Source organism: Micromys minutus (genome assembly GCF_963924665.1).
Source record: "Micromys minutus genome assembly, chromosome: X".
In the NCBI taxonomy this organism is placed as follows: domain Eukaryota; kingdom Metazoa; phylum Chordata; class Mammalia; order Rodentia; family Muridae; genus Micromys; species Micromys minutus.
The window spans coordinates 96,844,023-96,988,201 of NC_137970.1; the positions used below are offsets into that span (position 1 = coordinate 96,844,023).

General features: G+C 35.9%; 1 pseudogene across 1 annotated transcript; it reads left to right on the forward strand.

Moving 5' to 3' along the window:
- Positions 1-12,112: 12,112 nt before the first annotated feature.
- On the forward strand, positions 12,113-55,990 carry LOC308415147 (ADP/ATP translocase 2-like; annotated as a pseudogene). The gene is made up of 2 exons: positions 12,113-12,191; positions 55,125-55,990. The product of its transcript is annotated as an ADP/ATP translocase 2-like (transcript).
- The last annotated feature ends 88,189 nt before the right edge of the window (positions 55,991-144,179 follow it).

Sequence of the window (144,179 nt, forward strand, 5' to 3'; positions counted from 1 at the left end):
TCATAAAAGAAACCCTACTAAAGCTCAATAAAAAAACATTGCACCCCACACAATAATAGTGGGACATCTCAATATCCTACTCTCACCAATGGACAGATCAGGGAAACAAAAACTGAACAAGAATACTGTAAAACTAGCCGAGGTCATAAACCAACTGGAATTAATAGATATCTACACAACATATCATCCTAAAAAAAAAAGAATACATCTTCTTCTCAGCACCTCATGGCACCTTCTCAAAAACTGACCACATAATTGGTCACAAAATGAGCCTCAATAGATATAAGAAGATTGAAATACCCCCGTGCATCCTCTCAGATCACCATGGTCTAAGGCTGGTGTTTAACAACAACAAAGACAACAAAAAGCCCACATACACATGGAAACTAAACAATGCTCTATCAAACAACAGCAGGGTCAAAGAAGAAATAAAGAAAGAAATTAAAGATTATCTAGAATTCAATGAAAATGAAAACACAACATACCCAAACCTATGGGATTCAATGAAAGCTGTACTAATAGGAAAACTCATAGCTCTGAGTGCTTCCAAAAAGAAACTGGAGAGAGCATACATTAGCAACTTGACAGCACAGCTGAAAGCTCTAGAACAAAAGGAAGCCTATACACCCAAGAGGAGGAGACAGCAAGAAATAATCAAACTTAGGTCAGAAATAGACCAAATAGAAACAAAAAGAAGAATCAAAATAATCAACAAAACCAAGAGCTGGTTCTTTTAGAAAATCAACAAGATTGATAAACCCTTAGTCAGACTAACTAGAGGGCGAAGAGAGAGTATCCAAATTAACAAAATCAGAAAGGAAACTGGAGAAATAACAACTGAAACTGAGGAAATTCAAGAAATCATCAGATCCCACTACAAAAGCCTATAATCAACAAAGCTGGAAAATCTGGAAGAAATGGATGAATTCCTAGAAAGATACAAGATACTAAAGTTAAATCAGGACCAGGTAAACCATCTAAATAATCCCCTAACACCTAAAGAAATAGAGACAGTAATCAAAAGACTCCCAACCAAAAATAGCCCAGGTCCAGATGGCTTTAGTGCAGAATTTTAGCAGACATTTATTGACTACCTAATACCAATCAACACTCTCCAAAATATTCCACAATATAGAATCAGATGGAAAACTACCTAACTCATTAACAATAACTCTCCTTCCTAAACCACAAAGAGACCCTACATGGAAAGCGAACAAACCTCAGACCAATCATACTTATGAACATTGATGCAAAAATACTCAACAAAATCCTTGCAAACAGAATCCAAGATCACATCAAAACAATCATTCACCATGATAAAGTAGGCTTCATCCCTGGGATGCAGGGATGGTTTAATATACGGAAATCCATCAATGTAATCCACCATATAAACAAACTCAAAGAGAAAAACCACATGGTTATCTGACTAGATGCTGAGAGATCATTTGACGATATTCAACACCCCTTCATGTTAAAAGTCTTGAAAAGAACAGGAATCCAAGGCCCATACCTGAACATAATAAAAGCAATATACAGCAAACCAACAGCCAACATCAAACTTAACAGTGGTAAACTTGAAGCAATCCCACTAAAATCAGGGACTAGACAAAGCTGCTCACTCCCTCCCTACCTATTCAACATAGTACTGGAAGTCCTGGCCAAAGGATTTAGACAGCATAAGAAAATCAAAGGGATACACTTTGGAAAGGAAGAAGTAAAAGCATCACTATTTGCAGATGACATGATAGTGTACTTAAGTGACCCCACAAATTCCACCAGAGAACTCCTACAGCTGATAAACAAGTTCAGCAAAGTAGCTGGACATAAAATTAACTCAAACAAATTAGTAGCCTTCCTATATTCAATAGACAAACATGTGGAGAAAGAAATTAGGGAAAAGGTACCCTTCACAATAGTCACAAAAACTATGAAATACCTTGGTATGACTCTAACTAAGAAGGTGAAGGGCCTGTATGACAAGAACTTCAAAACTCTAAAGATGGAAATCCAGGAAGACCTCAGAAAATGGAAAGATCTCCCATGCTCATGAATTGGAAGGATCAACATTTTAAAAATGGCCATCTTACCAAAAGAAATCTACAGATTCAATGCAATCCCCATCAAAATTCCAACCCAGTTCTTTACTGAGTTGAAAAGAGCCATGTGCAATTTCATCTGGAATAACAGATGACCTAGAGTGACGAAATCCATCCTCAAGAACAAAAAAAACATCTGGAGGAATCACTATCCCTGACCTCAAGCAATATTATAAGGCAATTGTGCTGAAAACTGCATGGTACTGGTACAGAAATAAGCACATGGATCAATGGAATAGAATAGAAGATCCATAAATGAACCCTCACACATATGGTCATCTGATTTTTGACAAAGGAGCTGTAAACATTCAGTGGAAAAAGGACAGCCTATTCAACAAATGCTGTTGTTCCAACTGGCAGTCAGCATGCAGAAGAATGAAAATAGACCCTTTCTTATCTCCTTGTTCAAAACTCAAGTGCAAGTGGATCAAAGACCTCCACATTGAACCAGGTACACTGAAACTATTAGATTAGAAAGTAGTTAAAACCTTAGAACTCATAGGCACAGGAGAAAATTTCCTAAACAGAACACCAATAGCTTGAACTCTTTGTTCAAAGATTGTCAAATCGGACTTAATGAGATTGCAAAGTTTCTGTAGGCGAAAGACACTCTCATGAAAACAAAACGGCAGCCAAAAGTGTGGGAAAAGATATTTACCAACCCCACATCAGATAGAGGCCTAATATCCAAGATATACAAAGAACTCAAAAAGTGAGATACCAGATAATCAAACAACCCAATTAAAAAATGGGGTACAGACTTAAACAAAAATTTCTCAATTGAGGAATATTGAATGGCTGAGAAACATCTAAGGAAGTGCTCGACATCCTTAGCTGCCAGGGAAATGCAAATCAAAACAACCCTGAGATCCCACCTCACACCAGTCAGATTGGCCAAGATCCAAATCTTAGTAGACAATAGATGTTGGTGAGGATGTGGAGAAAGAGGAACACTTCTCCACTGCTGGTGGGGTTGTAAACTGATACAACTACTCTGGAAATCAGTCTGGCGGTTCCTCAGAAAAATGGACATAGTACTACCTGAAGACCCAGTTATTCCACTTCTGGGCATTTACCCCAGAGATGCTCCATCATACAACAAAGATACATGCACCACAATGTTCATTGCAGCTCTATTTATAATAGCCAGAAGCTGGAAATAACCCACATGTCCTTCAGTAGATTAATGGATACAAAAATTGTGGTACATTTACACAATGGAGTACTACTCAGCTATCAGAAACAATGGTTTAAAAAAATTCTTAAGAAAATTGTTGTATCTAGAGAATATCATCCTGAATGAGATAACCCAGTCACAAAAGAACAGACATAATATGCAGTCACTGATAATGGGATACTTACCCCAGAAAGCTCTGAACACCCCAGAAACAACTCACAGAGGGTGTGAATTGCAAGAAAAAAGAAAAAAAAAGAATATATTTTAATTAAAATAGAACTGTATCACATCCCACTTTCCTTCCTACAGCCCCTCCCAGTTTCTATCCTATCCCCTCAAATTAATAACATCTTTTCCTATATTATTGTTACATTTATACATATGTGTATGTATGTGTACCCACAAATACTTAATTACAACCTCATAAAAATGTATTCATATACTTTTATGCAAAAATGCTTAAAAATCTGTACTTTTATCTTTTTTTTTAAAGTTAAAAAAAACAAAAAAAACCCAAATATACACTAGAATTGGGATTTTGTTTTGCAGTTACTCAGAAGATACATTTACATATATAATCCAAGATATACAAGATAAATATATAATACAAGATATACAAGATACAGTTTGAATAACAATATTCAAATGGAAAAATGTTAATGTATGAAAAGAAGAAATTTAAAAAATTATTACAATTAAAAATTAAATGAACACTATAAATTCTATTACTTTTACATTACTGTGATTGATAATTCTATTGTTCTTATTCATGCTGCCTATTTACATAACATTTTTTCCAAATACTGCGGTTCATATAGGCTTACATATTTGAAGACTTGTTGCCCAGTTAATGGCACTCTCTAGGGAGCTTTAGGAAATATATGGCTGTCTCAAGAAAGTGTATCTCTGGAGAAGGGCTTTGAATGTAAATACACTTGCTGTACATCCATTTTACTATTTCCTACATGTGATTAAAGATATGATCTTTGAGCTTCCTGCTCCTCTTTCCATGTCTGACAGGTAATGCTATAGGTCCATTCAAGATGGACTCTTATCCTCTCAACTTGTAATGTTCTACAAAGTTGCTTTGGTCTTGATAATTTAATCAAAGCAACAGGTCTTTGTGGTGGTTAGTATGAAAATAACCCACATAGGACTTATAAGAAGTGGTGTGATTAGGAGGTGTGACCTTGCTGGAATATGTGTGGTCTTGTTGGAGGAAGTGTTTTTCTGGTGGTAGGCTTTGAGGTTTCAGTTGCTAAAGGCAGGGTCAGTGTCTCTTTCTCTCTTTTTCTTCCTGATGATCCAGATACAGACTTCTTTGTTCTTCTCCAGTACCAGGTATGCCTGCATGAAGCCATGCTTCTTGCCATAAAAAGAGTGGGCTAAAAGTGTGAACCTATAAGAAAGCCCAACTTAAATGTTTAACTTTATGAGTCAACTATTAATTTATTTTTATGAATAATTTTTGAAGCCTTTCTCTTGTCACATCAAATCCATACTTTCCGGATATTGCTAAAACAGTTTCCTGAATTAACTCTTTTATTCTCCTGTACTAATTCTTTTTTTTTTTTTGTCAGGATCCACGACGTTTATTCAGTATATTGCATAGTGAAAAGAATCTAAGTGAATCTTGGAAGCATGTACAAATCTCTTCTCAGTTATATACAGAACACTACTGTAGTTATTTAAATGACCAGTTTCCAAATGTCTATAAATGTATCACTATGATTGTTAGTTATTATTTTCCAGCCTGGCTCTCGCTATGGTAAACCAGGGTAGTCCCTATCCTGCCTTAGGCTGTCAAATGCTAAATTTATAGATGTGTGATTTCATGATTTCAATTTTATTTTTTTTAACATGGAAACAGATTTCATGTGGAGTATAGAATAAGCATAATGATATGTGAATACCAAAAATTTCTACAAGGCTATAATCTTACCTCTTCGATTATTAATGATTTAAGGGCCAGGTATACCACACTCTGAGAGAGTTTTTTTTTTTTTTTTCATTAGAAGGACAGAGGCTTAATTTTTTTTTTTTTTTTTTGCCTTTGTTTTTCTTGAGCTTCATATAGCCTGTGAGTTGTTTCTGGGGTGTTCAGAGATTTCTGGGATTAGTATCCAATTATCAGTGACTGCATATCATGTCTGTTCTTTTGTGACTGGGTTAACTCACTCAGGATTATATTCTCTAGATGCATCCATTTTATTAAGAATTTCATAAAGTCATTGTTTCTGATATCTGAGTAGTACTCCATAGTGTAAATATACCACAATTTTTTTATCCATTCATCTACTGAATGACATCTGGGCTCTTTCCAGCTTCTAGTTATTATAAATAGGGCTTCTATGAACCTTGTGGTGCATGTGTCTTTATTGTATGTTCTAGCATGTCTGGGGTCTATGCCCAGAAGTGAAATAACTGGGTCTTCAGGTAGAACTATGTCCAATTTTCTGAGGAACCACAAGACTGATTTCCAGAGTGGTTGTACCAGTTTACAACTCCAACAACAGTGGAGAAATGTTCCTCTTTATCTGCATCCTTGCCAGCATCTCCTGTCATCTGAGTTTTGGATCTTGGCCAATCTGACTAGTGTGAGGTAGAATCTCAGGGTTGTTTTGATTTGCATTTCCCTGATGGCTAATGATGTTGAGCACTTCCTTATATGCTTCTCAGCCATTCGATATTCCTCAATTGAGAACTTTTTGTTTAGCTTTGTACCCCATTTTTAAATAGAATTGTTTGTTTCTCTGGTGTCTAATTTCTTGAGTTCTTTGTATACCTTAGATATTAGGCCTCTATCAGATGTGAGGTTGGTAAAGATGTTTTACCACTCTGTTGGCTGCCTTTTTATTTTCTTGACAGTGCCCTTAGCCTTATAGAAACTGAAATCTCATCAATTCCCATTTGTTGATCTTTGACCTTAGAGCATAAGCAATTGGTATTCTGTTGAGGAAATTTTCCCCTGTGCCTATGTGTTCTAAGGTTTTCCCTACTTTCTCTTCTAATAGTTGTAGTGTACCTGGTTTATTGTGGAGACCTTTGATCCACTTGCACTTGAGTTTTGTACAAGAAGATAAAAAATGTTGTATTACCATTCTACTACATGCTGAGTACCAGTTGAATTAACACCATATGTTGAAGATGCTATCTTTTTTCAATTGGATGTTTATAGCTCCTTTGTCAAAAGTCAAGGGACCATATGTGTTAGGGTTCATTTCTGGACCATCTATTCTATTCCATTGATCCATGTACCTATCTCTGTACCAGTATCATGCTATTTTTAACACAATTGCCTTGTAATATAGCTTGAGGACAGGGATGGTGATTCCCACAGATGTTTTCTTGTTGTTGAGGATAGGTTTCACTATTTTAGGTCTTTTGTTATTCCAGATGAAATTGCGCATTGCTCTTTCCAACTATATGAAGAATTGGGTTAGAATTTTAATAGGACTTGCATTATTGCTTTTGGTAAGATGGCCATATTTACAATGTTGATCCTTCCAATCCATGAGCATGGGAGATATTTCCATCTTCTGAGATCATCCTTGATCTCCTTCTTCAGAGATTTGAAGTTCTTGTTATACAGGTCCTTCACTTGCTTAGTTAGAGTCAGACGAAGGTATTTCATATTTTTTGTGATTATTGTGAAGGGTATCTTTTCCCTAATTTCTGTCTCTGCATGTTTGTCCTTTGAGTAGAGGAAGACTACTGATTTGTTTGAGTTAATTTTATATCCAGGCACTGTGCTGAACTTGTTTATCAGCTGTAGAAGTTTTCTGGTTAAATTTTTGGGGTCACTTATGTACACTATCACGTCATCTCCAAATAGTGATATTTTTACTTCTTCCTTTCTAATTTGTATCCTTTGATTTCTTTTTGTTGTCTAATTTCTCTGGCCAAGACTTCTAGTACTATGTTGAATAGGTAGGGTGAGAGTGGGCAGCCTTGTCAAGTCCCTGATTTTAGTGGGATTGCTTAAAGTTTCCCACCATTAAGTTTGATGTTAGGTATTGTTTTCCTTTATGTTGCTTTCATTATGTTTAGGTATGGGCCTTGGATTCATGTTCTTCCAAGTCTTTTAACATGAAGGGGTGTTGAATTTTGTCAAATGGTTTCTCAGCATCTAATAAGATGACCATGTGTTTTATTCTTTCTTTGAGTTTGTTTATATGGTGGATTACATTGATGGATTTCTGTATATTACACCATCCCTGCATCCTAGGGATGAAGCCTACTTGATCATGGTGAATGATTGTTTTGATGTGTTCTTGGAATTGGTTTGCAAAGATTTTGTTGAGTATTTTTTCATCAATATTCATAACTGAGATTTGTCAGAAGTTCTCTTTCCTTGTAGGGTTTTTGTGTGGTTTAGGAATGAGGGTTATTGTGGCCTAGAAAAATGAGTTAGGTCGTCTTCTATCTGACTCTATTTTGTGGAATATTTTTGAGAATATTGGTATTAGGTTTTCAATAAATGTCTGATAGAATTCTTCACTAAACTTATCTTGACGTAGGCTTTTTTGGGGGGGGGGGACTTTTTGATGGCTGCTTCTATTTCTTTATGTGTTATGGGATTATTTAGATGGTTTACCTGGTCCTGGTTTAACTTTTCTATCTGGTATCTGTCTAGGAATTTATCCATTTCCTCCATATTTTCCAGCTTTGTTGAGTATACATTTTTGTAGTAGGATTTGATGATTTCTTGAATTTCCTCAGTTTCAGTTGTTATGTCTCCACTTTCCTTTCTGATTTTGTTAATTTGGATACTCTCTCTTTGTCCTCTAGTTAGTCTGGCTAAGGGCTTATCAATTTTGTTATTTTTTTCAAAGAACCAGCTCTTGGTTTTGTTGATTCTTTCAATGGTTCTTTTTGTTTCTGCTCTGAGTTTGATTATTTCTTGCAGTCTACTCATCTTTGGTGTATTTGTTTCCTTTTGTTCTAGAGCTTTTCAACAGTGCTGATCCTCTACTAATTCTTATCTCAGAGGCTTACTGACTCCATTTGCTAACCTAGGTCTAGTCCTGTTAGCTTCTGGCTTTGTTTAATTTTTTTGACTGAATTGCTCTGCTTAGAAAAAATGCCTCTTAATTCTACACACTTAACTGCACTGAAGGCATTAACTGAAGGGGTGCACAAAGTCAACTGAATTCAATTGAACTGAACCAAACTGTACTGAACTGAACTGAACTGATCTAACTGATCTGCCCAACCTTTCTGACTCACTCTGTGCTGTTCTTTTCTGTCTGCTCTCATAACAGTTGGGCATATTCTATCTGTGATTCATTCTGTCAGATTTTTCTCTGAATTAAACATTTTGTCTGATACTCAGTTAGACATCATTTTCAAGCATGGTTGCTTTTTCTACAGGCTAAATTTAACCTCATTGTTTGAAATTAAAGGTGTGTGCTAAAGACATGGTTTTATTTAATCCAGATGGATTAAGGGTATATGCTATGAACTCAGACAGTTTTTCCAGTGCACACAATCTTTTGATTCACAGTGTGATCAAATATCCTGGAACAGGAATGTGTTCTGTGTTCTATTTCTGGTATAAAAGGATTAGATTGGCATTTTACAAAAGCAAGAGGCCAGGTTTCTATAGCATAGTCACTTTCATTAAATTTAATTTGATCACCATTATTAGAAACCTCAAAACTTATATATGGAATTATCTTGAAAGAAGCCAATAATGATTATCAACTGGAACATGGAGTAGGGACTTACAATCTGATTCTGCAAAGAACCATATGGAAAACAGTGCAAATTGATTAAGGTTTGATTAGGGTTAGTATCTTCTAAAATTTGCCATTGCCACATGGAATTAGATATAAACAATTATATGAATGAATATGGCTCTATTTAAAGTATTAATACTTTTCAATGAGATAGGGTCTTTATATGTACAGCAGACTATACGTAATTTAATTTAGTATTTAGTTCGAGGTAACCTGGAACTCCTCTGCTGGTGCCTTGAGCTGACAGAACTGGTATATCCCTCCAAGAGTACAGATCCTTCTTTTTCTTGAGACAGGCTCTTGCCTGGTACTGTCAATTGAAACCAGAGTGGCCTTAAGCATATATTGATCCTCTCATCTTTCTCTCTCTGATACCAATATTACATTTATCTAATTATTTTATCTTTTATCTAACTATTTTTATGCAGCATAGGTACTAAGCTTATCTGACCTTAGGCTGAAGTTTGCTAAACTCTGTAGACTCCATTCCACTTAGGCCATTTTACCAAATTACGAACAAAAATAAGTGGACTAATTGGCAAATTAATGAAATAATCATAAGAATGAGTAAATGAATACATGAAAATAAACAAGTAGATATATCACTAGTATTTTCTCTTGTAAAATATGTTACTCTAAAACAGACAAAAAGATGGATTTGGTTACCACTAAAATAAATTGTGGATAAGTGAATTTAGGGGAAAAAATTACTATTTTATTCACACCCTTTTCAAAATTATTAGAAATAACATCCTCAGCCAATTTTATTCATATACTAGCTATGAATGTGAATCTTGCATGGTAATAACATAGACAGAAGGCAAGAAGTACATATTCCAGGTTGTCATTTCTTCACAGGAGACTATAATTCAACAATAGTTCTAAATAGTATATGAATCAATTCACTTTGAAAGTAGTCCAGTTATTATATACCATTTTGACATTTTGTTCTATTGACAATGTCTTTTTCCTTACAGAAGCTTTGCATTCTTATGAGGTTCTATTTGTTGATTATTGATCTTAGAGCATAAGCCATTGGTGTTCTGTTAAAGAAATTTTCCTCTGTGCCTATGTGTTCAAGGATCTTCCCTGCTTTTTCTTCTATTAGTTTCAGTGTATTAGAATTACTATGGAGGTCCTTGATCTACTTAAACTTGAGCTTTGTACAAAGAGATAAAAATGGTTCGATTTGCCTTCTACATGCTGGCTGCCAGTTGAACCAGCACCCATTTGTTGAAAATCCTGTCTCTTTTCCACTGGATGTTTTTAGCTCCTTTGTCAAAGATCAAGGGATGATAGGTGTGTGGGTTCATTTCTGGGTCTTCAATTCTATTGCATTTATTTAAGTGCCTGTCTCTGTTCTGATATCATATAGCCTTTATCACGATTGCTCTGTAATATAGTTTGAGGTTAAGGATCGTGATTCCCCCAGAGGTTATTTTATTTTGAGAATGGGTTTTGTTATCCTGGGATTTTTTTGTTATTTCAAAGGAATTTGAAAATTTCTCTCTCTAACTCTATGAAGAATTAAGATGGAATTTTCATGGATACTGCATTGAATCTGTAGATTTCTTTTGGTGAGATGGCCATTTATTTTTACTACAAAAATCCTTCCAATCCTTGCGCATGGGAGACCTTTCCACCTTCTGAGATCTTCTTCAACTTCTTTTTTCAGAGACTTATTGTCCTTTTCATATAGATCTTTCACTTTATTGGCTAGAGTCTCACAACAAGTTATTTTATTTTGTTTGTGACAATTGTGAATTGTGTTGTTTCTCTCGTTTCTTTCTCAGCCTGTTTATCTTTTTGAGTAGAGGAAGGATACTCTTTTGTTTGAGTTAATTTAATATCTAGACAATTTGCTGAAGTTGTTAATCAGGTTTGTATGTTCTCTGGACGAATTTTAGCATTACTTAAGTATACTATCACATCATCTGCAAATAGTGATATTTTGACTCCTTCCTGTTTAATTTGTCTCACTTTAACCTCGTTTTTTTTTTTTTTTTCTCTAATTTCTCTGGCTAGGATTCCAAGTACTATATTTCAAAAGTAGGGAGAGAGTGGGCTGCCTTGTCTAGGCCCTGATTTTAGTGGGATTGCTTCAAGTTTCTCTCCATTTAGATTGATATTGGCTACTTGTTTCCTATATATTGCTTTTATTATGTTTAGGTATGGACCTTGAATTCCTGAACTTTCCAAGACTTTTAATATGAAGGGGTGTTGAATTTTATCAAATGCTTTCTCTGCATCTAATGAGATGATCATGTTGTATTTTTCTTTGAGTTTGTCCATATTGGGGTTTACGTTGATGGATTTACATATATTGAACCACCCATTCATCCCTGGGATGAACCTACTTAATCATGATATATGATCATTTCAAGGCATTTTTGGATTCGGTGTGTGAGAATTTTATTGAGTATTTTTGCATCGATGTTCATAAGGGAGATTGGTCTCACGTTCTTTTTCTTTGTTGGCTCTTTGTGGAGTTTAGGTATAAATGTAATTATTCTTAGAATAAATTAATCTCACAAAAATATCACCTAAATCAAATATGAGTGACATTCAATGTGTGACTCAATCTAAGAGAAATTATTTTTGTACTATAAATCTGTGGAATAAAACATTCATTTATGTAATACATAAGTCACAGGAATAATATGGAAAGCAACACTTGAAAAGATAGATATATAAACATAGGAAAGAAGAAATTACTGATTCGTTTAAAGCAAATCCAAAATGTTAAAATCCTAAAATAATTCTGTACTTGATGCTTAGCCATCCAGATTTAGTGGGGCAGAATATTAGTCTTCTAAACACAACAGGAATTTATCCTGAACCTTTGTAGTGTAAGCATTGAGCTCTAAGGTACTATCTAGTATCCCAATAGCATTACTAGGCCCATACAGTGTCTCTCACAGAAAAGAGTGATCTGACCACCACTCTCTTAGCAGCAGATACTAATAGTTTTACTAGTCTATAGTTTGGGAATTAACTAGACACCCACAAATCTGCGAGATAGTTGTTTAATAAGAGCACTGTGAAGTAGCCCTACTCCTCCAGATATCCACAATACTCCAATATATTCTTTTTAAAATATGGGAGGTCGGTCACACCTCTCCAGCCAATTGAATGAAGATTTCTCTGGAGGCGTAGCTGGAGAGGTCAAGCAAGATGGTAAGGGAGTTGGAGGGACAGAGTGCATGTGCAATCTTGCTGGCAGCTGATAATCCTTCTTGGAAGCCATCATTACTTCTTATATATTGTGCTTTGGTGTTTTGATGGTAAGGTCATTCTGTTTATTTATAAAATTCCATTAGTATCATTTTCCCATTGTTTTGATCCATACATACTGACATCCATTTAGGTTAGTATATTCACTGTCTTAATGAATTGTTGCTAGTATCCATAGTGCTGGGTAAAAGCAATTTTTTTGGCTACCCATTGGTGTTCTATCTTGAATAAAACTACTCATGATTTATGGAGTATTTATTAAAGTATTATTCACTGAAATCAACAGAGGAAACTGTGTAAGGGTATAACATTTGTAATGTAAATAAATAAAATATCCAATAAAAAAGAAATGCAAACTAAATAAATAGCTATCTGTAGATGAAGGATTCATAATATGAAATATATATAAAAGAAAATTGTATCACATGTTCAGAACATGGGAATCTTGAACATATTAAGACACCTGAAATTTAACAGTTATAGATTATCAAATATTGCATTTTTCAATAATATGAAGTGTCTGGGGTACTTACACTTGTGGAATGAAAAGCAATGCTTGCTGCCAAGAGATAAGGAAAGAAAGTAAGGGGGCATGTCTGACAAATGGGCCATGCAAAAAAATGTGTTCTAGATTTTTGGTATAAAAATATTACTTGCATTATACATTTACCATTTTCTAAATATTTTATTAGATATTCTCTGTATTTACGACTCATGTGTAAATTTTCACCATTTCACCATTCCTATCACACCTTCCCCACAAATTGTCTCCATGAAGGTGTTTCCTCTCCTAACTTCCCTCTCCTACCTCAGCACATTGGCCTACACTGGGGAAACAAGCCTTTGCTAGACCAATGTCCTCTATTCTCATTGATGCCAGACAATGCCATCCTCTGCTGCATATGTGCCTGGAGCCATGGGTCCCTCCATGTATACTCATTGGTTGGTGGTTTAGTCCTTTGGAGCTATGTTGGGTTTTGTTAGTTGATCATTTTGTTCTGCTCATGGGGTAGCAGACCCTTTCATTTCCTTCAGTCCTTTCTTTAGCTCCTTCACAGGTGTCACCATGTTCAGTCCAATTGTTAGATGCAATTATCGTCCTCTGTATCAGTATGGTTCTAGCAGAGCTCCTGAGGAGGCATCCATAACCGATTCCTGCCAGGAAGCAGTACTGAGCATCAGCAATAGTGCCTCATTTAGTAGCTGAATATGGGGTGGATCCCCAGGTGAGGCAGTCTCTGCATGATCTTTTCTCAATCCCTGCTACTCTATTTGTCCCTTTATTTCTTCTCATGAATGTGTTGTTCTTCCTTCTAAGGATTGAGGCATCCCCATTTTGGCTTTCCTTCTCTTTGAGCTTCATAATTTCTGTGAATTGTTTCCTGGCTATTCAGAACTTTTTTGGGTGCTAGTATCCACTTATCAGAGAGTACATACTATGAGTGTTCTTTTGTGACTGGGTTACCTCACTCAGGACGATAGCTTCAAGTTCTATCCGTTTGCCTAGGAGTTTCATGAAGTCATTTTTAATACTGAGTAGTACTTCATTGTATAAATGTACCACAATTTCTGTATTCATTCCTATGCTGAAGGACATCTGGGCTCTTTCCAGCTTCTGGTTAATATAAATATGGTTGCTATGAACATGGTAGGACATATTATTAGATATTGGAGCTTCTTTTGGGTATATGCCCAGAAATGGAAATCTAGGTTCTCATGTAATACTATGTCCAATTTTCTGAGGAACCACCAGACTGATTTCCAGAGTGTTTGTACTAGTTTACAACCCCAACAACAGTGGAGGAGTGTTCCTTCTTTTCCATATCCTGGTCAGCATCTGCTGTCACCTGACTTTTTGATCTTAGCCATCTGTCTGGTATGAGGTAGAATCTCAGGGTTGTTTTCATTTGCATTTCCTTGATGACCAACATCTTTTTAGGTTCTTCTGGCCCATTAGATAGTCCTCAGTTGAGAATTCTTTGTTTAGCTCTATACCCCATTTTTAATAGGATTCTTTGATTTTTCTAGAGTCTAACTTCTTCAGTTCTTTGAATATATTGGATGATAGTCCTTTATCAGATGTAGAATTAGTAATGATCTTTTCCCAACCTTCTGAGGTCTTCTTTAATTTGCTTCTTCAGAGATTTGAAGTTATTGTCATACAGATCCTTCACTTGCTTGGTTAGGGTCACATGAAGGTATTTCATATTCTTTGTGACTATTGTGAAATGGGTTGATTCTCTAATTTCTTTCTCAACCTGTTTGTCCTTAGAGTAGAGGAAGGCTACTGATTTGCTTGAGTTAATTTTACATCTAGACACATTGCTGAAGTTGTTTATCAGTTGTAGAAGTTCTCTGGTGGAATTTTTACGGTAAATTAAGTTTACCGCAGACATATAGTTCTAGCAAAATGAATAAATTTAGCTTTGAATGTACTAATTGCAGAGTAGGATCTTTCTTTTATTATTCTTTGTGTTGTTAGATAATAATGCTTACAGTATAAAAATGTTTTTTATATCAAAATGATTTCAAATATGCTCTTACATTTTCATAGTGATTTTTATTTTTAAAATTGAATTGATTTGATTATGACAACATCACACTTCAACATTCATACATATATATGACAAGCTTGGAATTTCAAAGCCAAATTATTTTGAGTCCTTGATCAGTAGATAAAGGCATATGAATAGTTTCAGCATGAGTAGGACATAAATTTTAGGGCAAATTAACTGTGAAATTGTGACTCATTTTTTCCAAAACTTTCTAAATAAAATTAGAAGTTTGGCAAAAAAAATAATGAAAGTTTTATTTTATATTATTTCTTACCTTTCCAAATTTTTTACTTAAAAAGAAAAGACTCAAAATTATATGCCTATAGTTTAGTTGCCATTTTCATCTTAATTACAGCATTCATTGTGACAATTCATTTTCTAAGGTGACACATATTTCAATGTGTTTCGTTGTTAACTCCCTGTTATAACTAGACTCCTGATTTATTTAAGAAACATATGACTAAGAAATGCTCTAAAATTAGATACTAACAGTAGATTTTAAAGAAAACAACCATGGCAAACTTTTAGAAATTTATAGAAAGCAAACTTTGCTCATTCAACTTTGAATGTTCTGTGAATTAAGCTCAGTCCTATGTGGCATTTCATCAATGAAATGAACCTATGGCAAAACACTTGGAATTTAGGCTAAACGAGACTTATATGTGCATTCTCTTATAGATGTTTCTCATTTCTTCAATGACATTTTTGTATGGACTTGAGTGATAGGAGCTCAATTTTCAAGAAAGAGGCAAAAGTTAATTAAAGCGTTAACACACCACATTCTATGTACAAATTCATTACTCAGTGGAAAAATTTACAGTGGAATCTACAACAGATTTCACATGAACAGGTAGCTATATACAGTTGCAAACACCTGTAATTCTAGTGTTCCAGAGGCCTGGGGAGTGAAATGAGCTGAATTTAACCAACTTTGAGGTACATATGAGGGAATTCATCTTGTACTTTAAGCTTACCCAATTACCCGTGGTTGGTAAAGACATGAATCATAAAAGAGAACATACTACTACTACTTTACTAAATGTGTATAATTTCTAAGTTCACTCTAAAAATTATCCTTACTCCCACAGATAAGTCTAGTGCTCAACCCTCATAAAAGAAGCTTCATTTTTCAGCACACACAGACAATTATAGAATCCCCGGCTGCTCAAAATGCAAACAACTGAGCATGCGGTGCCCAGTGTCAAATGATACATCTGCAACACAACTCTTGCACCTAAGGTTCAGAAAATACAAGAAAAGAGGAGCTCGGGTGCTTGGAACAGGCTAAAAAGTATTGACGGTTAGTGCCATCTATAAACAAAAAGGAAAACACCCTCATAAAACTCCAAAAGTTCCAACCCCTAAACAAGACTGGCAAATGGACATCACCAGTTAGGATGTCAGAATGGATGAGGGAAGTCTCCTAAGGTCCAAGATAAAAAGTGGCAAGCAGGTAATGCCATTTGCGAGAGTGGGAATCCATTTTCTCAAGGGACAAGCCATGAAATATGTTATCCAATCCACAAAGGTCAATCCTAAACAAATATGCATAGGAAAAACAATAAATGAAGTCAGTAGGCTCTATAAATGACATATTATAAGTTAGACTATCTAATATAGCATTTGTTTTTTTTAAACGACTTTATTTTACAAAACAAAGAAAAATGTACAGATTTTAAACATTTTTTGCTTAAAATTATACTTTTTTGTCAGTACTGTTTTTTCAGACATTAAAATAATTTTTCACATAAAACCATGTGAATATATTTTTTTTAGTCAGTACTTGATTTTTTTCAAGGGCCCGACAGTACGCATTGAAAACCCAATAGTTACAATAGGCATAAAGTACATGCAAAACAAAACGAAACATGGAAACTGTCAAAGTCTTCTTGTTTGTAAATATATGTATATTTTTTGTTTTCTTTATTTCTTGGACTTCATACAGTCTGTGAGTTGTTTCTGGGGGAGTGCAAGCCTCTGGGGTTAGCATCCCACTATCAGTGACTGCATATTATGTCTGTTCTTTTCTGACTGGGTTATCTCACTCAGGATGATAATCTCTAGATGCAGCCATTTTCTTAAGAATTTGGTTAAGTCATTGTTTCTGGTGGCTGAGTAGTATTCCATTGTGTAAATGTACCACAATTTTTGTATTCATTCATCTTCTGAAGGACATCTGGGTTCCTTCCAGCTTCTGGCTATTATAAATAGAGCCGCTATGAACATTGTGGTGCATATATATTTGTTGTGTATTAAAGTGTCTCTGGGGTATATGCCCAGAAGTGGAATGGCTGGGTCTTCAGGTAGTACTATATCCAATTTTCTGAGGTATCACCAGACAGATTTCCAGAGTGGTTGTATTAGCTTGCAACCCCACCAACAGTAGAGAAGTGTTCCTCTTTCTCCGCAGCCTCGCCAGCATCTGCTGTCATCTGAGTTTTGGATCTTGGCCAATCTGACTGGTGTGAGGTGGGATCTCAGGGTTGTTTTGATTTGCACTTCCCTGATGGCTAAGGATTTCTAGCACTTCCTCAGGTGTTTCTCGGCCATTTGGTGTTCCTCAACTGAAAATGTTTTGTTTAGCTCTGTACCCCATTTTTTAATAGGGTTATTTGATTCTCTGGTGTCTAGCTTTTTGAGTTCCTTGTACACCTTGGATATTAGGCCTCTATCTGATGTGGTGTTGGTAAAGATCTTTTCCCATTCTGTTGGTTGCCGTTTGTTTTCTTGACGATGTCTTTAGCCTTACAGAAACTTTGCAATCTCATTAAGTCCCATTTGTTAATCTTTGACCTTAGAGCTTGAGCCATTGGTGTTTTTTTCAGGAAATTTTCTCCGGTACCTATGTGTTCTAAGGTTTTCTCTACTTTCTCATCTAATAGTTTCAGTGTATCTGGTTTAATGTGGAGATCTTTAATCCACTTACACTTGAGCTTTGTACAAAAAGATAAGAACGGGTTTATTTTCATTCTTTTGCATGCTGAGTGCCAGTTGGACCAGCACCATTTGTTGAATAGGCTGTCCTTTTTCCCTTGAATGTTTACAGCTCCTTTGTCAAAAATCAGGTGACCATATACATGAGGGCTCATTTCTGGATCTTCTATTCTATTCCATTGATCCGCATGCCTATTTCTGTACCAGTACCATGCAGTTTTCAGCACAATTGCCTTGTAATATAGCTTGAGGTCAGGGATAGTGATTCCCGCAGATGTTTTTTTGTTGTTGAGGATGGATTTCGCTATTCTAGGTCTTTTGTTATTCCATATGAAATTGCACATTGATCTTTCCAATTCCATGAAGAACTGGGTTGGAATTTTGATGGGGATTGCATTGAATCTGTAGATTGCTTTTGGTAGGATGGCCATTTTTAAGATGTTGATCTTTCCAATCCATGAGCATGGGAGATCTTTCCATTTTCTGAGATCCTCCTCAATTTCTTTCTTTAGAGGTTTGAAGTTCTTGTCATACAGGTCCTTCACTTGCTTAGTTAGAGTCACACCAAGGTATTTCATAGTTTTTGTAATGATTGTGAAGGGTACGTTTTCCCTAATTTCTTTCTCCACATGTTTGTCCTTTGAGTACAGGAAGGCTACTGATTTGTTTGAGTTAATTTTGTATCCAGCCACTTTGCTGAACTTGTTTATCAGCTGTAGGAGTTCTCTGGTGGAAGTTTTGGGGTCACTCAAGTACACTATCATGTCATCAGCAAAGAGTGATGTTTTTATCTCTTCCTTTCCGATTTGTATCCCCTTGATCTCCTTTTGCTGTCTAATTGCTCCAGCCAGGACTTCCAGTACTATGTTGAATAGGTAGGGGGAGAGTGGGCAGCCTTGTTGAGTCCCTGATTTTAGTGGGATTGCTTCAAGTTTCTCACCATTAAGTTTGATGTTGGCTGTTGGTTTGCTGTATATTGCTTTTATTATGTTTAAGTATTGGCCTTGGATTCCTGTTCTTTCTAGGACTTTTAACATGAAGGGGTGTTGGATTTTGTTGAATGCTTTCTCAGCGTCTAGTGAGATGACCATGTGATTTTGGTCTTTGAGTTTGTTTATATGGTGGATTACGTTGATGGATTTCCTTATGTTAAACCATCCCTGCATCCCAGGGATGAAGCCTACTTGGTCATGATGAATGATGGTTTTGATGTGTTCTTGGATTCGGTTTGCAAGAATTTTGTTGAGTATATTTGCATCAATTTCCATAAGTGAGATTGGTCTCAAGTTCTCTTTCCTTGTAGGGTCTTTGTGTGGTTTAGGTATGAGGGTTATTGTAGCCTCAAAAAATGAGTTGGGTAATATTCCATCTGAAAATATCTTTTGGAATAGTTTGGCGAGTATTGGTGTTATATCCTCAATAAAAGTCTGATAAAATTCTGCACTGAACCCGTCTGGACCTGGGCTTTTTTTGGTTGGGAGGCTTTTGATGACTTCTTCTATTTCTTTAGGTGTTATAGGGTTATTTAGATGGTTTACTTGGTCCTGGTTTAACTTTGGGACCTTGTATTTGTCTAGGAATTCGTCCATTTCCTCCATATTTTCCAATTTTGTGGAGTATAAGTTTTTGTAGTAGGATCTGATGATTTCTTGAATTTCCTCAGTTTCAGTTGTTATGTCGCCACTTTCCTTTCTGATTTTGTTAATTTGGATACTCTCTCATTGCCCTCTAGTTTGTCTGGCTAGGGGTTTATCAATCTTGTTGATTTTCTCAAAGAACCAACTCTTGGTTTTGTTGATTTTTTCAATGGTTCTTTTTGTTTCTATTTGGTCTATTTCTGCCCTAATTTTGATTATTTCTTGCCGTCTACTCTTTTTGGGTATATCTGCTTCCTTTTGTTCTAGGGCTTTTAGCTGTGCTGTCAGGTTGCTGATGTGAGCTCTCTCCAGTTTCTTTTTGGAAGCACTTAGGGCTATGAGTTTTCCTCTCAATACAAATGCTGCTGGTTCAACTGGCAGATAGCTTGCAGAAGAATGCAAATTGATCCCTTCTTATCTACTTGTACAAAGCTCAAGTCCAAGTGGATCAAATACCGCCACATTGAACCATATACACTCAAACTAATAGAACAGAAAATGGGAAAGATCTTAGAACACATAGTCACAGAGTAAAATTTCCTAAACAGAACACCAACACCAATGGCTTATGCTCTGAGATCAAAAATTAACAAATGGAACCTCATAAAATTGTAAAGCTTCTGTAAGGCCAAGAATACTGCCAAAAGGGCAAAACTGCAACCAACAGATTGGGAAAATATCTTTACCAATCCTACGTCTGATAGAGGGCTAGTATCCAATATATCTAAGAAACTCAAGTAGCTATACCCTAGAGAATCAAAAAATTCTATTAAAAATGGTGCACAGAACTACAGAGAGACTTCTCAATAGAGGAATAACAAATGGCTGAGGAGCACCTAAAAAAATGTTCAACATCCGTAGTCATCAGGGAAATGCAAATCAAAACTACTTTGAGATTCAACCTCATACCAGTTAAAATGGCTAAATCAAAAACTTAGGTGACAGCAGATGCTGGCAAGGATGTGGAAAAAGAGGAACACTCCTCCACTGTTGGTAGGATTGTAAACTGCTACAACCACTCTGGAAATGAGTCTGGAAGTTCCTCAGAAAATTGGACATTGGACATACCTGAGGACCTAGCTATACAACTCCTGGGCATATACCCAAAAGTAGCTCCAATATCTAACAAGGACAAATGCGCAACAATGTTCATAGCAGCCTTATTTTAATAGCCTGAAGCTGGAAAGAACCCAGATGTCTTCCACAGAGGAATGGATTCAGAAATTGTGGTACATATAAACAACAAGTTCATGAAATTCCTAGGCAAATGGATGGAACTTGAAGTTACCATCCTGAGTGAGGTAACCCAGTAACAAAAGAAAACTCATAATATGTCCTGATTTGTAAGGAGATAATTGCTCCCCCCACAAAATAAAAGAGCACAGAACACCCAAGAAAACATCCACCGAACTTATGAAGCTCAAAATGAAGGAAGACTAGAATGTGGATGCCTCAGTCCTTCTTAGAATGTAGAATTTACTAGGGAGGAAATACAAGGTCAAGTAGAGGAGCAGGGATTGAAGAAAAGATCTACAGAGACCGCCTCAGCTGGAGAACCACCCCATACACAGCCACCAAACCCAAGCACTATAGCTGATGCCAAGAATTGTTTACTGGCAGTAACCAGACATAGATGTCTCCTCAGAGGTTCTCCCATAGTCATACAGATATAGATGAGGATGCTTGCAGCTAAACATCAGACTGACCATGGGGACCCCAATGAAAGAGCTAGAGAAGGGACTGAAATCGATGAAAGATTTGCACCCTCGTTGGAAGAACAACATCATCATCAGCCAAGGAACTGATGTGGAGAGGGTAATTGGGAGAGGGAGCATCTTTATGGAAAAAAATTGAGGGGTAGGAGGGAAGGGAGTGGGGGGCAAATATCATTTGAAATATAAATAGAGAGAATATCCAATAAAATTCGTTATTTTTGGTTTTCAGTTTAACACAGTACAGTAAGCTGCTTAATGATCCATGAACCAGTTTAAGATTAACTAGTCTTCTTATATAAACCTGTAACACCTGTCGGTGGAGGTGTGGAACCTCCTACATCATTTAAATTAATCAAGATAATCCTTGTTCAATGTCCTGTCTACAGGCCTATATGATCTACAGGTCTATATGATCTTCCAGTGAGAATTTCTTAAACAATTCTCTACTTGTTTATATAAGAGCAATTTCTTGACTTTTCCAAATAATAAAATGTACAATGAGAAGAAAATAACGCAAATGTTATGGGAAAAGAAAGTATTTAGGGGTACAAGATTTTTACAATTTGTAGATATTTTATTTGTTAGAAAATATTATAAAATATCACCCTTTTAAACACTTTATATAAAATTGTTTATATTAAAAATGAAACTTGGATGATGACAATGATGGATAGTTTCAAATTTTTCTTCAATATGATGGTGTTTATTCTGTCTGTATTTATGACTTAGACATCAGTAATAATTTGAAATTTATCATAATGAAGGAAATTGGAAAGTCACTTGTGAAATATTATGGTAGTAGTGGTTTGTTAATAATGAGAAATCATTAATCACTAAAGTAACATGATGTGCCAATAAAAGAAAAGTGAAAGTTACACATGCATCTGCTTAGCTGAGGCACTTTTGGGAAACGTACCATGCACAACAGTAAAATATTTTTAATAATTTGAGTTAGAATCAAAAATGTTTAGAGGATTATAATATTTACTTCTGTTTTTTTTCAATTTTCAGTTTCTGATTATGTGTACCAAAAAGATAAGGATTCATTAAAATAAAAAGATAAATGTGCCAATATGATGGATTATACAAAATGAGACTATGTACATGTAAATTAAACACTCAGAAGATAAACGTAGGATATAAAAAACTAAAGAACTTGATGCCCTCATAAAATAAACATTGGTTACTGATACACCAGTTGATTATGTTTATTTTCTTTTCCTTTTATCTTACTAAGGTTCTTACTTGTCTACCACCAGTATACTTGTGCTTTTTCCCCTTCATTTTCTTCCTTTGATTTGTTTTCTTTGTTTTGCTGTAATCATTACTTTTGGTCTGGCAGTGACAGTGATCCTCAATTACTCAACTATGTGAAAGTTATCCTGTTGCCTTTTCTTAATGAGCTCTTCTAGCAATGAAATTTCAATGGTCTTGATGAGCGTTTTTAAGCTAATGAAGAAGGTGTGAGGTTTTATGATCAGTAGATGGGAAGTGATTGTTAACTATTTTAACTGTCCAAATTGAATTACTTTTACTCATGTGAAAATATAACATGAAATCATCCAATGAAGATTCTTTCAAGAAATCTCTGTTCTTGGGATACAATCAATAAGAGACTTTGAAGAAGTCATATACCCTTTGAATAAATCTTTAGGTTAAGCTCATTTCTCTTTATCTTACTGGCTGTTTCTTTGCTTTTTAAGCTCACATTTAGAACAAAGTACCTTAGTATTGTACTTTCTATGTCACAGTGGAATTAATGTTACAGTATTGGATTATTATTTCAAATCAGTTCCTTATATTTTTTATACAATTTTGTTCTTCCTTTTTAAATTAATTTACAGGAAAACATTTAAACTTCTCAGTGGCCATGAGAATTGGAGCACAAGGGTATATATATTATAACAGGTAGGTTTTTGTTTTATTTAGTCTTTAGTTCTCTAGGAATGCTTAGGAAAGTTTCTGGTCTCATATCTAAAAACACATGATTTTTGACCACATTTTAACTTGTAAACCAAAACTGTCTAAAGAGTAGAACACAAACCCACTCAGAAGCATGAGAAGGAAATTGTTTGAATTTACCTTCTTTATACAAATTTATTCATTAATATCAGTTCTTCTCTCCAACATATAACAAGGACACATGCTCCACCATGTTTTATAACAGCCTTATTTATAGTAGCCAGAAGCTAGAAAGATCCCAGATGTCCATCAAAAGATGAATGGATACGGAAAATGTGGTACATTTACACAATGAAGTACAACTCAGTTATTAAAAACAATGACTTCATGTAATTCGTAGGCAAATAGGTGGAACTGGGGACGATCATCCTGAGTGAGTAACTCAGTCACAAAAGAACACACGTGGTATGCACTCACTGATAAATGGATACTAGCCCTAGAAAGATCTGAATACCCAATACCCAAGAAACAATTCACAGGCATTATGAAGCTCAAAAAGAAGGAAGGCCACAATGGGGAGGCCTCAGTCTTACCTAGAAAACAGTACAAAATTCTCATGGGAGAAAATGCAAGGTCAAGTAGAGGAACAGGGATTGAAGAAAAGATCACTCAAGCTGCCTCACCTGGGGATCCACCACATATGCAGTCACCCAATCAAAGCTCTATAGCGGATCCTGAAAAGTACTTACTGGTTGGAACCAGACAGAGATGCCCCCTCAGGGACTATGCTAGAGTCACATACAGCTGAGCATGTTTGCAGCTAACCATGGCTCTGAACTTGGGGATTCCGATGAGGTTGCTAAAGAAAGGACCTAAAGGGCTGAAAGGGGTTGCAAACTCATGGGAAGATAACTTTATCAACCAACCAAACACTCCAAAACTCCCATGGACTAAAACACCAACCTCTATGCGCACTTTGAGAGACCTATTGATCCAATTGTGTGTGTAACTAAAGATAGCAGAGACTGGCATCAAGATGTAAAGAGACTTTTGTTCCAGAGAGAGCACATTTTCCCAGTGTAGGGGAATGACCAGGCAATGGGATGGAAAGGGGGATCAGAAGGGAGTGTACTTTTGCGAGGCAACTGGAGGAGGATGGGGCATGGGAATGAGGCTGGGTAAAGGGATAACATCCCAAATGTAAATTCAGAGTTCTAATTAAAAAAAGAATTAAAAAAAAGATCAGCTCTTCATCAATAATGCAGTGATAAAATCAGTAATCCTTAAAATGTAGAGACTCTTCTAACACTATTAGAGCTAAAATGCAAGCTGTAATGATAGAAATACATGGTGGTGTTAAAAGGGCACAAAAATGTAGCATTTAGTTAAAAGACAGAGGTGGCAGAAAGTAATTTCCAGTTAGAGTGGTTTCTCACCATTTTCATTGTAAATGACAAAATCTCTCACTCTGTCTCAGTCTGTCTCTTTCTCTCTGTTTCTCTGTGCATGTGTGCATGTGTGCATGTGCATGCATGCATCTATGTATGTTTGCCTTTGTGTGTGTGTGTGTGTGTGTGTGTGTTTCCACCAGTTAATTTAGAAGAATTCTTCTCATTCAGAAAGAAAAACAAAATCAACACACTTCCCTGCTGTATCATCTCTGGCCATATTCTTGTGTGGACCTTCAGTAAAACCCTTACCATATCCTTGTTAATGTCTTCCAACTCTACTAACAAAAACTGTAAGTTTCTTGATGGAAAAGGTTATGTTTAAGATGATATATTAGTTAACTGACCATCTGTAATAGAGAAAAAGCATATATACTTTCAGTACAGCACATTTTAGTACCATAATTGATTCACTTTAAGTGATTAAAGTAAAAACAAAAAATGTGAAAGATTAAATTTAGCTACAAGCTGTGTTTTGTTCTTCTCCTTGATGTGCATGTGTTTATTACATTTTTTTTCTAATAGAATATGGTGGCTTAGCCTTTAAACAAGTTCTGTAACAGACTTTTAAAACTCTGAGCTGTGCTTTATATCCAATGACATGGATAGAGAGAATTTGGAACAACATAGAAAGGGCTTCAAATCTTCGTTCAGCCTTAAAGCCTACCTTACCAAAAAGCCAAGCATGAGTTAAAATGTTCCTTATTCTCCACATTACTCCAGATTTTTTTCTTCTCATTTTTATTACATACTCTGTATTTATGTTTGAGACGTTATCTCTTCCACCCCACCCACCCCGCTTACCTCCCCCTTCCCTTGATTTGTCTTCACAAAGGTGAATCAACCTCTCCATCCCATTGGAGCCTCTTCTAATATTGATGCCAGACACTGGTATCTTCAGCTACATATTCAAGTGGATCAATAGGTCTCTCAAAGTGCACACAAAGGCTGGTGTTTTGGTCCATGGGAGTTTTGGAGGGTTTGGTTGGTTGATAATGTTGTTATCTTCCCATGAGTTTGTAACCCCTTTCAGCTCCTTCAGTCCTTTCTTTAACACCCTCATTAGGGTGCCCATGTTCAGTCTGAGGGTTAGCTGTAAGCAAGCTCAGCTGTATTTATTTGGTTCTAATATTGTCCCTGAGGAGGCTGCTCTATCTGTTTCCTGCCAGTAAGTACTTCTTGGCATCAGCAATAGTGCTTGGATTTGATGGATGCATATGTGGTGGATCCCCAGGTGTGGTGGCTTCAGAGTGACCTTTTCTTGAATCACTGTTCCTCTATTTGACCTTACGTTTCCTCCAGTGAGTGTTTTGTTCTCCCACTTTTAAAGAAAACATATTTATTTATTTATTTGTTTGTTTGTTTGTTTGTTTGTTTATTTATTTATATTCTCCCTTTTAAGGACTGAGGCATTTCCATTTGGGCCTGTCTTCTTTTTGAGCTTCATAATGTCTCTGTGAATTGTTTCTTGGGTATTCAGAGCTTTCTGGGGCTAGTATCCTCTTATCAGTGAGTGTTCTTTTGTGACTGGGTTACCTCACTCAAGATGATAGTCTCTAGTTCTATCCATTTGCCTATGAATTTCATGAAGTCATTGTTTCTAATAGCTGACTAGTGCTCCATTGTGTAAACGTACCACATTTTCTGTATCCATTCATCTTTTGATGGATATCTCGGTTCTTTCCAGGTTCTGGCTATTAAAATTAAGGCTGTTATAAACATGGGGGAGTATGTGTCCTTGTAATATGTTGGGGCATCACTGGGGTATATGCCTAAGAATGGTATAGTTGGGTTTTCAGGTATTACTATGTCCAATTTTCTAAGGAAACACCAGACTGATTTCCTTAGTGGTTGTACCAGTTTACAACCCCACCAAAAGTGGAGGAATGTTCCTCTTTCTCCACATCCTTGCCAGCATCTGCTGTCATCTGAGTGTTTGATCGTAGCCATTCTAATTGGTGTAAGGTGGAATCTCAGGGTTGTTTTGATTTGCATTTCCTGGATGACTAGGGATGTTGAACATTTCTTTAGGTTTTTTGTTTTTAGCTCTGTACACCATTTTTAATAGGATTATTTGATTCTCTAGAGTCTACCTTCTTGAATTCTCTGTAGATCTTAGATATGTGCTCTCTATCAGATGTGGGATAGGTAAAGATACTTTCCCAATTTGTTGTCTGCCTTTTTTGTATTCTTGACAGTGTCCTTAGCCTTACAGAAGCCTTACAATTTCATAGGGTCCCATTTGTTGATTCTTGATCTTAAAGCATAAGCCATTGGTGTTTTGTTCAGGAAATTTTCCCTGTACCTATGTGTTCTAAGCTTTTCTCCAAGTTCTCTTCTAATAGTTTTATTGTGGAGGTTAGTCCAGATTTTAATTGAATAAGACATCACTCCAGTCAAGAATTCATGATGTAGAATCACCAAGGAAAATGTTCTTTTTGTTCATTATATTAAATAAATTGGGTATTTAAGTATAATAACTTTAAAATAGTTTAATTGAAAATAACTAAACTAATTTTCTCACATATAAAAATTGAAATGGACAAAAATGAAACAATATATTAAAAAGTATTAAATATTTTCTTAGGAATTCCATAAAGTCATTGGTTCTGATAGCTAAGTAGTACTCCATTGTGTAAATATACCACAATTTTTATAGCCATTCGTCTACTGAAGGACATCTGGGTTCTTTCAAACTTCTGGCTACCCTAAATCATTAATAATCCAAGAGCTAGGAATATAGCCTTGTGGCAATTTTTAGTATTCAAATATCATTATGCAAGATCTTCACACCAAGAAAATTGACTGTTTCCATGTTACTTTCTGTCCTACATGTACTTTATATTTATGGTAACTAGTAGGATTTCAATGCATTCTATAAAACCTTTAAAAAAATTAAGTGCTGACAAAAATATATTTATATAGTGTTATGCCAAAATGCCTTTAAACAAAAGTATTAAACAAATTATTTATCATCTAAGCTTTTGCAGTTTGATTTTCCATATTTATTTCATTATGTGGTTACATATTAGATTATCCCTTTGTTGATCTATAAAATTATTTTCATCTACTTCAAAATGAGTTGATATACTCATAAAACACTTCAGCATCAATAACTTTCATGAAAGCTAGCTAATATTATACATGCATTTTTCATATGAAAATTTTTTCATTCCCTAAAATACCTTTGAGTGAACATTTTATGAGATGTGACCCACTCATACGCTTTTGTAATTCAAAATTACTGAAAGTCCAGAACATTGGGTTGATAGCAAAAATCTTCTTCATTACACTCAATAACAACATCTATCAATATTTGTTCCTTGAATTTCTTTTGCTAAGTTTGGTTCTCATATAGAAATTCATTTTAAAATCATTTTAAATGCTCTGATGTTTTTAAGTTCTTTGCAAAAGTAAACAATTTTGCATTTGTAACAATAGCATATGAAGAGTCTATTTATATTCCCCTTACTAATATTTATAATTTACAGTTTAATAATTGTAACTATTCTGGAACATATGTAATGGTATACCATTGTGGTTTTTAAGTTTTTGTTTGTATAGTAGTTTTTGTTTGTTTTTTTATGAATTCCTTTGTTATTAATATTTCTTCATTTTAGAAACTGTCTGCTTTAGTGCTTTTGACCTCTGTAAAGAGTCTTCTCATTGTAGACTATAAAATAAGGCTCATTAGAAAATATGATTTAGTCTTATTATACTTTGTATTTTTGTCTTTTTATTGAATATTTTATGTATTTACATTTCAAATGTTATTCTCTTTCCCCTCTCCCATGTCCCCCTCCCATTGTCCCCATGAAGATGTTTTATTCCCAACAACCCAGTCACACCTCATTGCTCTGGCATTCCACTACATTGGGGAAATGAACATTCACTGTACAAAAGGCATCTCCTCCCACTGATATTAGAAAATGCTGTATATGTTGTACCTTGGGTCATGTGTCTTTCCATGTGAACTCACTGGTTGGTGTTTTAGTCCCTTGGAGCTGTTGTAGGTTGGGATAGTTGATAATTTTGCAGACTCTTTCAGCTCCTTCTTTCCTTTCTCCAACTCCTTCATTGGGGTCCTCGTTTTCTACACACTACACACATCTCCTTGGAAGAATTTGAATATTAAAGATACATGATATAGTCTATGTAAATGGCACATCTTAATATTTTAATAAAATTAAAAATTCCAGGTTCTCTAAAATGTTATTTGTAATTTAGATTACAGATGTTTGCATGTAACTGTTATATTCCTTTAGAAATATAGTTTCTTTAGATAAATTCTGAATAAAATTGTATTTTCAAAACAAGTTTTAAAATTTTTATTAGAGATGATTTTATTTCCATGCTTAACTTCTTCCTAAATAAAAAAGATAAAAAATAAATGAAAATTATGCTATTGTTAAAAGAATGCTTTCCTGAATTTTTCTCAATGTTTTCATTATTAATATTTAAATGTCAAAATTTTACATATTGGGGGATTTGACACACATTAGAGGATACTCTTTGTGACTCTGTACCTTAAATAGTATTTATTCTTTGAAGTTTTCTATCTCTCTCCCTCTCCCTGTCCCTTTCCCTCTCCCTGTCCCTCTCCCTCTTCCCCTCCATCTCCCTGTTTCTGTCCTTCTCTCTTTCCCTGTCCCTTTCCCTGTCCCTCTTCCTCTCCCTCTCCCCCTCTCCCTCCCTCTTGCCTCCCTCCCTCTCTCTCTCATACACACACACACACACACACACACACACACACACACACCACACAAACACAGATATTATATTTCATCACATTTATCCTTCACTATTTATTTGTAATGCCCTCAACCTGTTGTACCCCCAATTTATGTCTTCTTTTTTATTGCTATTAATAACTTCTTAAGTCTGTAATATGCAGTCCATATTGTGTAAGGGCTATCTGCTAGTAAATAAGCAATATACAGGTCACCATGCTCTTATAAAGGTGATTCTCCCCCCTTCAGTTTATGTTAGCTTTCAATAGCTCCTCCTCCTCTTCAAGAGGTGAAGTCTCAGTATACATTCTTGATTTTTACACAGGGCTTGATCTTATACAGGTCTTGTGCAAATTAACCTAAACGCTGAATTGATGTGGAAAACAGCTGTTTTTCCCAGACACTATTTCTCATTTTGCCACTTAAATGTTTGCATTACATGTTTCTTCAGATCATTATAGTTTCATGGTCTCTACTCAATTATATCAAGCTCATTTTGTATTGATCATGAATTGCCTCAGGCAACAAGCTCTAACATATGGAAACCAGCCATGATCCTTTTTACTTAAATGCAATTTCCATAAAATAACTGCTTGCTTCTGCTTGATCTGTGCAGCCCATTTCCCCTCTGAAAACTGCTAAGCAAGAAGGAGTATTCAATTATCAGAAAGAGAACATTCAACTGATTTATCAATAAGACAGTGAATGGTAATAACTATACTTTCTTGAATATTATGCAAAGAAAACATTATTTTAGAGTTTACATAGAATAAATTGGTTAGAAATAAATATATACATTCATTATAAGAAAAACCTAATTCTTCCATTTCCCCTGTGTTATTGTGAAGTTTATAGAATGGAAAAGTATTGTTAATAATGTTTTAAACTTGATTATATTTGTGCATAGTGAAGATTATTTTTCAATATGAATGAGTTTAAACTACTAAGTAATTATAATCTTAATTGTGAAATTTAATATGATTAAAGATACCATTTTCCGTTTAAATGAAGCATTGAAGTTGAAATCTCAGCACATAACTGTTTTAAAGTAAAAACTAATCCCACATGGTTTGATTTTTTTTTTTTTTTGACATTTTGTGTGTTGTCAAATAATTTTTTTTTGTTTAAGATTGTTTAAGATTAAAATTGTTTAAGAAACAAAAGTGTTATTTCAAATATAATAGCATGGAACTCAGAATATGGTTCTTAAAATAAGCTCAGACTCTAAATTATACATGTTGAGCACACTATAAACAGGATGTGTTGTTTACAGCTGTTTAAATCCACTAAATATCTGTAGATTTGCTTCCTCAGCTAGAGCAGGAACTAGCCGGCTATAACTCCCGCCTTGTTCAATAACTTCCAGTAATTATCAGGAATAAGATGCAATAAATTTACTTAATAGACTGCCCCTTTGCTATAATATACAATCAGAGGCAATCAATGCTTCTTACAATAAGGAAAAGAATTACAACTGTGTTTTATTTTATAGCCTTGGTGATACAGCTTTGCAAACCACCAGAGGGAGTAGAGTTAAACTTCACTGGTCAAATTCCAGTGCCATAAAACATAGCCCCAGGCTGACGTTTTACAAAGTATCGACACAACAAGGGGCTATGTACTTCTTAGCAGACTATTTTATTTGTTCATGCATCTAGCTAGTCAAAGACCTCTGCGTATTGCTGCTCTTTTTGGTCATATGCCTGGAATGAAAATCTCTCTGAATGCAATAAATAATAATCAAGCATAACCTTTGACCACTTTATTAAAAAAAGAAGAGGTAGACATAACTAATAATGAAGTCTCCAGCACTGCAGTAGCCCACAATGGCTTGTTCATTACAAAGTTATATTTGTTACAGTTTAAGAAATATAATTTAATGTGGTTTAAATCAAAGGGTATTTTGAGCCCTGCCTAGTTATGCTTAAAGTATAATTACACGCTACATATCTTGGTAAGTAAATGAAAGGCTTTTCTTGGTTATTTGTTATAAATTTCTCCTCTGCCTGTAGCTAAGTGAAGGCCAGTCCTCTAAAGTGTTTCAAGTATAATGCACACTGAATATAAAACAGTCCATTAATTGGGATAATAGGTCCCAGCATGTAATTGCATTTCTTAGGTACTATGGATAGCAACTGAGTGAAGGGGTATTTATTCAAGGTTGTTAGTCACCCATGGATAACTTTATTTGTCCACTGATGCTTAAATGCATCATCCATCAGTAAGAATATTTATGAAGAAATTTATAACAAAAATCATTATTGCTTCTCAAATTATGAAAAGAAACAGTATATAAAAGTTACTGAAGAATGTAACAATAAAAAATTTCCAGTGTCTAGGGTTACTTGTTTTTAGGTTGGTGGATAATAAAATACTGTGGATACTAAAGAATAAATATGAGTCAAACATGATAGTATTCTTGATGTGCTACCCAACAAAATATCTGTAAGACACAAAGTAAATTTCACCCAGTCATTTCCAGCTCTGTGAGTCTGCCTAGTTTTGCAAGAAAAAGATGGGTTCATCAACAATCTGTGAAAATGCCATAAATTTTCTACAATCTCTCGAATATTTGGGAGGATTTTTAACTCACAGTTGTAAAAATGTTTACTTTGATAAAATGTTTACTTTGATTTTCAGTTTCATACTTTGCAATATATTTGAAGGTATTAAAAACGTATGGTCTGTTTTATCATGTGGAGTCCTCAACACCTTATTTAAAAAGCAGTCAAGAGGGAGGCTGAGATATATGTGAGAATGAATCAAGCCTACCCTCTTCCTAAAGCGTTACTAATAAGACTGAAGACAAAGTTCTTAAACAGAATCTCCTGACAATTGCCATGAGGTTCTGTGACCTATGGAAAACTCACCAATCTCCTCCAGGTTAAAATTTCTTTGTTTTCTCTCTCCACACCATTCAAAAACATTTTGTTTCTTAATCAATTTATTTTATATCAATACAGTATAAATTAGTTTTAAATGGGTTTCTGAGTAAATCGACAGATTTTTAACCTATCTTTGATATTAAGTATGCATTTCTAGAGAGAATAAAAGTTATATTGAAAGAGGAGGACTATAGAAAACTAAAGGAAAGTGAGTCACTTTCTTCTAGTTACATTCTGTTTTCTTCTTTAAAAGCAAGAGATTTTCTCATTTCCTACTCATATGAAGAATATTTGCTTTTGCTTATGTTAGGCATCGCATCACCCCTCTGAATACAGAATTGTCTTATTCTTGCCTTGAGATCCTTTTTGAATTTTTTGCTAAAATACAGTGAGTAGTACTATGTAGATATTCCTTTATTTTTTATCATGTCCAATTCTTTATATTGGTTTGGTATATATAATATAGCCAAATAAAGACTAATGGCCACAAATCACAAATTTTGAATTGACATGGGAACTGAATTATTTATAAAAAATCATAATTTTATATACAATTCCAACAGGCTATCATAAAAACTATGAATAAAGAACTCAGATTGATGGAAAAAGAGAGTTTTTCCATCAAGTACTTTTCAAGTTATCAGAAAAATGGTTAATTATTCAATGTTGTCAGACTTCTAATGTTCTTTTCCACTATGGATGTAATATGCTAATATATTACATACTGCCTAACAGAAATGTTTCAAATGTACTTTAATTTAGAAAGGAAAATTTGCGTACTTTCTCTTTTACTAAGGGTAAGTCTCTTAATTGTTAACTATACTCATGGAATTTATCATAGCACTATTTGGAAAGACAAATAAAATGAAAATATACAAGAATTACTAACGTTGGAGTTAAGCTATCTTGTTAATATAGTCAAATAACTTGATGTATAATTATTGCTTCTTTATCCTTTCCATAGCATGTCAGGAAGAAGCATCATTAGTTTATGATATGATAGCCTCCTAACTTCCTGATCAGAATTTTCACATTTTGGGACAAGCACGCAATGTATATTTATTTTAGAATCAGATTTGACTTACTAATTAAGATTAAAAGATCAATTTTTCATGTTCTGCATCTAAATTGTACGCTCTTGGTATCATTTAATATGACAAAAAGGTGAAGAAAACGTATATATTTATTATTATAATGACTCAAGACAATGAAAGTGAGTTTTGATACATCTTCCTAACAAGAATAGTTAAAGGAATTTTCAGTAAAATAGCTGTTGCTAAACAATATGCTCATGTGTGCTGTTTTAGATCCTCCCATTGCTAAGTTTGTATATTTTCCTCTGAAGCATGAGTTAACTTCAATCAACTGTCATAATATTCATTTATGAAGGACTCAGAAATGCCAAAGTCTTTGTGCATGTCCTTGTATTTGACAATCAATTTAAACTATACATTACTTATTTTCCTTAGAATTCCTTCTCTATATGAAAGTGTCATTCATATCTGTATGTACTCATAAACAGAATAGAAATTTTGCAACTACAATTGACTTGAAAATATATCAATAAAATCCTTCAAAGCAGACCATGCTTTCCTAGAGATCAGCTCTTCTACATAATACCTCAAAGATAGAAAAAAATCTTACCTCAGGGCATGTCTTTTCCCCCAGATATTGTTTCTATCCAGTCAATAATTGACATGTGGTATAAAATTCCAAAAATTTCTATCTATTATTGATGAATCTGATGAGACACATGAGTTACCAAATTAGTAGTAGATCTTTTTAAAAAATATTTTAAAAATTAGAAATTTTGTTACATTTTTCTTTTACTACTTCACCATGTGACAAACCTGCTTTGTTCTTCTTTTGTCCATTTTTTCTCAAGTATCTCCAAATATTTTAAGCAAATACGCATGAAGCTCTTACTTCTATGAATGGATTCACTGGAAATATACTTTAATGCTTTATTATTAAATATTAAAATAAAATTAAAAATTATTAAATATCAATAACATGAACAATCACAGGCACCACATATGGCAAAGTCATATCAGATTAATTTTTGTTCTCTCTTCCCTAGTAAAAACATGGCCTTGAAGACGGTGTCTACGCTTTAGGTCTAAGAGCGAATACCTGGGAAACAAAGTTTAGCTTTTTTTCCCAGTCTGGGGTTTCACTGAAAGCCTAATATAAGGTGTTTATCTTTGTTCACACCAGCTCAAAATAGCTCATAATGGGGCAGGGGAAGGCATGGAACCTAAGAAATTTGCCAAAAATATTGAACTTCAACTGAAAGAGATATTGTGGCCTGTAATGCAATGGTACATTTGCAGGAATATTTGATATTTGGGTAACTTCATGATTATGCTGGAGAATACTAGTAAACATATTAGTGTGAGGGATGAGGGCACTGAACATAATATGAAGCTAGAGAGTATAAAACTCTATGTGCAGGATAGAAGAAATAAAAGACAGACTGAGAGGTCCCATGCAAAAACCAAGTTTTTATATATGACTAATAATTGGCCCAACACAACAAAAACGAAAAACGGAGGTAGAATGTTTAAAATGGTGGGTTTCTTGTTGTGTAAGTGGTCAATCCAATGCTAACATGAATATGCCAGGAACATTTCCTTTCCTCTCTTCCTTTTATTTTCTTTCTCCCCTCCTTCCTTTCCAGGCTGTTGTGCTTCTGTTTTTATCCTCTATGTGTTTAAGGAAATCTTTGGAAGATTACTAGTTCACAAGAAATCATGAAATGACAATCCAGACACACAATAATAAACATTCTTTAAAATGGTAAGAAAAGTCACTGTATAAACATGTACATTATATCCACAGAAACCACCAATTATAATTCCAGGATGAACAAATAATCTGATTTTAAAAGTTAGAACATTATAGAACTGTCCAATTTTAAGTACAGTATTATAAAACATGCAAATAAACAAGTAGATTATGGTTATGTTCAGGAAAAGAAACAAAATTAATAAAAAATGTCTCAAAGGAGGCTTAGAAATGACTGCTCTGAAAAAAACTTTGAATCAGCTATGTTAACTCATTTTAATGAAGGGAAAGAAACTGGAAAAAACAACCTGCAAGAAACTGGAATATATGTATCATATACATACACACACATATATATCAAACACATATACATGATTGTACTGGCTAGTTTTGTGTCAGCTTGGTGCAAGCTGGAGTTATCACAGAGAAGGGAACCTCAGTTGAGGAAATATCTCCATGAGATCCAGCTGTAAGGCATTTTTTAAACTAGTGATCAAGGAGGGAGGGCCCAGCCCATTGTGGGTGGTGCCATCCCTGGGCTGGTAGACCTGGGTTCTATAAGAAAGCAAGCTGAGCAAGCCAGGGGAAACAAGCCAGTAAGTAACATCCCTCCATGGTCTCTGCATCAGCTCCTGCTTCCTGACCTACTTGAGATCCAGTCCTGTCGTCCTTTGGTGATAAACAGCAATGTAGAAATGTAAGCTGAATAAACACTTTGCTCTACAACTTGCTTCTTCGTAATGATGTTTTATGCAGAAATAGAAACCCTGACTAAGACAATTATACATACTTATATTATATTTATGCATATATATATATATTAAATATATATATATATATATATATATATATTAAATCTAGAGAGGAAAAAGAGTCTGATTTTTGAAGTTAGTTACAATTTGTAGATTTTAGAACCTTCCTACTCCCACCTCATTGCCCTGGCATTCCCCTACAATGGGGAAGCAAGCCTTCACAGGACCAAGGGTTTCTACTTTTATTGATTCCAGACAACACCATCCTCTGTTCCATGTGCAGCTGGAGCCATGCATTCTTCTTGTGTGCTCTTTGGTTGGTGTTTTAGTCTCTGGGAACTCTCGTGGGTCTGGTTGGATGATATTGTTCCTCCTATGGAGTTGCAAACTTCTTCAGCTACTTAAGTTCTTTCTCTAACTCCTCTATTTAGCATTAGACCCAGTACTAAGTCTGATAGTTAGTTTCAAGCATCTTATTCTGTATTATTAGTAAGTCTCTGGTAGAAGTTCTCAGAAGATATCTGGATCAGGTTCTGTCAGCAAGCATTTCTTGGCATCAGTAATAGTGACTGAGTCTGGTTGTTACATATGGGATGGATTTCTGGGTAGGGCAGTCTCTGGATGGCCTTTTCTTCAGTTACTCCTCCACTTTTTGTCCCTGTATTTCCTCCCATATTTTGTTCCTCTTCCTAAGGACTGAAGTATCCACATTTTGATATTCCTTTTTGAGTTTCATATGGTCTGTGAATTGTATCTTGGGTGTTCCAAGCTTTTCGGCTAATATCCACTTAGCAGTGAGTGCATACCATGTGTGTTCTTCTGTGTCTGGGTTACCTCACTCAGGATGACATTTTCTAGTTCCATCTATTTGCCTAAGAATTTCATAATGTCTGGTTCTAGATGCTTATGTAGCAGAGGATAGCATTGTTTGGCATCAATTGGAGGAGAAGCCTTTTGTCCAATGAAGACTCGTTTTCCCAATGTAGGGAAATGTCATGGTGCTGAAGTGTTAGAGGTGGTTGGGAGATAGAGTACCCTCATAGACGTGAGGGAGGAGGATGAGAGTAGGAAGAAAGATAATAACATTTGAAATTTAAATACAGAAAATATCTAATAAAAAGGAAAAATGTTTCATGAAGTCATTATTTTTTATTGGATAATTTTTTTTTTACATTTAAAATGTTATCCCCTTTTCTGGTTTCCCCTCCAGAATCCCCCCTTTTGAATCCCACATCTGCCTGCCTTTATGAGAGTGCTCAGGCACTGACCTATTCCTGCCCAATCACCCACTCACTCCCACCTTCCTGTCCTCCCATTCCCCTATCCTGGAGCATTGACCCTTTACAGGACAAAGGCCTTTCCTCCATTTGATGCCAGACAATGCGATCCTTTGCAACATATGTGGTTGGACCCATGGGTCCCTCCATGTGTACTCTTTGGTTGGTGGTTTAGTCTCTGGGAGCTATGGATGGGGATATGGTGGGTTGATATTGTTGCTCTTCCTATGGGGAGCTAGAGTAGTGTTCTTATTGTCTTAAATGCAGTGGATATCTTGACCTATGTGGCTTGGAAAATAAGTGGTTATTGAAAGTTGTTACAATCTGGATTCAACTCAATTTAGCTGCCTGACTGGTGAAAGGCTAGTTCACCCATTGTACTATCAAGGATGGGTCCTAGTATAGAATGGAGAATCAGGTTTGCTAATGTGGAGTGGTATGGATGTTATAGTGTCTACCTGAAGAATATGAATTCAGAACTTGGTACTGATACAGACCCTTTCTAATCTCCTTGTACAAAGATCAAGTGCAAGTGGATCAAAGATCTCCACATTAAACCAAGTACACTGAAACTATTAGATGAGAAAGTAGGGAAAATCTTAGAACACATAGGCATAGGAGAAAATTTCCTGAACAGCACACCAATGACTCATGCTATAAGGTCAAATATCAACAAATGGAGCTTAATGAGATTGCAAAGTTTCTGTAAGGCTAAGGACACTGTCAAGATAATAAAACAGCAGTCAACAGAGTTGGAGAAGATCTTTACCAACCCCACATCAGATAGAGGACTAATATCCAAGATATACAAAGAACTCAAGAAGCTAGACACCAGAGAATCAAACAACCTTATTAAAAATGGAGTACAGAGCTAAACAAAAAGTTCTCAATTGAGGAATATATCGAATGGCTGAGAAATATCTAAGGAAATGCTCGAAATCATTAGCCATCAGGAAAATGCAAATCAAAACAACCCAGAGATTCCACCTCACATCAGTCAGATTGACCAAGATCAAAAATTCTGATGACAGCCGATGCTGGCAAGGATGAAGAGAAAGAGGAACATTTCTCCACTGTTGGTGGGGTTGTAAACTGGCACAACCACTCTGGAAATCAGTCTGGCGATTCCTCAGAAAATTGGACATAGTACTACCTGAAGACCCAGTTATTCAACTTCTGGTCATTTACCCCAGAGATGCTCCAACATACAACAAAGACATATGCACCACAATGTTCATAGCAGCTCTATTTATAATAGCCAGAAGCTGGAAATAACCCAGATGAATAGATACAAAAATTGTGGTATATTTACACAATGGACTACTACTACTCAGCTGTCAGAAACAATTACCTTATGAAATTATTAAGAAAATGGATGCATCTAGAGAACATCATCCTGAGTGAGATAACCCAGTCACAAAAGAACAGACATAATATGCAGTCACTGATAATGGAATACTAACCCCAGAAAGCTCTGAACACCCCAGAAACAACTCACAGACTGTTGAAGTTCAAGAAAAAAAGAAAAAGAAAAAAAAAAAACATTATGCTTACTCCTTACACACCAAGAAAACTTTGACTAATTTTGGGTGACATCCTGTTTTACATGTACTTTATGCTTATTGTAACTAGTAAGATCTTAATACACACTTTCAAACCTAAAATAAATGCCAAGCAATGACAAAAATGTATTCATATACTTTCATGAAAAAATGTTTAAAATTTGTTCATTTATCTTTGTTTTTGTAAATAAAGTTCTTCAATTAAACAAAAGAATATATGCTTCAAAAAGAAGAAAGAAAAAGAAAGAAAGAACACTACCCAACTCGTTCTTCAAGACACAATTATGCTTATACCTACAACAGGCAGAGACACTACAAATAAACAAAACTTCAGACAAATTTCCCGCATGAACATTGATACAAAAATTCTCAGTAAAATTCTTGCAAACCTTATCCAAGAACAAATCAAAACAATCATCCACCATTATCAAGTAGGCTTTACCCCAGGGATGGTTGGATGTTTCAATATTCAGAAATCCAACAATATATCACACCATATCAACACACTCAAAAAAAAAAAAAAAAAAAAAAAACAAAAACAAAAACAAAAAACTCATGATCATCTCATAAGATACTGAGAAAGTATTTGACAAAATTCAACACCTCTTCATGATAAAAGTCTCAGAAAAATCGGGAATTCAAGGCCCATCTCAAACATAGTAAAAGCAATATACAGCAAACCAGTAGCATTAAGTAACATTAAGCTAAGTGCAGAAAAACGTGAAGCAATTCTATCAAAATTAGGGACTAGATATGGCTGCCTACTATCCGGTTACCTATTCAATATAGTACTGTAATTCCTGGCCAGAGCAATTGGACAACAAAAAGATGACAAAGGGATTCACATTGTAAGGGAAGAAGTCAAAATATCACTATTTGCAGATAATACAATCGTATACTTAAGTGATTATCAAAAAGTTCTCCAGACAGCTTTTACAGCTGATAAACCACTTCAGCAAAGTGGCTGGGTATAAAGTTAACTCAAACAAATCAATCACCTTCCTCTACTCAAAGGATAACAGGCTCAGAAAGAAATTAGAGAATCAGCACCATTCACAATATTCAAGAACACTATATAATACCTTGGGGTTACCCTAACCAAGCAAGTGAAGGATTTATATGACAAGAACATCAAGACTCTGAAGAAAGAAATCAAAGAAGATCTCAGGAAATGGAAAGATCACCAATGCTCTTAGATTGGGAGGATCAATATTGTAAAAATGGCCATCTTTCCAAAAGCAATCTACAGATTCAATGCAAACCCCATGAAAATTCCAACTCAATTCTTTATAGAATTGTAAAGAGCAATGTGCAAGTTTATCTCGAATAAGAAAAAAACACTACAATAGTGAAATCTATTCTTAACAATTAAAAAACTTTTGGAGGAATCACCATACTTGACATCATGGTATATTACTGATCAATCATTGTAAATAGCATATGGTATTGCTCCAGAGATGGGCAGGTAGATCAACGGAAATAAATGGAAGACACCGAAATGGATGCATGCACCTATGGTCACTTGATCTTTGACAAAGGAGCTAAAAACATTCAATGAAAAAAGGACAGTCTCTTCAACAAATGATGTTGGTTCAACTGGCAGTCAGCTTGCAGTAGAATGAAAATTAATCCTTTCTTATCTCCTTGTACAAAGCTCAAGTCCAAGTTTATAAAAGACCACCACAGGGAAACCATTACAGGAAAACTATTAAATGAGAAAGTGAGGAAACCAGATACAGGAAAACTATTAAATGAATCCTATGTTTAAGAATATAAAATTGGCCATCTGGCTCTGACTTTAGAGTCAAGAATAGAAGGGACTACTGGGACAATTAATGCTGGGTAGCTGGGGCTAAGAATTTAGTGGTGATTAAGAAGAGAGCAGCATTATTAAGGTGAAATCTTCTGGGAAGTACTTTCTGAGAGCACAAAGAAGTTGTGCTAGAGAGATAGCCAAAGTTGTACCTTGTGCTACAGCTAGACTTAGTAATATGTAAGAATCACCCAGGTGGTGTGGTTTTCAGTGTATATATAGATTATGCAAAGAAGTTGAGGTATGGCAATTTGAGAGGCCAGCGAAGAATGTTACTGAAGTTACAGCCTCAGTTGCAATTGACAACCCAGGACTAAAGAGGTTATGCAAAGAAGTTGAAGCTTGGCACCATGAAGAAAGACCATGAAAGGCTATTGTTGAAGCATAGTTGCAGCAGAAAACTCCAGTGTATTGGCATTGTCAGTACCATAGGACAACCACCAATAAATGCAGTGGCAGTGGAGTTTATCAACCTGAGCTTAGAGCACTACAGAGGGCAGAACTGGAAAAGTGACCCAAGATCTTTGGAGAAGCCCAGAATATTATATGTGGATCTCAGACATTGTAGCAAGAATCTGTAATGTTGAAGTTGGTCTGGAGACCCCAAGTCATTTGTGATGCCAGAGCCATGAGATATTTGCTGAGGAACAATGCTAACAAGAAGTAGAACAAGCCCATGTGGATGAAGTTTGTTGCAGTCAACAAAGATTTTAAAGAGGAGCTGGAGACCTAAAAACCACTTTGACATCAGACATTGAAATTCAGTATTTGGAGTTTGCTCAGCTGGTTTCCTGTCTTGCTTTGGAAATTATAGTTAAGTGACTGGCTTCATCTCAGAAGACAACTTTGAACTTTGGACTTTTTAGCACTGTTGAGTCTGCTATAGACTATAGGGACTTTGGAAGTTGAACCAAATGTACTTTTTATTATACTTTGCCTAGATAAATATGGTCCCATTGACTCATGTATTTGGAAAAGCCTATGGGGTCCAGGAAGTGGAATGTGATATGTATATGCTTGACACAGGGAGTGGCTCTGTTAGGAGGTGTAGCCTTGTTGGAGTAAGTCTGTGGATTAGGAGTAGGAGTAGCCCACTGTGGGTATGGACTTTGAAACCCTCAACCTTGTTTCCTGGAAGCAGGTAGTCTTCCAGCAGCCTTCACTTAAAGATGTAGAACTCTCATCTCTTCCTGCACCATGCCTGCCTCAATACTGCTATGTTCCCACCTTGATGATAATTGACTGAACCTCTGAACTTGTAAGCCGGGGCCAAGTAAATGGTGTACTCCTAAGAGTTGCCTTGGTCAAGGTGCCTATTTTGAGAAGTATAATTCTAAGACAGTTTAATATATACTTAAGCTATAAAATAGTTGGAAACTCACTTCACAGAAAAAAATATTATATAAAAAATGAAGCATTATGACATTTTCAAAGTCCTGAAGGGAATAAAATGACACACAATATTACTATATCCAGAAACTTTACAAACCCTGGAAATAAATCTCATGGTGAACATGTTCCAAATAAAAAAAGCTGTGGGATTTTTTTGTTCATTTTAGTGTTTTTCCTATTGTTGAAAATAGATATTTTTCTCATTCAATATATGCTGATTATGTTCCACTCTGTCTACTCCCCCAGTTCCTTACCACTTCCACTCTTGTCCACATTCACTTCTTTTCTGTTAATCAGATCTATCTTATAAAAATGGAAACTGGAATTCTTCAAACAAAAAGTATATTAATGGGGCAATGTATAAGCATATGAAGGATAAAAACTTACTGCTCAAAGAAGTGCATTACCTGGTTAAGAATATTCTAAACACTGTAACCATGGTTTATATATTGTATTTCGATTATAACACTGTGACAATTATCTAACACCTTTATAACATAAAAAAGTACATTAGACTATATGAGCTCAAAATTAAGTTAGAGTATTTAAATAAGCATTTAAGAATTTTTTTCATTTGCAATAGATTTCATGTTGTTTTTAATTTCGTGGTATATAATTATGTTTTATAGAAGATTCCCAGCAATCACAAAAATAATCCTATGATAGATAAAAAAATGAAATAAAATCCTCTGTGACATAGCACATTTTTCCCCAAATCCAAATGCGAGAGAAGAAACAAGATACAAAAATAGAAAAAAGGCAACAGAGTGGAAACAGCAAGTCCCTGTCTACTAATAACATGCAATTCTCCAGTTTCTTTTTTTTTTTGAACAAATTTATTTTAAAAAAACAAAAATAAAAAAAAATTTTAAGCATTTTTGCATTAAAGTATACGAATACATTTTTGTCAGTGATTGGCTTTTTTTCAAAGGTTTGATAGAGTGCATTAAGCAATGAGCATAAAGTACATGTAAAACAGGATGTAACCCAGAATTAGTCCAAGTTTTCCTGCTGTGTAAGGATTGAGAATAATGGTTTTTTCTTTTCTTTTTTTTTCTTGAACTTCACACAGTCTGTGAGTTGTTTCTGGGGTTTTCAGAGCTTTCTGGGGTTAGTATTCCATTATCAGTGACTGCATATTATGTCTCTTCTTTTGTGACTGGGTTATCTCACTCAGGATGATATTCTCTAAATGCGTCCATTTTCTTAAGAATTTCGTTAGGTCATTGTTTCTGATAGCTGAGTAGTACTCCATTGTGTAAATGAACGACAATTTTTATATCAGTTCATCTACGGAAGGACATCTGGGTTATTTCCAGCTTCTGGCTATTATAAATAGAGCTGCTATGAACATTGTGGTGCATGTATCTTTGCTGTGTATTGGAGTGTCTCTGGGGTATATGCCCAAAAGTGGAATAGCTGGGTCTTCAGGTAGTACTATGTCCAATTTTCTAAGGAATCATCTGACTGATTCCAGAGTGGTTGTATCAGTTTACAACCCCACCAGCAGTGAAGAAGTGTTCCTCTTTCTCCACATCCACGCCAGCATCTGCTGTCATCTGAGTTTTGGATCTTGGCCAATCTGACTGGTGTGAGGTGGAATCTCAGGGTTGTTTTGATTTGCATTTCCCTGATGACTAAGGATGTTGGGCACTTCCTTAGACGTTTCTCAGCCATTCGATATTTCTCAATTGAGAACTTTTTGTTTAGTGCTGTACCCCATTTTTAATAGGGTTGTTTTATTCTCTGGTGTCTAGCTTCTTGAGTTCTTTGTATACTTTGGTTATTAGGCCTCTATCTGATGTGGGGTTGGTAAAGATCTTTTTCACTCTGTTGGCTGCCTTTTTGTTTTCTTGACAGTGTCCTTAGCCTTACAGAAACTTTGCAATCTCATTAAGTCCCATTTGTCACTCTTTGACCTTAGAGCAGGAGCCATTGGTGTTCTGTTCAGGAAATTTTCTCCTGTGCCTATGTGTTCTAAGGTTTACCCTAATTTCTCATCTAATAGTTTCAATGTACCTGGCTTAATGTGGAGATTTTTAATCCACTTAGACTTGAGCATTGTACAAGGAGATAAGAAAGGGTCTATTTTCATTCTTCTGCATGCTGAGTGCCTGTTGGACCAACACCATTTGTTGAATAGGCTGTCCTTTTTCCATTGAATGTTTACAGCTCCTTTGTCAAAAATCAGGTGACCATATATGTGAGGGCTCATTTCTGGATCTTCTATTGTATTCCATTGATCCGTGTGCCTATTTCAGTAGCAGTACCATGCAGTTTTAAGCACAATTGCCTTGTAGTATAGCTTGAGGTCAGGGATAGTGATTATTCCAGATGTTTTCTTGTTTTTGAGGATGGATTTCCTTATTCTAGGTCTTTTGTTATTCCAGATGAAATTGCACATTGATCTTTCCAACTCAATGAATATTTGGGTTGGAATTTTGATGGGGATTGCATTGAATCTATAGATTGCTTTTGGTAAGATGGCCATTTTTAAAATGTTGATCCTTCCAATCCTTGAGCATGGGAGATCTTTCCATTTTCTGAGATCTTCCTCGATTTCTTTCTTTAGAGGTTTGAACTTCTTGTCATACAGGTCCTTCACTTGTTTAGTTAGGGTCACACCAAGGTATTTCATAGTTTTTGTGACTATTGTGAAGGGTATCTTTTCCCTAATTTCTTTCTCCTTGTGTTTGTCTTTGAATATAGAAAGGCTACTGATTTGTTTGAGTTAATTTTGTATCCAGCCACTTTTCTGAACTGGGGGGGTACCAGGAGGGAATCAACATTTGGAATGTAAATAAATAAAATAATTAAATAAATTAAAATGAAAAAGAGCTGCAACCTATTGCCAGAATAAAGAAGACCCAAATAAGTGCAAAGGCATCCTATATTTTTCTGTTACACATTTCTTAGAGATTAAAACCTACTATCTTGGAAAATATCTTTGTAAGACACAGGATATTGTAATGAAAGTGAAACATCAGGATATGTTAATATACAGGTTGTTGATTGATGAAACAATGAGTGTCCTAAAAACAAGTGAAATGTTCCTACAGAGAAATTCCTTAAATTAAAAAAATAAACATAGCTTCAACAAATGTCTGAACACAAACATACCCACTGGAGCCCCTTACTCCACTGTAAGTGATATATATATATATATATATATATATATATATATATATATATATATATATATATATATATATATATATATATATATATATATAAAATCAGTAAAGTTTGCTAGGGGTCACACTCACAAGTAAGGATGTCTGGAAGAAGATGTTCAATCGATAGAACTGTCTAGTAAGAAAACTCTCATACCTGTGCTGCCTATTCTTTGTTTAGTCCTTTCAAAGATTGCAGCTCTTGAGATCTGTCCAACATGCTAGCATGGATTTTGGCTCCTGTATGTAACCCTCACTGTCTTCCCCTTAACTTAAACATAGCTCAATGTTATAGCAACTTGAATTTAATGGTGTCTGTGTTGTACTCTGTCATGATTCACTGTCAGAGATGAGTAGGATTTTGTCCATGTCTTCCCAGGAACAGTCTCACATAATATATGTTCATAAATATAAGGCAGTGTGATGAAGAGGGAAATAGACTCCCTAGTGCTATAATTATCAAATATAATTACTGCTGTGTTACCACCATGTCTGGAGCCAAAGTAGAAAACATGATCTTAAAATTGGTATGAAGTATTAAAAGATGGATAAAAAAACAATTTGCAACCTAAATGAAACACAGAATGTAATCCCACTTACAATATTCAAAAGTACTTTAATAATAAAATGTGATACTTTCACAAGTATAGCCATATACATGAAAGAGATATTGAGAATCCACAATTAGACACATATTTAAAATCCCTCCTTTTTACAATTAGGCTAAGAACATTCGTTGAAAAAAAATACCCTCTTTATCGGGATATTAAATTACAATATCCACATTTAAAAGCGGGAAGAGTGTCTATTTTCCATGTATCATAGAATTATTTTGAAATCAATTAGAAACCTAGATATAGGTGCTGAAAATATAAAAACTTCAGAAGAAAGTAGATGTTTATCTTTTCTAATTTCAACTGAGCGTATTTATGACACAAAAGTATTTACAACATTAAGACTCCCAGATATTATTTCACATAACATAAATGGTTTTGTTTCAAAATTATAGCATTATAATAGTAGAAAATAGTAGAAAAGATTTACAAAGTATAAATGATAAAGATGTAGTATTTAGAACACATAATGAACTAAGACCCTAACAAAAATGATGTTTCACATATAGATATGTCCTCAAAAATACACAATGGAGTATAGGTACTTTAAGATGTATTTTTTTTAATCAGTCTCTAAGAAATGTACCTCAAAATCATGTACTAACAGCAGTGAGGAATAAACCTTGACAAATTTAAGTCAATCCTAATGCATGCATCAAAAATATAACCTATGTACACAAGAAATTTAATTCTTTCATAACATTTTCCACACAATATTGGTATTAAGAATGCATAATTAAACATTTAGTAACTGAAAAGACATAAAATAATGTCTAGTAGCTAAACATAATCCCCAGTGGAGAGTTGGAGACACCAATCCATCTACAAAATGTTGATCCAAAATTGATCCTGTCTAAAAGAATTACAGGGACAAAAATGGAACAGAGACTGAGGGAATGGCGTAAAAGTGACAGGCCCATTTTGGCATCCATTCCATGTGCAGGTACCAATCACTGAATGATGTGCTTCCACACAGGAGCCTAACACAGATATATGCAGACATGACAACCATTGGATGGAGATGAGTTAGCCCCTATGAAAGAATTAGAGGAAGGAATAACTGTCTTCATGAAGATGACAATCCCACAGGAAGATCAACATCACCAACTAACTTGGGCCCTTAGGAGCTTCCAGACACTGAGCTACCAAAAAGAGACATATATGTAACAGTAGACTGCCTAGTCTGGCCTCACTTGGAGAGGTATGGGGATATTTTAGAGTTGACTAACCTCTCAGAGGTAAAGGGGAGGGCAGATGGAGAGAGACACTCTGCAAGGTGGGACCTGAAAAGAGTCAGCATTTGGGATGTAAATAAATAAATAAATATCATTAAAGGGACTTTATGCTTGCCCATTACATTGGAGATCTTTACAAATGGCCATGAATTTGAAAGATAGCAATCAAGGATACATGGGAGGTTTTGGAGGGAGGAAATTGTAAGAAGAAATATTTTAATTACATATTAAATTACATAATTTAAAAACATTTTCTAATAAAGAATAAAGAATTTAAAAGCCAAAATGATCTGCCACCCTGAATGGCGGCTCTTAGAGGTTGAGCAACTGGTGGGTGGGAGACCTGGGCTGCCAGGGAGCAGAGAGATCTCTGTGGAGTTCACACGGAAAGTGCACCCCACTCCCTTGCCATGCCCTGCCCTGCCCGATCCAGGGACCAGGAACAGAAATTTCGAACTTCTGTTTCCACCCTGTGGTGATTTCTGGACACAGAGCAGAGCCTAGCCCATCTGCCACCCGGAACAGCAGCTCATAAGGCTGAACAACTGTGACCTGGAACAGAACTTAGGAACTTCTGTTTCCACCCGGAGGCGACTTCAGGACACAGAGCAGAGCCTGGCCCATCTGCCACCAAGAACTGCAGCTCATAAAGGCTGAACAACTGGTGAGTGGGAGATCTAGGCTGCCTCGGAGTGGAGGGATCTCTGCAGAGTTCACACAGAAAGTGCACCCCCTGCCTTGACCTGCCCTATCCTGCCCGATCCAGTGACCTGGAACAGAACATAGGAATTTCTGTTTCAACCCAGAGGCGACTTCAGGACACTCAAACAAATCAGTAGCCTTCCTATACTCAAAGGACAAACATGTGGAGAAAGAAATTAGGGAAAACGTACCCTTCACAATCGTCACAAAAACTATGAAAAACCTTGGTGTGACACTAACTAAGCAAGTGAAGGACCTGTATTAGAAGAACTTCAAACCTCTAAAGAAAGAAATTGAGGAGGATCTCAGAAAATGGAAAGATCTCCCATGCTCATGGATTGGAAAAATCAACATCTTAAAAATGGCCATCCTACCAAAAGCAATCTACAGATTCAATGTAATCCCCATCAAAATTCCAACCCAGTTCTTCATGGAAAGATCAATGTGCAATTTCATATGGAATAACAAAAGACCTAGAATAGCGAAATCCATCCTCAACAACAAGAAAACATCTGCGGGAATCACTATCCCTGACCTCAAGCTATACTACAAGGCAATTGTGCTGAAAACTGCATGGTACTGGTAGAGAAATAGGCATGTGGATCAATGGAATAGAATAGAAGATCCAGTAATGAGCCCTCACATATTTGGTCACCTGATTTTTGACAAAGGAGCTGTAAACATTCAATGGAAAAAGGACAGCCTATTCAACAAATGGTGCTGGTCCAACTGGCACTCAGGATGCAAAAGAATGAAAATAGACCCGTTCTTATCTCCTTGTACAAAGCTCAAGTGTAAGTGGATCAAAGATCTCCACATTAAACCAGATACACTGAAACTATTAGATGAGAAAGTAGGGAAAACCTTAGAACACATAGGTACAGGAGAAAATTTCCTGAACAAAACACCAATGGCTCAAGCTCTGAGGTCAAAAATTAACAAATGGGACTTAATGAGATTGCAAAGCTTCTGTAAGGCTAAGGACATCGTCAAGAAAACAAAACGGCAACCAACAGAATGGGAAAAGATCTTTACCAACACCACATCAGATAGAGGCCTAATATCCAAGGTGTACAAGGAACTCAAAAAGCTAGACACCAGAGAATCAAATAACCCTATTAAAAAATGGGGTACAGAGCTATACAAAACGTTTTCAGTTGAGGAACACCTAATGGCCGAGAAACATCTGAGGAAGTGCTCCACATCCTTAGCCATCAGGGAAATGCAAATCAATACAACCCTGAGATTCCACCTCACACCAGTCAGATTGGCCAAGATCCAAAATTCAGATGACAGCAGATGCTGACGAGGTTGCGGAGAAAGAAGAACACTTCTCCACTGTTGGTGGGGTTGCAAGCTAATACAACCACTCTGGAAATCTGTCTGACGATACCTCAGAAAATTGGATATAGTACTACCTGAAGACCCAGCTATTCCACTTCTGGGCATATATCCCAGAGACACTTTAATACACAACAAAGATATATGCACCACAATGTTCATAGCGGCTCTATTTATAATAGCCAGAAGCTGGAAAGAACCCAGATGTCCTTCAGTAGATGAATGAATACAAAAATTGTGGCACATTTACACAATGGAATACTACTCAGCCACCAGAAACAATGACTTAACAAAATTCTTAAGATAATGGCTGCATCTCAAGAATATCATCCTGAGTGAGATAACCCAGTCACAAAAGAACAGACATAATATACAGTCTCTGATATTGGGATGCTAACCCCAGAGGCTTGAACTCCCCCAGAAACAACTCACAGACTATATGAAGTCCAAGAAATAAAGAAAACAATATATATATATATATATATATATATATATATATATATATATACATATATATACATATATATACATATATATATATATATATATATATATATATATATATATATATATATATATTTACAAAACAAGAAGACTTTGACTATTTCCATGTTGCATTTTGTTCTGCATGTACTTTATGCTCATGGTAACTATTAGGTTTTCAATGCATACTGTCAAGCCCTTGAAAAAATCAAGTACATACTAAAAAATATATTCACATAGTTTTATGTAAAAAATTTTTTAATATATGAAAAAACAGTACTGACAAAAATGTATAATTTTAAGCAAAAAAATATTTAAAATCTGTACATTTATCTTTGTTTTGTAAAATAAAGTCGTTTAAAAAAGAAAAAGACCAGAGTATTATCATCTTTAGAAGTGACAGAGCATGGTATTCATCCATCCCTAGAAAATTAGAAAAGCGAATACTTATTATGACTCAATGAATCAAACTGTGTTTAATAAAATCTCATGCAATTAATTATAGTTATATTGCAAGTCTTTCAATGAAGAGTATATAGTTGTCTCACTTCCTACCCATGTATTCCCGGAAGTAGCAGGCAGATTATAAAAAAATAAATAAATAAAAGCCAAAATGAATAAAACATTCAAATAGATATTAAATTTACTCATTCACACAAATACTATAATGATGTAATATTATTTTCAATCTCTTCCCTGCTATTTAATTTATTGTTATTGAATGTCTGGAATATTACTGGTATACTAAGCATCATACATGTTGTATGAAATCATGATGAATCTATGAAAACCATGGGAATCTGGAGTGCTAAATGTACTGAAGTTATACATAAGCACAGAGTATTAAAAATTGATGCAGATGAAGTGAATTTGGTGGAATCAATACCAATATTGTTCTGAGGGCTCCTGTGAAAACAGTTTGAATTTATTTGATACTTTTTGTAAGTTTTCAGTAAAATCTGCTTTACTGATCCTTTTCACTTTCCCCATGTGTGCAAAAGATAATAGATGCAAATGCATAATTCCTTAAATCTTTCTGGTAACTTTAGCTTTTCCATTTTTCTTGACTTATATAACAGAAAAAATAAATTAATCCCCAGGAGGAAAACTTAAATGTTATTTAAGCAAAAGTGTATGACCTAGTGGAGAAAGCAGAGACAGACTTATAAACCTTATAGAACTTTCACACTATTCTTCTTGATTTTTCTCTCCTAAAATAAACTGACAAAGCATTTAATTATTACTAAAATTACTTTTGTGCTTGGATAAAACTTCAGAATTATAAAAATGAATAAAGAAAATACTAATCATCTATTATAACCTTACTTTGTTTCCTGTGGTCTGCTTATTCAATAGAGTTGAAATTAAAATCCATATAAACTTTTGTATCTTGTTTTTCATTTGTTCCTCTTTTAGAATCAAGAAAATAAGACACTACTAACACCCAGGGAATTTGTGATTTAATTATGTGTGGTATTATAACATAAAGGATTAGGCTCAGAAAAAGAATTAAATTCAGTGCATAAGTTGTCGGAAGCTAAGATTTGGAAATAAGTTTTTCAGTTTATAAAACACTATTAATTTTATTAAGAACTCTTCAATTAGTGCTAACCATACACATATAGGCATGCTGGCATTGACTCAGGCATAGATAACCTATGCTATATTTCCAAATGTACGTGAGCCTTTCCATATTGGTTATGGTTTTATACAGGAAAAAAACTTATGGAATAAATGGACAGATAGACAGGATTTATTAGAATGACATACAGGCTGTGGTCAAGCTAGTTCAACATTAGATGTCATTCAGTGGAAGCTACAAGAATCCATTAGTTGTTTGCTTCATGGGGCTGAAAGTCTCACCTGGGTTTTAGTATAAGCCAGAATCCAAAGGAAGTAGATATTGATGACAAAGAATGAATGGACTTGCTAATGAGACTGAGGGCAAGCGGTCAAAGAGAGAGCTTCTTCTGTGTTCTTAAGATAGAATATCAGAAGGTATGGCCAAAATAAAGGTGGGATTTCCCACCTTAAAAGATGGATTGAAGATATATCTTCTCACCTGAAAAATCTAGATTAGAAATAGATTTTTCCACTTCAATTGATATAATTAACAAAAATAAATTCCTCTTTGGTGTACCCAGTCATCTGTGTTTTAAGTAAATTTCACTTGTACTCAGGTTGAATTGTAATCACACATCCTCATTCAGTAGCCAATACCTGCCATTAGATCCCCTTCTAGATACAAGGACTTCATAGCCTCTCCTTCCTTCATGCTAAAATTGGGACTGGCTAGTTTTGTGCAATTTTTGTTTGCCAACAACTCACCAGAACAAAGATGACACCAACAAAAACTACTACTACTACTTCAACTACGACTATGACTATGACTACTCAAAAACATGAAGTCAAAAAATAAATAAATAAATAAAACAAAAAAAAATATGAAGTCAAGTTAGAGATAGGTTAAGGACTCACAGGAAATTTGGAAAAAAAGTGAAGGAAAGTGGACAATATCAAAGTACATTGTATGCATGTATAAATTTTAGAAACAAAATATTATCAAGAAAACAAATATTATATAGCTAACTATTACAGGTATCATATCACATAATCTGCTGTAAAAGAAAAAAAATAATCATTATTCCCTAGTAACTTTTAATATCAATGGTCTCAATTCTACGATAAAAATATATAGACTATCAGAGTAGACACCTAAACAGAATCCAGTATTTTCTTCCATACAGGAAACTCATCCCAGTAACAAAGACAGGCACGACCTCAAAATAAAAGGATGGAAAAACTTTCCAAGCACATGGTTCCAAGATAAAAGCTAGAGTAGCTATGCTAATGTTGAATAAATTAGATTTTCAACCAAAATTCATCAAAAAAGAGAAGGAAGGGCAGTTTTTACTCATCAGAAAAACCTATCAGGAGGAATTCTCAATCCCGAACATCTATGTTCCAAATACAAGGGCACCAATGTTTATAAAAGAAACTCTACTAAAGCACGAATCATATATTGGACCACACACAATAATAGTGGGAGACTTCAACACCCCACTCTCATCAATGGACAGGTCATAGAAGCAGAAATTGAACAGAGACACAGTGAAACTTACAGAGGTTATTAACGAAATGGATTTAACAGACATCTATAGAATATTTCATCCTAAAACAAAAAATATATCTTTTTCTCAGCACCTAACAGCACCATTTCCAAAATTAACCATACAGTCAGTTGGTCACAAAACAGGCCTCAACAGACATAAGAAGATCGAAAAAAATCCATGCATCCTATTAGATCACCCCAAACTAAGGCTGGTCTTCAATAACAACAGAAACAATAAAAAACCCACAGACACATGGAAGCTTAACAATGCTCTACTCAATGATAGCTTGGTCAAGGAAGTAATAAAGAAAGAAATCAAAGATTTTATAGAATTTAATAAAAATGAAAATACAACATACAAAGCTCATAGGATGCAATGAAAGAAATGCTAAGAGGAAAAATCATAGCTCTGAGCACTGCCAAAAAGAAACTGGAGAGAGCATTCACAAACAACTTTACAACACACCTGAAAGCTCTAGAACAAAAAGAAGCAGACACACCCAAGAGAAGTAGACAGCAAGAAATAATCAAACTCAGCGTTGAAATCAACCAAATAGAAACAAATGAATCAAAAAAAACCAAAAGCTGGTTCTTTGAGAAAAATCAACAAGGTTAATAAACCCTCAGCCAGACTAACAAGAGGGCACAGAGAGTATCCAAATTAACAAATTCAAAATGAAAAGGGAGACATAATAACAGAAACTGAGGAAATTCAAGAAATCACCAGATCCTACTACAAAATCCTGTACTCAATAAAACTAGAAAATCTAGAAGAAATGGACAATTTTCTAGACAGTTACCAGGTACCAAAGTTAAATCAGGATCAGATAGAAGATCTAAACAGTTCCATAACCCCTAGAGAAATATAAAAAGTCATCAAAAGCCGCACAACCAAAAGAAGCACAGGATCTTATGTTTTTGGTACAGAATTCTATCAGACTTTCATAGAGACCTAATACCAATATTTTCCAAACGTTTCCACAAAATAGAAACCGGAGGAACACTACCCAACTCATTCTTCAAAGACACAATAATACTTATTCCTAAACCACACAAAAATCCTACAAAGAAAGAGAAGTTTGGAACAATTACCTTCATGAGCATTGATCCAAAAGTACTCAATGAAATTCTTGCAAACCAAATCCAAGATCACATGAAAACAATCATTCACCATGATCAAGTAGGCTTCATCCCAGGGATGAAAGGATGGTTCAATATATGGAAATCCATCAATGCAATCCACTACATAAACAAACAAATAGAAAATAAACCACATGATTATCTTTCTAGATGCTGAGAAAGTATGTGACAAAATTCAACTCCCTTTTTGTTAAAAGTCTTAGAAAGGCCAAGAATTCAAGGCTCATACTAAAACATAGTAAAATCAATATACAGCAAACCAGTAGACAACATCAGTCTAAATGGTGAGAAGCTTGAAGAAATCCGACTAAAATCAGTTACTAGATAAGACTGCACACTCTCTCCTTACATATTCAATATAGTACTGGAAGTACTAGCCAGAGCCATCAGGCAGCAAAAAAAGGTCAAAGTGATACAAATTAAGCAGGAAGAAGTCAAAATATCAATATTGGCAAATGATATGATAGTATACTCAAGTGACCCCAAAATTCCACCAGAGAATTTTTACAGCTGATAAACACCTTCAGTAAAGTGGCTGGATATAAAATTAACTTGAACAAATCAGTAGGCTTCCTCTACTCTAAGAACAAAGATGCTTAGAAAGAAATTATAGAATGAATACCATTCACAATAGTCACAAAGAATACAAAATACCTTTGTGTGAACCTAACCAAGCAAATGAAGCATCTGTATGACAAGAACTTCAAGCCTATAAAGAAGAAAATTGAAGAAGAACTCAGAAGATGCTCACAGATTGGAGGGATCAACATTGTAAAAATGACCATCTTGCCTAAGGCAATCTACAGATTCAATGCAATCTCCATCAAAATTCCAACTTAATTCTTCATAGAGTAAGAAAGAGCAATCTGCAAATTCATTTGGAATAACAAAAAAAGCCAGGAGAGCAAAAACTATCTATTCTCAACAATAAAGCAAAACTTCTGGCAGAATCACCATCCCTGACCTCAAGCTGTATTACAGATCAATTGTGATAAAAAAAACTGCATGGTATTGGAACAAAGACAGGCAGGTAGATCAATGAAATAGAATTGAAGACCCAGAAAAGATCCCACACACCGATGGTCACTTGATCTTTGACAAAGGAGCTAAAAACATTCAATGGAAAAAATGACAGCCTCTTCAACAAATGGTGCTGGCTCAACTGGCAGTCAGCATGCAGAAGAATGTAAATCAATCCATTCTTCTCACCTTGTACAAAGCTGAAGTCCAAGTGGATGAAAAACCTCCACATAAAGCCAAGTACACTGAAATTAATAGAACAGTAATTGAGGAAGATTGACACATAGGCACAGGCGGAATTTTCCTGAACAGAACACCAATGGATTATGTTATAAGATCAAGAATTGACAAATGGGACCTCATAAAATTGCAAAACTTTTGTAAGACCAAGGACACTGTCAAAAGAGTAAAATGGCAACCAACCAATTCGGGAAAAAATCTTTACTAATTCTGCATCTGATAGAGGGCTAGTAGTATGCAATATGTACAAAGAACTCAAGAAGTTAGATGTCAGAGAATCAAACAATCCTATTTAAAAAATGGGGTACAGAGCTAAACAAAGTATTCCCAACTGAGGAATATAGAATGGCTGAGAAGCACCTAAAGAAATGTTCCCCAGAATCTGGGAGTCAAAGCCAGTTGTCAAGCCTGTCCTGTCTCCCCTTAGCCAAGGACTTGTTGGTCAGTGGAGTGGCCACAGCCATCTTCAAGATGATGGAAGCACCCATCAAGCGAGTCAAGCTGCTGCTGCTTCAGGTGCAGCATGCTACCAAGCAAATTACTGCAAATAATCAATGCAAGGGCATTATAGACTGTGTGGTTCATATCCCCAAGGAACAGGGAGTCCTGTCCTACTGGAGTGGTAACCTGGCCAATATCATCAGAAACTTCCCCACCCAAGGCTTTCAACTTTGCCTTCAAAGATAAATACAAACAGATCTTTTTGAGTGTTGTGGACAAGAGTATTGAGATTTGGCGTTATTTTGCAGGGAATCTGGCATCTGGTAGTGCCGCTGGGGCCACATTCATGTGCTTTGTGTGCACTCTTAATTTCGCCCGTACCTGTCTAGCAGCTGATGTGGGCAAAGCTGGAGCTGAAAGGGAACTCAAAGGCCTTGGTGACTCCCTGGTTAAGATATACCAATCTGATGGGATTAAGGGTCTGTACCAAGGCTTTTAAGTCTACTTATAGTGCATTATCATCTACCGAGCTGCCTACTTCAGTATCTGTGACACTGCAAAGGGAATGCTCCCAGATCCCAAGAATACCCACATCTTTATCAGCCGGATGACTGCACAGTCTGTCACTGCTGTTGCTGGTCTGACCTCTTATCCTTTTGACACGCTTCGCCGTCGTATGATGATGCAGTCTGGAACTGATATCATGTATACAGGCATGCTTGACCGCTGGCAAAAGATGGCTCGCTATGAAGGAAGCAAGGCTTTTTTCAAGGCGTATGGTCCAATGTTCTCAGAGGCATGGGTGGTGCCTTTGTGCTTGTCTTGTATAATGAGATCAAGAAGTACACATAATTATGTCCTAGGAGATTTTCCTGAGAACAGGCATGTTATATAATAAACCATATTCTTTTAGTTTCTTACAATTTTATTTAAAAAAGAGAGATGCATGTACATATTTTTTTGGCAGAAAGCTATATGAATATACTTTTGTCAGTACTTGATTCTTTTAAAGGTTTTATAGTATGCATTGAAATCTTACTAGTTATCATAAACATAAAGAACATGTAGAACAAGAAATAACATGGAAACAGTCAGAGTTTCCTTGGTGTGTATAGATTAAATATTATGATCTTTGAATACCAAAAAAATTGACACAAGGCTATATGTTTAGCTTTTGGATTTGTAATGATTTAAGGTCTAGGTATACCACATTCTGAGAGGGTGCTATACACTTGGATTTTTTTTTCCGAAGAAGGACTGAGGCTTTCACTTTTTGGCCTTTGTGTTTGTTTGTTTATTTGGTTTTTTTTTTTTCAGTTTCATATGGCCTGTGAGTTGTTTCTGGGGTATTCAGAGCTTTCTGGGGCAAGTATCCAATTATCAGTGACTGCATATTAGGTCTGTTCTTTTGTGACTGGGTTACCTCACTCAGGATGATATTCTCTAGATGCATCCATTTTCTTAGGAATTTCATAAAGTCATTGTTTCTAATAGCTGAGTAGTACTCCATTGTGTAAATATACCACAATTTTTGTATCCATTCATCTACTGAAGGACACCTGGTTTTTTTCCAGCTTCTGGCTATTATAAATAAGGCTGCTATGAACATGGTGGAGCATGAGTCCTTATTGTATGTTGGAGTATCTCTGGGGTAAATGCCCAGAAGTGGAATAACTGAGTCTTCAGGTAGTACTATGTCCAATTTTCTGAGGAATAGCCAGACTGATTTCCAGGGTGGTTGTATCAGTTTACAACCCCACCAACAGTGGAGAAGTGTTTCTCTTTCTCCACATCCACGCCAGCATCTGCTGTCATCTGAGTTTTGGATCTTAGTCATTCTGGTTGGTGTGAGGAGGAATCTCAGGGTTGTTTTGATTTTCATTTCCTGATGACTAGGGATGTCAAGCACTTCCTTAGATGCTTCTCAGCCAGTTGATATTTCTCAATTGAGAACTTTTTGTTTAGCTCTGAACCACATTTTTTAATAGGATTGTTTGATTCTCTGGCATCTAATTTCTTGAGTTCTTTGAATATATTGGATATTAGACCTCTATCAGATGTGGGATTGGTAAAGATCCTTTTCCAATCTGTTGGCTGCCGTTTTGTTTTCTTGACAGTGTCCTTAGCCTTACAGAAACTTTACAATCTCATTAAGGCCCATTTCTTGATCCTTGGACTTAGAGCACAAGCCATTCTACCATATTCTTGAACACTGTGGACAGATTCTCTGGGCTTGTCTGTTAACAACAGCAACTATTTACCAGTTGACAAGTGGGAATCAATAATATTCATCTGACCAGTTTTCTCTTTAAGCCATTTCCATAATGACAATAATGATGGGACTCAATTATGTTTTTTTATTTCAGTCACTCCTGATAACAAAAATTGAAGGAATAAAAATATCCAAAACCAAAGAAATAAGGAAAGAAGGAAAAAAAGAAAGAAAGAAAGAAAGAAAGGAAGGAAGGAAGGAAGGAAGGAAGGAAGGAAGGAAGGAAGGAATAAAGGAAGGAAGGAAGGAAGGAAGGAAGAAATGTTCAACATCCCTAGTCATCTGGGAAAAGCAAATAAAAAATCCCTGAAGTTTCACATCACACCAGTCAGAATGGCTAAGTTCAAAAACCCAGGTAACAGCAGCTGCTGGTATGGATGTGTAGAAATAGGAACACTCCTCCACTGCTGGTGTAACTGTAAATTGGTACGACCACTCTGGAAATCAGTCTGGCAGTTCAACAGAAAATTGGACACTGTGCTACCTGAGGATCCAGATATACTACTCTTGGGCATATACCCAAAAGAATCTCCAGTATCTAACAAGGACACATGTATAACCATATTTATGGCAGCCCTATTTATAATAACTAGAAGCTGGAAAAAAACCCAGATGTCTTTCAACAGAGGAAGGAATACTGAAATTGTGATACATTTACTCAGCTATCAAAAACAATGACTTCATCAAACTTTTAGGCAAATGGTTGTAACTTGAAGCTGAGTTATTATTGTTAACACAGTCAACAAAAGAACACTCATGTTTCATAGTGTCATTTCGAGGAGAGCCTTTCCATCTGAATTGATGTGATCAAGGTAATCTCTCACAGACATTCCCACAGGCCATCCCTAATTGAGAATCTATTCCCAGGTGATTCCAGCATGCTGCTAAATTCAAGCATTGCTACATCTCTTGATCTAGTTAATACCTAAGTTAAAGGTGTAAGTAAAGATCCTGTCAGGAGGGTTAATTTACTATAGAAATGTACATTAATTGCATTATGGTAGGAAAGAAAAATAACAAAACAACAAAAAAATTATAAATGAGACAAGGAGATAATAGATTGGATCTTTTATAGTTTCTTAACTTTTAGTATTTGTTATTCGTTAAAGTCCAAGCATGAATAGCAGTATGGAACAGAAATATAATTCCTGCCATATCTTTTGCTCACTTGATCCATTCTTACAAATCTGCATTTTCCTGTTTTTAAGTAAAATGCTGATTTCTATTTAAATGTGTTTATGCATGATCCACCTGTTTTCTTGCTTTTTGATGTCATTTACCTCCTGTCTCATAGGGTTTTTTTGGGAACATTTTGGGAAGTGGTGTTTAAATTCATCTACTCTTTTTTTTTTCTTCACTACGTTTAATTCTCACAACTCACAACTTTAGTCTGGAAGAGAAAAGTACTGTAGGCTTCAATTCTTAAACTTGACTCATTTGTACATCATTTCCTCACATAACCCATATTTACTCTGACATAATTTGTACTTCTGTAATAAAATGTGTCTTTGGTTTCCTCTTTTTTTTTTATGTCTGGTAGAGAATAGACTTTTCAAGAAAGAAAGGTGTTGCATATTCTTCATGGTTTACTGGTGAGTAAATGGCAAAGGGATGATGATTATGTTAGTGTTATGGATATGGTCAAACATGGACAGATAATGACAAGAACAATTACTCAGCTACAGCCATAGACTGTGAGAAAAGACTTTGCAGTTGAGAACAGAGTGAACATCATGGACTTTGTGTTATTAGGATAATGAGATAATTATGGCTTCCATAAAAGGATGGTCTATATTTCCTTGAATTGTTCTTCAGGACTGAGAGGGACCTTAAACCTGATACTCAAAGACAATCAAAATAGTATTTCTTGTATCCAGGAGATTCAATGACACCACAAGAACACAGCCAACAGAATTTACTGACAAAGGCTCATGTGGACTCTCAGAGATCTAGGTCAGGGTGTGACCTAGACCCATTGCACATAAAATTATAGTTGTATAGCTCAGTGTTCTTGTAGGAATTCTAAGAGTAGGGGTGGGCTGTCTCTGACAGTTTTGACTATCTTGGGACATTTTTTCACATACTGTCTTGGCTCTTCCAGCCTTAATGTAATAGTATGTGTCTGGCCTTATTGTAGCATGTTATGCCATATTTGCTTGATGTCCCTAGAAGGCCAGCTCTTTTCTCAGCATAGGTGAAAGGGGTAAATAGATCTGGGGCAAAGGGAAGGTAGGAGAAAGAAATTTGGGTGAGAGGCAACTGCAGTCAGGATGTAATATATGAGAGAAAAAATTTAATAAAAAAGAATAGTTATGTGTAAAAAAATTGACTTTCTCATGGAAGAGCATTCCAATTATTTATAAGAATACCAAATGATCAGCCCTGATTGATACATGCAAACAACATTATGCAAAGTGTACAGTTTATATTTATTACTATATATGTGTCTGCACACACATATATATACAAATACATATATACATTCATGTTACCATGTAATAACATGTAATATAACATGTTACATTTAGTAATGTATATATTTATACATATACATACATGTAATAGCATGTAACACATACATATAATAACAACTAATGACAAATGGGTAATAGATTTTAAATAGAGCAAGGAGGAGCATATGAAAGGGTTTGGAGAGAGGAAAAGGAAAGGAGAAATGTAATTATATTATAATATCAAAAATAAGAGAAAAAACTATGTCTGTTCTCCTAAGCAAGTAGGATTGTTTGACTAAGATACCTCATCTGAGAGAACAGTCTGGGGAAGAAGCATTTGTATTAAATTTTTTAAGATTTTATCATTTTTCCACACGTCAAATTAGTACATAATATGTAATTTTAGAACATAATATAGAGCCAACAATGCCCTTGTATTAACTTAAATGTTGGTGATATGAGTGACTTCCAACCAGTAAAAGAAACACCTCCTTTCAAAGAGCTTAGGCCATTAGCAAATAGGAACAAGGCCAAATTATGACATGACTATAAAGACAGTGAGCCTTAATTATGTCCCCTTTTCTGGCTAATACATACAGTAAAAAGAATTGTGCAGCACTGGTAAAGGGCATACATATTCATAAATGACATGCTTTTGGACTAATGAATGCCTATGGCAACAGTATTACCCAGATTGGGTACATTTGCCACTTTGTAATTTAAATTAGAATTAATTAAAGAATAATGTAGTTTTGCATTAAATCAGTTACCAATAGGGAAAATGAGAATTGAATTAAATACTTTATATAAAAGTAAGCACTGTATGTTACAAAAACTGATGTGAATGACTTTATTTAAATTGAACAATTTTATTTAAAAAAAACAAAGATAAAAAGCCAGCACTACAATGAATTATAGGTGGAAAACCCAATACAATGAGGGGAACTAAATCCTAGTAAAAACAAAAAACTCCTAAGCAAGAAAACCAAAAGGAGAAAGAGACACAGGCAAAACCTACAAAAGCAATAATAGCAGAAACAGCAACCACTATTCCTTGATAACTATTAACATAAATGGACTCAACTCCCAAATAAAAAGATATAGGCTATCAGACTGGATACATAAACAAAACCCAGCATTTTGCTGCATACACGAAACTCATCTCAGAGACAAAGACAGACACTATCTCAGAGTAAAAGGTTGGGGAAAAAATATCCCAAGCAAACAGCCCCAAGAAGCAAGCTGGAGTGGCTATTCTAATATCGAATAAAGTAAATTTCCAACCAAAAGTTATCAAAAAACATAAGGAAGGACTCTTTTTAATTATTATAGGGGAAATCTGTCAGGAGGAACTCTCAAACCTTAACATATATGCTCCAAATACAAAAGCACCATATTCATGAAAGAAACCCTACTGAAGCTCAAAAAATACATTTCACCCCACACAATAATAGTGGGAGACTTTAATACCCCACTCTTACCAGTGGAGAGATCATGGAAACAGAAACTGAACAAGGATACTGTAAAACTAGCAGAGACTATGAACCGACTGGAATTAATAAATATCTACAGAACATATCATCCTAAAAAAAAAGAAAGAAAGAAAGAAAGAAAGAAAGAAAGAAAGAAAGAAAGAAAGAAAGAAAGAAAACACCTTCTTGTTGGCACCTCACGGCACTTTCTCAAAACTTGACCACATAATTGGACACAGAACGAGCCTCAATCGATATAAGAAGATAGAAATACTCCCAAGCATCTTTTAAGACCACCATGGTCTAAGGCAGGGCTTTAATAACAACAAAGACAAGAAAAAGCCCATATACACATGGAAACCAAACAATGCTCTATTAAATGATAGCAGGGTCAAAGAAGAAATAAAGAAAGAAATTAAGGATTTTCTAGAATTCAATGAAAATGAAAACATGACATACCCAAACCTATGGGATGCAATGAAAGCAGTACTAGGAGGAAAACTCATAGCTTAGAGTGCTTCCAAAAAGAAACTGGAGAGAATATACACTAACAACCTGACAGCACAATTGAAAGCTCTAGACAAAAGGAAGGAGATACACCCAAGAGGAGTAGACAGCAAGAAATAATCAAACTTAGGGCAGAAATAGACCAAATAGAAACAAAAAAACCATTGAAAAAATCAACAAAACCAAGAGCTGGTACTTTGAGAAAATTAACAAGATTGATAAACCCTTAGCAAGACTAACTAGAGGGCAAAGAGGGAGTATCCAAATTAACAAAATCAGAAAGGAAAGTGGAGAAATGACAACTGAAACTGAGGAAATTCAAGAAATCATCAGATCCTACTACAAAAGCCTATACTCAAGAAAGCCGGAAAATCTGCAGGAAATGGATGAATTCCTAGACAGATACAAGATACTAAAGTTATGAAAAAAACAGGTAAACCATCTAAATAATCCCATAACACCTAAAGAAAGAGAAGCTGTCATCAAAAGCCTCAGAACCAAAAAAAAAAAAAAAAAAAAAAAAAAAAAAGGCAAAAACCAGATGGGTTCAGTGAAGAATTTTATCAGATATTTATTGAAGACATAATACCAGTACTCTCCAAACTATTCCACAATATAGAATCAGATGGAATACTACCTAACTTATTTTTTGAGGCTACAATAACCCTTGTTCCTAAACCACACAAAGACCCTACAAGGAAAGAGAACTTCAGACCAATCTCACTTATGAATATTGATGCAAAAATACTCAACAAATACCTTGCTAACCGAATCCAAAAACACATCAAAATGATCATTCACCATGATAAAGTAGGCTTCATCCAAGAGATGCAGAGATGGTTTAATATACATAAATCCATCAACGTAATCCACCATATAAACAAACTCAAAGAAAAAAAACCACATGGTCAAATCACTAGATACTGATAAAGCATTGGACAAAATTCAACACCACTTCATGATAAAAATCTTGGAAAGAACAGGAATCCAAGGTCCATACCTAAACATAATAAAAGCAATATACAGCAAACTAACAACCAACATCAAACTTAACAGTAGGAAACTTGAAGCAATCCCACTAACATCTGGGATTCAACAAGTCTGCACACTCTCCCCCTACCTATTCAACATAGTATTGGAAGTCCTGGCCAGAGCACTTAGACAGCAAGAGAAAATCAAAGTGATACAAATTGGAAAGGAAGAAGGATGAACATCACTATTTGCAGATGACATGATAGTGTACTTAAATGACCCCACAACTTCCACCAGAGAACTCCTACAACTGACAAACAAGTTCAGCAAAGTGGCTGGATACAAAATTAACTCAAACACATCAGTAGCCTTCCTATATTCAAAGGACAAATATGTGGAGAAACAAATTAGGAAAAAGATACCCTTCACAATAGTCACAAACAATATGAAATACCTTGGTGTGACTCTAACTAAGCAAGTGAAGGTCATGTATGACAGGAACTTCAAACCTCTAAAGGAGGAAATTGAGGAAGATCTCAAAAAATGCAAAGATCTCCCATGCTCAAGGATTGGAAGGATCAACATTTTAAAAATGGCCATCTTACCAAAAGCAAGCTACAGATTCAATGCAATCCCCATCAAAATTCCAACCCAATTTTTCATTGAGCTGGGAAGAGGAATGTGCAATTTCATGTGAAATAACAGAAGACCTACAGTGGCGAAATCCATCCTCAACAACAAGAAAACATCTGCAGGAATCACTATCCCTGACCTCAAGCTATATTACAAGGCAATTGTGCTGAAAACTACATGGTACTGGTACAGAAATAGGCATGTGGATCAATGGACTAGTTAGAAAATCCAGAATTGAGCCCTCACATATTTGGTCACCTGATTTTTGACAAAGGTGCTGTAAACAGTCAATGGAAAATGGACAGCCTATTCAACAAATGGTGTTGGTCCAATTGGCACTTAGCATGCAGAAGAATGAAAATAGACCCTTTCTTATCTCCTTGTACAAAGCTCAAGTGTCAGTGGATCAAACATCTCCACATTAAAACAGGTATACTGAAACTATTAAAATAGAAAGTGTGGAAAACCTTAGAACACATAGGCACAGGAGAAAATTTTCTGAACTGAACACCAATGGTTCATGCTACAAGGTCAAAGATTGACAAATGGGACTTAATGAGATTGCAAAGTTTCTCTAAGGCTAAGGATATTGTCAAGAAAACAAAACGGGAGCCAACAGAATGGGAAAAGATCTTTACCAACCCCAGGACAGAAAGAGGCCTAATATCCAAGTATACAAATAACTCAAAAAGCTAGACACCAGAGAATGAAACAACCCTATTAAAAATGGGGTACAGAGCTAAACAAAAAGTTCTCAATTGAGGAATATCCAGTGGCTGAGAAACATCTAAGGAAGTGCTCAGCATCCTTAGACATCAGGGAAATGCAAATCTAAACAACCCTGAGATTTTACCTCAAACCAGTCAGAATGGCCAAGATCCAAAATTCAGATGACAGCGGTTGATAGCAAGAATGTGGAGAAAGAGGAACACTTCTCCACTGTTGGTGGTGTTGTCAACTGATACAACCACTCTGGAAATCAGTCTGGCGATACATCAGAAAATTGGACATAGTACTACCTGAAGACCCAGCTATTCCACTTCTGGGCATATACCCCAGAGACACTCCAATATACAACAAAGACACATGCAAAACAATGTTTTTAGCAGCTCATCCTGAGTGAGATAACCCAGTCACAAAAGAACAGATATAATATGCAGTCACTGATAATAGATACAAACCCCAGAAAGCTCTGAACACCACAGGAACAACTCACAGACTGTGTGAAGTTCAAAAAAAAAAAAAAAAAAAAAAAACCATAATGCTCAATCCTTACACACCAAGAAAAGTTTGACTAATTCCAGGTTACATCCTATTTTACATGTAATTTTTGTTCATTGTAACTAGCAAGACCTTAATGCACACTATCAAACCTTTCGGGGAAAAAAAAAAGGCAAGCATTGACAAAAATGTATTAGCATACTTTTAAGCAAAAATGCTTAAAATGTACAGATTTTAAGCATTTTTGTATAAAAGTATATGAAAATATTTTGTCAATACTTGATTTTTTAAAAAAATTTGATAGGATGCATTAAAATCATACTAGTTACAATGAACATAAAGTACATGTAAAACAGGATCTAACCTGGAAATAGTCAAAGTGTTCTTGGTATGTAAAGATTAAGCATAATGTATTTTTTTATTTTCTTTTAAGGGGGGTTGTTTTTTCTTGAACTTCATATTGTCTGTGAGTTGTTTCTGGAGTGTTCAGAGATTTCTGGGCTTAGTGTCCAATTATCCGTGACTGCATATTATGTCTGTTCTTTTGGGACTGGGTTACTTCACTCAGAATGATATTCTCTAGATGCATCCATTTTTTAAGAATTTTATAAAGTCATTGTTTCTGATAGCTGAGTAGTACTTCATTGTGTAAATATACGAAAATTTTAGCATCCATTCATCTACTGAAGGACATCTAGGTTCTTTCCAGCTTCTGGCTATTATAAATAGGGCTGCTATGAACATTGTGGTGCATCTATCTTTGTTGTATGTTGGAGCTTCTCTGGGGTATATGACCAGAAGTGGAATAACTAGATCTTCAAGTAGTATTATGTCTAATTTTCTGAGGAATAGCCAGACTGATTTTCAGAGTTGTTGTACCAGTTTACAACCCTTCCCCAACAATGTAGGAGTGTTCCTCTTTCTCCATATCCTCTCCAGCACCTGCTGTCATCTAAATTTTTGATCTTAGCCATTTTGTTTGTTGTGAGGTAGAATCTCAGGGTTGTTTTGATTTGCATTTCCCTTATGGCTAATGATGTTGAGCACTTCTTTAGATGCTTCTCAGCCATTGGATATTCCTCAATTGAGAACATTTTGTTTAAGTCTGTACCCCATTTTTAATAGGGTTGTTTGATTCTCTGGTGTCTAACTTCTGGAGTTCTTTGTATACCTTGGATATTAAGCCTCTATCAGATGTGGGGTTGGTAAAGATCTTTTCCCATTCTGTTGGCTGCGTTTTGTTTTCTTAACAATATCCTTAGCCTTACAGAAACTTTGCAATCTCATTATGTCCCATTTGTTGATATTTGACCTTAGAGCACGAGTCATTGGTGTTCTGTTCAGAAAATTTTCTCCTGTGCCTATGTGTTCTAAGGTTTTCACTAATTTCTCATCTAATAGTTTCAGTGTGTCTGGTTTAATGTGGAGATCTTTGATCCATTTACACTTGAGCTTTGTACAAGGAGATAAGAAAGGGTCTATTTTCATTCTTCTGCATGCTGAGTGCCAGTTGGACCAACACCATTTATTGAAGAGCCTGTCCTTTTTCCATTGAATGCTACAGCTCCTTTGTCAAAAATCAAGTGACCATATATGTGAGGGCTCATTTCTGGATCTTCTATTCTAGTCCATTGAACTACATGCCTATTTCTGTACCAGTACCATGTAGTTTTCAGCACAATTGCCTTGTAATATAGCTTGAGGTCAGGGATAGTGATTCTCGCAGATGTTTTTTTGTTGTTGAGGATGGATTTCGCTACTCTAGGTCTTCTGTTATTCCATATGAAATTGATCATTGCTCTTTTCAACTGTATAAAGAATTGAGTTGAAATTTTGATGGGGATTGCATCAATCTGTAGCTTGCTTTAGGCAACATTTTTACAATGTTGATCCCTTTAATCCATGAGCATAGGAGATCCTTCCATTTTCTGAGTTCTTTCTTGATTTTCTTCTTTAAACATCTGAAGATCTTGTCATACAAGTGCCCCACCTGCCTTGTTAGAGTCATACCAAGGTATTCCATACTGTTCGTGACTATTGTGAAGGGTATCTTTTCCCTAATTCCTTTCTCTGCATGTTTGTCCTTTGAGTAGAGGAAGGCCACTGATTTGTTTGAGTTAACTCTGTATCCAGCCACTTTGCTGAACTTGTATATCATCTGTAGAAGTTCTCCTGTAGAACTTCTGTGGTCACCTATTTACACTATCTTGTCATCTGCAAATGACTTGATCATTATTTCCACTCCTGGATTTCTGATTGAATTAGGAATGTTCTGTTACAGTTATATATCGTGGCCTTCCTTACATAGAAACATTTGTTACATTGATTTATATTTTTGGTAACTGTGAGTGAGGAAGTTTTTTGTCCAGTAAGAAATAATAACATTTAGACAATATTCCAGGAAAAAAATGTTTAAGTGCATATATTTAATAACTCTGATACTTTACATTCTGAACCTCTAAAGGTATAGGTGCATATATTTGCACCAGAAAATGATCTCATTAGTCAAAAGAAGATCAGAAACACTGGGATATTGGTAACAGAGGATGATGGGGAAATGAATATGACCAAAATATATTGACATGTTACAAAATTGCAAATCTGTATGTGCCCATATATTTGAAAGCTGAGGCAGCTGATGAGGACGTGACTGGATGAAGTGTTGTTAATAACCAAAAGTACAGACTCAAGGAAGGGCCTGTTACTATACTACTATATCAATATTCTCACTGAGGAGTGAAAAGACAATTTTCCATCAGTTCTACCAAGTACCATTTATCAAGAGATGTGAGAATTGTGTTATCAGTCAAGATAGTAGTTGCAGGAAGCGCTATTAATCAGACCTATTACTCACTGAGGATCTACATGGCTGTAATCATTGTTGAGAAACAGAAACATTTTGTCCAGTATTGTAGCTTCTAGCAAGTTGCCTATAGACCTTTAAATAACTGCTTTCTTTACCATGGCTCCTATAAGTAACCCTCATTAAATCATCAGAATATATAAATACACACACACACATACACACATACACACACACACAGAAACACACAGAGAGGGAGCGAGAGACAGGGACAGGGAGAGGGAGAGAAAAAAGAGAAAAGGGTCTTTTAGTAATTTAAAGATCAGAAAAGTTGATGTGATCAAAATATACTATTATATTATATGCATGTAAGGTATCATCAAAATAAAACCCATTATTATGCATATTTATGTGCTAATAAAAGCTATGAATATTAAAATTTAAAGTTACATCTTCAATTAATTTCTAAACTCTTACAAAAGCACTTTCAGGAACTGAAATGATGGGATCATGAAAGAGCTTGAGTTCTTCCTTTCTTCATTCCTATCACCATAAATTAATGCAGAATTTAATTATTGTACATAGAAAAGTGAGAAAGAACTTTACTTACTATTTACTCTGTCAGTGCCATGATTCTCTCTCTTCTTTAATTTTAATTCTTATTTAATGTATATTAGTGTTTTGTATGCCTGTATGTATGAGGGTATCAGAGACTCTACAAATGGAGTTGTAGACAGTTTTGAGTTGCCATGTGGTTGCTGGAAATTGAACTCGGGACCTCTGGAAGATCAGCCAGTGCTCTTAATCACGGAGCCATCTCTCTATCCCTGATTCTTCTTCATCTTAACCTCTAGGTTTTTGATAAATATCTTTATATTATTTATAAAAATAGTATGAGTAAACTTCAAATATTACAGCCAAATTAGAGATTTTAGGAGTATGAAAGAATACATAATACTTTATATGTGGAATATGTTTAACAGCACTTATAATGGTGACTAATGAATAGCAATTTTAGCATATTAGTATGAGTTTATTAGAGAAAGTGTCATTGCCCTTGAACTAATTTACCTGTAATAGCATCACCAAGAATAAAAGAGAAAAATACACTTCTACTATAAACCTCAAAAAAGCTGAGAGCGTGTTAAACTTATTTCACATTGGGTTGTTAAAATTGTTAGTAATTGTGTGCTCTGAGTGATACAGATGAATTAGGTATCGGTATATGAAATCATTTTTATTTATTTGATTAGGATGTCATGACCTTTACATTAAATAAGAACTAAGGTCCATCTACTTTGTTAGAATGATTTTATATCTGTACGTCTGAATGAGGCTGTCAAGTGACTTTTCTTTTCAGTGCCTGACAGCCATGTCATGTAATACATGTGTGCTTCAAGAAAGGTAAATGAGTGTAGTTAAGATACTACTTGTGAAGGCTGTATGATATAAAGACTGATGAAATGTTCTATAGATACATACATATTACTTCCCTTTATGTATGAGGGTGAGTTTTTACAGAAAGAATGTTGACATAAATGCCACATAAAATGTTGACTATAAATTTATATATGACTGTGTTTATATCTACATACCTATATTGTTCTCTGACTCCAAGAATTAAGTGTTTTAATGATAGAAGGTATAGGATATAATGCTTTAATGAGTGTCACTATATCTTTAATGTTCTAATATTCTCTACAGTGAATGTCATTCAAAGTTTAATAATAGAAGATTGGACTGTCAGAAGGAAGAAATGTAAAAATAATCATCCTTTCACTCAGAAAGTTAGTAAAATGTATTTTATCCTTTGACATGCCTGCTTTGATTTATATTGAGACATATCACCTATTTTATCTGAGTATGGGCTCCATTAAGCCACATATTTTTAAGCCAATTTGTATCAAAGACTTAATATGTTTGAATCCTTGCATATGGTGTCAAAGTATTCATGCTAAATATAATTTTTTTCTGAAATTAGTATGGTGTTTACTATAAATATACAGAATTTAAGTGTCTCAGAGTTAAATTTACTGAGTTCTACACTTATATAATCTGAGTATCAGTATTGATTCTGGCCATGAAACCTTACCAACTGTGACAGATGTAACATTAAATCAGAAATTTTGTTACCCCAGTGCAAAAAACAAAGTAGACTCATTTTATGTTTTGGGGTTTTAATGCAACATAAAAACATTTGGCTTTATAACTGGGTAAAGCCATAAGCTTCTATTTCAGCGTTTTGTATTTTTATTTGTTTGTTTGTTTTTTAGTCTTAGTTTTATTTTAGTTTTAATTCTGTATATGAGTGTGGGTCTGTGTGTTAGTATGCACACATGAGATTATGTGCCAGGAACGTTCAGTGAAAGAATATTTAGTAACTGGAGCTGGAGTTAAAGGTGGTTGTGAGCTGCTTTGTGTGGGTGCTAAGTATCAAACACATGTCTTCTGCAAGAGCAGTGGTGTATTTAAATTCTGATCTGCCACTCCTGCCCCAGCTCTTTCAGTTCTTGTACTTCCCTACATTCTGTGGTTTTGTTTGTTTGTTTGTTTGTTTGTTTGTTTTTCTATTGCCTCTTCTGTGACACCCTAAAAATACTTCAGGTAAACATCTCCTCACACCTTAATTTAAGTTTATCTCACCAGAAATCCTCAAACAAATATTTTCAGTATTTAGGGGTGTGGAGATCAGCAACTTAAATGTTAGAAAGTCATATTAGCAGAAGTATTTAAGGAAGCTGGTGATCACTGTGTTCTGTGGAATGGGAACTAAGTCCATTTACCGAATCATTCTCATAGTATATCATTCAACCTCTGTAAAAGTTTTTCAAAGTATTCTAAATTTCTATATATGTAGAGTTATATTTTTTTCATTTACTAATCTATTCAGGCACACTGTAGCCCTTTTGTCTGGTTGCTAGGAAATATTAGGACATAGTGGAGTTATCATTCTGCTTGTTCTCTAGGGGGTTTAGTCAGTCTCTAAGGTTGTGAGCCGCATCCTGTGAACTTGTATAGGTTATAGTCAAGGTGGGAGCATCAAGTCTCATGGTTACAAGAGGATTACAATTGATGTGATGAAGTTTCATGACGAAAAGCATACTGTGGAGGAAACGGTTGATTTGGCTATGTTGATTTCCATATCCTTGTTCATCACTGTGGGCAGTGCAGAGCATGGGCTCCTGCCAGAAGCCATTTAGGAGAGGATATAAGCTAGCAGGTGATCTTCCACAGATGTTTCACTGTGTAACAAAACAAAAGAGCCTTTGTGAGGCAAGGCCCAAAAGACAATATCTTGGGAAATGATTCTTGCAGCTGATATGTGTTGCAGTTACCAACTATTCTCTACTCAAATTGACCCTGACACCTCCCCTTTGATATTCTTGAGTTATTACTTACTACAATCTATATCCATCATTTTTCCCTTTACCCAGTATGTGTATAGGGGCGAAGGCATCTGGGGTCACTCTTCACCAGCTCTTACAGGATGGCTGTCTCTCTGTCCTTTCCTTTTCACTCGTGGCAACTACTCCTTTCCTGGCAGGGGTAGCTAACTCTCTTCCTCTTCTTCCTCCATACCTAGTCTGGAAATATTTTCTTTTATTGATTATTTTATTTATTTACATTTCAAATGTTATTTCCCTTTTTCAGGTTTCCCCTCCACAACCCCTGTCTCCTCCCCCATGCTTCCATGAGTGTCCTCTAACTCCTACTCAGCCAACCACTCCTGTCTCACCACATTATCATTCCCCTACCCTGGGGCATCAAGCCTCCAAAAGACCAAGGGCCTCTCCTCCCACTGATGCCAGATAAGGCCATTGTTTGCTACATATGCAGCTGGAGCCATGGGCACTCAATTTTGATTCTTTAGCTGGTGGTTTAGTCCCTGGGAGCTCTGGAGGGGTCTGATTGTTTTATTTTGTTGTTCTTCCCATGGAGTTGCAAACCCCTTCAGTTCCTGCATTCCTTCCCCTAACTTCTCCATCGGGGATCCAGGGCTCAGTTGGCTGAGAGTATTTGAGTCTGATTGGTAAGATTCTGGCACAGCCTCTCAGGGGACAGCTATACCTGCTTCTTGTCTACAAGCATGTCTTGGCATCAGCAGTAGTGTCTGTGTTTAGTATCTGCAGATGGGATGGGACCCATAGTATGGTGGTCTCTGGATAGCTTTTCCTTCAATCTCATCTCTACTCTTTGTCCCTTCATTTCCTTTAGGCAAGAGAAATTCTGGGTTAATATTTTTGAAATGGGTGGGTGGCCCCATCCCTCAATCTGGGTCCATGCCTAACCTCTGGATATGGTCTCTTCCCCTTGTTGTGTATTTCAGCTAATTCATTCCTGTTGGGTCCTGGGAACCTCTTGCTTTCCTGGAATCTTGAACTTTCTAGTGGCTACCTCCACTTCCCCTATCCCGACTGCTACACACCTTTATTCAATTTCTTGACCCTCTGTACTTATCCCTCATCTCTTCCCACACTTTGCTCCTCTTTTTCCCTGCCCCTCTTCTCTTCTTCCCAGATCCCTTTCTCCCTCTACCTCCTGTGATTATTTTGTTTTCCCTTCTCACTAGGACTGAAGAATCCACACGTTGGTCTCCCTTCTTGAAAAGTCCAGGCTCTGTCTCTCTGCCCAGCCGTTGGACTCCAGCAATTTTATCTACCAATCAAATCTAAATGGAGTAGGGACCCTCAGGTTCTTACAAGCACACATGTGGATTCTTGTGCAATTTTGAGGACCCAAGTAACATAAGTAGCATTAGACTTATTCCACAATAAATATTAATTTTCTGACCTTATAAAATTAATATTGTACAATCCATGGGTATTAGCCTACTCTATTGGGGAGATTTTTTTCAGATCAAATAAGATGTACTGCCTTGTACTGATGCTATATAGATAAATTAATGATTTCTTTTGTCTTAATGATGATACTGTAAGAATTCCTAAAATTATACTAGTAATTATTAAGCCCTTTATAAAGAGACCCCTATTAAAGTCCACTGTGGTATGAAAACTGCAATTAGAACTCTTCCAATATTCAACTGTCATGAGTTAATTGAGCTTGAGATGGAAAACAGGCATTTACAGCTTAAAACACATTTCAAGAGGCTGTAAAAAAAATTAAACAAAAGTCATAAAAGAGAACTAAATATTAATTTTAGGTACAAAGATAGAAGATAAAATATTTACTGGGTTCATCTATACAAAATTTCAATGCTAACTTAGTCAAAAAATAAGATTTTTAACTTTCAATGAACATGTAGATCTAGTCATAGATAATGAATGTATAGTTAGATAACTAGGCTTATTGAGAGCACATGTAAACACTTCTGTTGTAAATTTCTTATTCAAGTTATGGTTGAATTTTTAGTGAACTTGACTAAAAAGGAAAGAAAAAAGAAAGAAAGAAAAAAGAAAGAAAGAGAAAAAAAGATGCCTGACAAAACCATGTGATCACTTCCCCTAGAAAAGTTACAAAAAAAAAAAAAAAAAAAACTAGAAATGATTACTTTACATTACCTTACATTACATTGCACTGCATTACCTTACATTACATTGTATTACATCAGAGCAGGAGGATGAAGGAGAAGTACAGCCAATTAGAATAACATAGAAATTAAGACAGTAATTTAGAAATTTAGAGAGCATATAGTCTGATAGTTTTTTTTTTTTCCACTTTACTTTCCCTTAGAAATCAAAATTAAAAGCCTTTTAAAGGAGTCTCCTTTATGCTCTTCTTGTGAACAACTTTCAGGAGCTGAGATAAAGGAAAATAAACTCTCATTCTTAAGGCCCACAGAGGACCTTTGGAGAAAAGAAAACAGGTATCTCTTTACTTAATCCCCAACTGTTAAGGGACAGCACTTAATTTTAACAGAGGCTTGCAGCTTCAGGCTTCAGTGTAATTTAAAGTCAAGATAGTCGCTGAATGATCTTTTTTTTCAATCGTTGCTCCCCCATTTGTCCTTGTATTTCCTCCCATGAGTGCTTTATTTTCTCTTCTAAGAACTACTGAGGTATCCATATTCTGGTCTTCCTTCTCTTTGAGGTTCATAAGGTTTGTGAATTGTTTCTTGGGTATTCAGAGCTTTTTGGTCTAGTATCTGCTTATCAGTGAGTACATACCATGTGTGTTCTTTTGTGTCTGGGTTACCTCACTCAGGATGATAGCTTCTATTTCCATTAGGAATTTTCTTATTTCTAATAGCTGAGTAGTACTTCATTTTGTAAATGTACCACACATTCTGCATCCATTCTTCTGTTGAAGGACATCTGGGTTCTTTCCAGATTTTGGCTATTATAAATAAGGCTTATATGAACATGGTGAAACATGTGTCCTTGTTATATGTTGGAGCGTCTTTTGGGTATATGTCTAGGAGTGGTGAGTTGGGTCTTCAGTAAGTACTATGTCTAATTTTCTAAGGAATCAGCAGACTGATTTCCAGAGTGGTTGCACCAGCTTGCAATCCAACCAACAATGAAGGAGTGTTCCTCTTTCTCCATCCATTTTTGAGATGGATGGGTGGCCCCATCTCTCAACTGTATGCTGTGCCTAACCTCTGGATATGATCTCTGTAGGTTGTTTCCCTGCTTTGTGGAACATTTTAGCTAATGTCTTCCCAGTTGGGTTCTCAGAGCCTCTTGCTTCCCTTGCATCTAGGACTTTCTAGTCGCTACCCTATGTGGTTTCTCCATGCCCAGCTGATACATACATCAGTTCAATTTTCTGACCTGATGAAGTAACCCAGTCACAAATAGCACACATGGTTTATACTCACTGGAAACTGGATATTAGGCAAAAAGTTTGGAATACTCATGATACAACTCACAGAACATATGAAGTTCAATAAGAAAGATGACCAAAGTGTGGATACTTCAGTCCAACTTAGAAGAAGGAACAAAATAATTACGGAAGGTAGAGGAAGGGAGGGACCTAGGAGGGAGAGGAAAAGGGGACAGGACCAATGTCTTAAATTTTTAAAATCTAGTATTTTTATCATATTCAAATTACTATGTTAATACTTTATTTTTTTTTTACTTAAGTTTCATTTGCTTCCAATCTGCTTTTCTAATACATAACCTAAGTAAAAAATAAAATCATAAATAAAACAAAAATATCTATCGCTTTTCCCCAAAAACATTAAAATAAATTTTCATCCTGAGCTCTGAGAACACTCTTAAGACTCATTTAAAAATTTTGAATTATGAATAACAATAGGGGAAAGGGTTTACTGCTTTATATTATTGAAATTTAATTAAATGTATTTTTAAACTCTTTATGTGGAATGTCAGATATAAGGAATAACATTTGAAAACAGTTATATGTTCAAATTTGTGTTGAAAATCCTTCAATTTATAGCTCCATTACATTTATTATTCATTACTGTTTTAAAGGAAGTCTTAGGTTAAAAGATTCTATTTAACTGTGAATGATTTAAAGTATATTTGTACAAGATACCCTTTAATAGTCCAAGGAACTAGCATTGTGGATGATGTGCTTTTGAAAAAAATGACATATGTTGATATTAATGTTTTATAATCTCTTGGTGAGACACGGCACTCATGCTGAAATTATTATAGCCTATGATTAATTTATAAATAGTATACTTGTTAATAAGTTAATCATAAAGCATGTTATATTATAATCTGTGTTTCTCAAGGAACATCTTACCAGCACCATTTTGTTCCAGTGTAAAAAAGAATAATTATAATCATACTATATTGTTCTCAGAACATACATTTTATAACTTATTTACTTTTAAACTTATATTATAATGTGTGTGTTCTTTATAAATCTGAAAAAAATTATATGTTATTGTTTTAAGGTGACTATACATCAGGATTATATCTTTGATCATCTTTATATTTGTCCTGATCCACTATAGAAAAAAATGTTAAAATTTTCTTACTACTTTTGATTTCTCATTAGGTTACATCTGATTTTACTTCAGTGAGTTTGTGATTTTCTGTGATGAACAGAGATGTTTATAATTTTTCTCTTTTCCTCATGGATGAGCAAATTTATTCCTAATCTCTATTAACCAATTTTTGTTAAATTTAGTGATTTTCTTATTCTAGGATTATTATTCACACATTATATTGTTTTCTTTTTATTAGCAAATTGTATTTTAATCTAAATTTTGTCTTAATCCATTGCTTTTAAATATAAATATCCAAAATATAAGTAACAATATGAAAATTAGCTTTCTCATATTAAATTCCCCACTATATTCTCTTTTATACATTTCTCTTCATACTGCTGATTTTTTCATCTCCTAAATTGTATTACTTCTACTTTCATATCCTGTACTCTAGATTCCACATATGAAAGAAATTGCAATGTCGATTGTTGATATTTTCTTCGATTTTTTAATAATATTTGCCACACAAAATGAAATTAATATTTAGTTATACAATTCTATTTAATATTAATATTAAATTACCATGATTACTATACAATATATTGTTTCCCTATTAATCCAATAAATAGCTACTGTTCTGTGGTTTTGTTTTACCCACTATAGAGACATTTTATATTTTTAATATATTTGTAATAAATGAAGCTTTCTGCTCAGAACAAAATCATTATTCTAAAATATGTATGTTCATATCTTTTAAAATATTTGTTTCTATTTTATGCGTACATTAGGTATGAGTGCATATCTTACACCACATGCATGCATTGCCTGCAGAGCCCAGAAGGTGATGGAAACCCTTCAAGTAGAATTACAGGCAATTGAGAACCATTATGTGATTGTTGACAAATGAACTTTAGTTCTATGCAAAAACAACTAGTGATATTAGCCACGTAGATGTCTCTGCAGCACCTATTTATACAAACTTTTAAACAGGTCAATGAAATTAACACTTTTGAGGACATTTACTTTTTCAATTGGTTTTGATTAGATTTTTTCTTTAATATCTTATCCTTCCAGCTAGAAACATTCTTTTTATCACAAATTATGCAGCAAGTTTGCTAGTAATAACTTTTCATAGCTTTTAAAATCTATTTTGGAACAACTTACATATTTATTACTTTAGGAACTATAGTTTGATGGATATAAATTTTTAATTTCTGTTTGAACATTTTGAATATTTCATTTACTTATGATGACTATAATTTCCAAAGAGAAATTGTAAGCATAATAAATAGACTTAATATGTTATAATATAAGAATAATAAGTATTTCTTATATGTGATAAAATTATATTTTCTTCCACTTTTGGAAGCGTTGTCTTTCTGTTTAGGCTATTTTATATTTTAGGTCGTGGCCCAGATATCTTTCATGCCATTTCATCTGCTACTTGTTTGAGTTCTTGGATGATAAATTTTTGTTATCCATCATATTGAGAATTTTTTCACATTCTTCTTTTCTGCTGGTAATTTTCCTTATCTTTTCATTTGTGCTCATGATGGTATCCCTTATGTAACTTAGGCTAGCTTAATCTTTTGTCACTCTTTTTTCTTATCTATGTTCAAAAAAAAAAAAAAAATCCCCATGGTCTTTTTTTTTTTTTTTTTTTTTTTTTTTTTTTTTTTTTTTTTTTCATTTTTGACTTCTCTGACTTTTATAGTGATTTTTCATTGTACAATTTACAGTTTATAGCATTTTCATTGTTACTTGATTCTTTTAAACTGTCTCATTATATAAATTATAGTTTTGATGAGAATGATGACTCATCTTATCTCTATGTAGGCTACTTTTAGTTAACTGAAAATAGTTAACTAACCAGATGAGTCCTACTCTTCTTTCTCAAAGACAGTTATTGATTGATTTTGCTATATACATTCTTCACAGATGAAACATTTGCTATTTTCATTTGTTTACTTAATGACATTTCTAAATTAAAATTTTTGTGGTCGTTGAAATTCCTACTAATGTGATTGTATGAACAGTTACTTAAATATCCCCTTTTAAAGAACTGTTTTAGTGTTTGTCAAATAGTACTGAATTTTTAGTGATATACACCACCAATATTCAAATACGTTTCTGAAGACTGTTTTTACTGTTGATTTCCTGCTTGTTCATAGGCTCAGCATTAGCCAATGCTGAGAAACAAGGATCTTCTGAGAACTTCCTTTAATGAGCACACAGGAAATCCCACAAACTCATAAGCAAATATGTTAAAACTTTTAAAAGTTAATATGTGTGGGCCATTTAAAAGCTTGTTATTTTAAGTTTTGGAACAATTTGGAATTTGCTACAAAGTTTCATTTCCTGTGTTAGGAAATATAAACAGCAAACAGTTCCTGAAATTGTTTTGATCAAGGACCTCCGGGAAATATATTTCATAGAAGTTTATGCTCCTTAAAAATAGGTATGTTGCGAGTTCCATCTTTGAAAGGAAAAAAATGGTGAAATAGTGATCATTTTCAAGAGATGAAGCTTAAAAGGATCTCAAGCTCAAGACTAGTTCTTCCAAAATCTTGTAGGCTGATGATTTTCAGCATGATTATATGGTATTGTTTTCAAGAGTATTGCCAATCTGGGGAAAAGTAGATTATGATAGAGTAAGTTCAAATATCATATATCTTTGTGTTATTGCTGAGATTTAGTTGATTTTCCCTCTAAATGAGCACCAGATTCTAGTGACTAGAAGAATAGCCTCAAATCAGTGGTGTTCAACATGTGGGTTGCAACAATGCCAAAGATCATCAGCAAATACTGATGTTTACCTTATGATTCATAGCAGTAGCAAAATTACAGGTATGAATTAGCAATGAAGTCTATTTTATGGTTGTGAGGGTCACCAAAACTGTTTTAGGGTTGCAGCATTAGAAAAGTTGAGGAGCACTATCTTACATGTGTGATTGATTTTCAGAGATCTGAAAAAAATGTAATATGATAATGTTTTACTAGGTGTCTCATTAATTGTTTTAAGATAGTTATATGAAGATCTTTCTATCCAGTTCACTTTACTGATGTCCCCTTAAAATAGTGTGTTTTCCTTTTAGTATTTGTACCTAACAGATCTTACAATATATGATGAATATTTTTTACAAGTTCCTAGTATTGTAATGTGGCAATGTTTTTATTCTAAGCTTTCATAGAAACTTATTATTTACCCCTAACTGATAACTGTACATTAGGAAATAAATCACCCTCTTAACAGAGATTTATTTGTTAACTGTAAAATAATTATTCATGCTTTTAAAATATTTACTTGTTTTAATTTCACATGTATGGGAATTTGTTTTATATGTTAGTACACTGTGTGTGTGTTTGTTTCCCATGAATGCCTGAAGAGAGCAATGAATCCCTTGAAACTGGAGTTACAGATGGTTATAAGCACATGGAATCTGGAAACTGAAACCAAATCCTCTTTGTTCCTGTCTAAAATACCTGTAGGGATGAAAATGGAGAAGAGCCTGAGAAAAAGAAGGTCCAGGGACAGATCTGAAGGGGATCCAGCACAAGAAGCCGCCCCAAAGCCTGATACCATTACTAAAGCTATGGAGCACTCACCAAAAGGGGCCTATCATGACTGCCCTCTGAAAGACCCCATAAGCTTCTGAAAGAGTCAGATGCAGATATTTGTATCCATCCAACCAACAGAAGCTGCTGACCCTTGAGGTTGAATTAAGGAAAAGCGGGAAGAAGCTGAGGAGGAGGGCAACCTTGTAAGAGGACCAGCAGTCTCAATTAGCCTGGACCCCTAAGAGATCACAGACACTGGATCACCAACTAGTCAGCATACACCAGCTGATATTGAGTCCACCAACACCAGTAAAGGACTCTCTGCTATGGGTTCAGTCAGAGAAGATGCACTTTACCCTCAAGGTGAAAGACCCTCGTCTAGAGGACCTTTATCTGAGGAGACCCCAGGACCCAAGTGTTAGGGGAAGGATGAAGAGAGTGGGGGACACATGGCCCATGGAGGTCCGGCGAGGCCTGAGGGCAAGGGAGATGCCTCTGGGGGGCCCATGCTGGGAATCCCTTCCCTGAGGGACCAGCCACACAACAGTATAGTACGGAATAGAGTTTATTCAGGTCATGGGAGAGTTAAGAGGGTGGTAGAGGCAGAGAGAGAGAAGTAGGAGTAGAGGCCGGCCATGAGCACATGGGAGAGAGGGGGGAAGGAAATGGGAGAGCAAGGCTGCAAGAGCACAAGGGCAGGAGAGGCCAAGAGAGAGAGGAGTGGTCAAGCCGCTCCTTTATAGTGTCAGGTCACTGGGGCGGAGCATACCTGGCCACTGCTGGGTAATTGAGGGGTGGGGTATACTTGGCTGTTGCTAAGTAACTGAGGGGTTGGGTTTACAGAATCCCAACACCAAGAACCAGCCAAGACCACTGGCTGCAATCAGCATGAGGGTTTATTTGATCAAAGTACACAGGTACCTGCGGGTACACAGTCTCTCGGAGGACTTGTGCGCTGGACAAAGGGGCAGTCGCCTTTTTATAGGGCTTGGGGGGCAGAAGCAAGGTACAGAAGCAGAAGCATAGTTACAGGGTTCTAATTGGTTAGTTTAAATGTGGCCAGGGAATGAGCCCAAGGACATGGCTCCGGGGCTGCCGCTTTTCTGAGAATAGCTGCTTTGGGCTCTTCTGAGAGCAGCTGCCTTGGGCTTATTTGGGTGCTTTCTGTTCTCTGTCTGTTGCAAGCTGGCTGCCCACTGTATCTTGTTTGGCCACCTGGGTCCCTGACCTGGCCCACCCTGTGTGTGCGCAGCCTTGCAGAAATGCCATTATTGCTGCTAAGCGGGGGTCTTTCAAAGGCACTGGAGACCCTTGGGAGTTTAGAGGTCTGGAGGGGTGAAGGGGAACTGGGTAGGGACGTCCTTCTGGAGACAGGGGTGAGGGGGTTGGGGGAGCTGGCCGGAAGGAGGTATAAGATGAGGAACAGCAAGAGGGTCTACTAGGAGAGGAATAAAATCTTGAGTGTAAAAATAAAATAAAACAAATTGGAATAAAAAAAAGATTGGCAAGTACTTTTAACCAATGACCCTTTCTCTCTAGTCCTAGATGAGTTTTATAAGTGATATTTAAAGAATTGAAATAAAAATTATAAGTATCTCATGCTTTTAATATTATTTTTCTATGTTATTTTATTCTTGTCTTATGGATTACATCCCAACTGCAGTTTTCCCTTCCTCTCCCTTTTCTTTCTTTATAGCTCTGATGTAGAAGGTGCATTTTCTCCCAGTCTCTACCCACCATCTCTTCTCTAGCCGAGATTCATGGCCACTTCAGCATCCACTAGTAAAAGAGCAGGCCTCGCAGGAACTTCATGCAAACTCAGTGTAACAAATTTCAGTAGAACCAGGCATATACCTTAACCTGAAAGCTAGAAGAGGAAAGGCTAAGATTTAACAAATCTTTCCATCCAGTAAGCACAAAAAATAAGAACTTGGCTCTCAACGAATATTATACATATATATATATAGTGTGTGTGTGTGTGTGTGTGTGTGTGTGTGTGTGTGTGTATGTATGTAAAACTTCTACTAAAGAAAAAGTGACCGGGAATCTGAGAGGAGAGAGAACATGGGAAGGAGAAAAGAAGGAAAAAGAAGAGAAAAGAAAACAAAAATATATATGGGTGTTTTTTTGTGATTGGGTGTTGGAAAAATTATAACCCACCCCCATCTGCTAAGGGTTAGCTGAACTGTCAGCAAGTTTGCGTTGACTTTGGGAATGCAACACGCCCTCCTTTGTAATGCTAATTGGCCCAGTCACAAGCCTACTCCTCACCAGGTCTTCTTCCTGTTTTCAGTATCCTCAGGTTAAAGACTTCACCCTAGGGGGTGACTCCCCCACCCCGCAGCTACGAAATTTGCATACCTCCTTTGTAATTACTTCTAATAGGAAGTACTAGACGACTGGATCCAGTCCTGGCTGGATTTTCTTGGAGGTCTAGGTAAAACACCTCTGGTAACACAAATAATTGAGTTGTGTCTTTCTTTCAAACCCTACCCGGCCTTTGCCAGATTTGGAGTAGCTGTTCCTGGTGTGGGCACTACAGTTGGGTTACCTCACTGAGGATGATATTTCTAGACCCATCCATTTGCTTAAGAATTTCATGAAGTCATTGTTTTTAATAGCTGAGTACTACTCCATTGTGTAAATGCACCATACTTTCTGTATCCATTTCTCTGTTGAAGGACATGGGTTCTTTACAGCTTCTGGCTATTATCAATACGACTGCTACAATCATGGGGGATGTGTCCTTGTCATATATTAGAGCATCTTTGGTTATATGGCCAAGAGTGGTGTAGCAGGGTCCTCAGGTAGTACTATGTCTAATTTTCTGAGGAACAGCCAGAATGATTTTCAGAGAGGTTGTACCAGGTTGCAATCTGGTAAAATGGAGAAGTGTTCCTCTGTAGAACTTGGTTCAGTCCCACACAGCCTGTCTGGAGAGGTGCAGCTTCAGGAGGCTCTTCTGAGGGTACACAGCTTCTGCTGCTTTAGGCTGGGTTGCAGGAGCTCAAGCTGGGAAGAGGGGGAAAACAAACCCCAGCAGGATGCCAATATCAAGTAGGGGCCTGAGAACTATGGCAGGTCAGTGCTCAGTGGGGTGCTGATGTTAAAACCCTGCCAGCAGGGCAAGTTAGCCCCAGACTGGCTCTCGGAAGCAATGCAGAGCCTTCAAAAGGGGTCTTGGACAGAGTGTTCACTGAAGACAAAGGATCCCAGACAGAGAAGATGATTTCAACACTATTTTTCGCGTGCTTCTCTCTTTGTTCTGTCTTTTTAAACAGCTTGGGATCCAACCACCTGCTTCCCATTGTTTTGCCTCTGAAATTGGCAGAGCTTATTTACATATTTTTAGGTGGTCCTCTTCTGTCTAGGGCTTTTATGCAATCTTGACTGTGTGCAGGGGAGAAACTTAGGGAGTGGTTGATCTGGCTAGAGTCTATGTCACCTCCTACTGTGGAGGCGGGACTTGGGGCTTGGCTAGAGCTTTGTAAGACCATGCCACTGTGGTAGCATTCAGGCAGAGTGGGTTTCCAAATCTGAGAGTTCAGAAAGCACCTTCTGTTTCGTATTTATGTTCCTAAACACGTCTGGGCTTCTACTAAGCTCAACTGGTTTGTTCTCCCAGCACCGCCTGTCTGCCCCACATTCCTCTTTCTCCACATCCTCACCAGCATCTGTTACCTGAGTTTTTGATCTTAGTCATTTTTACTGGTGTGAGGTGGAATCTCAGGGTTGTTTTGATTTGCATTTCCTTACTGACTAAGAATGTTGAAAGATTTCTTTAGGTGCTTTTCGGCCATTCGATCTTACTCAGTTGAGAATTCTTTGTTTAGCTCTGTACCCCATTTTTAATAGGGTTATTTGATTCTCTGGAGTCTAACTTCTTGAGTTCTTTGTATCTATTAGATATTAGCTCTCTATCAGATGTAGGATTGACAAAGATATTTTCCCATTTTGTAGATAGCTTTTCAAGAAATGGTGCCTGTCCAACTGGCAGTCCGCATGTAGAAGAATGCAAATTGATCCATTCTTAAGGACAATTTCTTTCAGTGGTGTAATGATCAGCCTCTGGGGGGTTGTGAATGGTTCTGTAAATAACATTTCATGCTATTAGCTACCCTGATTAAACATGTGGCAGAAAGTAAAAATGGTGTCTAGTTGGGAAGACAAGTACCCAGGAACCAGACAGGAACCGAAGATGGTAATGGGGATGAATTGTACCAAAGTACAATTAAATGCATGTGTGAAAATTTCACAATGAAGCCTTTTTTTTTTTATTTACGATTAATACATTTTAATAGCCTTAAAAAAAAAAAAAAAAACTCACAACTGTAAGGAAAAGATGACGGGGCACCAATGAAAGGAAAAGTCACGGGACACCAAAGTTGTGAAAAGATGATGTCCAGGGTTTCAGCACCAATGTTAGGGGAAGGATGAAGAGAGTGGGGATCATATGGCCCATGGAGGTGCGGCAAGGCCTGAGGGCAAGGGAGATGCCTCTGAGGGGCCCAAGTTGGGAATTCCTTCCCCCTGAGGGACCAGCCACACAAAGGTATAGTACAGAATAGAGTTTATTCAGGTCATGGGAGAGTTAAGAGGGTGGTAGAGGCGGTGGGGGGGAGTAGAGGAATAGAGGAGTAGAGGAGTAGAAGCCAGCCATGAGCACATGGAGGGAGAGGGGGGAAGGGAAGGGAAGAGGAGGGGTGGCTGAGCAAGGCTGCAAGAGCACAAGAGCAAGAGAGAGAGGAGGGGTCAAGCAGCTCCTTTTATAGTGTCAGGTCACTGGGGTGGAGGATACCTGGCTACTGCTGGGTAATTGAGGGGTGGGATATACCTGGCTGTTGCTAGGTAACTGAGGGGTGGGGTTTACAGAATCCCAACATTCCCCCATTTTTGTTTAATTAAAAAAGAAATACTGGAGGCGATGGTAGACCAGGAATAGGGTCGTTGTGATCTCTTGACTGCTTCATGCTTGTTTGGGTTGATGTTTTTAGAGAGTCCAGAAAAGTGGGGCTAGGGATGTTTGTCCAGTCTTAAGAGTTGGCTCTTTCCTTGTTGTCCAGGGTCTGTGGAACCATCTGAGGATAGGTCAGAAGTAACAGGTTCAGTGGAAGCATCTGTGTCTGTGAGAGAAGGCTGAAGCATCTGTAGGTTGCTTCTCTGGAGCTGTTCTAGATGTAGTAAGCACCTGGGCTTGACAAGATGCTGGAACACACTTATGTATACATTATTGGTAGAGATTAAGTACATTTGGTTTGGAAGAAAGAAAGATTTTTCAGGAGCAGTCCTAATGTTGCCATTCCTTCCCTTTTTTATCATAAAAAGGGGAAAAAGGGAGGGAGGCCAATGGAGAAAGGGGAATAGGGGTGTCGAGTCTCATTGGCTACTTCCTGCTGTCTTGGGGCGTCGTAAGGGGGTGCAGCTGGCTTACACCATCGGGATCCACCTGGCAAATGTTCACATCAGGCTCCTCTATGGACAGTGGCTGGTAATCCTGTAACAGGAACTAATTAATAGTTTCATTAGAAATTTTTTTTTGTCTGTCGTTGAAGTAGACAGAAGATTGATAAGGTTCAGAGCAAATTACTATAATGTGTCCCGGGTATTTTAAAACAGCTTGCCATGCCATGAAGAGGGATAGGGGATAGGTGTGGAGGAGTCATGGCAACGTCAGAGTCAGGGCAGCTGAATGTTGATAGTACTTACTGGGGACCCTGGTTGATTTTTTACAGTAGAGCTTACCAACAACTTTTGTCTCCCACCTGGGATCTCATGGATCTTGTTTGTGGTAAAAGAGCTGCAGGTGTCTCAAGAATCACCTTAAAAGGGTCCTGGTAGGGTCTAGTAATTGGATGACAACAGAAGAATGATGTTTAGCAACAGACTTGGGGGTCTACCTGAGAAGCTGATAAAGGAAACATGTTTGTGTTAGTTAGTTGACTGGCTAGAAGAAGCAGAGGGGTTGCTAGCAAGCTTGGGTTCAGGCAAAATGGGGGGGGAGCAAAGGAAATAGAGGCTCCAAACTTAGCTAGAAGATCTCTTTCCCAATAAAGGGACAGGACGTGTTGGCACTACCAAAAGGAATGACTGAGAGGTACACCCCTAAAAACGTAATTAAGTGCTGGAATCTGGTGAAGAAGGTAAGGTGTCCTCTTACCTGACAATTGGAAAATGGAGGGAGAAGTAGGTCCCCAAAACACCGTCAGGACTGAGTAAGTGGCCCCAGTGTCCAAGAGGAAGGAGATGGGCTGCTCACATACCATGATAGCTACCCGTGGCTTCTTGTTTGTGATGGCAGTGGTCAGGTCAAGAGAGCCTGGGCCTCTTCAGTTGTCCATAGCCAAGCCTAGAAGGCTGGAGGGTTATTTGGGCATGATGTCCCTCTGTATTGCGTGACACAGGGCAATTGACGGCTTGTGAGGGCTAGAGCAAGCTTTTGCCCAATGACATATTGACCACATCTGTAGCAGGGGCCCAGTGGTATAGCAGTGGCTGGGGCTGGTCCGGAAGCCTTTGCCAGAATATGGTATTTGTTTGTGAGCCTTTTGACTTTTCCTATGGTACGCTTTAAAGGCCAGCACCAATACTTCTGCCTGTGGAGTTAGGGTTCCCCTCTCAAGCTTTTAAGATAGTCTCTTATGTCGGGGTAGCTCTGGGAAAAGAAATAGGTCATTAGAAGTTGTTTACCTTCTTTTGGGTCTAAGTTAGTGTCTATCTGTTTGATGGATCTCATCTGCATGCATTCTTTCTGCTCCCAAACTCAAGTTCCTTCCTCCCTCTGCCCAACCCCATGATTACTTTCTTCTCCCGCATAAGTGATATTGAGGTATCTCTCCTTGGGCCCTTCAGCTTGTTAACCTCCTTGAGTTATCTGGATTGTATCCTGAGTAACTGTACTTTTTTGTCTGATATCCACTTATTAATGATACATACCATGCATTCATTTTGGGTCTGAGTTATTTCACTCAGGATAATACTTACTAGCCTCATCCACTTGCCTGCAAATCTCATGATGTCCTTATGCTTAATAGCTGATTAGTACTCCATTGTGTAAATGTACCACATTTTCTGTATCCATTCTTCTGTTGTGGGATATATGGGTTATTTCTAACTTCTGGCTATTACAACTAAGTCATTTTAAAGGTTTCTATCAGTGATGAAATGTTGAGAATGCACACACACAAAAAAGAAAATAGAAAATAAATCATTTATGTCCACATTAGAGTCTAAATGAAATCTAAAGACTGCTAAAGAGTCTCTGAGAATTATTAAATAGTATATTACATGAGGCAATGTTCAAGTCTTTTAAAAGCACATAAAATTAAAGAATATTTCTTGGAGAGAACATATTAAAATGCAAGTCAAGAAAACTCATACTTTGCAAAACTGATATGAAACAATAGAAATGTTTTTTTAACAGACTTATAAATGAAGTTCTTATAAAGCAAAGGGAAAGTTAACATAAATTGAAAGAGTATCCATCATAAGATAATAATCTGATTTTGTCTAATTTTATGCAGAACAACTGTCAGCCATTTAATTGAAACAGAATGATAAAGAAACTCAAGTAATTTAGTTTTGCTCATTTTCATTCTAACTTAACTTTGGCAGAAGTCTGACCATCTGTCAGATGAATGTAGACAATACTGGTATATAATAATAGACATGCCTATGAAAGAAACCAATAAAAGTTACTACAAAAGTAAAATTTATATCAGCATTTGGGGCACAAAAATGGCTGTAGAAAATTTATAGAAAAATATCGTGTAAGTAAATTTAAACACTATATCAATGTGCAACATCAAGAACTTAAAAATAAATCTTATGTAAAGCAAAAAGCATTTGTTTTATTAAATTTCATTAGGATCTAATAACAGGCATATATAAGAAAGTTACATCTTAATGCCTACTAAGATGTCTATCATCATCATCACCATCATCCACATTATCACTTTCAACATCATCAAAATCATAATTTAGAGACCAAGTAGCAAGTAGTTATGAGTATATGGAGAAATTTTAGCTTAAGCAGTGCCAAAGGAGATGCAAAATGATGACCCCACTGTGGAAAAGAGTGTGGTAATTTCTACCTAAGCTAAATATGGAGTTACTGTATAGTCAGCAATCTCACTCTTAGATATGCAATCCAGAAAAGTGATTAAAAAAACATAATCACAAAAAGTCTGTGGATGAAAATTTTTAACAGTAGTATTTATGGCAGCCAAAATGAAGACAATTCAAATGCTAGTTCACTGATATATGGACAAACATATTGCATATCTATAAAATTCCTTCAAAGACTATCATAAAATCTATATTCATTCTGGAACATGAAGGAAATTTGTAGACATTATGCCAGATGTGAAACTCAAAACCACAAAAAGCCACATGCTTTCTGGTTACAGTTGCAGGAATATCCATAAGTAACCCTATGGTGACAAAAAGTCAATTAAGGATTCTGTACTATGGGAAATAGTGTGATAATTTCTGTGAACCAGGAACAACAATTAAGAAAATTCCTCCATAATATTGGCCTATAGGTCAGCCCGCGGAGCTTAATTTTTGAACCGTGTGGGAGAGTATCATACCTACACACGTGTTTCTGAGGTATATAGGAATGCAGGTTGAGAAAGCAATGGGGAGCAAATAGTATACCTCAGCTTTAGTCTCTGCCTTCAGGTTCTATCTTGAGTTCCTGCACTGACTTCCCTCAGTGATAAATTGTCTGATGAAACAAAGAAATCTTTATTCCCAAAGTTGCTTTTGGTAATGATCTTTATCACAGAAGTAGGAAGCAGACTAAGGTAATGGGTACAGACTTTATTTTGTGTATGACGAAAGAGAAAATCTGTAGGCTTCTTGTATGTCCATGGTCATCTCATTCTTAAGGGTAGAAAAGTTTATTTCTAGGATTTTGTTGAAGATATTTACTGCTGCCTTTTAGTTGATATTCTTTGCCCTCTTCTATACCTATTATTGTTAGGTTTGGTCTTCTCATTGTGTCCTGGGTTTCTTGGACATTTTGGGTTAGGAGCTTTTTGATTTTTGCATCTTCACCGACTGTTGTGCCTATGTTTTCTATGTTGTCTTCTGTCCCTGAGATCCTTCCTTCCATCTCTTGTAGTTTGTTGGTGATGCTGGCATCTATGACTCCTGATTTAGATAACCCAGTCACAAAAGAACACACATAATATGCAGTCACTGATAATTGGATACTAGCCACAGAAAGCTCTGAATACCCAAGAAACAATTCGCGGGCCTTAGGAAGCTCAAAAAGAAGGAAGGCAAAATGTTGAGAAGCCTCAGTCCTTCTTAGAAGGAAGAATAAAATCCTCACGGAAGTAGTTACAGGATCAAGTGGCAGAGCTGAGATTGAAGAAGGGATCTCTTAGGGACTGATGCCCCTGGGGATCCACCACATGTGAAGCCACCAGGCCCAAATACTATCGCTGATGCTAGGAGGTTATCTTGCAGGAACCAGATAGGGGTGCCTCCTCAGGGGTTCTGCCATAATCATGCAGCTGAGCAGGCTTGCTGCTAACCATCAGACTGAATACAGGGAGCCTGGTGAGGGTGCTAGGGTGAGTGGGGGGTGAAGGAACTGAATGGGTTTGTGGCCTCATGAGAAGAACAACATTGTCGACCAACTAAATCCACCACAGCTCCCATGGATTAGATCCAACCATCGAGCACGCATTGAGAGGCCCATGGCTTCAGTTGCATATGTTGCAGAGAATAGAAGTGTCTGGCATCAATGTGAGAAGAGACCTTTGTGCCAGGTAAGGCTCATTTTTCCAGTGTAGGGGAATGCCAAGGCACTGATGTGGAGAGGGTGGTTGGGAGCTAGTGCACCCTTGAGAAGACAAGTAGAGGGGGAGAAGGAAGGGAGCAGGGTGGGCAAAGGGGATAACATTTCAAATGTAAATACAGAGAGTATCTAATTTATAAAAAGGAAAAAAAATTAGAAAGGTTAGCTGCTCTACCAAATTAAGAGTGTATATATTAAATACCACTGAAATAAAGTATAATTTAAAATGGTGAATGATTAACTTTATGTTATATGAATTTTATCTTGCTAAATCATGAGACATATTATTTTATAAACAGTTCTCCAATAAAGAACAAACACTTTACAATCATGTTTGACTTGAAATGTCTTAGCTTGTATTAATTGTATATGAGGCCTGGCTCTGCCAAATTTGAGCCATATAATTGAAGATTAGTTGTATATATTTCTGCCTTGCATTTATTTATCCACTCTAAATGTTTACCACTGGTATGACTTTTTAAAAATATAGTGGAAAGATATTATGGCTAACACTGAAGTGAATTAGTACAATATAATTTTCAGAAAATAGAACCAGAAAATGTGCCCTAGATGTGGAAGACCTTTCGCCTGTGGTCATTTGGGTCCGTTTTCTATCAGCTTCCAGTATATGTTAGAACCTGAGAACTGCATGAAGACTGATGTTTGAAGAAGCATGGCACTATCTTTTGAAAAAGAATTTCAGAAATTGTTTACACAACCCGAGAAAATGATTTAAGTTGTTGTCAACTATACCCTTAATCATTGTGTCTAATGAATTTTTGTCAGTGCAGCCAATTCTTTTGAGAATCAGTAGGAATATATAATTTTTCTTTCTCGCTTGATAAGCAGTTTAAAAGGTTTTTTAAGTGACTTTATGAATGGGCTGGCTTCATCAGGAAAGTAACGAGGCAATTATCCCATTAGAACTTACTAATTTACAAATGAGCTTACCTGTAAAGGGCATCATTCGTTTTTCCTCTTACTTTCTCCATTCATTTTGTTGAATCATGTTTGAAATTTTCTGTAACTATTGTACAAATGTCCAAAGGCCATTGATAACATTGGGTACATTTATGAAAATAATTATAACTAAGTAAACACCCCCCTCCTGCTATTTTGAATAGCAAGAGACTCATTTTCTATTCTAAACTTGCGGAATGTTGTATTATGCTTTCAGATCCCTTCTGGCTTCAAACCCAGAGGTGACCACATTTCAATGGAGAGTGACAAAATTAAAGTATATATTCAGGAGAAATGCCCCTGCAATCAATGTTTACAAATAACTCCCAGTGAAGTTAATGAGGCATGGTGCATGGACTGCTTACAGATTTTTTACCATTATAGTTTGTTGACTGACTTTTTATATTTTTATTTGAATAATAATGAATAAATATTACACTATGTGTTTTATGCTATCCCTTAGGAAATTGTAGTTTAGCATATTTTGCAATAAAAAGTAAGTTACATATGTGATAAGTTGGATAAAATATAATAAGCAAATAGAAAAAGTATTCTTTTTCTATATTTTGACAGAGATGGAGACATATAGTGATATAATTAGAGATATTAGCAGATTTTATGTAAATTAGTTATTTTAGGTTAGAGTTTATTTTCACATATTCTAAAGTTCAAAAATCATATTTAGTTCAGTTTTACTCTTTGAAAAAAGTATAGAGTTTAATATAAAAGTATCCTGAGATATTGAATGTAGCTTTCAAAATATTTTTTCTTGGATATGTAGTTTACAGAAAAAAAAAAAAAAGAAAGTCCGGTTTTGTTAAGAAACTTCAAGACCACAAATTAAATTAGATGTTCAAAGGAAACTCTAGATGTGTAGGGTTATTTTCTGACAATAATATTAGCTAAGGCAAAGCATCATATAGCTGACTAATTGTTTGGTTTTTTTTTTTTTTTTTTACCCTTAGGAAAACAAATTTGCAAAGGAGGTAACAAGCTCTGTGATTATAGGAGAGTATAAGCAAAAATACAAAGGAAATATGTAGTAAGTTTTAGAGAAGTAAAAGCTAAACAACTCACAATAGAAACCAGTATGAAAGGAAAAACATCCACCAAGAAACTACTTTACAACTTTCAAACACAAATACTTTTTAAAAATCCCCTAAAATAACACCTTTAATTACACCTTATTGCTCTGGCAAAGAATGGTACAAACTCTGAAAGTATATATTAACATTGTGGTTCTGAAATAACATAATTTTCTTCTTGAATCTATACTTTTGCATATGGTTAACATTTTTGACTTTCCAGTATGCATTTAAGTGTTTGAATTTTATTAAAAAGTTAACATCTTTTTTATTGAATTATTTTTATTTACATTACAAATGTTGACACCATTTCTGGTCCCCCTCTTCCTGAGTTCTTTACCCTTACTCCTTCTCCTTTGCTTCTCAAAGAGTACTCACCTAAGACCAAACTCACCCCTACCTCAATACCACTACCATCCCTCTTCCCTGGGGCTTCAAGGTTTTACAGGATTAGGTGCATCTTGTATCACTGGGACCAGACAAAGCAGTGCCCTGTTACATACATTCCAGGGCCATAGACTAGCTCATGTATGCTCTTCGGTTGCTGGCTTAGTCTCTTGGTACCCCCAGGGGTCTGGATTAATTGATATCATTGTTCTTCATATGTGGCTGCCATCCTCTTTAGTTCCTTTAGTCCTTCCCCTAATTTTTCTATAGGGGTCTCTGACCTAAGTCCAATGCTTAGGTGTAAATATCTGCCTCTGTCTCAGGCAGCTGCTGGTAAAGCCTCTCAGAGGACAGCCATGCTAGCTAGGTTCCTCCTGTCTGCAAGCACAACATGGCACCAGTAATAATGTCAGGGTTTGGTGCCTGTGTATGGGATTTATCTCAAGTAGGGCTGGTCAATAGGGAGCCTTTCCATCGTCTCTGCTCAATTTTTGTCCTCGCTTTTCCTTTAGACAGGAAAAATTCTGTGTCAAAAATTTTGAAGATAGGTGTGTAGTCCCATAGTTCAACTGGAAACTGTTTCCATCTACTGGATATGGTCTCTTCAGGTTCTATCTCACCGTTGTTGGAAATTTCAGCTAAGGTCGTCCCCGTTGAATCCTAGTAGCCTTCTTCATTCCAGGTCCCTGAGACTTTCTAAAATTTTCCCCCACCCTCAACCCCAGCAGCTATACCTTTCCATTCATTCTACTGGCCCTCTGGGCTTCTCTCATGCCTACCCTCCATGCCTGGTCCTGCCTCCATTTTCCCCTCCCCTTTCCCTTTCCTACCCATGTCTCGCCTTCCCTCTGCTTCTTATTTTGTTCCCCTTCTAAGTGGGATAAAAGTATCCACACTTGGGTATTCCTTTTTGTTAGGCTTTATCCTGCCTGCATAATGGACATTTTGTACTTTTTGGCTAATATTTACTTATTAGTGAGCACATACGATGTATGTAATTTTGGGTCTCACTTATCTTACTCAGTATATTTTCGAGTTCCATCCATTTGCCTGTAAAATTCATGATGTTCTCATTTTTAATATTCCTTTGTGTAAGTGAACCACATTTTCTGTATCCATTCATTAGTTGAGGGACACTTGGGTTGTTTCCAGCTTCTGGCTACTAAAATAAGGCTGCTATGAACATATTAGAGCACATTCTGTGTCTGTAAAATAAAGGTGTTACTAATAGGTCTACTTTTTCCCTTTAATATCTGTCTTAGGGATGTATTTCTGTGAATAGGCACCATGATCAAGGCACCTCTTATAAGGACAATATTTACTTAGGGGTAGCTTACAGATTCAGAAGTTCAATCAATTATCATTAAGGCAAAAACATGGCAGCATTGAGTTAGGCATGGTGGAGGCAGAGCTGAGAGTTCTATGTCTTCATCTCAATGCTGCTAGTGAAAGACTCACTTCCAGGCACCTAGGGTATCTTTAGCCAAGTCAATAGTAACACAGCTATTCCAACAAGGCCAAACCTCCAATAAGAGCTACACCCTGGGCCAAGCATATACCAAGCCTGACAAAACTCTAAGATTTTTTTTTCATAGTATATTCCCAGTATTTACATTTCAGGTGTTATAACCTTTATGCCAATCCCATGCCCCCCATTGCCTCCATGACGTTGCTCCCTCCCCGCAACCTCCCTCTCCCAACCTCCCTCTCCCACCTATGCACATTGGCATTTCCCTACACGGGAAAAGTGAGCCTTTTCTGGATCAAAGAACTTTCCTTTCACTGATACCAGAGGATGATATCCTCTGCTACATATGCTCCTGGAGCAATGTAAACTCATTGGTTGGTGTTTTAGTCCCTGGGTGATGTGGTGAGCTTGGATAGTTGATAATTTTGTTCTTCCCATGGGGTTACAGACCCTTTCAACTCATTCGGTACTTTTTTAAGCTCCTTCATTGGAGTCCATATGTTTAGTCCAATGCTTAACTGCAAGCATCCTCCTCTGTATCGGTATGGCTCTGGCAAAGCCTCTGAGGGAGCATCCATATCTGATTCCTGCTTGTAAGCACTTCTTGTTATCAGCGATAGTGCTTGGGTTTAGTGGCTGTATTTGTGATGGATCACCCAGTGAGGCAGTCTCTGGATGATTTTTTCTCCAATCCCTGATCCTCTATTTGTCCCATTATTTTCTTCCCTGACCGTTTTGTTCTCCCTTCTCATGAGGACTGAGGCATCCACCTTCTGACTTTCTTCCTTTTTGAGATTCAAAATTTCTGTGAGTTTCTTCTAGGTTATCCAAGATTTTTTTTAAACAATTTTATTTTTAAAAACAGAAATAAATGAACTGATTTTTGAAAGCATTTTTTGCATAAAACTATATGAATATATTTTTGTTAGTACTTGATTTTTTTAAAGGTTTGATAGTATGCATTGAAATATTACTAGTTAAAATGAGTATAAGGTACATGTAAAACAAAACATAACATGGAAATAGTCAAAGTTTTCCTGGTGTGTAAAGATTAATCATACTGATTTTTAAATATCAAGAATTGCCACAAGGCTACCTTCTTAGCTCTTGAATTATTAATGATTTAGGGTCTAGGTGTACCACACTTTAAGAGGGTGGTATACACTTATTTTTTTTTTCTAAGAAGGATTGAGACATCAACTTTTTGGGCTTTCTTTTTTTTTTAAGCTTCATATGGTCTGTGAGTTGTTTCTTGGGTATTTAGAACATTCTGGGGCTAGTATCCAATTATTAGTGCCTGCATATTATGTCTGTTTTTTTTTTTTTTTTTTTTTTTTTTTTTTTGTTTGTGACTAGGTTGCCTCATTCAGGATGATATTTCTCTAGATCCATCCATTTGCCTACAATTTTTTTAAAGTCATTGTTCTTAACAGCTGTGTAGATCCTGTAAATGTACCACAATTTCTGTATCCATTCATCTACTGAAGGACATCTGGCTTCTTTCCAGCTTCTGGGTATTATAAATAGGGCTGCTATTAACATGGCAGAACATGTGTCCTTATGATATGTTGGAGCATCTCTGGGGTATATGCCCAGAAGTGGAATAACTGGGTCTTCAGGTAGGACTATGTCCAATTTTCTGAGGAACCACCAGACTGATTTCCAGAGTGGTTGTACCAGCTTACAACCTCACCAACCATGGAGGGGTGTTCCCCTTTCTCTGAATCCTCTCCAGCATCTGCTGTAATCTGAGTTTTTGATTTTAGCCATTCTGACTGGTGTGAGGTGGAATCTCAGGGTTGTTTTGATTTGCACTTCCCTGATGACTAGTTTGATTCTCTGAAGTCTATCTTCTTGATTTCTTTGTACATATTGGATATTAGACCTCTCTCAGATATAGGATTGGTAAAGATCCTTTCCCAATCTGTTGTCTACCATTTTGTCTTTTTGCCAGTGTCCTTAGCCTTACAGAAGCTTTATAGTCTCATCAAATCCCATTTATTGATTCTTGATCTTAGAACATAAGCCATTGGTGTTCTGTACATAAAATTATTCCCTGTGCCTATGTGTTCTAAGATTTTCCTCACTTTTTCTTCTTATAGTTTCAGGTTATGTAGTTTTATGTGGTGATCTTTGATCAACTTGCACTTGAGCTTTGTACAAGGAGATAAGAAAGGATCATTCTACTTTCATTCTTCTGCATTCTGACTGCTAGTTGAACCAACACTGTTGAAGAGGCTGTCCTTTTTCCATTGAATGTTTTAGCTCCTTTGTCAAAGACCATGTGGCCATAGGTATATGGGTTCATTTGTGGGTTCTCAATTCTCTTCTTTTGATATATTTGCTTGTTTCTCTATCAATACCTTGCAGTTTTTAATCACAATTGATTCGTAATACAGCTTGAGGTCATGAATAATGATGTCCAGGTAGGTGTTTTTGGTTTTTTTTTTTTTTTTTTTTTTTTTTTTTTTTTTTTTTTTTTTTTTTTTGAGAATAGTTTTTGCTATCCTTGGTTTTTTACTATTCCATATGAATTTGCAAATTCATGGGGATTGCATTGAACCTATAGATTGCTTTAGGCAAGGTGGCCTTTTTGACTATTTTGACCCTTACAATTACATGATTGTGTGAGATCTTTTCACCTTCTGAGGTCTCCCTCAATTTCCCTCTTTATAGACTTGAAGTTCTTGTCATATAGATCCTTCACTTGTTTGGTTAGGGATATTCCAGGTATTTTATATTCTTTATGACACTTGTTGATTCTCTAATTTCTTTCTCAGCCTACTTTGAGTAGAGGAGGCTACTGATTTGTTTGAGTTAATGTTATATGCAGCCACTTTGCTAAAGTTGTTTATCAATGTAGGAGTTCTCTGGTGCAAATTTTGTGGTCAGTGAAGTATACCATCATATCATCTTCAAATAGTGATATTTTGACTTCTTCCTTTCGAATTTTATCACTTTGACCTCTTTTTGCTGTCTGATTGCTCTGGCTATTACTTTCATTGCTATATTGCATATGTAGGGAGAGAGGGGCAGCCTTGTCTAATCCAAGATTTTAGTTGGATTGCTTCAAGTTCCTCACCATTTAGTTTGATGTTGGCTACTGGTTTGCTGTAAATTGTTTTTAATATTTTTAAGTATGGGCTTGAATTCCTGATCTTTCCAATGCTTTTAACATAAATGGGTATTTAATTTTGTCAAATGTTTTCTCAGCATCAAAAAAGATGGTAAAAAAAAAAAGAGATGGTCATGTTGAAGAATAGATTATTCAGAAGCTGCCTCTCCTGGAGATCCACCTCATATGCAGCCACCAAACCCAAACACTATTGCTGATGCAAAGAAGTACTTACTGGCAGGAACCAGATAGAAATACCTCCTCAGAGGCACTGCTAGAGTCATACAGATACAGCTGAGTATGCCTGCAGCTCACCATCCATCAGACTGAACACAGGGACCCCAATGAAGGTGCTAAAGAAAGGACCTAAGGAGCTGAAAGGGATTGCAACCTCATAGGAAGAACAATATTAACAATCAGTGAAATCTTCCACAACTCCCATGGACTGAAACACCAACCACTGAGCACACATGGAGAGACCAATTGCTCCAGTTGCTTATGTAGCTGAAGACAGCAGTGTCTGGCAACAATGTGAGAAGAGGCCTTTGGTCCAGGGAGAGCATGCTTTCTAATGTAGGGAAATGCTAAAGCAATGGGTTGGAGAGAGTGATTAGGAGGAAGTTTACCTTTGTGAAGACAAGTGGAATGGGAGGGTAGATGGCATTGGGATGAGGGAGGTGGATTATATTTCAAATGTATATACTGAGAGAATCTAATAAAAATTTTAAAAAAGAGACGATCATGTGTTTTTTTTTTTCCTTTAAGTTTGGTTATATAGTGGATTGCATTGATATATTTCCATATATTGAACCATCCTTGCATTACTGAAGTGAATTCTACTTGATCATGGTGAATGATCATATTTATATCTTCTTGGATTCTGTTAGGAAGAGTGTTATTGAGTACTTTTGCAACAACGTTCATGAGAAAAATTGTTCTGAAGTTCTTTCTTTGCAGGGTCTTTGTGTGTTTTAGGAATGAGTAAAATAGTGGCTTCAAAAACTGAGTTGGGTAGTGTTCCCTCTGTTCTATTTTGTGGAATAGTTTGGAGAGTATTGATAATAGGTCTTCCATGAAGGTCTAATAGAACTCTGCACTAAATCCATCTGGTCCTGGGATATATGTATGTATGTATATATATATATATATATTGATGACTGCTTCTATTTCTTTAGGGGTTATGGAGCTGTTTAGATGCTTTATCTAATCCTGATTTAAATTTGGTACCTGGTATCTATCTAGAAAATTGTCCATTTTCTCTAGACTTTTCTGTTTTGTTGAGTATAGAGTTTTGTAGTAGGATCTGATGACTTCTTAAATTTCTTCGGTGTCTGTTGTTATGTCTCACCTTTCATTTCTTATTTTGTTAATTTGGATACTTTCTCTGTGCCCCCTTAGTCTGGCTAAGGGTTTATCAATCTTGTTGATTTTCTCAAAGAACCATCTTCTGGTTTTGTTGATTCTTTGTATAGTTCTTTTTACTTTTTTGGGTTGGTTTCAGCTGGTAGTTTGATTATAACCTGCCATTTACACTCCTCTTTGTTGTATCTGCTTCTTTTTGTTCTAGAGCTTTCGGGTGTGTTGTCAAGCTGTTAGTGTTAATCTCTCCAGTTCCATTTTCGAGGCACTCAGAGCTATCTGTCTTCCTCTTAGCACTGCCTTCATTGTGTTCCATAAGTTTTGGTATATTGTGCTTTTATTTTCATTAAATTCTAAAAATGTATTTGATTTCTTCCTGGACAGAGCTATAGCTGAATAGAGCATGGTTTAGTTTCCATGTGTATGTGAACTTTTTTGTTGTTTTTACTGTTATTGAAGTCCAGCCTCAATCCCTGGTGATCTAATACGATGCATGGGATTATTTTGATATTCTGGTATCTGTTGAGGCCTGTTTTGTGACCTATTATATGGTCAAATTTGGAGAAGGGGCTGTAAGGTGATGAGAAGATGGTATATTCTTTTGTTTTTGGATGAAATATTCTATAGATGTCTGTTAAATCCATTTGCTTCATAACATCTGTTATTTCCACTGTGTCTCTCTCTGTTCAGTTGCTGCTTCCATGATCTGTCCATTGATGAAAGAAGGGTGTTAAAGTCTTGCATTATTATTGTGTGCTGTGTAATATATGCTCTGAGTTGTAGTAGAGTTTCTCTTATGAATTTGGGTGCCCTTGTATTTGGAGCATCAATGTTCAGGCCTGAGAATTCATCTTGATTGGTTTTACCTCTTCATGAGTAAAACATGTTCTTCCTTACCTGTTTTGATGACTTTTGGTTGAAGATATTTTCAAAAATACTTCATAGATGTTGTATAGATTTATTCTGTAGTAACAGTGCAAAATATTTTTTATTGTTTTACAGATATGTTTTGTTTTCTTGATACAGTTTACCATAACCCTTGCTAATATCAAGCTTTAGTCATGACCTGGAATGCCAGATCTTTCTTTTTTTATCCAAATTGCTGAAATTATGGAAGTGTACCCTTATGATCAGCTCCATAACGTAAAATCTTGCTAACCTTATGCTGCAGTTGTATTTTGATCCTTTTTTTTTTTTTTGGTGTGTTTCATAGTCATCTTTTGTCCTCATCAAAATTGACATCAGATAAAGAAATATCAAAGTATAATGAAAATATCAAAAAGTGAAACCAAGTTCTTTGGTAGTTCATATTGTACAGAGGAAATATCAGAATTTTAGACTACTAAATATTCAACAGAATTACATATACAGATAACATTTATACTCACTTTATTTTTATTCAAAGTTTTTGTGTTGGCTATATGATACCTATTATATTTTATAAGATAATATTTTAAAAAGCAGCAGAAATTATTATATGAGGTAATTAAATATAGCTGCCTATACTTGGAACACAGAATCTAGAGGAATAACATTTTCTAACTCATAGATATGGCAGTAGTAATGTTTTCTTTTTAGCTTTCTGTGCATCTAAAAGTGGCTTCTTAAAGATAACATGTACCTCTGCTTTACCCCAGGCCATTATCCAGCCACTATTACTTTCAAACATTTGCTTTGAAAAACAAGCATCTGTCTGCTTCTGTTGGAACAGGTCTATTTATAATTACAGAATCATGGCCTCTGCTGGATGAAATATTCATGTGTGCTCCATTGCCAAACTGCACTTACGGCCTAGTAAACTGAAGACATTATCATATTAAAAGTGATTTAGAAACATGGTTCATGCCAACTTAATAAAAATGTCATTTTCAATATTGTTTAAGAGCACTAGTTTAACACCTTTTACAACATTGGGCCACCAATATATATTATATATATATATATATATATATATATATATATATATATATATATATATATATATATATATAATCTTCAGGATATTTGCAAAACTGAAAATGGAAATGAAAGGGGAATGGTTGAACTCTGTCCTGTAATGCTGGAGTAATGAAAAAGTGCTAATAAAGGGTCTGTATACATTTATAGGAACCCTTAGAATATGGAAATATGTCTGAAGAATTGGGATTGACAAGTAAACTTCAGCTGGTATTCCCTGGCACACACATCCACTACATTGCTTTGTTACCTATTAAACTACATACAGGCAACAATGAATAAACTGACCTGTTTGATGAGAAGGCATTTATCAAAAAATATTACCAGGAAGTGCTATTATTTTTACTGACATCATGAGCAAACTTCTTTTTATTATACAAATTGGGTAAACAAAATTTTATATAACAATATACATTTTTAAACTTAAAAATTTTATTGTGGATAATCCAGAGAAAGGCATGGGTTTTAGATTATGCAATAATATCTTTATTTAAATTTTTATTGATTTTTTGTAAATTTCACATCATACACCCCAATCCAACTCATCTCCCTGTCCCTTCATACCCACCCTCTGCTCTTGCAAACTTCCTCCCTCAAAAGAAACAAAAATCTCATAGCAGCTGTAGTAAGTGACAGTATGTCCTGTAGTCTATACTTCTTTACTTGCAAATGTTCATCATAGAAATTCACTGGTCTAGTCAGAGGCCTCTGGCTTCTGGTACAGTATCAAAACTGTATCCTAACTCAGAGGTCTTTCATATTTCCTAGTCTTGTTTTGTGTCATGTAGATCCTGTGACTTTGGATGTGTAGGAGCATGCCCTTCACTGATCCAGTAGTTCATAAATGGAGTAGATGTTGGGATGGATCAACTCAAACAAAGGTTTTGGGTTTACATGATAGCTGAGCTAGTCAGCTCTACAGCTCCCTTGAACCTACACCATCAGATGAAGCTCTTGGGCACTGCAGGGACTAGCTCACCCAATGAAGCAGCAAGAGAAGGGCAGAGACAGAGATTCAGCTCTCATGCCCTCCATATCCATGCTTAATGTATTTAGTGTATTCTGTTGCTTAGAGGAAACTCAATAGTTCCACCTACATTTCTGCAAATAGCTTCTATAAAGACCCACACAACAATAGTCAAGTACCATGAATGTCACTTACAGTTTGCTTATCACCAAAAATAAAATAAAATAAAATAAAAAGTAAAAATAAAATAGGAAAGGTAAATTGTGCTCTTCTATTTTCCCTCTTTCCTTTTCTTTTCTTCATCTTTACCATTTCTTTGTTTTCAGCTCCATCACCTTCCATTTTGTTTTCCTACCTCTTCTCTTGACCATTGACCTTCTTCTCTCTAATAATTTTATCTTTTATTAAAAATGCATTGTGATTGGAATATTCCTGTGCTCTGTTTAAATGTGTTAAGTATGTAGTTGTATTAAAGTTGATGTATAACGTCAATTACATGCAATATTTTGGAGACAAATAATTAGTTCTCTGCTTTAATAGAAGATGAGATACTAATGACTTATATGAAAATTCGTACCTGGACTTTGGTAATGTATCTGAAATTTAGTAATTATGCAAAAGAGTTTGTGTTCAGAATTCTACCTTAAATTGCAACTTTACAATGCTGAAATTTTTACATGAAAATTAATTTGTTCTTTTGAAAATATTTCTCAATCATATTAATATCTATAGACATAAAAATATAATATGCAAAAATATATTTAAAACTTTCTAGGTTATTCTATTTTACATAAAAATTTCAGCTTTAGAAATCTTTGGAGAATAATTTTATTATTGTCTTTAGTTCAAATTTTTGTATTTTATAAAAAAATAAAATTTATACAATTAATTATCCAAACAACAAAATGTCTTAGTCCAATGATAAAATTGAGCAGGTTGTTTATATATTTAGGAGCTTTTGTGTGTGTGTATGTGTGTGTACAACATTTATTTTCTTTTTTATTATATTGTTTTTCTTTTTTTCTGCTTTTTGTATATTCCAGATTTTATTCTCCTCCTGATCCACCCTCCAAATGTTCCATATCTCATACCTTTTGCTTGCCACCCCTCACCTCCGTCTTTTCAAGGATGTCCCTACCCCAACCACCCAACCAGACCTCTAAACTCTGGGTCATCTAGCCTCTTGAGGGTTAGGTGCATCTTCTCTGACTAAAGCCAGACCCAGCAGTTTTCTGCTATATATGTGTTGGAGGCCTCATATTAGCTGGTGTACGCTGCCTGGTTGGTGACCCAGTTTCTCAAAGATTTCAGGGGTTCAAGTTAATTGAGAGTACTGGTCCTCCTACAGGGTCACCTGTTTCCTCAGCTTCCTTTTCTTAGTTCAACCACAGGGGAGAGAAGCTGCTGTAGGATGCAAATATCTGCATCTGACTATTTCAGGTGCTTGTTGGGTCTCTCTGGGGGCAGTTATGATGGGTTGTTTTTTTGTGAGAGCTCCATAGCCTCAGTAATGGTGTCAGGCCTTGGGGCCTCCCTTTCAGACAGATTCCTCTTTGGACCTGTCACTGGACCTCCACCTCCTGAGACTCTTCTCCATTTGCAACCCTGAAGTTCTTTCTTACAGGAGCAATTATGGCCCAGAGTTTTGACTGTGGGATATCAACCCAATCTCTCACAAGATCTCCTGTCTTTCTGCTGGAGGTGGGTTCTACACGTTTCCTATCCCCACCGTAGGACATTTAATCTATGTCCCCCACTTTGAGTCCTGGGGTTTCTCTCACCTCCCAGGTCTCTGGTGCATTCTTGGAGGGTCCTCAATCCCCTGACCTCTCAACATTGCCTGTTTCCATTCTTTCTAGTGGCCCTGGGGATTCAGTCCTTTTCTCCCACCCGATAACAGATCATTTTCTCTTCCCACCCCTTCCCCCATTTGCTCCGAGGTCCCTCCCGCCTCTTTGTGGTTGCCTTTTTCTCCCTCCCAACTGGGACTCAGGCATCCTCACTTAGGCCCTTCATCCTATTGAAGTTTTTGAGATCTGTAGACTGAACTTGGTTATTCTGTACTTTTTTGTAACTAATATCCATTTATTAGTGAGTACATACCATGCCTTTCCTTTTTGATCTGAGTTACTTCCCTTGGGATGATATTCTCCATTTCTATCCATTTGACTACAACACTCATTTTTAATAGCTGAGTAGTATTTCTTTGTGAAATGAAATGCATTTTTTTTTGTATCTGTTCTTCTGTTGTGGGACATCTGTGTTGTTTCTGGCTTCTGGCTGTCACAAAGAAGGCCATTATGAACATGGTGAAACACATGCCCCTGTGGCATGGAAGGGCATTTTGGGGGTATATTCCCATTAGTGGCATTGCTGTGTCGTCAGGTAGATCTATATCCAATATTCTAAGGAAACTCCAAATTAATTCCCAGAGTGGTTGTACTAGTTTGCAATCCCACCACAGATGAAAGAGTGTTCCTCTTTCACCAAGTCCTCGTCAAACATGTGTTGTCACCTGAGGTTTTTATCTTAGCCATACTAACTGGTATAAGGTGGAATCTCATGATAGCTTAGTTTTGCATTTCTCTGGTCACTAAGAACTTTGAACATTTCTTTAGGTGCCTCTCATCCATTCCAGGTTTCTCTGTAGTAAAGTGTCAGTTTAGTTCTCTACCCCATTTTTTGATTGAGTTGTTTGTTTATTGGGGTGTTAGTTTGTTGTGTTCTTTATACATTTTTATATTAGCCTTCTATCATATGTGGGGTTAGTTCAGATTCGTTTCCCAATCTGTAGGTTGCCGATTTGACGTATTGACTATATCCTTTGCCTTACAGAAGATTTCCAGTTTCATAATGTCCCATTTATCAATTCTTGATCTTAGAGAATGAGCTATTGGAATATTGTTTAGGAAATTTCCCCCTGTGCCAATGAGTTCAAGGCTCTTTCTCACTATCTCTTCTGTTAGATTGAGTGTATATTGTTTTATGTTGAGGTCCTTGATTTTTAGGTTTGCCTCCATTTGTGTTTTTTTATTGTTTTTATTTCCATTTTTAGGACTTGGACTGCTTCATGTAATTCTTTCACCTGTAGGATTCTGTTTTCCTGTATTTTCATAAGAAACTTATTTGGTTCCTCTTTAAAGGCTTTTACTCATTTACCTATATTTTGCTGTATTTTTTTTTCAGCGAGTGACTTACATCTTCCTCAAAGGACTCTATTATCTTCATAGGATAATGTTTTAGGTCAATCTCCTGATTTTTAGACTGTGGTGTTGGTTGCCCAGTTACCCCATGTACAGAGGAACTCCTGGGATGCTGTCAAGCTGTGGTTTACTGAGTACAGTGAATCTCCTGGGATGCCTTATGGTGTGGAGTAAAATATTCTGAGTTCAGTGGCTCTTCTGGGTTGCCTCAGGATATGGTATCTTCTTGTAAGCAGACTAGCTAGCAGTCTGTTCCAGCAGAAAAGACTAGACTGAAAGGAGTAGTATTCAGTGGGTGGAGGTTTGGGGAAATGGTGGGTCCTCAAGTCCATTAGGCTGTCAGTGGCAGCTGTGGGATTTCAGGAGGGTTCTTGCCAAATGCACTGAGTGCAGCTGATCTTCTAGAATGTCTTGGGATATTTGTCTTCATGATAGCAGACTCACAAGCAGGCTATACCAGCAAAAAGGACCAGGAAGAAGGCTGTGTATAACATTAATTAAAGAAAAATAAGTCAAGAAGGCACAATAGTAGGGTTGAGAGAAAGAGACAATGTTCTAAGAAGACATCTCATTCCACTAAATAAAACTTTTTTTTTTGCCATGAATGGGTTATATCTTGTTGAATCATTGGCTGAAAGGACCTCATAGAAACTCCCAAATATCACAGGGTAATGACATGGTGTTCTGGCTAGTTAAGTTGACAAAAGTTAATTATCCCTGGAAAGGACAGAACCATACATAAGGCTGGGCAGTAGGCAAGCCTGTAAGGCATTTTCTTAATGAATGATTGATGTAGGCCATTGTGTGTTGTGTCTTTATTTTGCTGGAGATCTTGGGTTAATATAAAAAAAGAAGCCCAAGAAAGCCACGAAGAGTAAGCCATTAAGCAACATCCCCTATATAATTGTTATTCTTTTAACTTTATTAAGTTTCTTCATTGTAATATCAAAGTATTGATGAGAATTTCAGGCTCAACATAGAACATTGCTAATATAGTGATTAGTATTTTAAATTTTGCTTCATGAGTCTTTTAGATTCCCACAATACAATTCTGATATCTCAATAGGAGAATATAACAAAGACAAATGTTAGTAAAATAATAAAATATGGAAAATAATGCCAATGACTTTTCTAGTAAAATTTCATTATTAAATTTTGTACATTATATCTCTTAGTGTTCTGCTTTCAAAATGATGAGGGATTTTTTAAAATCAGGAATTTAAGATTGTATTCCTCAAATTCATTTTTGGTATAGAGTTCAAGATATTTATCATCTCCTGCTTCTATTTTATAGTGTCATTAAATTCAACCACAGGGACAAAAGTTAGTTACCTTATTAGTGATCAAGGGAATTAAAATCTATAGCTGTTTACAACAAGGATATTTGTAAGGAACCTAGATAGAAATTTTTATATAAATTTGGGATTTTATCATACAAACCAAATTACATAGTTTTTAAATGGGATAGGCATAAGTCTTTCTATAAAATATAGGGCAATTTATTTAAAAGAAACAAATAAATAATAGAATCATTAATTTTAAACATAGTTAATATGTTTAGCACGTGAAAAAAAAGAAGTATAGCAATGTCACATTTGTGGATTTATTTCAGGCAAGAACTGCCTCCATCATTTCCATAACCATTCAAGATGGAATAACATATAAGATTAGTAATATTTGATATGTTTATACTAATTCTATACAGAAAAAATACAGTTGGAATATGATTTATCTGCTATTCCTTTTTCAAAATAAGGTGTTCATTGAAAAAAATCCATATTTACTTTTTGTCTCTGTGATAAAGCCACATGAACAAAAGCAACATGTGAAGAAAATGGTTTATTTCAAGTTCCAGTTGAAGACTACCTACCTAGAGAATTAAATGCAATAACTCAAAGCAGGAATCTAGAGGTAGGAACTGAAGAACAAACCATGGCAGAATTTCTTATTGGCTTGCTCACAGTGTGTTCCACATTTTTTTTTTTTGCAGTTTATATTCAAAATTGTTATTCTTGACATAGTATTTTTTGAAATTTTGTATTGGTTTTATTGGTTTGGATTTATCAAGACAGTATCTGACAATAATGATGAGGTTAGTTTCTTTTTTTTTAACAACTTTATTTTACAAAATAAAGATAAATGTACTGATTTTAAGCATTTTTTGCATAAAATTATACAATACATTTTTGTCAGTACTTTTTTTCAGATTTTAAAATAATTTTTACATAAAACTGTATGAATATATTTTTTAGTCAGTACTTGATTTTTTTAAAGGTTTAATAATATGCATTGAAAACTTAATAGTTACAATGAGCACAAAGTACATGTAAAACAAAATGTAACATGGAAATAGTCAAAGTTTTCTTGTTGTATAGAGATTTTTTTGTTTTATTTTGTTTTGTTTTCTTTTTTTCTTGGACTTCATACAGTCTGTGAGTTGTTTCTGGGGCAGTGCGAGCCTCTGGGGATAGCATCCCATTATCAGTGACGGCATATTATGTCTGTTCTTTTGTGACTGGGTTATCTCACTCAGAATCATATTCTCTAGATGCAGCCATTTTCTTAAGAATTTGGTCAAGTCATTGTTTCTGGTGGCTGAGTAGTATTCCATTGTGTAAATGTACCACAATTTTTGTATCCATTCATCTTCTGAAGGATATCTGGGTACTTTCCAGATGCAGGCTATTATAAATAGAGCTGCTATGAACATTGTGGTGCATATATCTTTGTTGTGTACTAAGGTGTCTCTGGGGTATATGCCCAGAAGTGGAATAGCTGGGTCTTCAGGTAGTATTATGTCCAATTTTCTAAGGTATCGCCAGACTGATTTCCTGAGTGGTTGTATTAGTTTGCAACCCCACCAACAGTGGAGAAGGGTTCCTCTTTCTTTGCAACCTTGCCAGCATCTGTTGTCATCTGAGTTTTGGATCATGGCCAGTCTGACTGGTGTGAGGTGGAATCTCAGGTTTGTTTTGATTTGCATTTCCCTGATGGCTAAGGATGTCGAGCACTTCCTCAGATGTTTCTCGGCCATTCGGTGTTCCTCAACTGAAAACGTTTTGTTAGCTCTGTACCCCATTTTTTAATAGGGTTATTTGATTCTCTGGTGTCTAGCTTTTTGAGTTCTTTGTATACCTTAGATATTAGGCATCTATATGATGTGGAGTTGGTAAAAATCTTTTCCCATTCTGTTGGCTGCCATTTTGTTTTCTTGACAATGTCCTTAGCATTACAGAAACTTTGCAATCTCATTAAGTCCCATTTGTTAATATTTGACCTTAGAGATTGAGCCATTGGTGTTTTGTTCAGAAAAGTTTTTCCTGTGCCTATATGTTCTAAAGAATTCCCTACTTTCTCATCTAATAGTGTCAGTGTATCTGGTTAAATGTGGAGATCTTTGATCCACTTACACTTGAGCTTTGTACAAGGAGATAAGAAAGGGTCTATTTTCATTCTTTTGCATGTTGAGTGCCAGTTGAACCAGCACCATTTGTTGAATAGGCTGTCCTTTTTCCATTGAATGTTTACTGCTCCTTTGTCAAAAATCAGGTGACCATATATTTGAGGGCTCATTTCTGGATCTTCTATTCTATTCCATTGATCCACATGCCTATTTCTGTATCAGTACCATGCAGTTTTCAGCACAATTGCCTTGTAATATAGGTTGAGGTCAGGGATAGTGATTCCCACAGATGGTTTCTAGTTGTTGAGGATGGATTTCGCTATTCTAGGTCTTTTGTTGTTCCATATGAAATTGCACATTGATCTTTACAATTCGATGAAGAACTCTGTTGGAATATTGATGGGGATTGCATTGAATCTGTAGATTGCTTTTGGTAGGATGGCCATTTTTAAAATGTTGATCTTTCCAATCCTTGAGCATGGGAGATCTTTCCATTTTCTGAGATCCTCCTCAATTTCCTTCTTTAGAGGTTTGAAATTCTTGTCGTACAGGTCCTTCACTTGCTTAGTTAGAGTCACACCAAGTTATTTCATAGATTTTGTGACAATTGTGAAGGGTACCTTTTCCCTAATTTTCTTTCTCCACATGTTTGTCCTTTGAGTATAGGAAGGCTACTGATTTGTTGAGTTGATTTGTATCCAGCCATTATGCTGAACTTGTTTATCACCTATGGGAGTTCTCTGGTGGAGTTTTTGGGGTCACTTAAGTACACTATCATGTCATCGGCAAAGAGTGATGTTTTTATCTCTTCCTTTCCGATTTGTATCCCCTTGATCTCCTATTGCTGTCTAATTGCTCCAGCCAGAACTTCCACTACTATGTTGAATAGGTAGGGGGAGAGTGGGCAGCCTTGTCCAGTCCCTGATTTTAGTGGGATTGCTTCAAGTTTCCCACCGTTAAGTTTGATGTTGGCTGTTGGTTTGCTGTATATTGCTTTTATTATGTTTAAGTGTGGACCTTGGATTCCTGCTCTTTCCAGGACTTTTAACATGAAGGGGTGTTGAATTTTGTCAAATGCTTTCTTAGCATCTAGTGAGATGACCATGTGATTTTGTTCTTTGAGTTTGTTTATATGGTGGATTACATTGATGGATTTCCTTATATTAAACCATCCCTGCATCCTAGGGATGAACCCTAACTATCAGGAAAATGCAATTCAAACTTACTTTGAGACTTTATCTTCTACCTGTCAGAATACCTGAGTTAATTAACAAATAACCACTCTTTCTGGCTAGGGTATGGAACAAGGAAATCACTCCTTCACTGCTGGTTGGATTGTAAATTTGTAAAGCCGCTTTGGGAGTCGATTGAGAAGTTTCTCAGAAAATTGGAAGTTGATCTATCTCCAAACAGAGCTACACTACTCTTGGACATATATCCAAAAGATGGTCGATCTTCCCACAAGAACACTTGCTCAGCCATGTTCATCACAACTTCATTCAAAATAGCTAGAAACTGGAAACAACCTAGATCTCCTCAACCAAAGAATGGGTAAGGACTAAAACCCCAACAAAAGAGTACACATGGGGCAACCCATGGCTTCAGCTGCATATGAAGCAGAGAAATGCTATATCTGGCATCAATGTGACAGCAGTAGCTTGGACCTGAGAATGTTCAATGCCCCAGCACAGGGTGGGGTGGGGAAATACCCCCAGAGCAGCAGGGTGGAGGGAGAATGAGATAGGGTGTTTTCAGAGGGGAAATTAGGAAGCCGAATAACATTTGAAATGTAAATCAATAAAATGACTAATAAAAACTTTAAAAATCATATGTTTACACAATGGGATGTTACTCAATTGTTTAAAAATTGCTTCATGAAATTTACAGATAAATGAAAACAATTAAAAAAAAAAAAGTTCCCGGGTGAAGTAGCCCAGATTTAGAAAGACAAATATAGCATGTACTCACATACAATTGGGTATTAGCAGTTAATTAAAAAAAAAAAGTTACAATCCATAGACTCAGACAGGTTAGGTAAGAAGGATGGGGGGACTCTAGGGAGGGATATGTTGAAGGCACTGAAAAGTGGAAATAGAATACATTTTGCAAGGGGACATGGGGCAGCTGTTTCTGAGAGCAGGAACAATCCAATTGGATGTATGTGATGAAGGGAGAAAATGTGAAAAGAGATGAACAAAATTCAGGAGCATTTGGGCAGTAATGTAGAAACCTGGTGTAGTGAAAACTTCCTGGAATTTATGAGAGTGACCCATGTGAGTGACCAATACCCACAAGGCTCACTGAATGTGAAGAGGAAGGCCTTGTGCCTGGATGGAGATTTTACCCTACATTCTAGTCTCCTTGGTATGGGAATGTGTGCTGCAAGCTACAAAAAGACATGAACATCAACTCAGCTACAACACCTTCAACCTACAATTCAGCCTGCCAACAGGATGTTTTGAGACTCCTGGCTTAAAACTAATAAAGTTGGCCAACCAATGTCCATTTGATTTAAAGCCTATTCCAGGAGAGCACTGCCTGACACAGCTCACATTACAGGAATGGTAAGCTGGATACCACAGAGAGCTGAGGTAGAGCAAACAGAACTAGTCCTTAAAAAAGGGTCAATAAAGTGATTTCTAACACTATTATGCTACACTAATAGATCTGTTCCATGGGGCCTGTGCATGAGTCTGTACCAGATCCTATGCATATATGTTGGGGATGTTAGCTTGCTGTTTCTGTGGGACTCCTAACTATGGAATAAACTGTGTCTTTGAATTGTTTACCTGCTTTTGGGAGTCTTTTCTTTCTGTTCAACTGCCTTTTCCAGAAAAGGTGTGAGGGATTTTTCCTTGTCTTACTGTTTCTTGTTTCTTTTTGTTTGGTTGTTATTTCTTGGATGCCTTTTCTGCTTATTTCATTTTCTATTTCTTCCTTGTTATTGGAAATTCTCTTCATTTACATTTCAGATGTAATCCCGTTCCCATAATCCCATCCCCTCCCCCTCCCATTGCCTCCATGAAGGTGCTCCCTCTCCCAACCTCTTCTTCCCACTTCAGCGCCTTGGCTGTTGATGATATTGTTTTTCCCATGAGGGTGCAAACATTTCAGCTCTTTAAGTTGTTTCTCTAGCTCTTCCATCAGAGTCCCAGTGCTCAGTCTGATGTTTAGCTGCAAGCATCTTCATCTCTATATATATGACTCTGGGAGAGCCTCTTTTTTTGAAAGGCAGTGGTGGAGGAGTGGATGCAGGAGAGAAGGGGAGTGTGTAGGGTGACGGGGAAAACTATAGGTAATGAAACTTTGGTTAGGATATATTGCATGAAATAAGAATCTATTTTCAATGAAAAAGAAATAGGAGCCATTCAACAAGTACCATAGAAAGCATTTTGCAATCACTTTGAGAACTGAAGACTTGGAGTAGAAGAAAACTTCTTTTATGCTATCATTCTACTTACTTTTCTAGTATTTCTCTAAGTTCTTCAGAAATGATAAAGAAGAGTAAATCTCATGACCTCTGAATTCCTCTAGCATTCCTACTTCAGACGTAGTTTTATTCTGATTTTAGATGACACCAGGACCCTTAAAATATATTATAAAATTTATTTTACATTTCAAAGAAGACTGTCATGATTCAGATTGGAATGTACATTGTTTTGGCTTCAGTTAAGATCCTTCAACTTGGTAAAGGCAATAGAGGAAAGTGGCTTAGTGATGAAAGGCTGAGTGATTCACGAGAAACTTTAGTGTACTTCAACATCTAAAGTAAAGAACTGTCAGACTTTATAAGCCATTAGTCGGAATTTCTTTTTACAAGCATCACTTAAGTCCCACTTTTTGAACGCTTTATTTATTTTATAAATTCAGTTTGTTCTATGTAGTTAGAATAAGATTTACTTCCTTTCCCAGAATAGACTAGGTAAATGTGCAGGAATTTCAACACACCTACCTAGGGGAACTGATTCTGATTTGATTTCTGTCCTCTTAATTTAACAATTAATGAACTTTTTTTTCAATTGGCATCAGCATCTTCCCTTATGTATTCATGTTCTTATTTTTGTCGTTATGGTTATTTTTATCCCAATTCCTTTTTCCCTCTCCCTTATGTGCATTTTGTGATGGCAATATCTTTTGCAATGCAAATATCAGAACCCACAATGTATTAACATTTTCACATGTGTCAGGAGCTGATGTTTGACCATCTCTTCACAAAAGTCTGTGTGGAGGGACTAATTATCCAGGTTTCCTTCTCTTCTGTTTTCATCTGTGACTTTCATTGTCTGGCATAATATATAATTCTTTTGCTGATACTGTGTATAATAATGGACCTCAGTGATGGTCTTAGTAATGTATTTCATAAACTGGTTTTTCTGTATTTAACATAACACCCCTCAATGAGAATAGGTGCTTACTCATAAAAGGAATAAGGAAAAGGCAGACCACTAGATTGTAATTGTTACTTCTGCTATTATAGTTATGTCTACTTGATATGAGCAAACCAGTAGTACTAACAATAGGAATAAATATCATCAGGTTTTAGGCATAACATGTTTTTCAAAATATTATTTATTTGTTAAGGATAACTATATATTTTGGAATATATATTAATTTAATTACTCATAAAATTATTAAATAAAAATTCAAACTTGCATATTCATATTAACATGTTACTATTTGAATCACTATACTTAGCATGGCTTCAATCACTTAAATAAATATCTATGGTATGTACTCACTGATAAGGAGATACTAGCCCCAAAAGCTCAGAATAATCAAGAAATAATTCATAGAAATTATGGAAGCTCAAGGAGAAGGAAGGGCAGAAGTTGGATGCCTCAGTCCTTCTTAGAAGGGAGAACAAAACACTCATAGGAGGAAATAATGGGACAAATAAAGGAGCAGGGATTGGAGAAAAGATCATCCTAAGACTGTTTCACCTGGGGATCCATCCTATATGCAGCCACCAAACACAAGCTCTATTGCTGATGCCAAGTAGTGCTTACTGGCAGAAACCTGATATGGATGCCTCCTCAGAGGCTCTGCTAGAACCATACTGATTCAGAGGAGGGTGCTTGCAGCTAACTGCTGGACTGAATTTGGGACCCCAATGAAGGGGCTATAGAGAGGAGTCAAGGAATTGAAAGGGTCTGCAACCCCATGGGAAGAACAAAATTATTAACTAACTAAACCCACCGCAGATCTCAGGGACTAAAACACCACCTAATGAGTTCTTATGGATAGACCCATGGCTCCAGTTGCATATGTAGCAGAAGATATCATTCTCTGGTATCAATGGGAGGAGAGGACTTAGAACCAGTGAAGGCTCTGTGTAGAGGAATGCCAATGCCCTGAGGTGTGAGAGGGAGGTTGGGAGAGAGAGCACCTTCATGGAGGCACTGGGAGAGGGGAAGAGGGGATGGGATTGGTGGAAAGGGGATAACACCTGAAATGTAATTACAGAGAATATACAATAAGAAAGAGGAAAAAATAGTTAAGTTTTGATAGCCACCTGGTCTTCTGTGACACCAAATATGTTCTCTCCAGCACATAATGAGGTCTTTGGTAGTCCAATTAGTATTCAATAAAAATAGTAGGTTATTTTTATCAAGTCTTGTAATAACTTCATCTATAATCAATGAAGAAAATATACATTTTAAAGCCATGTTTTATAAAGAGAAGATTCCCATACATTTTACTAAAATTAAGGAGAAAAATATCCATCATGAAAGGGGAGATATTCACAAAAACAAGGTGGGTGAGATACGTATAATATTTCACTACTCAGTGTTCAATAATATCATTCAACTCCCAACTTGACTGTTAGATTTACTTTAAGGCTTAGATAGCAACTATAGTTAATGTAAGAGATGAAAATGTTGATTTCTCATTTTTCAGTTTAAAAACTTATGAGGGTAGTTAAATTTAATTTTAATTACATACATGTGCATTTGTTTTCCACCATAATTCTATACCTCTGTAATACTTAAAGGGTTTTCCTTTTGGTTTCTATGAACAGTCCTAGAATTTAGTATGATTATAGCAGTACTGAAACCAGAAACTTTCCCACAAGTGATTGTGAATTAAGTGAGAAATTGAAATGATCTCTTGTCCCAAGAAAGTAAAGTAGTAGGTGCTATATACTTGGTATAGTTGACACTTTTATTGAAAAAGGGAATTGATTCAAAAAGATCAGTAATCTCGATTAAAATGATATTAACATTAAAAACAATAACTAGAATTAAGTCTAAGAAAGAGAATAAAACACCTGTTTAGATAACCTTATATTCACAAATGTATGAATGCACAAATGGGCACATACGCATATACATATATTACTTTGTTGGACAGTCACCATTGTTAACCAAATAAATCAAAGAAATACTTTTATTCCTTTTCATAGACTCATGTGCAAGTTTGATTTATGTAAAAGTGCACTCACCATTTGTGTATGCTATGTATTTTTATGTAACAAATTAACTCTGAGTTGGGACTTAAAATAATAACAAAAAGCCACGATTTCACTTTATTTTGGATGGGGGTTTAGAAAAGCTTAGGTGACCATGTCTTGCATGATGTCACAGCCATGATAGCAACAAAGACTGCAGTCACCATTGCTAAAGGGACTTCATCTGAGCTTTTTCACGATGCTGTTGGTAGAACTCCTTGTATTCTTCTGTGGTTTTTAGCCAATGATTTTAGTTTTTCAGCATAAAGTCTTCAAGTTAAGTTTCTTCCTCATAATTGTCACCTTCTAAAATGAACGATGAAGGGAGAAATGAGAAACTTAAGATTCAAAGTAAGTTTTGTAAACTATTCTCAGAAAGAACAAATTTTTTTCTGCTCATTACATTCACATCCTTATTCTAGTACACACTTAGGAGAAGGAGAATTAACCACTTTGTCTAAGTGAGTATTATCAAAGATTTTATGAATATATATTTATTACTGATAACTTATTCTTTTTAATAATACCTAAACATAATTAAAAATACCAGCAAAAAGGGTGATTTAATTTCTTCACCATTTCAGTTTCATTAATAGAAAGTACTTTGATTTTAAAATGATTTTATTTATTTTTATTTTATTTATATGGGTGTTTTGCGTGCATGTATATCATGATATCAGTGTATCACCATCTGTGAATCGGTTCCCAGTGGATGCCAGAAGAGGGTTTCAGATTCTTTCTTGCTGCAGTTAACTGGTTTCAAACTGTTATGTGGGTGCTGGGAGTCTAACCCAGTTTCTCTTCAAGAATACCCAGTAATTTTTAACAGCTAAGCAATTTCTCCAACCTCATGTGTTGATTTTTCTACCATCTCATTTAGATCTTTTTGTTTTACATTTTACTGGATATTTTATGTGATTACATTTAAAATATCATCCCTTTTCCCCCCCTCTCCCATCCTCTCTCTCCCACCCTTTGCTTCTGTGAAGGTGCTCCCACTCCTGCCTACCCACTCCTACCTCATCCCCCTGGCATTCTCCTACACTGGAGAAATGAGCTTTCACAGGACCAAAGGCCTCTTTTGATGGAAATATTGCTCTGAATCTAAATATGGAAACTCAGGAAGGATGATTAAGAACCAATTTAGAGACATTTTAATAAATTATAGAAATATATTTATGAGAGAAAATGCAGGGACAAAATGTAGAGCAGGGACTGAAGAAAAGATCATATTTATCTTCTGTTCTATATTTGCTCTTACGTTGGGGTTTGTTAGTCTGTTTCCTCAGGTATATCACCGAATTTATCCTTTTATGATACCATTATCATACTATAAATTTGATGTGTATTGGAAAATATTTTATTATAAATTACTCAAAATAATCAGTAGAAGACTGGTTTTGTAGTAATTAGATTAATAAATAATGCACTTAATAATATTATGTTAGGACAACATGAAAATATACTGTGAGGTTATTTGTTGTAAACAACTCAGAAAAACCTATAAAATTATACAAATTTCTGTCTAGACAAATTATGAAGAATACATAATGAAACCTATCTAATTTAAAGGTAAACAAACTGAGTTGCTTACCTCCTGGTATGATGAACTCTGGATTGATGCAAGATATTTCAAATATACAAAATACCAGCAAATGAATTTCACATAAATGAAAATTACAACTTGCTTTATTGTGTCCTCAAGACTTATAATAAAGTTTTAAGCAATGGTAGGCATATTTACATACTGTTATTTTCCATCTGATTGGTAGATATTTTTTAATTATGAATTTATTATTGAATGGTCAATTATAATATTCTTGAAAGATGATATTGTGGGTTTATTCTGTTAATAGTTTGTTATATGTAGTATTTTCAAGTATATTGTTTATCTATTTCACAAACATTTTGAGTTACAAGTGATTTATAGCAAACTTTTTTAAAGACTCATTTTAGTGTTCTGAGTAGTTGCTCTTTCTGCTAGTTCATATTTTTTTTTGTTGTGTAATTAAAATTACTTTGAATCTTAAGTTTCTCATATAAATCCTTGTATTTAATGATTTATGCCGTATACTGTTCAAAAAATCTAAACAGATTTAACATGGCTTATGAAATTCACATATCATAAAAGTAAAATGGATCAATTTTGGAAAAATAATAGCACAAAATAATGTGTTTTTATTTCTATCTTGATAAAATTATTCACTTTACCATACTATCTGTGTATCTGAGAAAATGCAAAAATTAACCTTTCTGTTTTTTTTTAAATATTGGATGCAAGGATAAAAGCAGAACTCATCATAAACACAAACTATTCCAATTAACATAGAGAAGTTGGACAACATATGGTATTGAGATGGAAAAGAAAAATCTAATACCAAGATGGAAGAAAAATGCTTATAATAGAGGAGACTATGATCTCAAGAATAAGTTTATATCAAATATAGGACATTTCAAATGACAAAAAATTTAAAAACAAATAAAAATGTTATCAGGTCATTATATTTGAATAGCATGATTAAAATAATCTCTACTGTTCTAGCTTAATTTCAAGATATAATTTGATAAAAAGAGAAAAGATATTGTTTATGTGACTTATATAAAGTCTTTTGCAAAACGCTTTTAATCATTTTGGATAAATATTGTCTTTGGAAATATCTGAAGAACATATTTTAGCATCTACACTATCAATAAATAAATATACATCCACATACTTTTGCCATAAAGAAACATATATAAATATCTCATGAAACATAGAAAACATGAGATCACGTATTTGAAAAAATATTTTATTTATATATAATTTTGGCTGGAAATTTGATTTGTTCATTAATTTGTCAAAAGCTTCAAAATCAGAATTCATTGAAATTTAATTGTCATAAACGTTTCTTCTTTTGTTTTGTATTTTTAAATAAAGTTTGTAATCCAATGGACACACAAAACAAAATTGTGCTAAAAAAACAATTTCATGAATTAATACGTGTTAGGAGTCAGAGAGAAGTTCAGGTCACAGGAAGATGGAGTAGAGTGACCAGGTCTTTTGTACAGGTGCTATGTGACACTTCCTTGTTGGAGAGACAGGACCCAGTAAGGAAGCATATTTTATTTCCTTTTCAAAAGCACTGATAATTTATTACTTATCTTTTTTTCCTTGTCAAAGAAGTAAAGCTGCCCTTTATTTATTTTTAAAGGTTTGATAGTATGCATTGAAATCATACTAGTTACAATGAGCATAAAGTACATGTAAAAGAAAACATAACATGGAAATAGTCAAAGTTTTCTTGGTGTAAAGATTAAACAATGATTTCTAAATACCAAAAATTGCCCAAGGTTATCTTCTTACCTATTGAGTTTTTAATGATTTAAGGTCTAGGTGTATACCACTCTGAGAGGGTGCTATACACTTACTTTTTTTTTTCTAAGAGGGACTGAGGCTTCCACTTTTTGGCCTTTCCTTTTTGAGCTTTATATGGTCTGTGAGTTGTTTCTTGGGTATTCAGAACTTTCTGGGGCTAGTATCCAGTTTTCAGAGACTACATATTATTTCTGTTCTTTTGTGACTGGGTTACCTCACTCAGGATGATATTCTCTAGATAAATCTATTTTCCTAGGAATTTCAAAAAGTCATTGTTTCTAATATCTGAGTAGTACTCCATTATGTAAATATACCACAATTTTTGTATCACTTACTGAAATACATCTGGGTTTTTTCCAGCTTCTGGATATTATAAATAAGGCTGCTATGAACATGGTGGAGCATGTGTCCTTATTGTTTGTTGAAGCATCTTTAGGGTATATGCCCAGAAGTGGAATAACTGGGTATTCAGATAGAACTATGTCCAATTATCTGAGGAACCACCAGACTGATTTCTAGAGTTGTTGTACTAGTTTACAATCCCAACAGTCGAGGAGTGTTCCTCTTTCTCTACATCCACACCAGCATCTGCTATCACCTGAATTTTTGATCTGAGCCATTCTGACTGATATGAGCTGAACTCTCAGGGTATTTTGAATTTTATTTCCCTGATGACTAGGGATGTTGAGCATTTCTTTAGGTGACTGGCATGAGCCGAACTCTCAGAGATTTTTGAATTTAATTTCCCTGATGACTGGGGATGTTGAGTGTTTCTTTAGGTGCTTCTCAGCCATTCAATATTTCTCAGTTGAGAATTCTTTGTTTAGCTCTTTACCCCATTTTTAATAAGATTATTTGATTCCCTACAGTCTAGCTTTCTGAGTTCTTTGTATATATTGGATGCTAGCTATCTATCAGAGGTAGAATCAGTAAAAGTCTTTTCCCAATCTGTTGGCTTCTTGAATGTTCTTGGTTATCTCTTTCTTTAGGTTAGGGAAGCTATCTTCCATAATTTTGTTGAAGATATTCACTGGGCCTTTTATTTGGGAGTCTTAGCTCTCTTCTACACCTATTATTCTTAGGTTTGGTCTTCTCATTGTGTCCTTGATTTCCTGGATGTTTTGGGTTAGCAGATTTTTGATTTTTGCATTTTCTCTGACTGTTGTGTCAATGTTTTCTATGGTATCTTCTGCTCCTGAGATTCTCTCTTCCATCTCTTTTATTCTTTTTGTTATACTTGCATCTATGACTCCCAATGTCTTTCCTAGGTTTACCAACTTCAGGGTTGTCTCCTTTTCTTATTTCTTCACTGTTTCCATTCCCTTTTCAGTTCCTTCATATGTTTTTTTTTTTTTTTGTACTTTCTTTTAGCTCTTTAAGTAATTTTTGTGTTTCTTCTTTAAAGCCTTCAAATTGTCTTCATGATTTGTCCTGGCTTTCCTGTACTTCTTTAATTATGTTATTTATCCGCCTCTGGAGGATCTCCATCATCATCATGAGGTATGATTTTAAGTCTGAATCTTTTTTTTTTTTTTTTTTTTTTTTTTTGTTTTGGTGAGTTGGGATATCTACTATTTGCCATTTTGGCAAAACTGGGTTCCCATGTTTCCAGGTTGTCTTGGTTTCCGTTTCTTAGATGCTTGTGCTTGCCTCTTGCCATCTTGTAATTGCTGGTCCTAGGTGATCCTGTTGTCTCTTCCTGGAGTTTGTCTCTCCTGGACCCCTCCACCCTGTAAGCTCCAGGAGGCCTTTACCTGGATAGACAGTGAAGAGGGAATGTAGAGCTCATGAGTGTGAGCCTTCCTACAGCTCTTTCAGGTGCCCAGCAAACTGTGGGCAGGCAGCCAGTCCTGATGAAACTGTGGGTCAGGTCTGGCCTTGTGCTGGAAGTGTGCTCTCCCAAGAAGCACCTCCACCTGAACCCTGTGAGTTCCTGGTGGCCTCTCCATGGATAAACTGTGAAGAGGGATCATCGACTCACCCCTCCTGTGTCTTCCCTGGGCACTCAGTTCTCTGTGCGAAGGATGCCAGTCCTTATTTTAGTGTGTCTGATATGTCTGTGGCTCTGGGCAGAGATGGAGGCCAGACCAGCCAAATCCGAGATTGTACCATGATCTGTGTTCCCCAAGAGATCCCGGAGGTTCTCTCCAGACAATCAGTGGGGAAAGAACTTGAGCTTACAAGTGTGCTCAGCGGGAAGAGCACTCCTGTGTCTCTCCTGGGCCCTCAGTTCTCTGAGGGCAGGCCACCACCAGTCTTGATGTTGGTGTGCCTAATCTGTCTGTGGCTCTGGGTACCTAACTCTTGAGAGACTTGAAGCTCAAGGAAATTCGAAGGCCTACTGGGTTATGGGTTTGTGTGTGAGTGTAGCTGTATAGATCTGGTCTTGAAGGAAAGGGATGAGGAACTGTCAGAAGGTGGACCAGAATGGGGATAATGATTGAACTATAAAAAGAGATTAAAGATAATACTAATAAAAATAATGCAATTCTTGGCATCAGCAATGGTGTTTGAGTTTGGTGGCTATGTATGGGATAGATCCCCACATAAAGCAGTCTGTGATCTTCTCTTCAATCCCTGCTAGTCTATTTGATCTTGTATTTCTTCCCATGAGTGTTTTGTTCTCCTTTCTAAGAATGACTGAGGCATCCACATTTTGGCCTTCCTTCTCGAGCCTCATAATTTCTGTGAACTGTTTCTTGAGTATTCAGAGATTTTTGGGCTAGTATGTTCTTATCAATGAGTGCATACCATGTGTGTTCTTTTGTGAATGAGTTACCTCACTCAGGACGATAGTTACATCCAATTGCCTAGGAAATGAGTACACATGGAGAGACCTATGGCTTTAGTTGCATATGTGGCAAAGGAGAGCATTGTCTGGTATCAATGGAAGAAGAGGGATTTGTTCCAGTAAAGGCATGTTTTTCCATTGTAGGGGAATGCCAAGGCACTGAGGTAGGAGAGGGTTTTTGGGAGAGGGAGCACCTTTATGGAAGTAAAGAGAGGGGGAAGCAGGATTGAGTGGGGAAGGGAAGAGGATAGCATTTCAAATGTAAATACAAAGTATATCCAATAAAAAAAAGTACTCAAGACATTGCATATCAAGAAAACCATTAATCCAAATAAAAATACTGTATAAAAAAGAAAAGAAAGAATTTGGTTTTTCTTATTAATAATTTATTTGTGGTCAAAATAGTTTAGAAACTATTGGGACATAGAGCAGATTACCTTTTTCTTCTTTTACTTTAACATAAATTATTGTATCTTATGTTGTAGATAACTTTTATTCTTAATAATTATGCCTGAAGAAGGCAAGAGAATCATTAGAAATTTAAGGCCAGCCTATTCTCTATAGAAAGATAGAGGTCTACTTGGGATAAATCAGAAAACTTGTCTCAAGAAATATCTGGCAAAAGTATGTGCTATCATATAGAAAATATTTTAATGATGCTAACCATATCATTAATCTCTATAATAGGTTTACAGTTGTTAAATAAGCAGTCTAGTAAAGTTAATCTTGATTTTTCTGTGTGTATTCATAGTATGCAAGAAAAATTCACATTCAAATTAATAATCAGTGTTCATCTAAGAACATTATAACATTAAATATTTATTTTGTCATATCTAACCTGGAGGTAGAGGGCCTTCTTAGATGCACATGGCCCTGAGTTAGAACCTCAATTGTTTGTTCTTTAAGATGTTTTTCAGAATCCATTTGTCCAACCTGTTCTGTTCCACTCCCAACTGAAACAAAAAAATGCTGTGCAAAAAGGTAAAGAAAGCCCACCCATGGTGACACATGTCATGTTTATTCCCAGGATTCTGGAAACATAAGCAGGAAATTCTGAGTTTGAGGGCAACCTGGTCTACAGCCTGAGTTCTAGGACAAATAGCGTTACTCAGAAAAACCTTGTGTCAAAAAAATTAAAGACCAAAAATTTAAAAATAAGTAATTTATAAAGGTAGGTAAAATGCTTTAACATGTGTTACCCTAACAGAAATGGATAACAAATGTCTAATTTGGACATTTTTAACCAACAACAGCATTAGATGTAATCAATTTGGGTTTGAATAAGATCAGGCCTATTTACTGTTCCATATTTTGAACTGTCTCCAGTGAAGTCTTTCATATTAGCCAAGAAAGTCATCTAATAACACTCAAGGGTGAATTTTTGTTTGTCAGCAAGAAGGTTTATAGTTTATAGAAGTATTAAGGTATGAAGTTAATTAAGTCATTGATCAAGTCCTTAACTTAAAGATTAAAGTGTCTCTAAAGGGCTAACTGAGAATAAATACACAGAGCCAATTTTGAAAATGTGTAAGGATGCACCCTTCCCATTGAACGTTCAATGTGAATCAGTGTGTTACATTGCTGACAGAGATACATGAGTTGGAAAAATATGGGATTTTGGTAAAAAAAAAAAAAGTTGCCTCATGTAAACTAAAGTTGTAAGTGATCTTGAAGCTTTAATATCATAGGAAAACACTTCATTCAATTATTCAAATTATGTGGCTTTGCTAATCAGTTGTCAAGAAGAATGAGCGTAGGTCTTACCATATTGCCATGACCACACATCTTTAAATCACTACAATAGTACACCAGACCCATAATCTCACTTTTATTTATGCCAGTTTGCTAAGGAAAACATGCTAAAAGGAAATACAATATGCTTTTAAAAATTAATAATTTATTTACATCCCAAATGCTGGCCCCTCCTGGTGCTCCCTCTCAGAGTTCCTACTATTCATATCCCCTTCCTTTTGCCTTTGAGAGGGAACCCTTCTTTATGCCACCAGCCTGGTGCATCAAGTCTTTCACGGATAAGTGCATTTTCTCCCATTAAGGCCAGGCATGGCATCTATCTCCTACACAAGTGCCGGGGGCATCAGATAATGAATATTGTCATGCTTTCTGAAAATGTACCTATATGGGTTAGTCACCAGTTGGACTTATAAAAGCAAACTTTGAGGGTAACATTTCTTTATAAATGTTCAACAGCCCCACTGTGCCAATATGACTAATCTGGGGCACTAACTTCCAAGTATGAACATAAAATAAAAGAGTTTATAGCTGAACTCATGGGCACAAGTTATATTTTGTAAGCTGCAGTTTGATGTGCTTAGTGAAAAATCTCAACCTTTGGTGTATGACTGATCCTAACATGTCTGTCACATTATCCCTACTCCAAATAACAGTTTATTGTTTTGTATTACATAGAACACTCAGGTTTTCATTAAGGTAATTATATTTAATTAAAAATCATTATGTTAATATAGTTTTTGTTAAAACTAAATATTATTATACATTCTGGCTAAATAGTAAGTTAAATTTTTGTTTAAGATTTAAAAATTATTCAAAATCAATGATTGTTTCAACTCAAACAAAAAATAAACTTTATATATATGCCCAAAGGACCTATCTTGGAAGATAACAACATCATACAAATAAATGAGAAATAAAAGCACCCATACAAAAAAAAAGCTACATTTCTATCTCAAATTGGGCATGTCATACAAAATCTTAACCTTTAGAATGAAATATTTTTCAAGTGATACATGAGTACCAGACTTATTCCAGAGAAAAGAATCATAAAATTTACATTTAAGCTGTCTTAAAAAGAGGTGGCATGTGCCATAAATATATTTTTCAATTCACATGAACTTTACATGGATTCATTTTTTTACTTACATTTTAAATTTTTATGTAAAATACGCAGTAATTTTCATGCTGTTCACTATAATTTCCGCAGTAATATGTAGTGACTTCTGCTTACAATTAATAAAAAAAATGGATACAATTGGACCTTGTTTTTTTCCATGGTGCTAGCATTTCACATGCTTCACAGCCAGAAATCAATCATCACAGAAAGGTCTATTGTGTAATGCTGCCATGAATAGAATGCAATAGTATATCAAAAGCATCTATATCTTGAGGAATTCAAAGACATTTCTGAGAATTTACATTTCTCCTCACTTTACAGCACTTGACTTTCAAAGGAGAGGCTCTTTTAAACACTGACCAGTCCTGTCTGTCCATACAACACTTCTATCCTTCATTCTCATGAAAAACAGGATAAGTTAAATTAACACTTTTTCACTTCATGCACTTTTGAAATTGGCCTTAGAAAGTTCTATCCTCTACACTGATGACAAAGCTAAAGATTACAAGCAAAAGATTATTTTATATACATTTCTTACAGTGTATTCATTACTGTCATTGTCTCATAGCACTAACTTTATTTAAAAACTAAGAAATTAGGATGTTATATCAGTCAGTGTTCTCCAGAAGAAGTGAGCCAAGCAAAGATGAGATACAAACAAGCAAAGAAAAGACACGTATAGCTATATGCAGTGTGTGTGTGTGTGTGTGTGTGTGTAAATACAGACATACATATACATCAGATATATAGGCTTAGAGACAGATATAGGTATGTAGTATATAGGCTTAGAATAATATACCAACTTAAAGACAGATGTAGGTGTGGAGTATATTTCATTTTGACTCAGCTTCCTTGGAGGACCCTCCTGATATACCATTCATATTTCTGTTTGTGAATGAGACATGAACCAGGCAGTTACTGATAGTAATGATAAGAAAATCATAAAAAATATGGATGATATAGGTTTTTAAAAAACTTTTCAGCCATGTCATTACTTCAGTGTATATCTTATTGAAAAAATAAGAGTGAATGTAGATAGTATACATTAATATTTTTATATAAAAAGTTATATCTAACCATGTATATATGTATTTTGTATTCATATAAACACACATATATGTGTGATTTATTAATTCTTTCCATGTAAGGTATTGAATCCATGATCTTGTGTAAATTAGACACACATTCTACAACTGAGCTACATCTGTAATCTAAGTATAATGGGATTTTAAGTAATTGTTCATGTAGCTATAGAAACTGGTATTATGAAAACAGATGTTCACAAGTTGAAAATCAGATAGAGATGGATCATTGCAGTTGTGAGAAAAAAATGCCATTTTCTTTCTAAGAGAACTAATATTTTATTATTATGAGCTTCAGTTGTTAAAGGAAATGTACCCATTGACTTCATTTAGAATCAATATATTTAGATAAGTCTTATTTACAGAATCTCTTCATAGCAATGCTTAGATTACTGACTCATTAAATGACTAGACAGATAAGATACATGGCAGACACATAAGATTAAGCACCTTCATATATGGTAATAGTATCCAAATTCTTTGAGACTAGACTAAAGTCTGAGGATAGCTTCGTTTTCAGAGCAAATGCACTGAAGTTACTTCAAGGGTTCCTATCACTTAAAACAAGGGAAAAGGCACAAAATAAGCATTTCTACAGCAATGATCTAGGTAACATTGTGTATAAAATTAAATTCTAAGGTTCCACATTTGTGCAATTGGATTCAGGAACTGTCTTCTGTTACCTGTCTGTACTCCAGTCCTACTTCTACAAGTATTTTGTGTTTTTTGATTTATTATTCCTTGGCAAACTGAGGTAAAAATCATCTTGCACAACTGTGTTCCACCCATCTCTCCTCTCAGCTTGGTACTTTATTACTATACTTACTGACTTCTTTTCCAGTGCCCTTCTTTTTCAACTTTGTTCAAACTTAACTGTATCTTTACCTCAGGAGGAAAGGTTTTATAAAATTTCACCACAAATACTGTAGATTGAACAATACAGTTTTGTACATTCAAAGTTACTAGTAATCAAGATATTTTTTTTCCTGTTGGAAACTGGCATTTTAACAATACACATTAGATGTACACTATCTTCAGAGTTCAATTATTTATATTCTGCTTATTTTGAACATTCATTTAACATCTTTCAAGTTAAAAACTAAAACAAGAGAGAAGCTGAACTTTCTTGAAAATGTAATGCTTAAGGTCAAAGAACACACCAAAACCACTTTCTCCCAAATAAACTTCATATGCATAGGCCTCTGAAGTAATATGCAGGAATTTAAAAAATTGTCCATTATGATAAGATTTCATTACAATGGGAATTATGCAATTCCAAGATTTTCAGTTATAAGCTTTCCAAATTCCAAATAATAATGTCAGATTTACAACTTGTCCTGGCAATTGCTTTATAAGATAAAAGAAGGATGATGAATAAACACAAGGTTATAATCATTCACCGAGAAGGTCTTTACTGACATCATAAAACATAAAAGCACAGTTTGAACAGCTTCTATATGCTAGAAGATGCCCATGAGTGATTTGCAGCTACTACTCATATTGTTGAACTTCATACATAAATGCTAAGTTTATTATTAGTCCTTCAAGTAGCCTCCACCACAAACTGTATTTTACAAGAACAAAAGTGAAAAAATTCCCAGAGAAATTTATTTTAGCAACATTTCTCATTGCATTTGTGATGTCTACCTTAGAAGCATTACCTCTATCAAGATTATACAGTATATTAAAGATATAATAATTAATACAATGGAGTCTTGTCCTGAAATAACTTATGGCTATAGAAGTGTAATTTTCAATAACCTGTGTCGAATTTATACTCAATTAGAATTTATAGAATTCACCCAGTCTAACTTCTATTTTACTATAGGTAAAACACTTGATAGATTTTTATACTTTTTTTAACTGGGAATATACTTTGAGAAAAGTTAAGATTTAATACAAAGAAGTGGTTGTTAATTTTATGTGTCAACTTCTTTGGGTCATTAAGTGTCCAGATATTTAGACAAATATTATTGCAGATATACTTGTAAGCATTTTCCTAGCAAGATTAATTAAATTTATAGACTGAACCAAAGAAAATGTCCCTTCAAATATGATAAAACTCCATCCAATTAATTGAAGGTTAGAATAGAGCAAAATACTGACCCTTCTGTAAGAAAGGGGGTTGTCCTAGCTTGGATGCATGGAACTCAGACACTAGTGTGTGCCTTCGCATTCTTAATGGAATTATGCTTTTATATTTTTCTAGAAAACTGGTTTGCTACATACATATATAGAATATTTCAGTTTCTATAACTCTATTTTATTTCTTTGAAGACATATTGGTTCTATTTTATGCCGAACTCTGGTTAATAGAAAAAATGATCTCAGTAACAGTACATTGTTTTATTTTTCATTAATGTTATCTGTGATAATTTTCTACATTTGACTAAAAATTATAGGGTATGATTTTTAGCAAAACTACTAATGTAGGTTGAATTTCACTAGTATCACCTTTATGTAATTTTTCTGTTCTAGAAAATTCTATGTACAAGCTGGAGAGATAGCTCAGAGGTTAAGAGCACTGACTGCTCTTGCAGAGGTCCTCAGTTCAATTCCTAGCAACCACATAGTGGCTCACAACTATCTGTTATATAATCTGATGCCCACTTCTGGTATGTCTGAAGACATACAATGTACTCATATACATAAAATAAAACTCTATGTAATAACATAGCATTTTGTTGTTACTATCCTTTGATTTAAGATATCTACACCAAAACTCATGTTAAATGTTGAGTTTTAATGTAATAATATGACAAGGTATAAGCTTGGAAGGTCTTTATACTATAGGGAAGGTTTACTCATTTATAATTAGTGGACTCAAAAAATAACTAAAGCCTGAAACAAATATTCTCTTCCCTTTTCCATGTATTGTTTCTCACGAGGATATAACATTTCTCAGTATCATAAAATTCAATAATTCATGATCTATTAGAACCTTCACCTGGCATCAGTACTATAGTGAGGATATGCTCTCACATTTCCTAGCCTCTAGAACTGTCAAGAGTAAATTTATAATGATTATATATGATCAGTATCAAATATTGTGTTACATTATTACAAACAGAGACAGTTTACCCATATGTTTATCCGTCTCAGAACTGTGATAATTTCATAGAATCTTACCTTGGTCTTGAAGATACTGATGGCTTTGAAAACATATCCTGTAAAACATATTTTAGAATTTTCTGATTGTTTTTAACTAATAGACTAGGATTTGAAATTTAGAGGATAATATATTATAGTACTGAATAGTAGTAAAAACCATTGTCTTGGTCCTGATCTTAGAGAAAATGTTTACAATCATTTTCTACTTAGAATAATAATGAGACATATCTTTCTGTCTCTAATAAATCACAAGTTTTTATTTTGAAAATGTGTTGGATTTTCTCAATCATTTTTTAATTTGTTGAGATTATCATGTTATTTTTGTTAGTGAGGCCAGTTTCTATGATAAAGTGCATTTGTTGATTTATTTATATTGAGCCATCCCTGTATTTTTAGAATGCATCCAAATTTCTCATGAGAGATGATATTTTGGTATGTTCTTGGATTTGATTTGCTAAGTATTTTATTGAGAATTTGTGCTGAATCTATATTCATTGGTATATATATACATATATATGTATGTATATATGTATATATATAATTTAATGGTGTCCTGTAGGTTTTAGTAAGCTGTATTTTTTTACTTTTTAATTACAGTAATATTTTATTTACCTATTGATTTTTTAAATGATCCATAATCATTTAATAGAGTGGTGTTCAACCAGGGTCAGGGATGTAACATGAGAACACTGCCCACCAAATCAATTGGCTCTGATTCATGGGAACTTGAGAGTTTGCAGAACTTGTAGGGGTATTAACACTGTATATAATGGTTGAGTAGTGTGGTGTTCTTGTGGAAAATCTAACAGTGTAAACAGGGGCTGTCCCTCAATGATTTGCATACTCGTGTAAACCTTGTCCTTTAATTGTGTTGTCTTGCCCAGAATTTATGTGAAGTTATGTGCCTAGTCTTATTGTAGCCTGTTATGCTGTGTTTGATCGATGTCCACAGGAGTACAGCCCTTTTCTAAGAGGGTAAAATCTCGGACAGAGGGCAGGGGGTAATCTCAGGAGAGAGGAGTGAAAACTCTCAATATTACTCATTTAAGGATATCATATTACAGGGAGATGATTCAAGTTGATCAGTTGCACGATAGTATTGGCTATACTATACATGGTAGCTTCAGAAGTAGCAACAAAGAGATGCGCACTAATATCTTCATCATGGAAGACATTTCCTGGCATATACAGCAAACACAGTTCAGCTACATAGTTGACAAAAATAGCTTGACATAGTGTCAAAGTAACCCTAGGTCTAAGTCTCTCTTCCTTATTCTCCCTATATGTAGCTTTTATTAGCTCTCTTGTTTTTTCTTATGTCTCAAAGCTCAGATGGTCTCCAAATTATTATTTAGCACATGATAAGTTTGAACTCCTAATACTTACATCTACAATATCAAAGTACAAATCCAGTAATTATAGGCATATTAACACAATTGTATTCTGCATTTTGAGAACTAATTTAATATTTTGTGAAGTCTACAGACATATTATTCCAACTCATTCACTCATGTTCATCTGTTAAAGATATTTATCCATTCAGAGGCAGCTACTAATCTAACTTTTATGTGCATATTTTTAAATAATGTATTTGAAAAATCCTAGCTTTTCTTCAGTGCTTGTTGAATATCATAAATTAGAGACTTCTTAATTTCCTTTATATAACATATGGATGCTCTAATCTTGCAAGTATTCCAGGTAAAAAATCATTAATATAAACTTCTATAAAGATCAGGGTCATTTAATGGAAGATAAAAAGAAAATGAGTTCTAAAGTTTTAACATTTAGACACACATAATATTAATGATTTTCTGTGTTGAACTTGTACTTCTGTGAATTATAATTTAATTTTAAAAGTTACATAAAATTATTTGCCACCTTTAAACATACAAACTAAAAAAAAACATTCAGAAATGAAAGTAAACTAGTGACCTAAGTTGAAAACATAAGAATTATGACTTTAATCATACTCCGATACTAATTAATAAACAGTTACTTAAATAATATTCCCCTTCCAAAGAAATTGAGTCTTTTAGAATGTTTTTCTCATTAACTATCTTTGTTCGAAAAGGACTAAGTTCATCTTGGCTGTCATTGATTAAAATTGGTTACATTTTTTTCTCCTTTCAATTTGCAGGTGGAGTTTTTAAATCTAATTGGAATTGCTGCCACTGTTAACATTTGCCCTAGGTTTTCTCATAGACTCCACTTTTACAAAAGGTGCACACATTTGTGCCTATCATAACCATTTAATACATATTTTTCCATTGACATTTTTTTATTCATCTACTGCAAGTGAATTTTTTACTCTTATAGAAAGTTGGCAACATCCAACCAAACTGAGATTTTACCGCTGACTTAACATCCATATTGAAAACATTTTTGCTCATATGTTTAAATTATCTCAATTTCAATGATCAATATCAAAATAGTTCAAATATGTTTTGGCATAAACTATTTTTCCAATTAGAAACTGAATTTTTTTAAATTATTCCCAAAATCCCAGAGAAGTACTAGTTAATATCATAAGTGAGCATTATATTTTGGAAAATATTGAGCTAGACAGTACACTGATCAAGAGCAGTGAGCAAGATTTATCATTAAATGCTATTTCACCAACATATACATCACTATGAGGTATTAAAATAAATTGGTATCTATTAGTAAACAAGTGACTTGGCAGATTGACGTGTAGATAGCTAAGTATACGGATGAATTATATAATTACCAAAGTAATGAAAGTGACTTAAATAAAGAGTTAAAAGAGTTTACAAGCATGACTTGATGAGGTCAAATTTTGTGCGCCAAGAAAAATTCTTTTTGTACATTATTAAATGGCCTTTTAAGATTTGAACTTGACATTATCATCAAATCAGTAGATACATTTTAAGAAATAATACATGATTTTGACCTTTTTTTATTGTAGGCACCAAACCATCAGTCTGCTTGATTAGCTTGTAAGCTCTTTCCTCTTCAGACAGTGATTTATACTCTATGCAACGGAAGCATTTAGGATGGGTAAAGAATCTATGATAAGGTCAGGATGTATCTATAGAAAAAGCAGATCAAGATACTTTATTTTATTTTTATAAGAGAAAATGACTAAAAATTGATTAATAATCGTCTCTTGACACTGCTCAAAAAGTTATGAGATCAGAGTTTATTTTTATGTACTGTAATGACACTTAACCTTTATACATCCAAATGAGAAGAACAAATAGAAACAATATCATCTTTTCCAGAGTATAAAAATATTTCACAACTACACTAAGTTTTTAAAGAAGATGAGTGACAAATCATCAAGTAGTTAAAATGACTACTATAACATCTTATTTATTTAATCTCCTTATGATTATATCATTCCATCTCCTTACCCCAACACTTACCCATAACACTGTCCACATTCCCTCTCAAACTCATGGCCTCTTTTTATTTATTATTTTTACATTAACTATTCAGTTATTGAAACAAATTATATCATTGCAACTTCATTGAGTTTGTTTATTATTTATGTATGTATCTGGTTTTAATTTAATTATATATATAATTATGTTAAATTATATATATATAATTTAATCTTCTTTTTTACAGTCCAGTCTTTATTTACCTTTCATGGGTGCACAGTTTTCCACATTTTATAACTTCTTTCCAACACCCAGTCTCCAAGAAGATGTCTCATCCCATCCCAACCCCCAAGCCCTATCCCACCAGACCTCCCAACCTTTTGTGATCTCAAGCCTCTTGAGTGTTAGGTGCATCTTTTCTGACTCAGACTCAGTCCAGACCTGTCAGTCCTCTGTTGTATATGTGTTTTGGGCTTCATATCAGTTGGTATATGTGCCTGGTTGGTGGCCCAGTGTAAATATCTTCATCTGACTAGTTCAGCTGATTTTTTGAGCCTTTCAGAGGTCAGTCTGTATCTGCTTTTAGAGAGCTGCAGAACTATTTAGAGGGCTCATTGTAGAGAAGACTAGTTCCTTCTCTCTAAGGCATCATTAGGTGCCAAAACTCTTTATCTATGGATGAATCCCTGTGAACTTTCCTCCATCAATATTGGAATGTCACCTGGTGTTTTCAGTTTTCACATTTTCTCTAGGCAGAGGATCCTGTTGAAGGATCCTCTGTTTAGCTTTCCTGTTACTTGTATGATAGAGTCCTCTAGGAGTCTTCCTGCTCTTCTGGCTCTTACAAAAATACCTTCTCAGTGCCATCGTTGCGCTTCAGATATAGGCAATGAGATGTAGATGTTTCAACTGGAATTGGGCACCACATGGTCAGCTGTTGTTTGCATTTCGAGTAGATGTGGGTAAAAGTGTCTGTTATTAGTCTTGGAAGCTTCTAGCCTCCATATGATATCTATGCCTAGAATATTATCAGGCTCTGAGACTTACTGCTGAATGAGCTCATCCTTTCCTAATTCTTTCTTCTGATCTCTGGTTGGGTGATCCAAAACAGCTGTTCAGGCTCAAACCCCTCTTCAAGTTGGCCGATTCAATCTTGCCTCTGCCTTGGCCTCAGACTTTTTGCTCTGCTTGGCCTCAAAATAACTGTGCCAATCTCTAATAATCTTAGATCCTTCTCATTATGCGGCTCATTCTGTGTCTAGATAATTCTCTCTTCTACATGTTTCTGTAAAACTCAGTAAAACTACCTTCTACCTATTTTTATACCAACCCTCAACTAGTTTCCCATTCGTCTCTTTTCTCATGAGTGTTAGGCATACCTTATTCTGTAAGATCATTCACTAATTTTTCAATTTGTCTACCTCTCAATTAGACATCACTTTCAAACATGGGTGCTTCCTTCTACAAACTAACTTTACCTTCATTGTTTGGGAGTAAAAGTGGGTGCAAAGGGCAGAGTCCCAACACCACTAGGGACAGGTTTTTCAATAAACAACAATCTTTGGGGTCACAGTGTGATTCAAAATGACGTGGACTTCTATAACATTCTTCGTTTACTGCTAAAAGATGCTTTGGTGAGGTATAGGAGCTCCATTTAACTGTGGATATAAGGATTATTAGCATTTATAATGCAGTTAAGAATTATACTGGTTTAGGACAATAATAGTACTTCATTCTTCTGTGAGATATGTGAGTGTGTGGATAAGTTTTCAGTACAAAACTGACTTTCCCTCCTGTTGAGCAGCCAAATTAGCTAGCTATAGATTGTCCCAAGACATAAGTACCACTATTGTACTTTTGAGAATATCTTGTCTTGATGGCTACTGCTGTGGTTTATAGGTATACCAGATGGAACTTTACATATCACCTACTTGTCTTGATGGCTTTGCTGTGGTTCATAGGTATACCAGATGGAACTTTACATATCATCTAATTGTACTTTCAGGTAAAATCAATATTAAGTTGTTAATTCCTCATATCCAAAGTGTGTGATGTCTTTATAAATGGGGAATGAACTTTGCAGTCTAGGAAGAAATCAAAGCCAACAACAATGTACTACACTTTGGGTATAATCTCAGACTCCCTTATCCAACAACTCAGAAGACCGTTTATCATGTTTCATACTGAAGTTTGTTAAATATTTTGTGGTACTTGGAGAAGGCATTATGATTTAAAATGGCATGATTTAATTTAAAAAATATATGGTATAAGTTTAAGTGGCTATAAAATAAGTTTATTCCTTTTGTTATTTCAAATATTGTGAAAATTATTTGTTCCTCCTACCTCCTTCTCTATAGTGATTGATCCCGTTAAAACTTCTTCCAAGTTTTCTTTTCCCCTTCATAACAATTTTATAATTCTATTTATCTCCCTAGTTGCCTACCAATGATGTTATACTTGTGAATCTCATTTTTCTTTACAAATGAATAATATTCCATTGTGTCTATGTATCATATTTTGTTTATATGTGGTGTGTGTCTCTGTGTGTGTGTATCCATCTCCCAAAAGACATTCAGATTATTTCCATTTTTAGTTATATTTTGAATAAAACAGAAATCAATATTACTGAACAAATGTCTGTGGTGTATGATGATAAATTCTTAAACATATACCTGATATGTTTTCTAAAGCCAAGGATGTTTTATAGAGCACAGTATGGTGTGCTAGGTGGGGTGCCTCAGTGGACCCATGGTGAAGTATTCTGTCTCATGAGGTACCAGCCATATGATGAGCCTAGTGTTTAATTGAATTTATTTATGGGCATTGGAAGGGGCATTGAGAAGGGGAAAGAGACAGAGAAAGAGAGGACAAAGGACAGAGAGAGAAAGAGAAGGAAAGTGGCCAGCTGGGGACACATAGAGAATGGGGAAGGAGAGGAGAGAGAGGGAGAACAAACAAGGTCAGAAAGAGAAAGAGTAATGGGGCAGGGATGTCAGAAAGAGAGAGAGAAGACAAAGGTCCCTTTTCTAGCAAGCCAGGCCTACCTAGTTGTTGCTAGGTAACTGTTGGGTAGACCCTAGAAGGAATTCTAGCATGGTCACAATACAAGGGGGGGGGGAGTGGAAATTAGTTAATCATATAAGAGATTAACTAATTTCCAGAGTGATAATCAGTTTGCATTACCACTAATAGTGAATGAGTCCTCCTCTTTCCCTATACCCTTATTAGCATTTGTGGCCTTGTTGATCTGGGGCATTTTGAATTGGAAGATATGAGATACTAATGTATTTTACTTTATTTTAATTTTAAATTTTTATTGGTTGTAGTATTTACATGTAAAATCTTGTCCCCCTTCTTGGTTTTCCCTCCAAAACCCTTATCCTCCCCCCCCTGCATCTATAAGGGTTCTCTACCACCACTCACCCACTATCCCCTTACTACCCTAGCATCCCCCTATTCTGGAGGATCAAATCTCCACAGGATAAAGGACTTCCCCTCTTACTGATGCCAGATCAAGCCATCCTTTGCTACTACATATGCAGCTGGAGCCTTGAGTTCCTCCATGTGTGCTCTGTTTCTTTTTTACTAAAACATATTTTTTGTAGTTATATAGAAGCATTTCTATTTTCTGGGTGCTACATTTATCAGTTAATCCCATTGCTTTAATTTCTGGTCAAATGGAATTATATCCAGAAAGTCTGTTTCTGTACCTATATATTGTAGGGGATTGGCTGTTTTCTTCAAGCAGTTTTAATATTTTAGATTTTAATTTATGGTCTTTGATTATCTTGGAGTTGATTTTTTGTATAAGGCCATAGGTAGGGATCTAATTTTATCCTTCCTCCCCTGAACATCCAGTTTTCCCACTATCATTTATGGATTTTTCTATCTTTCCCCCAGTGTATGATTTTGACATTTTTATCAAATATTAGGTGGCTAAAGGTATTTGTACTCATGTTTGCAACTTTTATTTTGTTCCATTGGCTTACATCTCTATATTTGGGCCAGTATCATACTGTATTTATTACTTCAGCACTGTACTATATCTTGTTGAAGTCTGGAGCATTAATTATTCTACAACTGTTTCTGTTTCTCAGGACTGTTTGGGCTATCCAGGATATTTTGTGGTTCATTGTACATTTTAGGGTTTTTTTCATTAATCAATTTAATTATTCATTTTCCATCCCAATCACAAAGTCATTGTTTATAATAGCTGTCGAGCACCCTATGTCTCGCCGGCAAGAACGACATGCCACAACAGGATTCTTCTGCGAACAAACTTTATTGTACTGTACTCTTGATCAGGGGACCACATGGAAGAAAAATGCACTGCTTATAAATGCCCAGTAGACTCGTGTCACTACCTGATTGGTGTGCCCTCCAGTAACTCATTGGCATACCCCGAGAGCGGGCTTTGACGTGTGTGGCACATGCGCAGGGTGTCCCTCGGGCTGGACAACAGCTCTGTTTGCTTTGTCATTGGCGGGAAGCCAGCGCCATCATTGGGTGCAGCACAAATGGCTTCCAACAAATAGCTGAGTAGTATTCCATTGTGTAAACAAACCACATTTTTTTGTTATTAATTCTTCTGTTGAGGGACATCTATCTCATTTCAAGTTTATTTCTGTGAAGAATGTTTTGGGAATTTTGATTAAGTTTGAATCCTTAAATTATTTTTGATAGAATTATCAGTTTCAGAATATTAGTTCTCTTAATCTATTGAAAAGTGGAAACCTTCATTTCCAGTATTTTCCTCAATTTTTTTTCTCAAGGACATGATGTTTTATTTTAGGATTACTTTTCTTATTGCTTGTTTTTCCTAAATACTGTATTTGCTCAAGGAAATTCATAATTTATATTGTTTCCCTTATTTCTCTACCTGGAACTCTAGCACTCTATTGAAAGAATTGGGTGTAGTAAGTGATTACAGACTTTTCTGACTTTGCTACAGTTATTAAATAATACCTCAAAGGCTTAAATTTATTTTAAAACCAAAAGGCCTAGGACATAAACTAGGCTGCATACCTACTAGCTCATAATTTATTCTTTTGTTTATTTTAACTTGAGTTGAGCTATGTGGCTAGCTTCTTCTCTTTGATTATATATGTTTTAACTTCCTCAAACTCTGGGTGGTAAATCCCTAGCCTCTGCCTATATCTCCTATATCTCAAAGTTTCAATTTCTCTACCAGAACATCCACCTTCTACTTCCTGCCTTTTGCTAACGGGGTATTTAATTTTTATTGACAGGTGATTCTTCCTCACAGTATACAAGATATGATCCCTACATTAGTGGACATTCTGTGTTCTTCCTGGCTTTAATTGGGTTTATTCTATTTTCTCTCCATTCAAGATAATGTTTGCTGTTGGTCTGTGATATATATTCTTTGTGATGTTGGGTATGTGCCTTCCTGCTTTACACTCACTAGAACTTTTATCATGAAGGATTTGTCAAAGGCTCTTTTTGCATATGTCATACTTTATCTCATTGTTTAAAATAAAATTAAATTTTCTATGGTAACCACAAATAAGATAAGCAATATTAATGATTCTGATTTTAAGTGCCCTTTGTTCAAGTGTTTTTACTTATTAGAAAGGTCATTCTACTAATATCAGACATTATTTATTCCCTTGTATTTCTCCTCAGGTTTTGGAACAATGAGGTAGAAAATAATAGGATTTTAAAAAGGAAACCAAGTATTAGAATAGCTAACACTTCCTTCCTTGGAAGCTGTCATGGTGCTTAGAGGTACCAATAAACACAATAAGGAAGGTTTCAGCTCAGGTCTAGGTCTTTGGGTCACTGTGTCTGAACTATATTGTGTATTCAACACTTGGTGCTTACCTTCCATTGTTAGAGGCCAACCTAGGGAAACAGTAACAGCCTGTAGTGTTTTGAATGTCTCTGTAGACTGACCAACCCAAAAGAAGTATTCCTATACCATATCTGGCATTGGGTTTTGTTTTATGTATTTTTTATTTATTTTTTATTTTTGTAGCCATTGCCTATGGCTATTGGGAAAAACATGGCCAGCTCAGATGGGAAATTTCTACCTTGTAGAAGGACATCTGCCATCCCCCAGATTCTCTCACCTCTTTTAGCACATTCTGCTGAGACTCAAGTACCAGTGCCATCAAAGACACCCATATAGTGGCTCCAAGCTCCAAAAGATTCCTTACTTATATATAGGTGTGGTGTATAGGGGAATGAGCCTCTTTCCCCTTCTCTCTTGAAATTGCAAGTATTCTGAATTGACCTTCTTATTATGGGGCAGTGACCATGTCACCAGACAGTAAACCTGGTAAGGTCAAAGAGATTCAGGAATCCAGGAAATTCTTGTAATTGAGAACAGTAGGCATTTAAATCTGCTCATGACCAGGTTTCTGCCCTGGAACATGTGAGCATGACACCCCATTGGAAGGACTATGATAATCAATCACATAGGATAACACTTGAAGTCTTTCTACATGCAGATGAGGCATCACAGACATCTTGGACTTAGCCAATAGAAAGCAACCGCCTCTACATTGGAACCCACTCCCAAATGTTTATAAGGTCTTAACCACAAGGAATAAAGAGTTGTTTTACCAGAGGTCTTCTTAATGTTTGTGTTTTATTAAGGAGTAACACTCCAGAGTTTTCTTTGTCAAAGCACTTATTTCTGGACCTGGTTTATGCCCAGAAAGCTGGGTGTGTGCTTGCTCAAGGCTGCTCTCTACTTGGCAGCTCCTGCTCCAGCTCCTGGATGCCAGCTGCACCTGGTCACCTGTTACCAACTACACAAGTCCTGGTGGCTTGGAAGGCTCCAGCATCCTGCCCTGCTTTGGCTTCCTCTAGCAGAGCCATAACTCTTTGGTTACTCTGGCCAATCCACAGACCCAGAGATGGTACATAGACCAATACCCTATTCTGAGTGAAGATTGCTCAGGATATTTTGGGTCTTTCACAGAACAGTTGAATGAAATGAACCTCTTTCTGATAACCTCCCTGATTAGAGCCTGATAGAGGATGGTCACTGCGGACATGGAAGCTTTGAGTTCCTTGCTACATTTCTGTATCTATACCTGGAGAATTTGTACAAGGTGGGCGTGGGGTGGGGGCTAGAAGATAGGCTGTGGTTGTAAGAGGCTTAGCAGTCATTTTTGTAGTTTCTGAAAGACAAAAGGTTGTGTCAGTTGTATCTTGACTGTAATGATCCCTCATACTTGGTTCTGTGTTTGTGTGATTGTGTGTGTGTGTGTGTGTGTGTGTGTGTGTGTGTGTGTGTGTGTGTGTGTGTGTGTGTACTTGGAGGTGAGGATGGGCTGAAGCAACTGAAGAGACATTTGGTGAAGTTGCTGAGACTAACTGGTTGCCTCTGTACTGAGGTGTAACAGATGGGGCCTTTGTCACCTTTCATCATCTTTGTCCCAGACTTTGTTTTCCATAGAGCCATTTGTGTAAGTTTCCTTATGCTTAGAGGTTGCCTCAGTCCTGACCTGACAGGATTGAATAGCTAGCATTCTTGTCACATATAAATCTGAGAACTGGGGCCAGCCATCAGGTGCTGAAACTTGGAAGGCATTTTCTGAGCTTCTTGTCAGAGTTTGCCTTGCTACAGAGGTGGTACTCTTGATTCCTCAGGACACTTTATGTCTTTACATCTGGGGACTAGTTTGGCCCATGAACTATTTTGTGTGGTTCTTATGGGTTGGAAGTTGTCTTCCTATGCATGCAGGGCATTGAGCCTCTAGTATTCTTTGATACATATACAAGTAAGAAACCTTAGGGTTCCAGAGCCATTTTGTGAATATCTTGGATTTGACTTGTCATAACTTCTCAGTATAACTTGCCTAAAAGAGATGAGAGGATCCAAGGGTGGCAATGGTCCTCTCCAGGATAGATAGTCCTCAAGTAAGACAGTTTTACTACTATGCTTTGAATGTTCCTAAGCATGACAGCTCAGGACACACTTTGCAATTGTAGTTTTGATTTAGTGCAGATGTTGCACAAATGAGCCCCTATTAAACTTTTCTTACTTTTATCTGGGAATCAGAGGGACATTGGAGCAATCTTGTTAAGTTCTTTGTAATAGCATCCAGGCAGGAATGGTGCAGGAGGAGCTGAGAGTTCTACATCTTCATTGAAGGCTGTTAGTAGAATACTGACATCTAGGCAACTAGAACAAGTATATCATGCCCACAGTAACACACCTACTTCAACAATGCCACACCTGCTATAGTGCTACTTCTTAGCTCAACCATTTACAAACCATCACATTTCACTCTTTGGCTCCCCATAGACTTCTTCAAACACATGAGTATGGGGACCATTCCTAAACATAACATAACACAAAATAAATTTAGTTTAAATTCCACAGTCCCCATAGTCAATAGCAGCCTCAACAATGTTAAAAGTTCAAAGTCTCTTTTGAGATTCCTCAAGTCAATTAACTGTATTCCCCAATGCAAGACATGAAACCAGCTTGGCAAACTCAAAACTCTGTTTCTCCTTGCAAAGTTTCTGTAAGGCTAAGGACATTGTCAAGAAAACAAAACGGCAGCCAACAGAATGGGAAAAGATTTTTACCAACTCCACATCAGATAGAGGCCTAATATCCAAGGTATACAAAGAATTCAAAAAGCTAGACACCAGAGAATCAAATAACCCTATTAAAATGGGGTACAGAGCTAAACAAAACGTTCTCAGTTGAGGAATATCGAATGGCTGAGAAATATCTGAGGAAGTGCTCGACATCCTTAGCCATCAGGGAAATGCAAATCAAAACAACCCTGAGATTCTACCTCATACCAGTCAGATTGGCCAAGATCCAAAACTCAGATGACAACAGATGCTGGCGAGGTTGCAGAGAAAGAGGAACACTTCTCCACTGTTGGTGGGGTTGCAAACTAATACAACCACTCAGGAAATCAGTCTGGCGATACCTCAGAAAATTGGACATAGTACTACCTGAAGACCCAGCTATTCCACTTCTGGGCATATACCCCAGAGACACTTTAGTACACAACAAAGATATATGCACCACAATGTTCATTTCAGCTCTATTTATAATAGCCAGAAGCTGGAAAGAACCCAGATGTCCTTCAGAAGATGAATGGATACAAAAATTGTGGTACATCTACACAATGGAATACTACTCAGCCACCAGAAACAATGACTTAACCAAATTCTTAAGAAAATGGCTGAATCTAGAGAATATCATCCTGAGTGAGATAACCCAGTCACAAAAGAACAGACATAATATGCAGTCACTGATAGTGGGATGCTAACCCCAGAGGCTCGCACTGCCCCAGAAACAACTCACAGACTGTATGAAGTCCAAGAAAAAAAGAAAAGAAAACAAAACAAAACAAAAAAATAGTCATGCTCAATCCTTACCCACCAAGAACACATTGACAAATTCCGGGTTGTACCCTGTATTACATGTACTGTCTGCTCATTGTAAAAAAAAAAAAAAAAAAAAATCTTTACACACCAAGAAAACTTTGACTATTTCCAGGTTGCATCTTGTTTTACATGTACTTTATGCTCATTGTTACTGGTGGGATCTTTATCACACTATCAAACCTTAAAAAAAAAAATCTTTACACACCAAGAAAACTTTGACTATTTCCAGGTGGCATCTTGTTTTACATGTACTTTATGCTCATTGTTACTGGTGGGATCTTTATCACACTATCAAACCTTAAAAAAAAAACAAAACAAAAAAAAAAAAAACCAAAAAAACAAAACTCTTTATCTCCATGTCTGATTTCAAGATGGTCTTTATATCTTCAATTCTTTTTTTTTTCTGTTTTGTTGAATGCAACAAACTTCTTTCTCCTGAGCTTGTTTCACTACCTGTTAACAGCTTTAGTCAGTAAATAGCCCACAGCTCTGGTGTCTCAAAAGTCTTCGAGTTTCCAAGGCAACTTCATTTTCACAATTTCTTGTTCCAGTGTCTGGGACCCATACATGATTTTCTGGTCTCCTCCAAAGGGCTGGCCAGCTCTGCCCTCTGTAGCACTATAAGCTCAGGTTAATCAATTCTACTCTCAATGTCATTATTGGTGATTATCCCGTGATACTGGCATCTCCAGTACACTGGGATTTTTTGCTGCAACTAATCTTCACCAATAGTTTCTCATAGGCTCTCTTCATGGTGCCAAGCCTCAACACCTTTGAATGAACCCTTAATTCTTGGGCTATTAACTGCATCTGAGGCTTAACTTTCACCAATGGTCTTCCCTGACTTCTCACAGCTATTTTTTCATGACACATTCATGTCTTCAAAACAAGTACCACCTGGGTAACTATTACATGCTACCAAGTACAGCTGCTGCAGGAGTTACATCCTTGACTATCTCTGGAATACAGCTTCTTTATGCTCTCAGAAAACACTTCCCAGAAAATTTCACCTCAGTGATGCTGGTCTCTGCTTAGCTCCAGAGAAGCAGCATCAATTGCCCCAGTAGTCTGATTTTTTTTTTACACTAAAGCCAGAGCCACATGGCTAAAGCTGCTAACTTCTTCTGTTTGCAGGAGCTGAAACATGCTACTCCTGGTTCTATTGCATTATCATTAGCATTCTGGTTTCCAACTTCTTCACTGTTTAAGCTTGGCTTTCCTGGATCTTGCTCTGTAGTTTGACCTTGAATTCAGAGATCCCCATGCCTGTCTCCTGGGATTAAATTGTGTAGCAGCATGCCTGAATTTGAGTTTTGCTTCACCTAGAACTTGCTTTGCCCCAGGCTGGGTTGAACTCAGAGATTTGCCTGGTTTTATCTCCTGGGATTAACAATGTGTACTACCATGCCTGGATCTGAATTTAGCTGGGTAGGATTTTGCTCCAAAATCTCACTCTCTTAATTTGTTATCTCCATGATCACAGAATTCAGTTCCATTTCACTTCCTAGTACCCCATTATAACTCAAACCATATATTTTATATTTTTCCTTTCTAAGCTTGCTATGCTTGTGTAAAATCCTCTTCATTAGACTTAACCAGGAAACAAAGTCTATGTCAGGAGTTTCTGAGACTTCCCTTGACAATGCAAATAATCTGAGTCTCTTCACCTTAGTCTCAGGCAGACTCTTCAGACAAGGACAAAAAGTAGTCATGTTCTTCATTAAAATACTACAAATATGTTCCTAGGCTACATTCTAAAATTGTTTTCCATGGAAATCTCTTGGGCCAGGTCTGTATAGTTCAAATCATACTCAGCAACAAGTTCCTCCATATTCCTACTAGGATAGCCCATTATGCCCATCTTAAAGCATTTCACTGCTTTTTAAAGTTCCCAAATCTAAATTCCTCCAAACAAAAACATGGTCAGGTAATACCCAGGTTTCTGGTACCAACTTCTGCCTTAATCAAAGTTTTACTGCTGTGAACAAATTCCATGACCAAGGCAACTCTTATTAGAACAATATTCATTTGGGACTGGATTAGAGGTTCAGAGGTTCTGTCCATTATCTTCAAACGAAAGCATTGTAGCATCCAGGCAGACGTGGTACAGGAGGGGCTAATATATCTTTATCTTCATCTGAAGGCCGATAGTGGAAACCAAACTTCCAGGCATCTAGGACAAGAGTATCATGCTTACACACCTACTCCAATAAGGCCACACCTCCTAGTAGTGCCAACCCCTAGTGAATCATATACAAATCATCAAAATGGGCCTGCAGAGAGATGAGTTATCCATAGTGCTCAAATGGAAACAAGTGATGTTGCCATAGAAAAGTATGCAGCACTATTTAGGAGAGTAACAATGGTGATAACTGAATATGTGGAGGGGCCCCATCTAGAATGAAACACAGAGCCTCTTTGCTTCTTTTCTGATGCCTTAGAGAAGCCAATATGGGTGACTTCTGAAGCTGGCTTCATGTAGGCTCCATGACTTGGGTTGAAATGTCATTATTAAGTGTTGACCTTGGTTATACTATTGATGGCAGGTCAACATAAGGAACCTCAGATTGAGAGCAACAACATTTAATATATGGAACTCCTTTGAGTGGGGGAAATCTGAAGCCAAATCCAAAGGGATTATACAGACTGGCTATGACTTAAGTATGCAAGCAGAGGCATTAATATGCTTTTCCTACTTAAATGTTCAGGTAGGAGGTTGGGAGTCTTTGGGAGATAAGATTTTGTACAAAGGAGATCTCTGAAGAAGGAGAGATACATACATCGAAGACACTTCAGGTAGAATCAGTGAGGCACTTTCTTTATTTTTTTCTTTTAAAAAAATTTTTATTGGGTATTTTATACATTTAAATTTCAAATGTTATCCCTTTTTCCAGCATTCCCCTCCCCTCTCCTGCTTCTATGAAGATGCCCTCACTCCCACCAATCCCCTCCCACTTCATAGCCCTGGCATTCCCTTACACTGGGGAAATAAACCTTCACAGGACCAAGGGCTTCTTCTCCTACTAATGCCAAACAATGCTATCCTCTGCTACATATGCACTTTCTTATTGGAAATGAGCACATGTCATATGGATGTCACTAGAGATAACATACAGGTTGAAAGAATATGTCATCAGGTCCAGTTCATTTCCTTTGAGTATTTTCAGGATCACAGGGGAGGTAGAAACTTGACAAGAGTTGGAGACCTTGTTAAGTACACTGGTTCCAGTATTTAGTAAGTTCCAAGAAAAAAGCTCTAAAGAGGAGTGAAGGAAACTCCAGTTGAGACCACAATGTTATGCCAAATGTCTTCCCTGATATGTCACCTAAACAGTTCTAAGTAGTGCTACTAATCTAAGCCCATTATTTTGTTTCCAAGAATAGTGTAAGGGAGCTGAAATCCCTGTTGAGAGCAAGTTGGCAAGTGTCATCAGACATTGGATCAAGTATATCAATCAGCACTGAAGGTGAGAACCCAGAGAGTCCCACCATCCAAACACAAGTGGAACTATAGTCTCTCAGCCCTTTTTTCTGCACTGAGGGAAAACAAAACAATAAAAACCAAAACCAAAAATAAAGAAAGAAAGAAACAAACAAACAAAAAACCACTAGGCACTTTGCGTGGATTCCCTTTCCTCCCATTCTCTTCCCTCTTACTCAACAGAAATAGTTTTCTGCTTTAGTGAAGGTGGACACAGCAATTACACAGAATACACTAAATTTTGCAATTTACAAAGGTGATAATCAGGCTGGATTTGCATCTTACGATCAATGGACCACTCAATCAGGCTGCTGCTATCAATGCAGTTACTACTGGACAGGTATAATTATTTGTAAGATGCCCTCACTGATTTCTATTCTAACTTAGACTCATACAAATTTTTTCTAAGACTCTGTGTCAGCCAAAAATAAGAGAGGTAGATCCCATGGTGCCGCGTCTCTTTCTCTTTAAAAGGTACCATGCAAGGTAGGAATTCTTTGGCCATAAAGACCTACCTAAGCAAAATCATGTAACACGAATATGGTATTTGAGAGTTGCCCAGTGAAAAGCTATCAGAATTCACTAGCCTGCTAGGCAGAGAACTTGGAAAATGAACCCCTGTGGCCCACAGTAGAGCCAGGCCTCTAGAGGAGGGACTCTGGGTCTACCCTGAAAAGCCAGGATCACAGACTAAACACAAAGGCCCACAGTAAGGCACAGGCAATGGGAGTCTGCCTGGGAAAGGCAGTGCTTGAAGTTAAACTCTACAGACCTTTGTACACCTGGACCAGAGGGAAGCTTGGCACACAGGGCCAGGGAGAGCACACTGAGAGTTCTCAGAGAGCAGAAAGTATTGTGCTATCTGGAAAAGGGTCTTGTTTTGTCCTAGAGAAAGATCTAGGTCCCTGCCAGTAGTACTCAGGACCTGTGGGCACAGGGCTAAGATACCAGAACAGCCTTAGAAGAGCTCCCACATCTGAACCCACAAAGACAGAGCTGACTCACTGCTACCAGAATTCACTGCTTGACCACTAAAAGTTGAACACTCAGAAGCAATTTTCTTACTGAGCCCAAAGGCACACTCAGATCCACAGGAGAGAGAGGTACCAGTCACTGACAACAAGAGCCCATAAAATCACACAGATAAAAAGATGGCAAGAGGAAAACAAAAGAACTTAAGCAATGGAAACCAAGAGAACCTGGCAACATCAGAACCCAGGACTCACACCACAGCAAGCAGTGGAATGCCAAACACTCAGAAAAAGAAGACTCAGACTTGAAATATACCTCAAGATGACGATGAAGATCTTTGAAAAGAGTATGAATAACTCCCCTAAACAACTACAGGAGGACCACCATAAACAAATAGAATCTTTTAAAGAGGAAACACAAAAATAACTCAAAGAACTACAGGAAAGTACAACCAAAGGGATGAAGGAATTGAAAATGAAAATACAAACAATAAAAAAAACATAAAAAGATACAACCCTGGAGACAGAAAACCAAAAAAAAATAAAAAATAAAAAATAAAAAAATAAAAAATCAGTAGTCACAGGTGCAAGCATCTCCAACAGACTACAAGAGATAGAAGAGAGAAATTCAGCGGCAGAAGACAACATGGAAAACATAGATGAAACAGTCAGAGAAGATGCAAAAAACAAAATGATCTTAACCCAAAAAAAATCCAGGAGATCCAGGACACAATGGGAA